Source organism: Rhipicephalus sanguineus, chromosome 9 (genome assembly GCF_013339695.2).
Source record: "Rhipicephalus sanguineus isolate Rsan-2018 chromosome 9, BIME_Rsan_1.4, whole genome shotgun sequence".
Lineage (NCBI taxonomy): Eukaryota > Metazoa > Arthropoda > Arachnida > Ixodida > Ixodidae > Rhipicephalus > Rhipicephalus sanguineus.
In genome coordinates, this window is record NC_051184.2 from 40,303,619 (window position 1) to 40,447,797 (window position 144,179).

Here is a 144,179-nt window from a genome sequence, read left to right on the forward strand (position 1 = left end):
TACTGTTATATGTCCAGTGGTGTATGTCCAGTGATAAATTACTCAGAGACCCCATTGTTCACCTTATATTCTTGTATTCGTAGCTGGTGCGCAAGGTGACAGAAAATATTATTTTCTGCAATAGCCTTCCACAAGATATTATTGCGAGCAAACGCCTGCAGAGTACTGGAAACTGAAGGATCGGCCTGCGTTTTTCAGGAATGGTGGTTAGACTGTTTCATTAAGATCGCTTGATCTTAATGAAACAGTCTCACTCACTCACTCACTCACTCACTCACTCACTCACTCACTCACTCACTCACTCACTCACTCACTCACTCACTCACTCACTCACTCACTCACTCACTCACTCACTCACTCACTCACTCACTCACTCACTCACTCACTCACTCACTCACTCACTCACTCACTCACTCACTCACTCACTCACTCACTCACTCACTCACTCACTCACTCACTCACTCACTCACTCACTCACTCACTCACTCACTCACTCACTCACTCACTCACTCACTCACTCACTCACTCACTCACTCACTCACTCACTCACTCACTCACTCACTCACTCACTCACTCACTCACTCACTCACTTTGCCCAAGCAAGCGAGGCTTCTTAAACCCCGTTTTGTCTTATAACGTTAAGAAATGAAGCTTACGAAATTTTCTTGCGACACTGAAGTCTCTACTCAAATAAGTATCGAAAGTGATCACCGTCTCCCCCAAAAGAAAACGAAAGAAAAAAGAAAAGAGAAATTTTGCCACAATTCACATGCAATGATCAGTTAACAGGAACACTCATGCCGACAAAAAGAAAGGAATCATACGGTAGACGGGGCAACGCATGTTACTGCTCGTATTTTCTTATTGGCTTCGCTTTTGTCGTCGTGTTCATCTTCTGTTGGCGTGTGGTTCGCTCGAGCGACGTCGCGCCAAATCGACGTTCCGCGTGCTCACGTAGCGTTCGGCCTCATCTCGGGAGTCGCGCCTGATTGGTCAAGCCTTGATTAGACCAATGACCTTCTCACGGCGGCCACGCAAATTCATCGATGCGTTGTCAATCGCGCGAGTCGTTTCGCTCTCCTGGAATCCGCCATCTTGTCATCCCCGCGCCGGCATTCTGTAGACCACTGGGGTGCTACCGTCATACTGCTCTTCGTGTGGCCATAAGTTAGTGTTCAGCTTTCATGAGCAGTTTGCTGGCTCTCCTTAAGAGGGGAGAGCACTGTGAAACTTTAGACTCGCGCAGCAGTAGAGAGAGAGAAACGAGGAGTGAACGCAGGAAGGTTAAGAAAGCTTTGGCTCGGTTGGCTACCCTATGCGTGGTGGTGGTGGGGGGTGGGGGGAGAATAGATAAGATAGAGAAGAAAGAACACGAGTAAGAAAAAGAACTACTACAGAACACCCCATATGTAGCTATACCTGACTGCGTCACGAAACAGTGACAAGAAAACCACGTCACATTAAGGCGAAAAGTGACCGTTGGCGGCGTCGGTGTCAGCACGAAGTGATCGAAAAATAATATTTTGATGACGTTATCATACGGTGTCATCACGACACCAGAATTTGTCAAAATTTGTGACGTCATCACGACCTCACTGTAACTTCACATGACAAGACGCCGCATGATGACGTGATCGCATGACATGGTCGCTTGGCCATAGGTGAGCTAATCCCGGAGGCACTGCAAAACTACGTGAGGTGCAGAAAACTTGCAAAGCCTCCGATTTCGGAGGCAGCGCGAAACCTTGTTAGGTGCCGAAAGCTTTCGGGGGGATCAATTCAATCGACTGTGAAGAGAAAGAAGAACAGAAAGAAGGAGACGGTTTCTTTCGCTTTCAAGTTGTCTTAGGCAAATACAGAAGTCGTGTGGCTTTCTTTTTATTACAGCGGCACTGTTTTGCTCGATGTATGCCGTGTGTCGTAGATGATAATTAGTATAATCATGAACCGGCCTGCGCTCTCTTCATCCGCTTCTTCATCTTCGTCCACTTCTTCCTCTTCTGCTTCGCTCTCAGAACGTGTGCGCCAATCTGTCCGGCGTGGGATGCAATAACTGTGATGGGAGAGAGCGAATAAGAGAGACTGAAATAAAGAGAGAGATCGAAAGAAACAGTAAGAGGGAAATTCTTGACGAAAAATTTTCTTGGCGACGCGAGATGCCAACCCGCGTACCCACAGTCCGAAGGCGAGCGTTGTAATCACTCGGCTATCCAGGCACGCTACCAGAGCATAGCATAGCCTTGTATAATATAGTATAGGAAGGAGGCAGGAAAGAGAATTAAGAGTGAGGAAGATGTGATGGAGATGAAGAAGGAAAGGTGGAGGGTAGAGAGTAAAGCCTAGCCTAGAAAGAAGAGAAAGAGAGAAATAAAGACAGAGAAAGCGAAGAAAGACAGAAAGAGAAAGAAAAAGAGAGAAAGAGACAAAGAGGAGAGAAAATCAAATAAACAGAGAGAAAATAACAGAGAGAAGGATATAGAAAGAAACAGGAAGCGAGAAATAGAAAGTGAGAGAGAAAAAGGGAAGAAAAAAAAAGGATAGAAAGAAAGAAATAGATAAATAGAGAAAGAAATATAAATAAACAGAGTCAAAAAGAAAAAGAGAGCAAGGATAGCCATGTATAGTGTAGTATAGCAAGGCGTGCGAAAAAGAGAGGTGAGAGGGTAAAAACCTAGCCAAGCCAAGACCAGGCATGTGCCCACCAGCTCTACTGTGACCCAGCCTTGCCCGACTTAGGTCAAACTGCGCTAATTATTTTAACACGAAAGTGTTTTATGCCGGGGTCCACCAAGATTTCAGTGACGTATTTCCGTCACGGAAATGTCGTCGAAAAAATTCACACGAGCAGATAGCAAAGAAAAAAAGTTCCGTCAACGGGGCATCGAGCCCACGACCAGTCGATCCGCAACTACAGATGCCGGGCATGCTATCCACTGCGCCACGGTCACAGACTTTAGAGGCATTACAAACGCGCCTTTTATATCTACCACTCTCCCGGTCGGCGGGGTGGTGTTGCCCTCTGGGATCTGTAAAGTAAAGTAATTCGTCATTACTGTGGCCTCCACGATTCGCACGTGCAACGCGTTACAGGTCCCTCCCATTCGGCGCGTTTTAAATAGAAGTTCAATTTTGTCAATGCCTTAACACACCGCGAGGTGGCGACCTTAGTCCAAGCGTCGTAAAAGCGTCGGCGTCGCTCGCAGCATCAAGCTAATCCAAACCAAAAATAGCTCTGCGACGCGCGCCTGCCTTAACTGGCCGTTACACCGCGTTCTCCGCTCACGCGCTCACCCCGAGAAAAATCGCAGCCTGGCTACCGGGGCGGCACAACGCGCTTTGCGTTTCCCTCTAGTCCGGCCGTGGTGTTCAATCACATTTTAACATGCCGCGGGATGGCGACCAAGTTCTACGTCCAATATGCGACGCTCTTCTGGCTATCACACCTCGTTCTCTGAAGACGCTTTCACCGTTAACTACTACAGCTACCACAAGGTTTAGTGCAATCATTTAACATGGACGTTAGTCGTCGGGATGAAGATGTACCGCCAATCATCAAAGTGGGTGCATCCATGTTAAACGGTGCTGTAGCTGCCAGGCATCAATATACATTGTGCGAACTCTCTTATATGAATGCACAGTAAACATTCACTTACTTCTGTAAAGGCACGCTTTACTTTCGTGTTATTCCGATTCCTATGACGGAGAGATCAACCATCTTTTTTTTTCTTGACTATCAATACTAAAAGTAGGCGCCTGAAAGATTGGTTGCGCAAAGGTACTTTGTACGCAACATAGACTATCAAGTTCGTTTTCTACAACTTTTGCCAGCGGGTAAAGTTATTTGAAAATTTTGCGACTTGTAATCAGGAGTGAATGACCGCAGAAGTGTAACGAAACAGACTTGTGGCCCCTGTCATCATAGTTACAACTCTCCGATAGACGAAACTCAAATGGGAACGGCCCGTAAGGGCGTTGCTGCAGTGCCCATTGCGGCACATTTGCTTGTTCAAAGCTCATTCAAAACTGGAATGCACTCCAAGTTTGCCTTCCCTTGTTCCACGTAAGCTCATAGCACTTACTTCTATCTCCTACTTGTATTCTCGTGCGTCTACAGTAATAGCAGTTCGCAGTTCTCAGAGACGCGACTAGAGTGCAACTTCGATAACGAGAGTCTCTGAACTACTCCAGCACAGAAATCTTTTTACGTAGCGAGGACATCGGTATGGGATACTCATCAAATTTTATAGTGGAACAGAAAGGAGGTCGAACGAGCTCGCATGTTTGGAGTCTCATTGCATTTGAAGCCACACGATCAGACTCAATTCCTAAAGAGAGAGATGGTCTTTATTGGAAAAGCAATGATTTCTGTCGGCGTGTATATAACCACTAACATGCTACTCTGTAGAGGTGTGGGCTCACTGCAAAACCGCCTGCCCGTCATCTGCGAATTACTGCGAAAGCTGAATTGATCCTCATTAACGATCGCGCCTTCGACAATATAATGCGGACTAGTAACATATAAGGCGGAAAGTTGGGCTAGTTGGTAACGTGAATAATAGGACATGTTTACTAGCGAAAAAAAGACGTGGACGAGAAGAAGGAAAACAGGACAACGCTAGTAAACATATACTAGTAACATAGCCAGAATTTCTTTTTTTTTTTGCCGTGGGGGGGGGGGGGGGGGGGTTTAACCCTACTTAATGTATGTTCGTGTGTGAGTTTTTATGTGTGCATGTATACACATGCAAAATCAAAAATACTTCAGGAGGAATTGAACTCCCTCAACTCCCCACCCTTACCCTGGCTACGCCCCTGATGCTGACCACGTTTTCGTGTGGTCCGTATCACATTGTCGCCGACTGTACATGCTACTTGATCAGCACACGGACGAACTGCAGTATTTATTTTCTCTCCAAATCAAAGAAATGTTTTGTACAATCCAACTCAAAGTACTGACAGGCTTCGCGCGCTTGATTTTTATTATCTTTTGGCAACTCCGTGCTCCTGTGTCGCACATGACGACATTAATGGTTGTGGTTCAATTTTCTCATTTTTCTTCGTGTTAAGCGGATTTAAAAAAAAAGAAAAAAAAATGTCCCCACTCCTAGCGCTTTCGCCTGGATAAAAGCGACGTAGAATTGTAGAAACAACGTGATCCGAATCTCTTCATGTGATTCTCTGGATAACTACACCTTACTGGGGTTACCCTAGCCAAGATTAAAACTCACGGCTGCTCTTCTCTCCGTTCTTCTTTACATATTTAATTTCCCTTTCTTCCTCTCCCTAGCGTAGGGTAGCAAACCGGATGTTACAATTATTGTTCACCTCCCTGCCACTCCTTCTCTTCTCTCTCTCTTCATACCGTAATAGGCGGCTGAACGCCGCAACTACAGTCAAGCACCGCGGCAAGTTACGTAATCTTTCCACTTCTCCTAGCAGGACAACGGAATGAATGCATTGACCCTTCTGAAGAAAGCGGAATGAGAATATTAGGTTCATCGGCACACACACCACTGTACTATAACGGTTCCAGGGTCGAGCACCTCGGTTGGTCTCCATCGAGAGAGATATAAAAAACCCTTCAGCGCTCGTGACTCGCGTGTTCGTGCTCGAAGAGTGGCCGTTTTCCACGGCGTCGAAGCTGACAGGGAGTCCGTATATTCTCGTGGGAGTCAGCTTATCACCTCGTCGCGAGACGTATCGCTATATGAAAGGGCCCCGCGTCGTCTCTCGGTGGAGTCCGCGCCTCAGCGTTGAGAGCGGAGGGCAAATCGCGAATCTCGTAATATAGTCGCCTTTTACTTCGTTCCACGACTCGTTCTCCGAGCTCCGATTCGTGATGCTGATTGGTTTGGAAGGAGGTAGGGACGTCAAGTGTTCCAGTTCATATATACAAACCAGAAAACGTTCTGCTGCGAATGACCTGCCAGCGAGTTCGGAGCGACCTTGCAAGTGCATTTTCTTACCTCTGTAGAGAAGGACGGCTTCGGAACGGCTCATTCGCGCTCCCGCACAGGGATGATGTCTAACTGACAGAGACAGAGATGTCTAACTGGTCTACAAGTCCTGTAAATAGGCGTTTTTTCATCTCTTTCTTCCAACACTGAGTGCTGATTCTTCGTTATAATTCCTTCCTTTTTTAAAAAAAAAAGGTTATAAATAAATAATAATACCGCGTTTTCGGTTTTTACCCTCAAGAGAACATTCACGTAAAAACTGAACACGTCGTATTAAGCCACTATAACAGCGATTCGCTAGTTCTGCGCATAAATGCAGAGAAAATCAGGCGTTGGTTTAGCTGTGGGTGTTATATACACAGGAAAATATTGCATCCGTAACACCTAGCACGTCGCCATGAAGAGTAGTTGAACAAGGAGTCTCGCTGGAGCCAATGTTTCGGCAAGCGGTGTTGACACCACCGCTTGCCGAAACGTCGGATTCGTGTTCAAGTATTCTTCATGACTTCCAGCTTCCATCTTGCACTCAACTTCTGCCTATTTTGGACCAAGCATGTCGGTGACGTTTCAGCGGATGCGTTCGGCAGTTGTGAAGTCGTACTATCCCCAATAGCAGCTTTACTTGGACGCACTGATGCGTTTAACGCGGAGGGCCCTGCTTAGCTGCCATCGATGAGGTGGCATTATAATCAGCTCTTTCGTTTAGTTGCGCCTACAGTTGAAAGCTTAGGGAAAGTGTAGGGGGATTCTTTTAGAACTGACCAATTTTCTTTGGGCTGTAGTTTTGTTACAAATTATTCGATTTTAATGCGGCTTGCCGTAGTAGATTCAGGCATAATGGAATTTTAATTGCCCGTACCGTTGTTTTGATGTGCAACACCGAAAAAGATAAATAAGAAATAACGAAAACATTCCACGAAACTCCATACAAGACTGCTGAAGCCAGACTGTTGAACTCAGAACAGATTGGCGTTTCGGGTTGTCATTTGAACCCCTTCTGTAGGGGAAGTGATTTATACCCTATAAAAAGCTTTGCTAGTCACGTTTGGTATGCTGCACAGCAATCAGGCTTTGACAATGTTTCAGACGCAAGCCATCCCTCCCTCTTTGTATAGCGTTCCGCATTTTTCGTTATTTCTTATTTACTCTTCTTTGTCGGCGTTGCAAATCAAAACATGGGAATTCCATTAAATTTACATCCTCGTCGAATGTTTTGCCGCAAACCTCATTAAACTCGGATACTTTGTAACAAAGCTACAGACCAATGAAATAGGTCTGTTCTAAAAGACTCACCCTGTATTACTTACGAAACACATCACGCGTACGAGCGATGAATCTTCTTCGCTTCTTGCGGCGTTTGTTAACGTTTCAGTTTTCCTCGTGTTCAACTACGCGTTTATAGCAGGAGTACTAATCTCTAATGTGCACAAGAATGAACAAAACCCGGAAGTTCACTTTGAGCCCAGCTCGTGCTTCCTAGCCTTAATAGGACAGAGATAAATCCAAGCTTTATTAATGCGATGTAGGTACAGGTACTTCATTAGAAGCGAACCATGAGAGACATGAGCTAATAGTCATGCCGGGCTTGGAGATGTCTTAACAGCGATGACATTAAGGCATTTAATTGGGCAGCACGAGATCAGTGCTACTGGCACGGCACCGAACTAAATAATTAGGTGTACTCTAGCTAATACTGTACACACAACTTTCCTTTGTGGCAACTGTGTAAGTGAGGATTATATCATGAGCTTAAGGATTTTTTCTGCTGAGATCATTACCAATTAGAACTAGCATAACCCAGCTAGGATAAGTGCTGTAAAAAATATAGCCCAGTTAGAATTATTATGATTGCAATTATTGTGGAAGGATCTGGTAGCACTAAAGACACACACATAAGGAACCCGCACTGTGTTCGATAAAAAACTATCAATCACACTGATGACAAACTATATCAGTACAGGTGACGCAACGAATGTTCGCATAAAGCAAATCAACTAACGGTAAAGTCGTAGCACGTAAAAATCGCAAAATTCAAACACTCATGCCACGTGTTTACCGCTTGTACAGAACTGTGACTTTGTCGCTTCAAATGTTCGAGCAGGTTTATCTAGATCCCGTTCACGGTGTGCTCACTTGCCAAGTCGCAGGAATGCGTATGTTAGCTTGACAGTTCAAATAAATGTCATTTGTAAGTGAGAGCATCATTTCCTGTTCATTTAAACGCAATTCACGTTTAGGGCCGTTCCCAAGGAACACCACAATGAACGCAATAATATTACAAATGCAATAGCAGAATCTACAAAAGAAAAAAAAGCTTTTACAAAACAAATCCTTCTGTTTTGGTTAGTACCGCCATACAGTGCTTCTGTCCTCCATAGTTTGCTTCAGCGCTAGTGAAAAGCACGTTTTAGCTGTTTATTGAGGAAGACGGGCTTGTGCGAACTCCTCTGACTTGTGCTGCAACCCCGCACGCTGCAGTTAATCCACTGCATTCCCTTTCCCTTTTCTCTCCTCTCTCTCTCTCCCTCTCTCATCTTTCTATTCCCCTTCCCCATTTTTCCAATGTAGGGTAGGTAACCGGACGCTTTTCTGGTTATCCTCCCTGCATTCCGCCTTTTGTTTCCTTCCTTTTTTTGAGTTGTTGTTGATCGTTGCCACCACGATAATGAGTAGAAAACCTAGTGTCACACGGACACTAGGTTTTCACATCAGAATCTATCAGGATAGTATTTCTTGATCGCGATCAATAATGGTCGCTGCTAGGTGCAAGCTAATCCGTATCGAGTTTGGCGCAGAATTCGTCCATATCGCGATCTGGGAGCCAGACCACGATACGCAGATCGCGATCATCTTCATATCGGTGAGGCATGATAAAGATCATAAGTAACTGTACCGCAGCATCTATTCGGAATCGAGATTAGTCCGGATCGGCCCTGCTTGCGATCAACAGGGCCTGCGTGACACTGGTACAAAATATTTTATAAGCTGAGGAGCTTTCAAGCAATTTTCAGCACACTTCACCGACACCGGCCTTTATAATAAAAGTCACAGTTTCGCGGCAAGGGCGAAGCAGTGAATGTGATAGCAACAAATTGGAATGTTATAGGAAATACGGCGAACAGCTAACTCTTTTAGACCCGATCTCACGCAACTCTACAAAACGGTGGTATCAAGGAGTACCGCCGCTTCAGGGAGCGAAAAGCTTTTCGTGCTATCTGTCGTCTAACACGAAGTAAGCAGTGACAGTACGGCACGTACAAGGCTATACGAGCCTTCTACTGATGTATGTCGGGATCGCGTGCGCGCCAGCGCTCACGACCGCGCCCTTATGGTCAAAGTCCACAGTTGCTGCTTGAGTAGAGCAGCGCCCCCGCCCCCCCCCCCCCCCCCCCCCCCCCCCCCACCGACGCCCCTTCATGCTCCTTTTCTCGACGAAAGACGGGCGGGGCGTTTCCTCTCCGCCTGAGGAGCCATCGACGGCAGGCCTCGCACGCAAAGCGATATTATCGCATGTGCCCTTCTTGCGACGGAGACGGCCGGCTCCTTTCATCTCAGCTTCAGCCGCGTTCGTCCCCAGCCCTCGCGCGCTTTACTTTATACGATGTCTGAGGCGATGTTATTGATTTGGACTTGGTATCGAACATGATGGCGACGGCAAAAATCCGCCAAGACTGTCCACATAATTGCTATTGCCATAAAAAGTAAAAGTGCATTAGTCGTGCGAAACTGACATAGCGAGACGCTGACTATGCAAGATTATGCCTTGCGCAATTATACATCTCTACAAGCCTCCAACGCCTCCTGAAGTGCTGTCTTGTTTCGCATTAAAAAAACACAGACTATACGTAGCCGTACCGGCAATGTTGTCAGCGAGTTGTGGACCTTGTTTTATTCTAAGCGACTTCTCTTAGCGAAACAAAATGCACTATTGACATTGCTCTGAGCAATGCCTTCAGCAGATGCAAATGAAGTGTCACACACGCTTGGAGTGCATGTTTTCCACACACAAACGCACACCAGCAACATCGAATGAGCGGCTCCACCTGGGAAAGGCGACGTTGTCGCAATGCGCGCCTCCACTCCCAGTGTTATTTAAAATGTCGCTTTCACAGTGCTGCCCCGAATATTCGAGTGCGCACGTCAACGCCAAACGCGCCAGAGCGCTAACGCCTCGGAATCTGCATAAAGCGAGCACCAAACGCTAACTCAAGACTCGTTTTCTTGCGACGCGCTGCTCACGCCTCGTACAATTGTAGCATAACGCATTTGCGTGCGCTGCTTTCGAAACGCCAGCTCAGTCGCTTTTGACGATATTCCGGTTGTTTGAGCTCGGTGTTTGCCCGAGTACGTCTGCAGAACATATCTAGCATGTCACGCAAGTCGCAAGCGCCATTTACAGCGCTTGCGGTGGTATCGTTAAAGGCTGAATCACCTACGTACTTCCGAAAATTCTGACAACATTCGTGTTCACCGTCCTTGTAGCCCGATGTCGAAAGCGGACTTTTCATAATACTCTAGCGATATGAAAAAATCGGTATTTATTTATTAAAGCGAAAGTATTAGATGCCACATCAAACGCGAAAATTGATAGTCGGTGGTGTCGGTGTCCCGCGTCGGCGGCATCAACACGAGTGATGCGAAAATTCATCATCCCGTGATGACGTCACATACCGTGATATCATACGATGACGTCATCGCATGACATTGTCGCTTGCTCAAACGTGGGCCGATCACGGAGGCAGTGTAAAACCAAGTGAGGTGCAGAAAGATTGCAATGCCTCCGATTCTGGATGCAGCGCAAAACCACTTTAAGTACAGAAAGTACAACGTTGTTTTAACTTACTACGGAAAGAAAGCACGGGTCTAAGCACTCTACACCGCATTGTTCAGAATGTTGATTACGCTTTAAACCGTTGTACACGCGAAGATATGACAGATTTATTTTCCGCTAGCCGACACTCCAATGGGAAGAAACCGGACAAGACCACCGCTCAAGAGTTGTTGGCGCCGGAACTGCGCTAATGGGTTTCAGTCATAGCGAGCTTTTGCGAACTATAGCTTAAGGGCCACTCTCAATTTAGTGGGAGCCAAGCCGTGCGTCCCTGCTGACGCACTGCACCGCGGGCTACGCAGGCCGACTAGCTCGTGTAAATATTAACATATGCAAACGAGCGTTTATGTCTGCCTAACTTTCTGATCCCCTAGGGTGTAATCGACAAAATTATGATGAGGCTGGTGGCGATGACGCGGGGGGGTCTAGTACGGGTTAATCGAAAGTATAAGAGAGCGACACAGAAAGAGAGGGAGAAAATAATAATGAATAGTTTACGGGGTTTTACCGGCCTTAACCACGATATTGCCACACGCGTTTCTGTTTCTATTTTTATGTAACCGGTCAGTTACATCCAGGCCCGTATACAAGGGGGTGGGCTACGCCCCCCACTCCCCCTGTCTCCGGGTTTCGAAATTTTTATAGAGGGGGATGTTTTAGCGAAAATAAGTAATGGAAACAGGTGTTTTTTTTTTTTCAGTAGTGAAGGCCTTAAGCAAGTGGGCCTTCCTCCCCACAAAATTCCTCGCTACGGGCCATGGTTACATTTGTAACCACTGCTTTGTCCGGGTTGCGCCGGAATGTCCTGGAACCACCTTTTCCATTATTTCAGAATATTTCGATAACATTGCGCGCACAACGCGAACAGTACAGTTTATTCCGGAACTAACGTGACCACCAACGATAGCGGTTGAACCTTCGAGCCACATGTATAAAGTGCCGACGCGTGCCTACAGCCGCTGAGATTACCGACTACCGACGTCTTTGCCTGCCGCTTTCGCTGCAATTTGAGTGTTGCTTGTTTCACTGGGCACAAATTCGCCCAACAAGACGTGTCGTCTTTACGCGCAGTACAGATAATACACGACCTGCTTTCTTTCTCGCGTATTGTGTGTTGTGCGTTAACCCCTTTTAAATCGACCCTTTTCTCGAATAGCGTTGGCTTCATTTCGTCACCGCTGACAGCTAATTGTAATAGAGTATAGACGACCTGCTACGTTATACGAAAGAATCGGGGCATGAAATATTGTTCTCTACACAGATCGTTACCGCCAGGACGTTGACATGACTGCATAAATATATGGCTATAAAATTGGGTTTTGGAAGATGGCTGACTGTGATTGTGTATGTAAGCCTTTGAACTGCCTTGCGAGTTCACTACGTATAACGCGACATCCAGAAGAAATGGTCCTGTTGTTCCCTATAACAATCTTTATTTGTGAAAACAAATCAGTAAGAAAAACAAAACAAAGTAGAGAACCAGGCTGCTCATTGGCATTGTGTATTGCTTTTTTTTCGGACATGTAAAATTATGTCAGCACGCCCGTTAGAACGCAATAAATAACCTTTCACGCGCGTTGTTGCTGCGCACACCGTAAAATTGCGTAATTTATGAAATTGCAGTAAACTGTAGTAAAAACGCCCATGTTTTTCTCACGTCAGGAATTTGTATATATTTTTATTGGTAAAATTTGCGTATAAAAAGCAAGCAAAACTACGCGGCCATATAAGTTAGCCACCTTGACAACAACACGGCAGTACACTACTCACTGCCAATCCTGTCGAAAATTATTTCAATAACCTCCCATATTAACCTCAAAGCCTTTGCTGGAATGCAACATGCGCAGTAATAGAGAGTTATAGTCTGTCCGCGCATTTCTTTGTTTTAGCTTTATACCGGATATCGCGCAGTAAACGTGAGTAGCCGAATAGGTGGTGCCACCTGGCGTGCGCAAGATGAAAAAGGCAAGCACAGAGTTCTTACACTGCAGAAGCGTAGTGCATTATACTTCTCCGCCGGTGTAAATTCTCGGCAGCGGCCTAACACCGAATGATTTACCTTTTCAAACTCTTTTTCCCCAAGGACACAAGGCGAAAACAAACAAACGTATCTATAACTGCGGTTCGACGAAGCGTCACATGATGTCGATAGCATCGTCCGTTGACCGGTATTCCGTAAAGCACTTCGAGAACACCGGAATTCCGGACAAGCTAACAACATCTAAGAGGCTAACACCACTAACCTAAAACGCGGAAAGAAACGTCCTACGCTTGGAAACCAGAGAACGAAATCAGCGCCTGTAAATGCTGTTACGCATTCCTCACAGCAACTTCGACGGTTTCGTGAAAGATGGATGAAACGGCAGCGAACAATAACTTCAGTTGTTTCGGTGCGTGCACACGCCCATTGTGTGCTTAACATACGCCAAAAACGCGCAAGGGCACTGACATGAAAAGAAAAACGAAGCCACATTCCCGAATAACAAGATCTGGGCTTTTACGTGCCAAAACAAGATCATGATTATATACCGTAGTGGAGGGCTCCGGAAACTTCGACCATTTGGCATTCTTTAACGTGCACTGACATCGCACAGTACATGGGCCTCTGGCATTTCGCTTCCATCGAAAGAAGCCACCTCCCCGAAATTGCGTTCACGATCTCGTGACACGCCAAAGCCCGTTCGATGAAGAAAAAATCAAAAGCGCCACTACATTCTATCCGTCAACAGAAATGGCAAGTTGTGTCGCTACCTACAACGGCTGGCTTGGCCGCTGCATTCTTTAGCAACAGGACAGCACAAGCTGCTGCCCTTTCACCCTTTCGATGCTAATGACATACGGGACAGCTCAAAGCCACGAAAAAAAAAGGAGGCACGTATTTCAGGTGGCAGTCTTATTAGGAACGTTCCGTAAGATTTCGCGTTCTGGGGCGTTTATCAATCAGAAAGGGACGCCTGCAGCAGGGCTGCCTGCTGGAAGGAAGTTATCGCATCTATTTTTTATCTAGCTTAAGATCACAAAGTGCGTGGCTGCGATTGCACAATTATTGCTTTCCTGCACGTCTGCGACCTCTCCCATGTGATCCGTCCATTGATGCGTGCTTTGTTGACAGCGCAATAAGATTTTCATATAAAACTTTGAACGCAAATAGACGACGCAGGGCGAAGAAAGGAAACACACATCACAAGCGCTCTGGTGTGTGTTTCCAATCTTCGTCCTGCGTCGTCTATCGCGCTCGAAGTTTTACATGCAAATGCGATACCAACTAACCGACCTAGCTATCCTGTTGCAATAACGTTCGTCGGTCTGTGATCCAATGTGTCTTTCATTTGACCGCTACGTAACATCAGTGCAGAGATTTATCCCTCCTGCCCCCCCCCCCCCCCCCTGCACGCACGCCTGTAAGCGCACCACAAGAAACTGGAACGGTGCTTGCCTTCAGTAGTTCTTGCCGTGCCCCCTAATACGAGCCTACAAAAACCGACTTCCATTAAGCCGTCCTTCTCTTTCAATGTGTTTTCTAGTTAGAAACGCAACACCCATCACGGTGGTCTATTGGTTATGGTGCTCGATTGCTGGATCGAATCCCGGCTGTGGTGGGCGCAATTAGATATAGGCGAAATGCTAGAGGGCCGCGTATTTAGATTTAGGTGAACGTCAATGAACCCCAGGTGGTCGAAATTACCGGAACCCTCCACTACGGCGTCCCTCATAACGATATCGTGGTTTTCGGACTAAAACGCCAACAATTAATATTAGTTAGGTATGCAACCAGAGTATTACTTCCTAAGTTGTCCAGTTAGAAGGTCTTTATCATCGGCCACAATTTCGCAAGTCTGACCTAAACCTGCTATACGACTGTTGTACGGATATGCCCTGGACCCTAGGCTAAACAATAGCGCCACTCCCTTCCTTCCTTTCTAGGCGCATTAGCGGGACTGAAAGACACTGCGCGGGTAAAAGATGGGACGCATTTCCATATGCAAATCGCTAAGCGAACAACAAAGGCTTACGGAGCTTTCGTTGCGACACGCAAGGCGCGAAATGGCCTAAGCAGCCGCTAATTGCGATTGGTCAGCGTATGGCTCTCCGCTTGACGCGTTGTGCAATGCGGCTTTGGCTTTTGGTGCGCACGCAGTGAGGTATAAACTACGACGAATAAAATAAAGAAACGGACCATTAGGTTCGTGGAATTGACCGTAGTGCGTTAGACAAACGACAGCCGGCACAAAAGTGCCCCCTTCTCCAATCGCCGAGAACGGTGACACCGTATTAGGATTTCGCCCTCCGTACCCCGTCATCCAATAACCCTTTGAGACCGTTTGTGCGCACTTGTGTATTCCGCTTATTTTTGCAAGTTGTGCCGACTAGAGGCTACGAAAGCGCAAGATGCATTGATCAGTTGATGAAATGAACATCCTGCTTAATAAATTTGTCTTCATTTAACTTCATTTTGCTATGTGCTATTGCATGTGATCACTTAGATGAAGGCACTGCTAAGTCTGACGGGTAGTTCGACCTGCCGCTTCCCGCGAGCCACGACAGAAGTAGAAATTTTCTTTCACCAAAATGGAGATAACCGAAAACAAATTTGCACTGTACTTCTAGCCTGAAATTTGATTCTATTTATGCAAATACAGAGCATGAATGACTTCAGTAAAGATATATATTCAATTACAATTTAATTAGGATTGTTTGCTACAACAAACATAAATCAACGTATTATGACCTTACTGTTGATAAAATAGAATATCGAGTGCCTTTAAATAATGTGTGAATTTGACGAATTTAGAGATAGTACCTCACAGGTGGCGTCTGAAATCGTTAAAGCATGCTTCACTGTGCTTTCGGTTAAGGCTTTCTTGCGTCATATTTCACAACGCACAGAACACGTGGTATGGGCCACTGAGCGCAAAAAGGGACTGCAGTCGCATGGCTAAGTCCATAACGACGACGACGGGAAACTGCGCAGTATTCCCGAATTCAGCGCCTTTCGCGGTTCACCTTGGATATTTAGTGCCGTAAGGAACGTGCTGTCGTTCTTTATGCAATAAGTGTAGATAACTGAGTGCGTCGTTTAGCATGTTCTTAGGCGAAATGCACCCTCTGTCTGACACGCCCTGTGGGTGTAACTCTCTTTGTCAGTCGTCGTGTTCTTGCATTTCGCCTAAGAACTGTCTTAACGCGTTTGGAGTTTTTCGTTTGTTTGTTTGTTTGTTTTGACACTGTGTGCGGTACGCAATAAAGCTCTTGCTTGCATATTGCGGAGAATACGTAAACGGGCTGTCGTGTCAACTATGAGCGAAAGAATGTTTAGCTTGTGATATAATCACCTAGGAATATGTGTCATATTATTTGCTAGCAACAAGAAATTAAGAGCTGGCTTTGTCGAATAAGGCTGAGATCATTCACCGGTATGTGGATTACAACGTGTATTAATAGCACATGGACATTAGAGAGACGGTGTAGAGTAGCAGGCAAGAGCATACTATAGCTCAGGCCAACCTGTCTGCCTTTCTATAAATAAACCTGTCTCTATCTCTCTCTGAAGACAGAGCATAAGATATACGCTCATGGACGGCTCTTGGTTGATTGGTGCGATGAAATCGGGAAGCCAGAAGGACGGTCAGCTGCAAATAACTGCCGGAGGCCTCCTTACAGTGAACCCAAGTTAACCTGATGGATGGAGATGATAATGATCGTGCCGAAAATGCGTTAGTATGTTTGGCACAGCATCGCAAGCTTCCACTCCTGTATTAAGGACAAGGGAGGAAAGGAAGGGCCAAGAAAAAGGTTTTCAAATGCGAAGCATTTCTTAGCGAACTTCTGCGACTTTGAGCGTATCTATCTATCTATCTATCTATCTATCTATCTATCTATCTATCTATCTATCTATCTATCTATCTATCTATCTATCTATCTATCTATCTATCTATCTATCTATCTATCTATCTATCTATCTATCTATCTATCTATCTATCTATCTATCTATCTATCTATCTATCTATCTATCTATCTATCTATCTATCTATCTATCTATCTATCTATCTATCTATCTATCCATCCATCCATCTATCTATCTATCTATCTATCTATCTATCTATCTATCTATCTATCTATCTATCTATCTATCTATCTATCTATCTATCTATCTATCTATCTATCTATCTATCTATCTATCTATCTATCTATCTATCTATCTATCTATCTAGCCGCCTATGACTTTGTGCTCTCCTGACCGTTTCGTTAATCGGATGTATACCAAAATTGGTGTGTCATAACATGGCCCTATTGCGAACATAAATGACAGGTCATATCATGAAAATCATGACACGCATGTCATGAACAGCATGATTTACATTCCACGGCCTTTGGGCTCCCTGGCCGTTCCGTTAATCGGATGTATACCAAAATTGGTGTGTCATAACATGGCCTTATCAGGAACATAAATGACAGGTCATATCATGAAAATCATGACTCGCATGCCATGAACAGCCTGATTTACATTCCACGGCCTTTGGGCTCTTGCGGCCGTTCCGTTAATTTTATATATACCAAAATCGGTACGGCGTGACAAGAGTTAATGACGAACATAACGACAGATTCTAACATGCAAATCATGACGCGCATGTCATGTGCAGCATGATTTACATGACATGGTCTTGGGGCGCTCGCGGCCGTTTAAATGAAGGGATACATACAAAAACTGGTATGACGAGACATTTCTGTATGACGAACACAACTGACACGTGGTAACATTAAAATCATGATATGCATGTCATGTATGACATGATTTACATGCCACGCTCATGGCGCACTCGCGGCCGATTCGCTAGATTGATATACACCAAATTGGTATTGTGCGATGTGACTTTATGAAGAACATGAATAACAGGTGGTAGAATGAAAACCATGACATCCATGACATGTATGTCATGATTTACATGCCACGCTCGTGGTGCATTCGCGTGCGTTTCGCTTGCGTGATATACACCAAAATTGGTGTTACGCGACACGACTGTATGACGAACGTGAGACGTGGTAACATGAAAATCATGACATGCACGTCATGTACGACCTGATTTACATGCCACGCTCATGATGCGCTAGCGGCCGTTTACCTAGATTGATATACACCAAAATTGGCATTGCGCGATGTGACTGTATGAAGAACATGAATAACAGTTGGTAAGATGAAAACCATGACATGCATGTCATGTATGTCATGATTTAATTGCCACGCTAATGATGCATTCCCGGCTGTTTCGCTATCTTGGTATACACCAAAATTGGTATTGCGCGATGTGACTGTATGATCAACATTAGTGACAGGTGGTAACATGAAAAACCATAATATGCATGTCATGTGCACTCGCGGCCATTTCGCTCCTTTGATATACACCAAAATTGGTATTGCGCGATGTGACTGTATGACGAACATAAATGAGAGGTCTTAACATGCGAATCATGTTATGCATGTCATGTACGGTATGATTTACATGTCATTGTCATGGTGAGCTTCCGGCCGTTTTGTTAACGTGATATATACCAAAGTTGGTATGGCATGACACGAGTGTGTGATGAACATAAACGACAGGTCATGCATTTATATACCAGAATATGCGTTTCATTGGCATGGTGTACACTAGATTGTGCATGCATGCGTGCATGGCAAACATTCGATATATGGTGGACTAGATGCCATGGCATGAATGATTTCATTTGGCTGAAAGACAAACAAGGCGATGTGTGCAGCTCTTTGCTGGCTGCTTCGCATTACATCGATTCCCACAATGCGTGGGATCTGCCGAATTTTTTTTTTCGCGATGGTGCGTTTAACGTTAACCACTCGTACATAGTTAAGGCTCAACAATAACTTATTTTAGACGTGACCTTAAGCATCCGATCACCAGGCTTACGCGTGTTTCTAAATTTAGCTTTTCTGTATTGTTAGTAAACGCTACAGACGGGCACGTCCTGTCCTTTGACGGAGTTACGCCTCTCATTAATGACCCTGCGATAATCAAGTTGTAGCACTCATAACCAAAATGGAAACAATCATTGCCACTTAACCATAGAGTGGACGATTGGGTGAGTTGGCGATTCATGAAATTCGAAATGCGCTTGTTGCTGTCTTGTTGTATCCCTGTGTAGTAACGCGCTCGTATTTCACGTATCACTTAACCACGTTACGCGGGCAGACAAGTCAGCTCCGATGAGTTAATACGACACGCCCTTCTAACGAACTTTCCATAAAATGTTTTACAGCCCATCACCCAAGAAAAGCATCGCACGCAGAAGTTCAAGTCCAGTTCACATTCAGCAAGCCTGGTGTACGATTTACGTCTACGGGAGGACAACGGCCGGTTCATGTAACCAGTGAAGAGCACTCTTCGTGGCCACGTATACGTTAACACGGAAACAAAGAAATAGATGTTTTCTAGAATGTCCACTACGGCTAAGCAGCTGAATGCAAAAATGTGAGGCTGCGCACTACCGAAAGGCGTCTCGCGTTGAGGAAATATATTTCGATACGACAAGCCACGAGTCGAGGCCGCAGGGTAGGGTGCGTACGACCGCGAATTCTTTTAACCGCCCCCATCAAAAGCTCATGTGGCACGTTGAATGCTAAGAGGGCTTTAAGAGCCCCGATGCACATTTTACAGTACTGAAGCTTGTTCAAAGGTCCCTGACACTGTTTTTTATTTAGCGACAACCCCTAATAAAGGCCAACTCCGGCGATTTTTCGAGGTCAATGGACCTCAATGAAATTCGCTGGATACATTCCTTTGCACGTTTCCGTCATTTATGCCAAATTACAGGCTTGAGACATGCGCAGATTGTTTGCAAATGAATTTTAAAATTGTCGGCAAGCGCCCTCCTGGCAGGGCTGAGCAAAGATACTTCGAAATTGTATCGCGATACGATACAAGATACTCACGCAAGAAGTATTTGAGATACAGATACAAGATACCGCAACACTGGTTGTATCCGATACGATACATTCCAATTTTATCTGAAGATACTTCGATACAATTCAAATTTGTTAATGTATATCTATATAATGCAACATTAAACGCCTATGCCCATAAATGTTCGCTTGAAAATTTATCAACTGCGACGAATTGTGTTTCATTTGAATAAAAACTCTTAGTATCGCAAAAAAAATTCGGCAGATCCCACGTACCGTGGGAGTCGATGTTATGCGAAGCATGCGGCGGGTAGGTGACTGTGGCGTAACTTTTTTGCTGATCGACACGTTACAAAATGGCGCTAAAGATTTGTATAAATTTTATACGCACACTTATATATTTTGAAGAGCCGCATATGTGTTATATAACCAGTTGTTTATGGTTGGGTAACGCTGCCAATGGCAACGTGGGTATGACCAACACCAGAAGCGGTAAGCTGATATGCAGAGTACGCCCCGCCACGGTGGTCTAGTGGTTATGGCGCTCGATTGCTGACCCGAAGGTCGCGGGATCGAATCCCGGCCGCAGCGGCTCCATTTTCGATGGCGGCGAAAATGTTTGAGGCCCGTGTACTTAGATTTAGGTGCACGTTAAAGAACCCCAGGTGGTCGAAATTTCCGGAGCCCTCCACTACGGCGTCTCTCATAATCATATCGTGGTTTTGGGACGTTAAACCCCAGATATTATTGTTATATATGTAGAGTATGTGTCCCGAGGACACACGCACGTTTCGCGAACCCGTGTGCATATGAGCAAGAAGTGCTTGACAGTTCTTGAACAAGGGCAGCATCACCGTGATCAGTGAGCACCAGCAGCTGGTCATGACTTGTTATAGGATCCGGTCGTGATCGTGGTGACGAGGGGTCTACGTGTAGTGAAGTATGTGGTATAGTAGAGCTGTTAGAATTCGTGGATGCCTCGGTCATTTCGTCGACAAATTGTCTGTCGACAGAGCCGGCGACATGTCGGAACCTGAAGCCACCCTTCGCGTTGGTGAGGTATAGGCCGTCGAGGCTGGTAGGCCTCGATAGTGCTACGTAGATCAACATCAGTGGATGGTGTTTGTCGTATTTGTAGACTACCTGGGCGTATGTTGCCTACGTAGCCTAGTCTACAAAGTGGCTGTCAATCAATCTGGCAACATCCTCGGTCAGCATGAGGCCATCGCCCAGCCTCGTAAGAAATGAAGAGGACACTGCGTCGTTCTGGCGGACTAAGTGCACTTTACGGTGCGGTGCTGTGGATAACATATGTAACTTTCCTTAATATAATCCTCCGGTGTCGAGCAATGCTTCAATATAGCTTGCTGAATCAATCATAGGAATACAAACGTAATGTTTATTAGACTGCTATAAAAGCGGAGCCAACACTGGAACTACAGATGTTAATCTGATATGACGCCTGTATCGTAGGAGTAGCCATCGTAGGAGTATCATGTAGTGTTTATTGCTTTCCTATAAAATTAGATAGCAAGCACCACAACCACAATTGACGTTGCACCGATATTACGCCTGCGTAGGCTGTTTTTACAAACCAATTTATAGACCTGGCGTGGCTCAGTGGTAGAATACCTGATTGCCACGCAGAATGCTTGGGTTCGACTCCTGCTGGGATCCTAATTTTCATTCTTTCCATTCGTTGAGTCAACGCTGCCGATGTAGGTTTTCCGTAACGCTCTAGCATTTAAGTTAACAATGTCTGTTCTCGCCGTTCCTGGGTAGATATAAACTGTCAATCACCTGTGGCGCATACCCGTACACCGCGGCCCGTGGTAAACGGGTATGTGCCACACGTGTCTAGTGGAAAGGGTTTGGCGACGTACGCGACAAGATTTTAACGTTATTCATGTCATGACCCGGCAGTCATATTCGTCAAATCCTCTTACCCTCCCATGCAAATTTTGGTCTACACCAAGTTAAGGAGGTGATCATGAGAGCACCCAGACGTAGGCGGCTAGATAGATAGATAGATAGATAGATAGATACGTAGATAGAAACGCTCAAAGTGCCAGAGGTTCGCTAAGAAATGCTTCGCATTTAAAAGCTTTGTACTTCTTCTTAAAGGTGTATCTGTTTCGTTCCGAAACAACTTATTGCGTTGTTTTAGCTGCTTAACATGACAGCTCTTTATACATATATGGCTGATAGCGGTTCTTGCTTGTAGCTTTTGTAACTGATGGGAGCTAGTCGCTGCTCTGCTTGCTGACCAGCAAGCGGGTTGCCAAGTAACCATATGAACTTCAATAAGAAGCCTACGCAGGATGGTGCAAATACAGCTGTGGAGTTCTACCTTGCTGGTAAGCATATTACGGTTTTCGCAATCATAGGCGTGCGCACAGGCTGGGGGCAGGAGGGGCGCAAAATCGGCCCCGTACATTGACCCTTTAGTCACCTAAGAGGGGGGGGGGGGGCGCAAAATCTGCCCCATACATTGACTTACTGTAGGGCGGGGGGAAGGCGCTGCGATGAACCTTCGCCCCCCCCCCCCCCCCCTGATGGGGAACCCTGCGCACGCCTATGTTCGCAATAACGGATCACTGGACAGGTGTACGTCACCAAGAACATGTGCAGCCCAGAAACGTTTTAGACGTATTGTACACCGCCGGTATTCACGTTATTGACACTTATAGATCCGACTATCTGGTGATTAGCAACAGCAAAAGGACTCAGGGAAGCCTAAACAACGAAAACAAATATTTCTAAGTAAAATAGCAAAGCGGTTCCGTATTAAACACAGCGAATAAGTATAGAGACACGATACAGGAGGCACCCCTAAGAGCTAATAATAATTGTTGCGTTTTACGTCGAAAAACCACTATATGATTATGAAAGACGTTGTATGGACGGCTCCGGAAATTGTGACCACCTGGGGTTCTAAAACGTGGGCCTCTACCCTTTTCCCTCCATCGAAATCCGGCTACCGCGACCTTGGGGCCAGCAGTCGAGCGCCATAAGCACTGGACCACCGCGGCGGGTAACGCCTAATAGCTACGATAATTAAATTCAATGCCTATGGAAAATGGCGTAAAACGACTCTTTGGGATGCTCATGAGAAAAACGAGCATTTGTTATAACAGTGTTTCTCGAATATCTTTGCCAACGTATTTAAGATGGCTCCTAACAATTTATGTTATTATAATGCAAACTCAAATTTGCTAATTTACTCAGCAGTAAGCAGAATTATCGTTACTGTATGCTCCAGGCGCGCCCGCATTATTATATATTTGTTCTCAACATCACCTTTCCATAACAGTAAATTCAAGTGGAATATAAGTATATAAACTTAGATTCCACTTGAAGAAGAACAGCAGCAGAAATGACGCAGACCGTTAAAACTAGGAATAAAGCAGAGAGCTTACATTGGCAGCACGTTAAAGGCATATTGCAGTAAGCAGACCGGCAGAAAAAAAAACAATATAGAGACATAGGTAATATACGGGATGGAAAAGAAGGACAGCTAAGAAATAACTTCTGCTAACAATCAAATTATAATTTCAAAAACTTTTTGAATAAAAGAAAGACAGACGCACTCCAAGATAGCGTCTGTGAGGTGAATGCTTGTTCTGTTAAATCCAGCATCGGTACCATTAGTGCTATAGTTGTTGGAATCTTAATTGCATATAAGTCAATCTCATTGCATGAAATGCACTTACATTCACGAGATCCTTCAAATCGCCGAAGTGTGAAAGCCACGCGAGGCAAAGCAACCCGCCATTCTTGCATTCTTCAGGCTTCGTAACGAAGCATCACACAAGAGGAACTTCGATAAGGACTTTACAGCGGCGTGAGCATGTGTGCGAAAGACGTCGCACGCATTGTAGTACGCGGCACAGGAGGGCGGCTAAGTGCGAAGTGTCATGGCACTGACAAAGATAAAAAAAACGATTAAACAAAAATTCGCCTGGGCGCAGACTTTCGCGCGCTTGTCTGTCGAGATGACGCGAGCGCCGCCTCGTAACTCTGCTCAACGAATATATAGGGACGCTAAGAGCTTATCGCCTATCTTCGCTGGAAAACTGCGGAAAGATAAAATAGTGTCACTGCCTTTAGTTTTATTCCGGTGACTAAAGCCGTGTTCAGACTACAGTCGCATCTGTCACAAGTGTCGTATCGCGTAACAGCTGCATCGTCCGTTTGCGTTGCTAACGACCTAGTATGTTCACATTGAGATTTTCGGGAAGATACGTTTTTTACGACGAGCCAATCACCGTTCTGAAAATGCGTTGCGTCCTGGCTACAATTCTTGCAGCCTTGCAAGGTTCGCGTGTTTGGCCATGGCTGGGCTGGGTCATGGTTACAGGCCATGGGCACGCAACGCAATAAACACCGCAAACCAACTGCACAGGCGCGCTACTGCATGACTTGCAAGACGCGCATGAAGACGCGGAATCTGGGGAGGACGGAAGCTCCGTGAACGGAAAACGAAAACCGAAACTGCTTCGCTCATTGGTCGTACCTAACGGTCCCATCAGTAGTTGTCGCAAAAGTCGCGGGCCCGCCAACATTTACGCCTCAAACGTTACGTACTTTACGCTAAACACAACGACGTCTGAACAAGCTCATTACGTTGATTACGTTTACGGTCACGATCCTTACGGAAGATCCGTACGTTGCGCACGTAGTCTGAACACGACTTTAGTGGCAGCAGTATGAGCATGAGAAGCTCGAGCTCAGCCAATGTTTATTGCTTCGCACGTCGATGGTGCGATCGCAGTATCTTGTATCTTAAGATACACGATACATTCTTCAATGTATCGGAAATACAGATACAGATACTTGTTTTGCGAGACGTATCGCGATACAGATACAAGATACCCAAAAAGTATCTAAAATAGTATCGAAGATACATGTATCTTCGATACTGCCCAGCACTGCCTGCCTCCTGGCTTCCCACAATTATTCGCAACATTGCGTCTGTGACGTCAGTATTGGGAAGGCGGCGGAAGTGACGCAGCCGAGGGCACCGCTAACTTCGGCCGCTACAGCGAGTGTCTGCTGTGCTGGCCGAGACACTGTCAGTATCAGACGCGGCACTGCCAGTCGCAGACATTACAGCTGATGCGCGGCGTGCTCCCCTCTCCACTGTGCGCCTGCTCGTCCCGGCTGTCACAGTTTTCATACTCCGCGCCGGCGTGACTGGCATGCCTTGCACGACTTCCGGTTCCTTCGTAACAACGTCTACGTCATACGTAGACAGTACACTCGGTTGGGTTTCGGTTTCGGTGTTGCGCTTTTTGTCAGCAAAAATATGTCAGCACAGCTACTGCGGTGACGCAGTGGTTACCAACGTTACTAGAACAAACTCAGTTTCAAAGCTCCGCATCTCCGCCAGCGGAGGAGGGTGGTCCGAACGGCGGTCGCGAGAACTAGCGGCGCTGCAGTTCCGTCTTGCGCTACTATCGGCGCGTCGTCTGCTGCCACGGCATAACGCTGCGGTCTGCCGAGCGGCAACTGCGCGGTAACTTTCTTATTGTACTAGTTAGGTGGATACTTAGGTGGATATGCATAAGGTCGTCGTATGCATTGACCCGCGTGCGTTGTTCATTGATTGGCTAAGAATCGATGTTCGGTCTATATTGCCACGGCCACTTCTTGTTTTATTTTGATGTATTCGGGTTTGACCAGCAAGGACTGTTATCAACGCTCGACGCTATCCGCGAAGTAGTGTTCGAGAAGCTCCGCGATTGTAATAGATCGTTTTGGAAAGATTGCGCGCTGCACACGAATGTTCCAGCTTTGTCAAGAGATAACGCCGCCACCAGCGATATCGCTGGAAAGTTCGATAGCGCCTGTATAAAAGCCGACGCGCTTGACCGCTTGTCAGTTGATCTACGGTCGACGCTCTGTTCGCCGCTATCAGTGTATTGCTGTAGTTTGACTTTCAGTTTCCCGGCCACAAGTTCGGCCAAATAAAGAGTTTCATCTCGGACCTGCTGACTGCATGCTGCCTTCGTCGACGTCACCACCCTGTGACAATATTTGAGCTGTCTACATTGCGCTTAACTTCCAAGCATAGGAGTTTCTAAGCGAATCAGGGTTTTCAGAGTAATTTTTATAACTACCACCGTAATTTTAGCCGCTGCCGTCTTTAAATTTAGACCAAGAACAACCCAACACGTTTGTAAAAGCCTTTATAGTGGACAAAGAAGCGCACTTACTCGAGATACAGAAACGTTCTAGAAAAACAGTACTCATGTTTCTACAATTTATTGAAAAAAACTTTCTCGAAAAACGTCACCAATGCTTTGCAATGTTTACAAGACACGTTTTCGCGACGGTTAAAGGGATAATGACCCAAAATCGGAAAATTTTACGAGAACTCGGTAAATGAAATCTCAGTGTGCGATTACATCGAATAGATGTCGTCTCTAAGCAATTATTTCAGCGGATAGTTGTATTTTCGGTGTGTCATCTTTCTACGTCGCATCCTTCTACGGTGCCTTAAACAATTCGAACAGATCGGCCGTGATGTGAGCACCGAGCAGTTATTCGCGCGTACTCTGTCGCTAGAAGAGTCGTCAGTATTCAACTTCAGTTTTTCAACTTCACCGAGCAGATGTTCCATGCCCGCAGCACTTTACACTGTACGACAGCCGTTTGCGTTTCGTGCTGTAGCCGTTCACTACGCAGTTAAACTGCTCGTCAACTACAATTATCTTTTGCACAAGTAAGTCTCCGTTCCCGAAGCAAAGTGTGGGATTGGGCTAGTTGGTATTCCATTATTAAACTGCTCAGCGCAAAAAAATTGACACGGTACACATAGAAAAGACGAGGACCAGCGCTGGTCCTCGTCTTTTCTATGTGTACCGTGTCAAATTTTTGCGCTGAGCAGCCCGTTCCCGAGCCGGCGAGTGTAAAATATTCGGCACATCTTGTTCAATACCTCGTCGTAAAATCTCTCGAAAATCCACTGCTTTGAAGGCATAGCGACAGCCAGGGGCGTAGCCAGAAATTTTTTTCGGGGGGGGGGTTCAACCGTACTTTATGTATGTTCGTGCGTGCGTTTGTATGTGTGCGTGTATATACATGCAAGCAAAACTGAAATATTTCGGGGGGGGGGGGGTTTGAACTCCCCCCCAACCCCCCCCTTGGCTACGCCCCTGGCGACAGCTGACAACTGGTCGAATGTTAGTGTGATGCAACTCTCAGTCTCGGTAGCGTATAATAGGTAATAGCCTGCCTTTCGTTCTGCTGTTCTATTTCTGGCGGCTCCTACAAATTGGGCACTGGGCTTTCGCGGGACGCCGTGCGTTTTGGGGGGGGATGTGCGCCTAAACACCGAACATTTTGGCTTTGAAATGTGGGGTGGAAGTGCTGGGAACAAGCGCGGCACGGCACCTGGCGCGAGTTCCCACTTTCCACGTGGGATCAAAACTTCTTGTCCCGCAACGACACGACGACAGTGCTTTACTATGTAGTCACTCTCAAAATGAACGTCACAGACCTTGCATTTCGCAGTAAGCTTTCTATCTTTGCGATGCAAAGCTTGAATGGTATAGAGTCTTTTGCAGGTCCGAAGAAGTGTCGTGAAGCGGAGTCGTCGTTGCGGTAGCCGCTCTTGCAGCCCGGCGCAAAGCAAGTCGGCATACCGCACTGTGAATCTGTTCGCCCTCGTTACGCTTCGTACATCATGCACGTGTCTTCGTACAAGACGCTAAGCCTGGTCAAGAACAGTCGCAAAAATGACGAGCTAACAAAGCGCAGACGACGCTGTAACCCACGTGCGCTCGTACATCGGCGACGCCGATCACAGCAAGCGCCAGCCGCGGGAGCTAGACGTGACTGCAGCGCCACTAGTTCTCACGACCGCCACGCGGACCGCCTCTCCGGCGGAGCTTTTAAACTGAGTTTGTTCTAGTAACGTTGGTGGTTACGCTGCTCGGCTCCCGACTCCAAAGACGCGGGTTCGAAGCCGGCCGCGGCGGTCGCATTTCGATGGCGGCGCAATGCTAGTGGCCCTCCTAAACATATCCTCTTTTTGACACGTAAAACTCCAGATATTACTGCCACTCCGGCAAAGGCGTTAGTCTAGGATCACACCGCTGCATCACTATATAACACTATATAACAGTGACTGCATGAAACTATGTAGCAGTGATTGCATCATTGTCTGAGAAACCCGCGTGGGTTTTATTTGTAGTTTTGTGTTACAAAAGAAACCGCAACTTACGGATGATGACGCTCCGTTTCGTGAATCTTCCCTTTACATTGCGGCCTTCGCAGAAGTGTTTTTGACGTTGAAACGCTTGGTATGACCCATAGATAAAACGTAAAAAAAAAAACAAGGAAAGATAGGCTAAAAGTATACTTCTGTGCAATATATTCGGATGATTCAATTATATTCTGTCAATGATATTGAGCCTAATTTTTAGTAAACAAAAGTCTTAGATATTCAACATCCCCTGTGCTGCCCCCTGTACTACAACAGTTTGATCTAAGGTTTGTGAGGCTTAGCGCTAAAAAACAACAACGCCATGAGAGATTCATAGGCAAGGGACTTCGGAATAATTCACGTTCCCGCATTCTTTCATGGGCCCCCAACCTTAACGAAAACGATGAACCTGCTACATGAGCGTTCTTGCGCTTTACGCTCCACAGAAACATGGCTGGCGTTGCCGGAAGCCGAAACCGAGACATCGTCCTCAGCACCAACCCTTGCGTGAATAAACAGTGAGTGCTATAACCGCCCGGCAAAAAAAAAGTCCTCCATCTTTTTCCAATTTTATGAAATGTGAATGTGTCAGTTCCATGGTCGATAACTTAGACCGGGGGTCTCAATCTCACCTCAGCTAGCGGGCCGCATTCACGAGATTGTGAGATTGTGACTTTTGACATGAACACAGGCAGTGACATGAACACAGGCAGTGAAGAAGGTTGTAGCGAGAAGAAAAGGGGGGTGGGTGGGGAGGGGGAAGGCCTAGTTTGAACAAAATCTCTACTAACGTTCCCAGTGGACACGAGTCCTTCCCCTTACCGTATATATATATATATATATATATATGGGTCATTATTAAAGGAGGTTTCGCTCGGGAACCATACCCATACTAATCACCAGAATGACTGACATCTGGACGCCGATTCTGAAACATAGAGCTTGTGTTCCACGGTTATGTTTTAACACATGGTTACCGCATGGGCTGCCTCATGAAACAAACGCTTCAAACCAGTGGCGTTCGAAATATGGGACGAGGATATGGTTGTCCGGGCCAGTCTTCAAGCGAGAGGTCCGCAGCCCGCGTGTTTGAGACCCCTGCTAGAAGACTCGTGAAAATACAGCTGTACTCACCCATCTGACCGAGGTCATCAGTCGAAGCTTTGCGCCGCAGTAGTAAAGAGAACGTTGCACCAGAAGGTGCGAGGTAACAGTTTGGAGCGATTGGGAATCGCACCGCAAGCGGAAGCAGTCACCCACGAAGGAAAAATAAAAAAAGCACCGAACCAACGTCACCACTACGAGCACGGCTATTCCCATGCGCTCGCGTGTTCTCGTCCACGTTTGTCCCGATAGTACAACGAAAGATGCACTACTAATGAACAGTCGCCTTAAAAACACGAGCACGAACGAGCACCCCAGTTTTCAACTATACGCCGCGAAAAAAAACAAGGCGGGCTGCACCTCGCGGTTAAGGTATACGCGATACACAAGGCCACCCGAGAAAAAGGACCTCAAAGACCGCGCGAGCGACGACCACACCTAGACGACTCTGAAAGCAACATGGCGCTCACAAGCTCACATACTCTGCTTTCCCGACCGTATTCGACGCGTTCATTTTCCATTAGAAGGGGTGGACGGCAGAGTGTACCGCCATCAGCTTTGCCTTACTCGGCCCTCACGGACGGGCAAACAACAGCCCGCCTCCGAGAACACGATAGAAGCTTTATCAGATTATCAGCGTGGATCGCTAAGCGAGCGCAATCGACTTGGCATCGCCGTGGCTAGCCGAAGCACTACAGCGCACCGCGCCTACTGCTACGCAGTTAGTTCATAGCGGCCACACTTCCGGGAAAGAAATGGATGCGCCAAATGCTGTGCAGAAACGGGCGTGCCGTGGCTTTCTGCCGCAATGGCGATGTGTTTATATAGGTAAGGATAACATCGCGTGAAAGCTACTGTCAGCTTTGACATATCGTGATCCGTAATATGGCGCAACAGTTTCCGGAACACGGAATATGTATGCATGGCTTTCGACACGTCCACACAACCACAGTACGGTGAAAAGTTCCCAGGCCACTGTGTATGTATTCCTATGGCAGAGTGGCCTGGGAGCGTTTGAAGACCGCTGAACCTCACGGCACCCAAGATAGATCTCAGAAAAATGACTTGAAAGCAAGAATCTGTCACTGCTTCAACAATTGTGACTTTGTTTTATTTTTTTTTTCAATTACCTGTTTTGAGGTTTGCACATCTGCGCGTACTCGCTTGACGAAAGCCCATGCATGTGTGGGCAACACTGACACTTTAATGTAATGAATCAGCGCCAACAGAATACGATTGAGTAGAGCGTCTCAGACATCCTGTCTCGGTCAAACAACTCTGTCTTCATTACGCCGTCGATGCTTATTTTTTAACAGTGAAGGTGTTTAAAGGGCCCCTAAACCACCTCCGATATATTTTTCGAACATTTCCAGTAAACAATCGCATCGTGTGCAGAATGCCGTCAAGATCAACGATGCCACACGTGGCAGCGCTACAAGCCGCGGGCGCTCCACAAATTCCAAAAAAAACAATTTCTTCTCCTGTCCGGGTCCTTCCGGTCTGCTTAGTGGCGCGTGTGACGTTTACTTATTATCACTGCTACTTGACATCAGCTGCACTTTCTTTTTAGTGGGTGGTATTCTTGCGTGTCTGAGAATTTGGTATATGCATCCCGTATCATTTAGTATTTACTTTCCGGTAATTTCGAATATTTTCTTATTTTTGTTATCTTAGCGCTGTGCGTATGCTGCTAATTTCGTGCAGGAGGACAAAGAGGAAGCCACGAGGAGGAAGGAAAGACGAGACGGCAAACCCAGCTGATATACATGCTCTTTGCTACCCTACGCAGCGGAAATGAATTAAGCGACCAAAACAAATAAGAGCGAAGGGACACGTCATCAGTGCGGAAAACGTGCGACTGTGCATTACGTCTAACGTCAATTACTAAGTCGCGTATATATCAAGAACATAATATGATAAAGCAATACCTCGGATTCAACGTCCTAAAACAACAGAGTAGCAATATCTGAGTCGTTGTGCAAGCCATTTACACGTAGGGCCATGGTCTGAGATTGCTCACAGGGGCGCGAACACCGAGTGACAGTTTCGTTTCTCTACCAAGCATTTCCGGTCGGAGGTGGTTTAGGGTCCAACGACGTGGACACCAACAACGACGGAGACACCAGAATTTCCATGAAACGAGTTCTCTCATGGCGTTACATTAATAAACTAGCGATTTACGGTAATTACGACGTTTTGCTGCATAGCTGACTGCCTCATGTCCTTGCCTATCTCCAGTAATAGCGGCTGTACGCAGTGTGCACATACCCGCTATCCCGCTTTTTTTTTTTTTTTTTAGTGTCGTGTTGTCCGGTCTTCTCGTTCGAAGTTTGGCTTTGAACTTATTAAGTGAAAAGCCTCATCAGGCATATTAAGGCAGATGCCACATCGAACGCCAATATCGACCATCGGCATCAACACGAGTGGTGCAAAATATAGTCATCATGAGATGACGTCACCCCGTGAGGTTATCATGACTCCACATGTCACGAAAATTATATAGTCATAATGTGACGTCACGCATAATGTGACGTCACGCATAACGTGACGTCACATGATGCCGCCATCACATGACAACGTCACTTGGTCAAAGGTGGGCCGAAAAACCACGTGAGACGCAGAAAGCTCCCAATGCCTCCGATCCACAATGTTGGGTGTAAGAAACTTTCGGTGGGGGGGGGGGGGGAGGAGGTCCAATACAATCGACCGAAAAGAAAATGATGGCTTTGCCTTCAAGTCGTCTTAGGCCGTGCCTAAGGGACCGTGTAACTTTTGTAGCGTTAGCTACACTGGCCGAGGTTGAGCAGTTTTGCGTGGCTTATCGATAGACGTGCTGCGCATGCGCGAGGCACAGTGACGCCATGGCGCACAGCTGGCGCCGCTGCCGCCGCGCGTGCCTCGCGGCTCTGCGCATTCCATTGGAGTGACGTCATAGCCGCTGCAGACGCACTGGCGCCGGCACGTGCCCAGCTGCCGCGCCGGAGCCGCTGCTGCCGCGCAGGCCTCGCGGGTATGCGCATTCCATAGGAGTGACGTCATAGCCGCGGCAGACGCACTGGTGCCTGCGCGTGCCAAGCTGTGTGCCTCCGTTGCGCAGCAGCCAAGTCTCACGCAGCGCCGGGCGTTGGGGCCATAGAGACGGCAGCGTGTTACTACACTGACCACCGAGCCGTCTTTGTGGCAATAGAGAAATGACGTTGAGCAAAAAATAAATATACATCTGTCACATAATGCGTATATCGTGCGTGTGTCATTGAAGCAGCAGTAAGCATGACAATCAAGCTAATCCTAGACAACCAGGAGAGCTAAGAATAATCAGCTGAACCTTAGCTCACGCTACGTATATCCTGGCATAGCTGAGCTAAGCCACTACAATTTTCTTTTGCTACCTGGCGTCGACAGTTCTGTTTATACGATCAGCTTCAAGCACATCGACGGAGTACGTGAGTAGTTTGCTTGCAAGAAAACAGCAGCCGTATCCAGCTCGAAAATAACAAACAAAAAAAGAAGCCATTTTCGAATTCGCAGCGGCCGTTAAGTATCCACGCGGCAACAGGCCCGAACTTACTTGTCGTCAAGAAGGCCCATTCAACGCAAAAAGCCCTCGACTTCTTGTAAGGCAAATGGCGAGTGAACGCGATAAAGGAAACGCAGATTCCTGGTAACGGCACGTTTTCGCAACCTGTTCTCGACACCTTAGTGAAGTCGACATGCAAACAGCACACCACAAATGCAGCACCACTGATCACGTGATTTTTAAGCAAGTTTCGGAATATACACGCTCTTTATTGTTGATGCTTGCGAGAACGAGGCAAATCTCTCGATTTTTTTAAAGCCGTGTTAAATCTTAAAAAAAAAACTAAACAAAAAACGTCGCAATGAACTTGTGAAAACGTCTGATGTAGCTGTCTATATATTTTACACGCCTTCCGTGCGACGCGGCACGAGTTTGTAGATTGAAAGCTCCTTCCGAAGCTGAGGTAGTACATTCTAGCAAAGGCACCCTGAGGGCAATGAAACATGAAGGCGGTTCTTAAGTGTCAGAAGCCCTAGGAAAAAAAAATCACTTATCGCGAAAGCATGCAGCACTGGCTTCTTTCCTCGAAGCCATCTGCCGAGCCCGCTACGTCTGTAACGCTCATACATCGCGACATATCTTAGGCAGCAGGCGCAGCGTTCCGAATTGCAGGCGTCGTAAAGGTGTTTCTTACGTAAGACAACTTGATCGGAAGAAGTGACGACAACGCGTTTCGGGCTGCCGCTGTGCATTCAAGAATTCAAACACTTCTTAGAAAAATATGCTTGCGAGACAGCTTTCTTCCTCTCTCCTCGGGGGGCGAAAAAAAAAGTGTGCGAGGCTGCTGCTGTCGCCAAGGTATTGGTCTCTTACCTGCGCAACGTGTTGCCGTCCAGCTTGATAAGAAGTCGCGGCTGGCAACAGCAGTGGCATTTCTTTCCGGTGCTATTCGGTGCTTTCCATCACTGACCACTGCGAGCGTTTCATGGGGGCTTCGAAAAAAGTCGCTCCTTTAAACCAGTCATCATATCCATCATCATGGTATGATCAATATCGTCGTCATATCGTCGCGGTTCACATTGCTCTGCCCTAGAGGAAGTTTTAAAGATAACTGCTACAAAGCCTAATGAAGTTTTGTTTCCTCAATAAAAAGCGAAAGCTGATAAAGAGTTCGTTTTCGCCCCTTTTTTAGCGACCAGAAAGTACTTGATCGTCGAAGTTACGAAGTGCAAGCTTCATGTTGATATGAGAGATTCTGGTATGATGCTTACTAATCTGACCTAAAATAACGGTCAAGTCAATGGAGAGTCAGCACCGGGAAATGATTGAAAAGACTCCTCTGTCAACAGAGGGACCGCAGTTCATTCGCTACTTCTCAAAAGCACATCTCTCTTGAGATGCAAGTGCGCCCTTTTAAATCGTAAAAACTGCTGGCGTAGGTGTGGAGAGACCTAAATGCACTATGGAGGCAACCACTCCGCTGTTTGGGTCTCGCCGAAATGCTATTTACACCTCTCAGTGCTTCGAAGTGTTCACGCTATGATTGCCTATGCGTGAAAGTTAGAAACTTTCCCACCAGTTATACCGCGTTTTATCGGTTTACCGTTCTGCGGGTGGCTCGATAGAAAGGCAACCTCTTTGGGATGAACGTAAGAAAACAATCGCGGCAGAAACAGCAACAAACGTAGACAACCTGCAAAGAGGACGCTCTATTGGCGAACGCGTTAAATGGAGCTTGAATTCCAGTGGCGCCCCGCATTCGATTTCACGGGGAAACCTCCCGTAAATCGTTTTAGCTACCGCAGTCAACTAGAATTAACTTTCGCCCGCCATCACAGAAAATCCGTGCGATACAGTATGTACCGTAAGGCGGCAGAATCAACGTCTTGTGAGCCGAATATTTAGTAGTTAAGTCTTATTAACTTGGCCGGCTTGCAATTTAGGTTAGCTGAAATTACATTTCTTGCTGCTCGTGCTGTCGTTAGTATTACGATCGCCCTCGTTTCAGTTTGCATTGAAGTTGCACGTCGCTTAGCATTCACACGGACAATATGTTTTTCTTACATCTGTTTTAGGGTGTTCGAGAACGACCTTGCGGGCCTTTGGTTTACTGCACAGAACTGCGAGCGCCGTTCACCGACTCACTTGAAGAAGATAGCCAGAACCCGAGAGGTTCTCCTCTCCTGGGAGAGTGAGCGGCTTGGAATGGGGTCTCACGGCGTTCGGCTCGTTGGATCACGCTCGGGAGGACACATCTCAGTCCCACTTGGAAGCTTTCGCAGCTATTTTGCCCTTGCTAAGCGATTACTGATTGATTTATCGCTGAATTTTGCCGTTGGTTTCGCGCAAAAGTAGTTGTCTGCTTGAAATGCGAGAAAGTTGGATTGCTTTCAGTGTAAAAGTGAATAGTTTTACCTTCTAAGATGAGTTATTGAAGTCCATTTGCACCCACTACATATCCCCCCTCCCCCCCTCCAACCCTCCTACGCACACATGTGCACTTTTCTTTTTTTATGCTCAGTTAGGACGCAGTGTTCAAGATGCACCATTAATGCGGCCTTGTTGTTTGATGCGGTATTACCATAACATACATCTGGCTCAGTGTGAGAGCGAGACTTAGATGTGGCAATATTACCTTAGTTGCAAAAAGGAACGTACCTAATATGAGAATGGGTGGATGGAAAAACTTTATTTCGTCAGAAAGCAGCTGCGGACGATTCCGCGTTAGATGGCCATCAACCCGTGGTTGACGGTGACCTGTGTGGCCGCCTCCACGACCCTTGTCTGGACGACTGGGTCTGAGCTGGTCAACACGGCCTCCCACTGCTCGAGAGAGGGATCACGCATAATATCCGCCGGCGGCGGCACCATGCTACATTCCCACAGTGTATATATGGTGATACGTTGCCGCTGCCTGGCACCATTTGCATTGTGGCTTAAAGGGACTGTCTATCGTCCTTCATCGCTTTTCTGTTTTGTACCGCAATAGGAAGCGTACCGTCTGAAGTGTCTAACCTTGCAGCGGTTTCTCTGGAAAGTGAGTAGAAATTTTTAAAACAGAATTTTTCGATCTGCGTTCGGTCTTCTTCCATTGGCGTGAAACGTACCCACATCACTGGTTGGTGGACGCGATGACGATTGTAGTGCCGGTAAAAATTAAAACCGAAAGCACATGTGATTTCTGTAGGATTACTTTATTTTCGCTGAACACTAATGTAATGAATGTAACAGTCGTTTTCAGCGCGCTATAGCGGTTAAATGAAGCCTTATTATACGATTACAGAATACTTGTATTGCTGTAATCGCAGTCTATGCGTTTATTTTAGCACTGCTGCCGCAATCCAAGCCAAGTTGATTCATCAAAAAGAGGCGATAAATGCACGCCTCCACAGCGCAGCACATATGTGAGACATCCTAACAACAATACAGCGGCACAGTACCATCAGCGCGGAGGGCCTCATGGCATAGCGCATGAGTTGAAGCAGACGAAATCGAAGACGGCGCGGCAAGCACCGCCACCGGGCGCCTTTTTGGATGCGTGAGAAAAAAAAAGCAAACAAATTACTCTCTGACACATCCGAAAGCTGCCTCAAGTGCGTAAAATACAATTTCAAGTGATACATGTTTGTTTTTAAGCAAAATGAGTCTACCTGCGAGGATTTCTTGTCCTACCAGGACAAGAAATCCTTTTAATTTCATGATTTTCAACATGAAATTGAAAATATAATTCCTTTTTTATGGGGCAATAGCATGCTCGTTGCCGCCGATGTGACAAACGATCTTCTCATTTTCGCCACAATCAGAAAATATTTTCCGAGCGGTAGACAGTCCCTTTAATCTCCTCCGGGTATATTTTGCTCAGCACGTTGGGAAAAGATCGCGTCTTCAGTATTCCCTAGACGCATTCCTGCGCCTTGGAGGAAACGCTGTGAAGTGAGGTGGTGAAGGTGGCTGCACTATGGAGTCGTCCCGGCAAATGTAAGTAGTGCGATGCTTCTCTGCGTACCATATTTCGGGCTCAGAATTAGATTATGTATATTATTAGCCATCTCCACACTATTGTGTGTTGTTTACGAGCAAAAGGGGTTGACGCTGAGAATCATGGATAAAGACAAACTAGGACGGAGTGTCACGTGACTATCTTGAAGCCCAGCCATAAATAAATGAAACAGGGGCATGCTGGGAATTCTGACAAGGGAATGGGTCACGAGGAGAGAGCACCGTCAGAGGAGGTTGGCTTGTGGATGTTAGGCGCACGCTGAATTTCTTTTTTTTTTATTCCATGAGCCGAGCAAAAGAGGAAAGTGAAACAAGAGCATGATGGGAATTGGGACATAGACACGATGAGATAGCGGCTTCAGAGGAGCTCGGCTTGTGGACGCTAGGCGATTCTCTCTCCTATTTTATTATTATTTCTTGACCCCATGCTTAGAAAGGACGCTGCCTTTACCGCAACTAGTAGATAGAAGATGTCGAGCCGGGGCGCATGCGCGCGGAGCGCACACACGCGCAGCAAGCCTCAACGCAAAAACGCAAACTGCTGTAGTGCTCACCTCCGACTGTTTGCAGCATGTGTTGTGTGTAGCACTTCACAGTCGCCCCAGATCGAACAAAAAATGATTATAAATGTATCACGTGGTTTTGCGCGTACAGCATTTCGTGATTAGACGCTCTCACCGGCGAGCTCTCTGTTGCAATAAAGAAAACAGGTACCATAAAAACTGTTTGTCAATCCCTTTAAGAGACCGACGCTCATGCTCCGGAATCCCAGAGGAAAAACGGGGACGATGGTATACAAGTGCACAAACATTTTCGCCCTTCTATCCTTACAGCTTTCTTGCAAGCCTCTACTGCAAACACTTCGAAACTTGCTTACTACCACACATGGTGCTTCCACAAACACCGCTGTTTTGATTGGCTCCGTCTTCTTCAAAGTCTTTGCTCGAAAAAAGTCAACAAAGAAGGAAGAAAAAGAGTTTGGCTCTATATTGACACTTCTCAGGCGTGCAGTTGCGTTAGTTTGGGTACAGAAAAAAAATTGCTAGTTACGCTAGTTTCGATTTCTCGGGCGCTCAGCCGAAAAATCGGCTCTTCGCTTTTGCATAGCCGTTTATGCGACGCTAAACCTGAGAAGTACCGTGCAGTACAGGGTGGAAGCTACGAGAGCTAGCAGAACGGATCCCCATAAGATCGAGTAGTTCAAAGATAAGCTATAGCACTTTTTGCTTACAATAGGAAAATTGGTCGAGTAGGGCGATATTGAGCTACTGTATCAAATTATTCCCATTGGGGATGGTCGGTACAGATACGTCTGGTCCGCCGCGGTGGTGTAGGGGTTACGGTGCTCGATTGCTGACCCAACGGTCGCGGGTTCGGTCCCGGTCGCGGCGGTCGAATTTCGATGGAGGCGAAACGCCAAAGTCTCGTGTACTGTGCGATGTCAGTGCGCGTTAAAGAACACCAGATGGTCCAAATTTCCGGAGCGCTCCACTACGGCGGGCCTCACATTCATATCGCTTTGGCACGTAAAACCCCAAACATTATTATTACAGATACATCGGAGTGGGACGGACACTGACCAGAGTATGTGAGAAGAGAACGGACAGCGGACGGACGTACGATGGCGCCGTTGAGCACTTGTTTTGTTAAGTCTCTATAGTGCCCATTTTTATGCCCCCGATAATCAGTGATTAAGAAGCTATCTCGATGAAATACAGAATTACGGCGTCTATCACGCGCGTAGGTGTGGCGTGTACCTGAACAATGAACGCAAAAAAAAGAGAGGAGGTCCCACGGCCCCTTATGTAAGTATTTGCCTAAGACGACTCATAGGTGAAAGCCATCTTTTCCTTCAGTAGATAGATTGATTGACCTCCCCCCCCCCCTCCCTCGAAAGCTTTCTGCACCCAACGTGGTTTGGCACTGCCTTCGGCATAAGCTCACCTTTTGAACAAGTGGAAATGTCGTGTGATGGTGTCATAGTGACGTCTCGATGACTTCACAAATTTTGGTGACATGTGATGTCATGTGGTGACGTCATCACATTTGTATTTGCATCGCTCGTGTTGACGCCGACGGTCACTTTTTGCGCTTGAAGGGGCATCAAGGCCTTCGTCCTAAAAAAAAAGAATGCTAAAGGCCATTGGCGCCGTCACGGTCAAGTTCCGCACTACCTCATGGATTTCTGCGGCGTGTGTTAATGCCCAGCTTTTAACGAGTGAAAATGGACTACACCACGTCCTAAAAGCTCTAAATACTAAACTTACAAAGTGTTGATGACTTCATTGGCTCCGAAGCTACACCCAAATAAAATAAAATGCTTTGTAATCCGGGACGTCCTACGGCCGCGTGAATTTCCCACGCATGACGTCCCACGGCTGCGTGAATCCGTGGCGCTCAGGAGCATGAATTTCGGCGAAAAAAAATTGCTGTTTTCTGCTCGTCCAATCTTCCATTGCCGGACCTACTACCGCAGTATAAAGCTAGAAAGAAAACAAAACATTTTTTTTTGCCGTATTGGCAAATTACGACTTCAAAATATCAAAAGCATGACCCTTGCCACGAAAAGGCGTTTGTTAAGCGAGAAAACGCGCGAAAAGAAAACACAGGTTGGCGGCGCCATCTTAACGTGCCCGCAGCAACACCCCATGACGTCACAGATCTTCAAAGCGTCTGCCAGGGTATGCATTGTTCTTAATCGCTAAAGTTGGGTTAGCCGATCTTTATCTATGTTCGTACGTGTGTTTTTATGTGTGCGTGTATATATACGCAGGCAAAATATTGGGGGTGGGTAGAGTAGAACATCCCCCCCCCTTTTTTTTTTCTTTCTACGCCAGTGTTCGGCTGCTCCACTTCTCAATGTTATTCGGTAAAACAATAATACTAGAGCCAATGATCACATGAAGCAGAAATTAAACAAATTAATAAAACGACATCCTAAAGAAGCGTTCGCTGACCTCAATAATTTATTAACTGTCATGGTGATCTTAGCACCGAATGGCGTTCAGGTTCAGTGCGCAATTCTGTTTACTCGCTGTTCCCGATCTCCAAATACACAACGCCGTGACATACTGGCACTCAATTTAGGAAAGTCCAGTCATAGGGACCCAGAATGAGTTCGCACACGAAGCGAAACAAAGCGCTACACGGTCAGGTTAAATCATATGTATAAAATCAGTCTAACAGGTATACACGTTTTCGGTATTTCGAGTTTTAATCGAAATACGGCTTTTGTGACCTGGATTCGAAGCCGCGACCTCGTGCATAGCACATCAACATAGCGGTGACTTAGTCATCCTGAAGGGTACGCACTTGTCAGGCTCTAGGGAAAGTGCTAGGCATAGCTAGGCAGGAAGCTAGACCGAAAGCTCTAGATTCCTGAATATGGCAAGCGCGTTACGGCAAGTTAAAAACTTCACTGGTGAGGTTTTCGTATTTACAGCAGTTCATAGGTGATGAGCGAACGTCACCATGGAGAGTTTCGAATAAATTTTGACCACGTGAAAGGAGGAGGGGGGGGCGCTTCAGCCAGGTTAATTCTCAACATTGGACTCATTAACCTGTACCTCTATCCAATTACATTACACGGGCTATATCTCATTTCAACCCCCGCCCCCTCCCCGCGTCGCAATGCGGCCACCGTATCCTGCGAACGAACCCACGTCCTTGAGTTTAGTAGCGAAACCCTTTTTCTGCTATGGTGTCACGGCGGGAACCGACGAAATAATTAATCGTTAGTAATAAATATTAATTCCAACATTTATTAATAACGCTATAACGATTAACGCCAGCACCAAGTACAGGAAGACAAAAAAATTCGCTTGCCTTGGTCCCAACGAATAGATAACATCATTATTCGTATGTAATTTCATTTGATTTCATCTCCTTTATTGTACCTTAGGGTCGAAGCATTACACAGTGGAGTGGCAAGAACAAAATAAAGAAAATTTCAATCAGTGCGAAAGCCCTAGGGGTTCATTTCTTGCGTTTTGCTGTACTCTTATTTCTCCACAAATGCCGAGACTACCACGGTATAACCGATTCGTACAACAGCTGGAGGTCATGCGTTCGATTACCGGCAGCAGAATTGCTTAATAGATTTAAACTCGTTCAGTCATTCCATAATGTTATTCATATAAGAGAACTGACGGAGGACATGCCTCACTTTATGCTAGCGACTTCAACCCGCTTTCGCTTGGTCTATCTGTGTGGATTAAATTTTTTTAAAAAGAATGGAGGATAAATTCTTGCGTTCAGGGAGCTAGAGTTGTAAGGTAGAAAGGACGATTTAGTGCACACGGTACTCTCCCAAAAATTTTTGGTCTTTCAATTTATGGTCACTACTTGACGGACTCTACTACAGACTAGATATATCTTGCAACAACGCAGACCTACAGCTGTATACGGTGCCGAAGCTGTTCGTGCGCCGATACCATATCGTATCTGTATAGCCATGAAGGTTTCTCCGGTTATCCTGCTGATTTCCTTCTCAACATTCACTTGTAAAGTTAGATTGCTGCAACGCAGAAAAGTACTCCTAAAATGCATCAATTTTGCATTAAGACCTTTAGCCAAATAATATCATTGAAAGCAAAAAAAAAAACAAAAAGATGGTTGATCCCTCCTTCATAGGAATCGGAATAACACGAAAGTAAAGCGTGACCTTACAGAAGTAACTGAATGTTTACAGAAGTAACTGAAACGATATGAGAGAGTTTGCACAATGTCTGGCAGCTATAACACCGTTTACCGTGTACTTAGCTTTAGGTGCACGTTAAAGAACCTCAGGTGGTCGAAATTTCTGGAGCACTCCACTACGGCGTCCCTCATAATCACATCGTGGATTTGGAACGTTAAACCCCAGATATTATTATTATTATTTTAGCACCGTTTAACGTGGATGCACCCACTTTGATGATTGGTGGTACATCTCCATTCCGACGACTAACGTTTAAGTTAAATGATTAAACAAACCCTTTTGGTAGCTGTAGTAGTTAACGGTGAAAGCATCATCAGAGAACGGGCTGTGATAGCCAGAAGAGCGTCGCATATTGGACGCTGAACTTGATCGCCATCCCGCGGCATGTTAAAATGTGATTGAACACCACGGCCGGTCTAGAGGGAAACGCAAAGCGCGTCCTGCCGCCCCGGTAACCCAGCCGCGATTTTTCACTGGGCGAGCGCGTCAGCGGTGAACGCGGTGTTACAGCCAGGTGAGACAGGCGCGCGTCGCAGAGCTATTTTTGATTTGCATTAGCGTGATGTACAGTGAGGTGCTATGAGCGAGGCCGACGCTTTTACGACGCTTGGTCTAAGATCGCCACCTCGCGGTATGTTAAGGCATTGACAAAATTGAACTTCTATTGAAAACGCGGCGAATGGGACGGACGTGTAACGCGTTGCAGGTGCTAATCGCGCAGGCCACAATGATGACTAATTACTTTGCTTTAACGCTCCCAGAGAGGAATACCACCCGCCGACCGGGAGAGTGGTAAATATAAAAGGCACGTTTGTAAAGCTTCTAGAGTCTGTGGCCGTGGCGCAGTGAATAGCGTGCCCGCCATCTGTTGCTGCGGACCGAGCGGTCGTGGGTTCGATGCCCGTTGGCGGAACTTTTTTTCTTTAAAATCTGATCGTGTAAATTTTTTATACGTCATTTCCGTGACGGAAATACGTCACTGAAATGTTGGTGGACCCCAGCATAAAACACTTTCGTGTTAAAAAAAAACACGCGGAATCTCTCTTGGGTATCGTCAAAGTGATACGTAAGCGTAGAGTTTTACCGTAGGAAAGTCTATATTCCTCGAACGTTGTCTATCGGGCAGTGGATAGGGCGGCACGGGCCCATTGCTTGGTCAGGAAGGTCTCCAGATTTAAAGCCCCTTAATTTTTTTTCTTTGGGGGTACGTCAAGAGTCAGGTATACCTGGCACCAACCACAACATCAGGTAATCTAAAAGAAAAAAATAAAACAAGCTTGCAACTACCGTCCCGAAACGATGGTCAAGAACGTCACGGAAAATCTGATAGATGCCAGAGTTGTATTGCAGCAGATGGTGACCTCTTTGAACGTGTTTTGTAATCGGGGCTTAATTTGACGAGCACCGATCACTGAAAAAAAAAAAAAGTCTCCACAAGCCGTTCGCCTGCCTACCGCCACCCGTGACTAGCTTCACGTTGTCGCCTCCTTTTACGCATCAAGTTCAAAGGAGACAATAAAGCTATTTTCTTGTTTTATTTATCCGTCTTGGACGCTTATCTCGGCAGCGCTCGGCCAGCAGCGTGCATTTGCACCGTCATTCACCGAAAGACGGACGCCCCAGCATCGGCCACTTTCAAAGCACCCTGTCGCTGCCCCGTGGCAGCCGCAGGCGACCTCGTTCCCTGGTTGCACGCTTGAGAGCAGCACTATAGCAGTGCGCTCGCGGTCCGTCACATGGCCTCTTTTCAAATTTCGCGAGCTTTCTTTGCAACGCGGAAAAAATAACACCGCGAGACGTATCGTACAGAAAACAATTCAGTCCGTGGTTTCTAAAAGTGCTCTACAGCTCAGTGTCCGTATTCCGGGTTTTTAGGCAATAATGAAAAAGTTAAGTTATTAATAATATTTAACTAATTAGTTTAGTGGAAAATAAAAAAGTAGCCTGAGTATCTATAGGCTAGTGCGAGTAGTATACATTTGGTTCAATTTACCTCTGAAGTGCCTTTCATTTTCAAAGTCTTGGCTGAAGTTATGTGGGACAACCTGTGTGTGTATATATATATATATATATATATATATATATATATATATATATATATATATATATATATATATATATATATATATATATATATATATATATATATATATATATAAACGTCGGAACCACAAAGCGCTCTGTGACTTCTGTCTCTGCTTACATTTGAGCACGTGAAACGTTCCAGCCGCCGGAAGCCATAGCCATGCGCATCCGAGCGACGCTTTCGTTCGCACATTCTTGTTAGTCCTAAACGGAATCGAGAAATTCCTGAAGTCTACCGAAAATGATGCTGACGTATCTTATGGTTCGCCGATTTATTTTTCGCCACTGCGTCGGCTCTTTGCGTTTTTTTCTTCTCTTTATTTTTTATTCGTCGTTTCCCTGCTTACGCGCTTTTCCCTCAAGTCGAGTGAAACGAGATGTTATTTTTAGCCAGGCAGTGACAAAAGGCGCAACCGTTGTAGCTGGATACGCCGTCCACGCGGCTGTATAGACGAGCCAACTTGCATTGTGAGTACGCGAAAAAGGCATTTCCTTTCGCTGGGTGCGGCGGTAATCGGCGCGAATTCCTTCGCGAGTGCAAACTTAAACGATGAAGTCCGCCCTAAAATGGCGCTGACATATCTCGTACGTATCGCCGGTTTCTTTCGTGCCACCGAGTCAGGCTCTGTCGTTCTTTCAAGCAAAGCCTGTTATGACTCCCAGATTTTCGTGGCGGTGTCGTACGCCAAAAATTCGGCGCCGGCGAGAGTGCAGAAATGTTACCCTCGAAGGTTTCGCCGGTCGCATGCGTGTTCGTGTGCGCCGTTTTCCAATAACTGATGCTCTCTCGATCGCGGGCGTGTCGGCGATCGGCCGTTTCTGATATGGCAATCTCATCTTTCATCGAGGTCGCTCGTCAGTTCACGTTGCCACATATCATTGTTGCCTGGATATGAACGCATGGCAGTCGTTCTTGCCTGTAGCAATTGAACTGTTGCGCGGCTAAACACGTGGATGTAGTAAAAAAAAAGTCACAGTTTCGCTGCCAGGGCGAAGCAATGAATGCGATAGCAAGAAATCAAAATGTCACATTCGAAAGAAAGAAAGAAAGAAAGAAAGAAAGAAAGAAAGAAAGAAAGAAAGAAAGAAAGAAAGAAAGAAACAAAGAAAAGAAGAGCGCTCCACAATTTCGGAAGATGACGTCATTCAGCTCGCAGAGTCACTTCCGAGTGCATAACAGCGCTCGTGTCATGATGTCGTACCACCAGAAGTATGTAAGCGGAGGACCAAGAAAAAAAATGGACAAAAAAAGGCGAGTAATACTCGCAAAAGAGCTCTGATGCGCGGATTCATCCGCTTTCGGGATGCGCGGGAAGCGGATGCGCGGATTCATCCGCTTTCATTCGCTTATGAGTACCCGGAGGAGTTTCTGATAAACAAAGCAAAACTAAAAACACACACAATGTATACGCGAAGCGGCTAATACGTTGCAGAATGAAAGCTAAGACATACTTGGTAATGCGAGTAGGGATCGTTTAGGGACACCCGACACGCCTAAATGGGGTCCCCAGATAAATTAGTCACGCGACGACTCGGGCAGCCTAATGGACAGACTCTCTTGTGACGTGTGCGGGAAGTGTATTGAGTCAGGGTCGGGTCTTTACACGCGCTCATCTTATGGCCTTCCTACTCATCGCCATTCAAGACAAGGAGAGATTGTTTTCGCATTAGCTTGAACGAAATGAGCACATCAGCGTCATTTCCGGCTACACCAAATACAGCCTTGATAGATAAAACAAAAAATAACGGAAAGCAGCTCGAAGTTGCCAGCGCGTCGCTCGAGCCCAAAGGACGCACGAAAAGAACGCACACAGGACGAGCGCGAACTATCATGCGTCACAGCTCGACACTGGAAGCGCACTGCTCAAACATAAAGCAGGACGCACGAAACGAACGAACAGGTACACACAGGACGAGCGCGAACGAACTGTACCAGTCGTTACTTATTTCCGTTTGAACAGCTCGCACCTCTTTCGCAAACGCGGCCGCTGCAGCGTCGAAGCGACCTTCGTACGCTCTGTCACTTCAGCGCAGACATCGCCGGGAGAGCACAAGACATACAACCCCCCGCTCCCCCGCCAGCCGCCCCCTTCTTTCCTCAAGATAATTGCACGAAGGCGACCACGTTCGCAGGAACGGGGTCACGATCTTTAAAGCGCGCCACGCGCGGACATCGCGCCATCTACGTGGTATAACTCAGAAAGGATACTGATGTAAGAGGTGTATATAAACAAGACGAGCGCGAACTAATTGTGACAGTTGTTACTTATTTCTAGGGGTGTGCGAATATCAAAATTTTCGAATACGAATCGAATACGAATATCCACCTTCGAATATCGAATCGAATATCGAACATCAAGGGAAAAATGCCTCCACAGTAACAATATTTTATTTAACATGTAGCTATTTGAAAAAAAAAAAACATTAACAGCCTGACTGGCAAGAAAACATACAGTGCTATCTCCAGAACACAATGTCCAGGCTAGCACAATGCACATCACAACGCAAGCAAATATCACGGCACAATGAAAGTAATGACTGGTTGTTATCATGAAGAAATATGAGTTGCCCCACATGATCAGGCAGCAGGCGCTCCCTTTTAACAGATACCCCCCCCCCCCCCCTGCCACTGAAAAGGCACGCTCGCTTGGAACAGAAGTGGCTGGTATAGGGAGGTACATGGGGCAAAGCTTTGCCAGACTGGGGTATCTGAAGGTGCCTACAGTCCGCCACCAGTCACGTGGGTCACTGTCTTTCTCCAGAAGTGGTCCCGCATAGTGAACGAGTGGTAGTGCGGCACGTTACGGCCGCATAATATTGAAAATGTACGGTTACATGATCGCCAACAGCGCTGCACGTCGGAGATGCACCAGCAATAAATCATACGTATTGGGGCGCTCGTCGCAGGCAGAGATCGTGCCTCCGTGTACTTACGATGTTTATCGCTCCTCTTGGCAACGTTTTTAGCTATACGAACGCAGCAGAAATGTGGAAGACGAGTTATTTTATGCATGATAATCGAATCGCATATTCGAATTTTTCAAATATTCGAAGTTATCGAATATTCGAAACTTTTCGAATACACGATTTTCGAATCGAATACGAATATTTCGAATGTAATATTCTACGAATATTCGAAACTTTCGAATATTCGCACACCCCTACTTATTTTTGTTTGAACCGCGCGCTCCTTTCGCAAACGCGGCCGCTGCAGCGAGCGAAGCGAAGCACCCCACCGGCCGCCCCTTCTTTCCTTGAGATAAGCGCACGAAAGCGACGGCGCCCTGTAGAGCGAACAGCAACGGCGTTCGCAGGGGAGGGGCGACGATCTTTAAAGCGCGCGCGCACGTCGCGCCATCTATGTGGCCACTAAGAAAGCATGCTGAATTACATGGTATATATAAATAGCTCGCCGTTAGCAGGCTGAGAGGCGGTGCTCTCGTGGCCTAACGTCTAACGCGGCGGGCTGCAAAGCGAGAGGTCGCCCGTTCGATTCCGCGCGTCGGGAAGAATTTCTGAATTATTTTTCTTTGTGGCTTTTCTATATATATATACACATATACATATACGGTGAATGACGGCGGCCACCGACGGCAAAAATCAGCCGAGACTGTCCATATAATTGCTATCGCAATAAAAAGAAAACAAGATATGAAGCGGTAAAGAAGTTACGATTACCAATTTACCATAAACTGAACGAAAACGGCGCACCGTTCGGATGGCTGCCCTGTTTAGTCCTGCTAACATAAGCAGCTTGTCGACCGGCTAACCGAAAGCACCACTTACAACCACGTTTAGCATTTTTTCCTGTTCTTTTTTTTAGTGGCACGAGCAGAGAATGACACCCTTGTTTATTTTCCAAACACTTCCGGTCGAGCAGTTACTTCCGGTTTTTCGAGTATTCATGAAAAAGTCTTCTAAAAATAGGAAACGATAGTTCTTGTTCAAGTCGGGAGTAATATTGGATACATATGATATTGGGGCATAACATCGCTTAAGACAAGAGCCATTTAACTGTCATGATTAGAGACCGGATTTTAGGCAAATGCTTATTTTGTTCCTTACGTTCCTATCGCGCCACTTTGATAAGCGAGCATGAATTAGAGGTTAAGAAGGGCTTTTGCAGTGTTTTTATAGTGCCTATAAATGCCTACTTTTGACGTTTGTGCTTAAATGATTACAAATGCCTATTTTCCAAAGTGATGAGAAATAACGGACAATAATGCCAAGAAAAGTATAGGGGGCGTTATTTGTAGTAATTCGAATATAAATGTGAAGAAAGAAAAGCGGACGAAAAGATAACTTGCCGCCGGCAGGGACCAAACCTGCTACCTTCGAATAACGCGTCCGATGCTCTACCTCTGAGCTACGGCGGCGGTCTAGCCTCCCGAACAAAGAAAAACGAGCCCGTAAAAGTAATCTATTTTCCCAATTGGCGCTTATATGAACACAGTTTATCCTCAAGTTTCGCTTTCAAGTGCAGTTTGAGAGCGTTATTCATCTTATCGGGTAACATTGACAGTCCGGAACTGTTTGGAGTTCAGCCTAGTCCTCTTGTTCAGCCAACTTCCGGAAAACAACCACTAGCGGCAATGAAGTGGCACACGCCAGCGAGCATTCGCCGCCGCGCTGACATGGCACGAGCGGTTGGCAAATGCGAGACCGTGGAGAGTCGTCAGAGGAAAGGAGAGTGAAGAGCAAAAAAAAAAAAAAAGAAAGAAAAAAAAAAAGTGATGTGCTGGGGTTTTTGTTTTGTTCGCAATTTACTTTGTAAGGTGTTCACTGCAGTAGCGTAGCCAGAATTTTTTCGTGCGTGCGTTTGTATGCGTGCGTGTAAAACAGCAAAACAGAAAAGCTTAGCACGGCTTAGCACCGCCAGATTTTTATTCATTACGACATACTGCGGTCAAGCTGAGGAAACAAAGCAGGTGGGGGTCTACGCAAAGAAATCACGTTGGAGTGCAAGGCGAGAGAAGCGTGAGCATTTGAACACGTGTAGGATCAGTGAAAATGTACGTACAGTGTCAATTTTTATGAAAGGGAACACGGGAGCGCATGGCCTGCGCGCTCCGGCGGCTGCCTTCAGCTCCGTCAACCGACAGCTAACGAAAGCTTGCCCGCTTTTGGCGTCATCTATTGGCTAACAAAATAACGAATCATGGCTGGTTGAGAAGCGCCTTTAGATAACGCTGCCTCTCAGCTCGCGTTAAGGGCAATTCCTGCAGCTCGCGCAGTGCTGGCGCGCCACGCTCGATTTGTTGACAGGCAGACGACGTGCTGCCTGCATCGCCCGTTACGCGAGCCGAGATGCAGCGTTATCTAAAAGCGCTTCGCAACCGGCCATGACTTGTTATTTTGTTTGCCCATAGATGACGCCAAAGCGGGCGAGCTTTCGTTAGCTGTCGGTTGACGGAGCTGAAGGCAGCCGTCGCAGAGCGCAGGCCACGCGTTCGCGTGTTCCCTTTCATAAAAATTGATACTGTACATACATAAATAGACAACCGTGACAGCGGCAGGAAATCATCAGCAGTAAAGTAAAAAGTTGGGCGAGTTGGTGTTGGTTCATGATAAACGGAGGGGCGGATAATACGGTCGTCCCGTTTCCACCTTTTTTCTTCGTGTACTGTATTATCGCGCCCCTCCGCTTATCATCAATAATCAGCATGCAATCACCGACCAAAAATAACAAATATGCACGCACCAGTAAAACAATCTGCCTGTCATCGCCGCGGAACCTGCAGAAATCGATGCCTTCGCCGGTGTCGGAGCTCCCGCGGCACCCTTCAGCAGTACAGCGACTTCACCAGTACAGCGACCATAACTAAAATGGGGTTGCATGAGCGAATTTCACGAAAAAAGCTTGCAAGGAAACGAAAAGCAACGGACTAGGGCAACCGTCACATGAAAACTAACTGCGCATCTGCGCGTTAACCGCGGTCGCCGAAGAGCAGCGGCGCAGCCTTTTCGGTTCGTCACTGATAAGCGAATCCAGGGTAGAAGTCACGTGGCAGGTCGATGACGTCGAACGTGTGAACGTTTGCTGAGTATTATTGTATTGCGATCGCTAAACAACAAATTTAGTTGTCAAAATTATTACGCACAACACGGAATTCAAATATTAAATTTCAATTATGTAATAAAGAGCAGTTTTCCGCAAAAATGATAGTTCTCTTTTCCTTTTCTTTTTTAAATATTGCGCTTATTACAGCGCCTCTAGCAGGAAATTGTGCGTTTACGAGGGCAGGATTTGAGTCACGTGGAAGTTTTTCACAGGTTTGAACACAAAAGGAGTAAAGAGCACAGTGATTTTATCGGATATTCTGAGCTTTCTCTTGTCGACGCGAGGTGGCGTCACGTCGCGCAAATGTCATGCAGACGCGTGACATTGCTCGGGCTCTTTGCTGTCTTTTAAGCTGTCAACATAGGCGTGCGCATGGTTCCCCATTAGGGGGAGGGGGCAACATTAAGTGCAACCCCCCCCCCCCCCCCCAGGTTGGTCGAGTCCGAAAGAAAACCAGCTAAGGAATGTGTGCGAAAAAGAAAATGAAGCGATGACGTGCTTCCTACACATGCATGCCATTGGTACCCGCCTTCCCTGGTTAATAGTATGCAGCAAACAGTCATTGGAATGCAATATCAAGTGTCCTCAGCCGTCATCATCGTCAAAAACCATGCGTAGCCACAACTCTGCGCACTTATAAAAAAATGACGTGAAAGGTCCGACTGAGTACAGGTATGGGGAAGAAATGGTGACCCCCTTAAGATGACTGGGGGGGGGGGACTCCCCCCCCCTCCTGCACCCCCCTCCCGTGCGCACACTGTCAGCGTAGTCTGTCTACTATGCTGTCCCAAATATGTAGCACAGCCATAGTTTAGCTTCGCTCAGACATCACGGCTTACAGCGGCGGGCAACGCGATGACGCGGCGTCATTAGGCAGTTTTAGAATAGCGTAGCCTAAGTTAGCGTTAGCGTTTGCGGCCCGCTATTTCCGTCACTTCACGGGCGCCCGCAAGCGGTTAGCGTACGACGCATGCGCAGTTGCGCGAAAAGCCAACGCAAAGCTTCGAGTACGCTATTCTAAAACTGCCTATTATAGCAACGGACGACGCCCGGGCACGAGGCGCGCCGCATTCATGACGCAGCAAGTGCTTGGGCGTCGCATACAATCGGCTGCTGCACTTGGCTGCCTTGCGGTGGCCGCACGGGGAAGAAATTTTGCGCGGAAAACGGAGCCGAGACAACCGGAGAAGCCTTACTCGGTATCGAACGCTTATTAGTGACGGTTGGGTCAGTTACATCTCCGGAGTGATCGAGAAGTGGACGACCGCGAGCACTCCTCGGTCTTCTGTGCCTCGAGCGATGCAAAGCGCCGGGTAGAACATCGGAAGGCAGAAAGAGGAAAGGTACGACATGCTTTACGGTGCCCTTATTTGAAGAAAGCAGTGCTCCTGACAGTACTAATTGACAGACTTGAGAGAAGACACGAACGCAGTTTCTTAACGTACTATCGCGATCATCATGAGCTACACCACGCGAGTGCGTGGCCGAGCACACTGGAAGGTTGTACAGTTACGCCGATCATGGCATGTTTTAGAGTTATAGGGAGGGTTTGGCTGTTCTTGCGAGTGCGCATCGCCCCCACTTGCTTGTTCTCACCCTCGAAGGTATCGTGTTCGAACCTGATACCTCCACAGGGCAAAGCGAGGGCGAGTGTGAAAGCAAGTGGAGGCGATGCGCACTACCAGAAACAGCCAAACTCTCCCCTGATAACACGAAAACATGTCGTGATAGGCGCCACTGTACAACATTACATTGCGATTGGCGACGCGCTCCCGCGGTGTAGCTCATACAGAGCGCGATACTACAGTTTGAATCACACTTGTCCAGGGCGGCTAGTAGGCCGCTTCAGCCGCCGTTTTCGCAAAAGAAATATGCAGAGTTCGACGCTGTGATGGTACCAAACATAGTCATAGCGCATGCTATTGTCCCTTCTGCTATTGTTAAAGCATGAAGGAAAGCTCATAGATAACGCGAGGTAGCACCTGCGGGTGGCGCCAGCGTCTGCAGCCGCGCGCTCGATCGCTCTAGAGAACTATACGTGACAGTAAACCACTTTACACATTTAAGGGAGTTTTGCTACGTCTATAACACCCTTTCACCTTAGGAAAAAGGGATTTTCACAAATCAAAACGCCCATATCATGGGGGGTTGCACTTGTCCAAGCACCCTTATCAATTAAAAACCTTGAAAAATATGGTCGACCAGCCAGGGAACATCTAATTAGAGATGGCATCAGCCTTGAAGGTGGGTATACCCGCCCAACCATACACACAACATACCATATACCACAACATACCATACCACAACATACCATACCACAACACACATACCATATGTAACGCTTTGTATAGCGCTCGCGCTATACAAAGCGTTACACCTACCGTCTGATATAGGTATATGGCCATGGTATCTTGAGCCGCCGTTAAATCCAGGTGGGGATATTCCTGTACCCTATACGCGAACGTTAAGCATTCACGTATTAGGCGTTAGTTTATGGTGTGCTTGTAGATAGCCCTAAAAGAGACAGATGTTTAAATCTAAACTCGTCTAATATCTAACGACTTTTTAATCAGCGAGTCCCAGTTATCATCTGGCACGTTGTCATATGGGCCACAGGTGTCTCGATAACCCACAACACCCTTAGCTCCTAAAGGGTGTTTTAGGTAAAGAATTGCCCCATAATGAAGTCGAAATGCTATTTGGGGAACGAAAACGCCCTTACACCCGCATTCTTTGTAAATTGTGGCTCGTCGAAAGGGTGTTTTGCTTGCTTGAAATCGCTTTATTAAGGGAGCAAAGTGTTTTACAGTGTTTAGACTGTACTGGTTCCAACAACACGGGGGCTACGACGACTTCAAGAAAAGCATATATTCACTGCTGTGAGTAGCCCGCCTCAGCGTGACAAATAACACTGGAAAGTCATAATGCTCTCTGTGAGAATAACCTCAAAACCGAGTAATAATGTTATTTGTTGGGGTTTAACGTCCCAAAACCACGATATTATTATGAGAGACGCCGTAGTGGAGGGTTCCGGAAATTTTGACCACCTGGGGTTCTTTAACGTGCACCTAAACCTAAGCACACCGCGGGCCTCTAGCATTTTCGCCTCCATGGAAAATGCGGCCGCCGCGGCCGGGGTTCGATCCCGCAACCTGCGGGTCAGCAGTCGAGCACCTTAACCACTAGACCACCGTGGTGGGTTTAAAAACCGAGTACGATGTACTCATAACACATCCGTGACGTCACAAACATAGGCTCCCAGCGTGCCCAAACTACAACACACCGGTTTCAGTGACGTCGGTTGGACCGATATCTCTAGATCAATTGGTAGCCGCAGTGCACTAATAACTCTCGAGTATTTACGGGCCCAAGCCACATTATGATAATGAGGTGCGCCGGAGAAGTGGGCTCCTAATTTATTACGGCTTACGTGCACCTAAAACACACCTAGTTTCTTGCATTTCGCGCCTGTCGGAATGCCGTCACCGTTACCGGGAATCGAACTCGCGTCCTCGAGCTTAGCAGCGCGACGCCTTACTTAGCTGTTAAGCAACCGCGGCGAGTCCGTGGCAGTACATTCAAAGCTGGCCTTATTACTATATCCCAAAATGCTCTCGAATACACGATTAAACCACTGAACTCGTGAAACAATGCGGACGCTGTTACACTGTAACGTATGCTGTAACTGTTTCAGATTTGTGCGCTCTAAGTGATCCAACAATCGACGTTGACAGCGTTGCGATATCTAGCCGCTGCGGTGGTACAGTGGTTACGGCGCTCGACTGCTGACCTCGCGGGTTCGTTCCCAACTGCGGCGGACGCAGTTTCGATGGAGGCGAAACTTGCTAGAGGCACCTGTTCTTGAACTTAGGAGCGCGTTAAAGAGACCCAGGTTGTCGAAATTTCCCGAGCCCTGCACTACGGCGTAATTATATCGTAATTAACGCGCCACAAGTTATCAGACTCAATGGCACTGCTACTGCCAACAGAGGCACCAGAGGCAAGCGACGGGCGATCCACCGTATGATAAAATCAGCTGTTGTGAAACTGCGTCTGTGTTTGTCGATTGTGGCATAGAAGCGCAATCTTGTTCGCCTTGCATAACCACCAATCTTTTGGCGAGCGGTAGAGAGCACGGATTCAAGGCGTTACCCGAAATACGTACTGGCCCGAACACAGCGCGGTGTTTGATTTCGATCATATCGTTCCCACTCCGAAGCGGCCGCATATTTTTGGTTTTCATAACCTTTGTCACGGCGAGGAAGAAGGGTTCTATTTCTCGGTATGCGCAGCGTCTGCAGTTTGTCCTCCGAAATCGAATATCCGATCCTCGACTTTTGCAAACGCATGACAAAACATTCTTGAAATTCTGCACACAGTATGACGGGGTGCAACCAACAGCTTATAAAAGAAACCTGTACATGAAAGCACAGTGGTTGACCTTATAAAATGACACTTTTTTTTCGTGCAGTTTCATTAGTTTTCGTTCGGGTTTGCTTTGGGATATTTGCTGTTTGGACGCGTCCTATACCAAGGATACCAATTCTTCTTCTTTGATCTATTTCTTTCTCCGCGGGAATGGCGATATTGTCACGCGCTCGTTCTCTGCCACTCTACAAGTGAGACTACCTCCTATTGTGTCCCTGAAGGTTATCGCTGAAGCGGGCCCTGCAGACTCTCGGTACCATGAGCAGCGATGTTATAAAGGCTTTACGAAATCCCCGAAGCACGTATCTACTCAAATACCTGCGATCGAGAGTGGTAAGCGCGTGACAGTCCATTCACCGTTCAATACTGCATTCCTATTACTGTTGCGCGCGTACCTGAGTAGATCCAATAGACAGTTATCCTGTAGAGTTGATATATAGGTCTCTATCGGCTTTAAACTTCAAAGGGATTTGAAAAATGCAAGGGGCGTGCTCGCTCCTTCCTTTCTCTGGATATTCCGATACCTACGGGATGGAAATATCGGCGATTGCGTTTGACGTCTCCTGAATTCTTTAAAGGGAGACTTTTGATGCGCCTTCTCACCGACGCGCTTCTTCCTACGTGCCCTCCGAGATCCTGCATCGGCAGCGCGCGAAATACAGCTAACCCAAGTAATAAACCAGCGAACACGAACGTCGACGTGTGAGGGCCCCAACCAGACGCCTAAGTCGGGAATTAGAGTCCCATCAAATTTTTGTTCTCTAGGCTGGTGTTAGAGCTGAGCAAATCCGGACCTGTCCGGACAAATCCGGATAGGGTCTTTCAGCAAAGCTCGAGAACACAGTGAAATGGTGCAGGTTAGAATAGGTACTTATGTGAATTAGCCGAGCAGGGGGAAGGGGGCGGGGGGGAAGCGTCACACGGGAAGATGGATCGTCCACAGATATTGTATGCGTCGGGCTAAACTAAGTGAATGCCATAAGCATGCACTATTTTTATCTTGACATAAATCTCAGGTATTGGTTATGACAGTATGAAGGTAGGATATGAATCACGTCATACACGATGAACAAATTTCTTTGTGGACACTCGCAGCTTTTTATGTTCGCTCGTCTGCGTGTTTGTAAGGCGCCCTGGTTAATTATCGATTGCACACGTCTAAGAAGGTATACGCTATATAAGTACCGTGGCTATGAATTCTCCTTTTCTATTTTTATTTATTTGTTAATAGTAAGAATTGTTGGGGTTTAACGTCCCAAATGCTTCGATATGATTATTAGACACGCCGTAGCGGTGCGCTCGGGAACTTATTTGTTATGATTGATGGCATATCAATGTATAAGGATAGGTTAAAAATCCCAAAAGAAAACTGCAGTTTCGAAAATGAATGCGAAAACAGAAGATTTGTATAGTCTCTTAATCATCGTTGTCTAAATGCCTTAGAGAACAACTGTGAAAGAAGGTAAAGATCGAGAGACGAGGTAAGCTTGTTAAACAGCCAACGAGACCGAACGAAATGCCTACGTGCAGTGTTTTTCTTCATTTTGAAGCATAACGCAGCTTTCACACTGAAGTTTATATGAAACTAGGAGCTATCAGTCGCACTGCTAAAACGCCTCTGGACATTTTACAGCGAAAGCTCTAATGAGATCACAACAACGGCCGTTTTTGGCGCCATAGTTGTCCGCCGCCGCCGCAGGTGTCCGTAACCACTATCGCTCGAAATAAGAAAAAAAAAGATGGAACGAGGTTCGAACCTGGGCCATCTGCGTGAGAGCCCAGTATTCTACCTCAGAGCCGTGCCGGTGCTTGAAACTGCTTTGCAAAAAGACCCTATACAGGCTTCATGTCGCGAAGGAACTACATTACATATGTAATGTAGCGTGGTAGAAGAGTAAAATAACAACCAAGCGTCACACAACGCGAATTCTGTAACCAGGCGTCGGACAATGCGAACTGCGCAACGAGTGGGTTGTTGATGGCTTCCAACCCATTACAAAGGGCTCCGCCATAATTCTTCATCGTCATCAGCCACAGCATCAACAAAGTGCACATAATGCGTTACAGGTGTTTAGCAGGTACCACAAAATTGCATAGGGGGCTGGTTCTCTACATCACAAAAATTATGATGATTTATAGCGTAGTGTGTTCCTCGCAAGGGCACTTCTATTGAGAGAGAGAATAAGAATAAAACAAAGGCAGGCAAGTTAACCAGGGCTGAGCCCGGTAGGCTACCCATGCACTGAGGAAGGGAGAAGGAAAATTAGAGAGGAGGAAAGAAAAGTCACTCTTTCAGCCGACGTATCAATTCCGCGTTTGACATCACAAACGGCGAATTAGTCCGGTATCCCTGAGAAAACGCAAGAGCGCTTTCGTTGCCTTTCGGAACTGTGATGGGCAGCCCCATGGTCCCAATATTTTCGCACTTCTATTGGTTGCGAAGGAAGGCAATAAGGCTCTCATAATCCATTTCCTCAGTGTCTCAATAAAGTTAATTCTCTCTCTCTCTCTCTTTCTCACGTTAACGTATGTTGTAAAGCGTGGTGGGAGAGTCAAATAATGACCGGGCGTCACACAATCCGAATTACGTAACTTGTGGGTCTTTTAAAGCTTCCAACCCATTACATAAGGCTGAGCCATAATTTTTCATTGTCATCAGCCGTCGCGTCAAGAAAGTGCACATAATGCCTTATGATCGTACCTCGTTTCTCCGCAGAATGACGAATAATGTCGCTGTGAATGCTTTCCAACTTCACAAATATTATGGTTTCTGGCGTAGTGGGTACGTTGCTAGTGTAGTTGTATTAGTAGCCTCAAGAGAGTTTATAACGGGCTCTAGAAATGCCGCACTTCGAACTTTCGCTGTGACTGTGCTGCGCTTTCCGCGCAGGCCTGGCGTTTTTTTTTTCGTAGATGAAACCGACACATGGCCGACACGTGAAATGATTAAGTTTCTCGTTTGAATTATAATTATGAGTATATTTGGGTGACATAAAGGCGCTTCGGCCAATATGGAATGTACTTCTTGGAGCGAATGTTGTGGCATTTATACATACTTAAGGGAACCATCAAACTGTAGTTCGACTGTTCTTAATTTATCACTGTGAGAGAGAGAAAGGTTAAGTGAAAGGCAGGGAGGTTAGGGCTGAATACGGGCATACAATCAAGAAATCTCGATTCTAGGCGCCCATTTTGGTCGGAAATTTCCGTTTAAAACTGCCGCCTCTACGCCTCTCCAATCAATAATATAAAGACTCACAGGGTCCCTTATGCATTCACCTAAGATGACTCGAAGGCGAAAGCCATCATCTTTGTCTTCTTAACCGATCCTAACCCGCCACCCTCCGAAAGCTTTCGGCACCTAACGTGGTTTTGCACAGCCTCCAGGATCGGAGGCACCTCACCTGGTTGTGCGCTGCCTCCGTGATGCTACGATACCATGTGATGACGCCATCACGTGACGTTACGGCACGTGATGTCACAGTGGCGTCATAATGACGTCATAATAACGTCACAAAATGTGACAATCTGCGACGTCATGATGACGTCATGTGGTGATGTGATCACGTGATGGTGATTTTTTGCATCACTCGCTTTTTTTTTCCGGCACCGCGGGACGCCGACGCCGAAGGTCAATATTCGCGTTTGATGAGGCATCTAACGCCTTCGCCTTAATAATTGTTGGGGTTTAACGTCCCACAACCCTCTCCAATCAACAGTCGGGTCCGTTTCCCGGCACCGGCGGCCACATTTAGGCGCTCACACGCGAGAGCACCTTTTTCCTCAGATTTGGGTTCCCGTTAAAGGACCCTAGGTGTTCAAAATTAATCCTGATCAATGTTTCTTGCGCAAACTTTAGAAAAAAGAACTGAAGACAACGATGAAGTACGTACAAAACACATCAGCACAAACAAACAACTGTTTAATACGCAGATAGTTATGAAATATACGCAGTGACCACACGCGTGCGCAGAAATGGTCAAGCTCATGGGCGTCCGGAGGGGGGTGCAAAGGGGGGCAGCTGCCTCCCCCCCCTGAAATTTTGGATAATAAGTTTCTATGCAGTAGCAGTAAGCTACACAGCTTGATTAGCACACTCCAGTCCTGCATATCCGCGTGAAACATCATTCAGGATTACCAGCCAACTTTGCACGTTACATACTGCTATGGACGAATCTTGCCGGTCATGTCACGGCAATGAAACAAAAGCTACCTATGCTGTTTGCCCCCCTCCCCCTCCCCCACCCTCTGCTGATACACCCCCCTAGAAAAAGTTCTGCGGACGCCCTTGGTCAAGCTACCGACGCCCCTTGTCCTCGTTTATCAGCTAAATTTCCGTTTGGCTGAGCGCTTTCGACGGCTCGCTTACACGCGCGCCCTCTGCTGCCATTTTTATAGTGAAGGCTTCGACGACCTCTCTTTCGTCCGCTTGTTCGACCTGTGCACAATTTCAGTTTCTTCAAACACATGACTACACTGTCGCCTGCTGCAGTGTGTCTCCAGATGCCCTGGAGCTTGTAGGAGACCGCAGTTGTACCGGCGCTCCCGCAGCCTCTCGTTGACGCACCTTCCCGTCTGTACAACGTAATGAGCACCGCAGGACAGATGGGATCCTGTACACGATGTTTTTCGTGGATTCAACGAACCTCTTCGCATGTCTGGTCGAGCACACCTCTTCGTGTCTGTCGTGGTCACCGTTCACTTTTGCGCACGACCCTATGAGCTTTCTCGGCGCAGTGAATACCGTCCTCACACCGTATTTTTCAGCAACCTTCTTCATTCGGTGTGCCACCTTGTGCATGTATGGCATTATAATGAAACGTGGCCTTTTATCTTTTGGTAGTACTTGTTTTGCTTGCCTTATCACAAGTGACGACATTATTGTTAGCAACAAGTGACGTGGGTATCCACTCTTTTCGAGGCGCTGCGCTTGCATGCTCACTCCCGCTTCGATAGTGTGAAAGCATGATTTTTTAACTGCCTCCAGGAGGCACGCCGTGGCTCTGCTCCTTTTCACAATCTTTGAGTGCCCCGAATCAAACGGCAAAATTAATCCGGCTGAAACGCGCAAGCAAAAGAAAGCAACACGGCGCGGCCACAACGTATTTCTAGCGCCTTGGATAACTTCCGGTGCTTGCGGTGCACAAATGCATGACCTTCGAGATCGGCTTCCAGAAATACCAGTTCACGCCATGACCCACTTTTGCCACATTGCTTTAACCCTTTCTGGCTCCACCTATGAATAACTGTCTGTAAATGCGTAAAATTAACACATTATTTCAAGCCACTCCATATTCTGTTTTAAGAAAAACAATATCATAATTCATCCTAATTAAATGGTACAGAAATATCTATTTATCCTGAAGTAATTCACGTTATGTTTTTGCATAAATAGAATCAAATCGCAGGCTATAAATAGAAAGGAAATTCTTTATCGGTTATGTTAATTTTGAACAAAGAAAAATTGCCCTTTTGTCGTGGCTGGCGGTAAGCGGCACGGGGGATTATCCGTCGAACATGGTAGTTCCTTCAGCAAAGCGACTACGGTTCAACAGTACATTGCAAAATGAAGTTAAAGGAAGACGCATTTATTACGCGGGATGTTCAATTCATCAAAAGGTCGATGTATCTTGCGCTTTCTCCGCCACTAGTCGACCTAACTAGCAAAAACAAGCGGTGTGCACAGCTATGCACAAAGCGCCTCAAAAAGTTAAGGTTCAGCCTCGTTATGAGGAAAAACACAAATTTTCTACTCGGCCAAATGCACTGTGAAACTTTGATAGCTTACTGTGGGACACGTGTAGCTAAATGTGCCGTGCTGTGTTCTGGCTCAAAAATGGATGTCCTATTCGCTTCAAAGTGTTGCTGATAGAATAATAGAAACATGTTTTCTCGGAGTGCGTGCGGAGGTCAAAATATGGCTCTGCAGAGGCCTGAGGCAGCGTAGCCCGCGAAACGTGAATATTTCAGGGCTCGAAACCGGAGAGTCGTTTCCTAGGGTTGACGTTGCTTTCACGCAGTATTATCTCCGGAACAAAACAATGTCACCAGACACGTGTGCATAGAAGATTGAAAGACAGCAAAAAAAATGGCTCCAAAGCACGTTAAACGTTAGCGATAGGCAAAAAGTCGAATAGAGTATTCTTGCATGCATCGCGAGGCTTAGAGGACCTTATAGCAGTGATGGGAATTGATAGCTGAAATATGCATAGCATCAAGCTAGTGGAATGATGCATGGCGTATTTCTGCTCGAAATCGAGCAGATGAGGAGGATGTCGGGATACGTAGGTCGCATGACGTAAGACCGGGACACGTGCGCCTGTTGAATTGTGTTTTGCCCCATTGTTGACAAGAAAACAAAAACAAAAAGAAACCGACAAAATGTGATTATTTGCTATAAAAGTTTTTCGCCTCATTTCGGAATGCGCTAGTCTGGTTTAAATGGCAATAAGTTAATTCGGCCTCCTCGAGTGCGACGTGACTAGCGATCATATCGCGGTTTGGAAAGTAAAACGGCGGAGTTCTCCGTAAGCAATTAAAAGCAAGCAATGGTTTCGCTGTTCGCTGACGAAAAAGATATTTGTAAGAACTTTGTAGCACGGTCAAATGAGTAGTTACATTGCAACTTCAAACTGACTTGAGACTTTGCCAGCGACCCGCTTCGAACATCCTCCTCTCATGTGCATGTGACCACACTATAGCCTAATACGAACATCGCTATGGAAAAGCTTTCGTTGCGGGTTCGAATCTCAGACTTGGAAAGTTCTTTTTGGAAGCTAACCTTATTTTCTGAGAACCGCATAGATTTCCTTGGTGTCTTCATGCCTCAAATCAGTGAATGACAATCTTTTTCCCATTTCATGAACGTTTGTGCACATTGAATGTTTGCTTAGAGCTTATCTGCCAAAGCGTGGCCTCCGGGATCAGCGGCCGGTGGTGATCGTGGAGGCCACACCAAGAGCACCTTTGTTTGTTTGTTTTCGTTTTGCCGAGTTCACTGAGTATTCAATAAACGTACAACCAGAAAAGTAAAAAGGAAAAGTAGTGCTGCGGTTACCTTTTCAAAGAAAGAAACGCACTATAAATGCGTACACTGAGAGCAATTCTTTAGTTATAAGAGTCGGACTCTGCCCCAAAAGGATTTCCAAAGTGGAGAATCTTGCTAGCCTGTAAGAACAACATAAACACGTCTTTTCGCTTACGTTCCTTTCACAACATCGCCTCCGCCACTTTAAACGATTTTTGTTCCTTTTTTTATGTTTCGTTCGAGCCGCGGATCACAAGCCTTAAAGAGGTTAAGCTCTATAGGACGCTATCGAAAGACCCAGCCGGTCTCGGATGCCTCGGCTGTCGTCGGGTTTATTCGGCGTGTTCGAAATGCCACATTGAGTGGGAGTATATTTGCTCCTTCTGAAACGACAGGATAATACGCGCAAAAAAAAAAGGGTGAAAAGTAATACATAAACATGTCCACCTATAAGCCGCACTGAAACCCTGCTTCACTGAGCAAGCTGATTGGGCAAGTAAGCTGATTGGGCAAGTCAGAAATTATTGAAAGTAAACATTGATGGGGGAGAATCGGTTGCGCCTACAGAGGTCGATGAACACTCGCTTCAATACTGTAATATATATCTAAGGGTGCGCATTCCAGACTCGTTCAGCAGTGAATTTATCTCTGCTGTGTCCACTTGGGAATTTGTTGCGTGCATAGTACGTGCCTTCTTTTTAGTTTTTCAGAAACAACTTTCGCCGAAAATAGAAATAAGCATGAACGGGGGGGGGGGGGGGTAGTTGAAATGAATGCACTCTGAATTTTCTTCTCTGCCGTAGCCTTGCTCGATATAGAACTATAAAAGTAAAAGAGCGTCCACTCGAGTCATTTCGCCATAGAGTTAGTGCAGACCCTACAGGAAAAGCTAGCCCGAAAGAGCGCGGACTAATAGAACACCGCCATTAGCCTACCATTGTCTCAATGTTGCCTTTGCAATTATTTACAGATTGGCTAAAATTAGCGCTACTCAATGTTAGTAATACGGGTTATATAAGTGAAACACGGGCATTTTATCGAATTAGAAACGTGTGGGCAGTGTTTCATAGTAATTTATAAGATTTTTAGGAAAGATTCAAGGCTATTAAGGCAATATACTGTGCGCAGAACTCGCAGTGAAGGAAGATGTGTTTGCGGGCATTTTTGCTAGATGGCGCCACCATATGCACTTCAGTTCGAGATCGAGGCCGTTTGCGCTTCTTCTGACTGCGTTGCCAGTCGTAGTGCTTCGTCTTGTGCTGTGGGCAGAAAGTAGGCAGAAATTTTTTTTCGGGGGGGGGGGGGGGGGGGGGGCACGTCCTTGATCCGACGTGGGGTCCGGGCAGGTAAGTGTGGTCGAGTATCATTTTGTACTCTGTATACCATGGCATCAAAAAATGGGGGGGGGGGGTGTCACGGGTCCGGTGTGCCCCCCACCCCCTTGGCTACGCCACTGGTCTAAGTGCTCTTTCCGTTGACACGAACTTATGACTCTACTTCATGTGAGCCCACTTCATTAATTGGGATGAAAACTGAGTAACACCGTCAAGTCTAGCGTGCGTCTCAGGAGCTGGTAACGCTGTCACGGTATTGTAATGGTGGCTGTGGCGGCGCCCTTGTTGTCGGAGATTCTAATGCATTGGCCCTATGGGGAACTTTTCCTGCAGAGTCTGTACTATCTCTATGCGTTTCGCGGCCGAGCACGCAAGAACCTCAACACCTGCCAGGTGGCGTAGCTATGCGCACTTAGACTCGTTTCTCAGCACCTCTAACAGCCGTCTCAGGAGGATCACCGTAAACCAAGCTTGGCATTAATGTTTTTCGAAGTGAAAAAGTCGCAGTTTCGCCGCAAGAACGAAGCAATGAATGCGATAGCAACGAATTGGAGTGTCACGCGAAGAACGGCAAGCAACTCGAAACTTGCACCGCTCTGCTCAAGCACAAAAGACGCACGGAAAGAACACACACAGGAAGAGCGCGAACTAACAACTGTCACAGCTCGACACTTGCAGTGCGCTGCTCAAACGCAAAGGAAGACGCACGATGGCGCGCGAGCATCGCAAAAACCGAGCGAGGCGACGACCTTCAAAGCGCGCCTTTCGCGCCATCCCGCTGTCGATGAAGAGAACACGCTGAAGCACCTCCGAGCTCTCCGTACCGGCCGCGGTAAATTGTGTATTTAAATAGCCGTTAGTAGGCTGAAGGACGTATGCTTTATGGCCGAGTCATTTAACGCTGCGCGCATCGGAAAAAATTCTTCAGAAATATTTTTTTGCGACTTTATATATATATATATATATATATATATATATATATATATATATATATATATATATATATATATATATATATACGCGACCGCGACATGACGGCAATGGCAAAACCAGCCGAGGGTGTCCATATAGTTTCTATCGCAATTAAATTGTATTGATGTGTACATCGTGTCATGTAGTGGGCATTGAATGCACTACCACGCAATTCAGTAAAGCCTGCATATAAAGTGTTCTCTTTCTACGTTTGCTTTGCACCGTGGGCAGTGGTTGTAAACAACAGTGCATAAGGATAAGTATATAATTTACAACAGTTAAAGAGCAGCTCGTTTGATGAGAACCACAACATAAAGACAGGTAGTTTAACGAGACTGTTTCCGGTTGTCCACGCTCCACTGGGAAAGTGGAACCTAAAGATGAGGATAGAAAATTCGCACTCTGCAGACGCACATAGTACAAAGAAGCGTTCATGTTGGTTTAATAGTCAGTAGACATAGTTTAGCGGACTTACCGGAATAGCAGGATACAAATGCGCATGCGCAGTACGATAAACGACCCGTAGCGTATACCTACGCACGCTGTTTTTCAAATTTATAGCGTTAAAATGTTTGCGTGGTTAACGTAGGGTACTTAAAACATGGCGGTCGTTTTGGACGCCCACTTCGAACAGAATTTAACGTTGATGGGGACGGATCCACTTTTTTCGTAGCAAGCGACTGCGTAAAATGGCTTCGCTTGCCTTCAGATAGCTTCGAAACTTAGTCCAGTGTTTGAAATCGCTTCCCATTTCGAACGTTCCTTCGATGTAAAACTGGTTAACATCCCTGCCTTTCCTTTCTCTCCTGTTCCTTCCTTCCTTCCTTCCTTCCTTTCTACGTCTAACAAGGAGATCGGTGTAGGCAAATGTGCAACACATAAATTTTCGATTTTGCTGCGTGGGTCATATTTGTTTACTTTTATTATTACTAAAGAAGTAGTAATTCGCTGCATGCGGGGATAAAGGCGAGCATTTGCAGTTTCTTTTTTTCTTTAGACTTTTTTTACCGCATTCAACCTCCGCTAGGTTACGCCGCAGTCACAGCTTGGGCACGTAAACGCTATCCCGTTATACTAAAATACGCTGTCCGCAACAAATGTTTGCTGCACGGTAACGCTATTCCCTTAACCCCCGCTATCACGCTAGCGCTGAACTAAAATTTTTCTATCCATACCAAAGTGAGACGTGAAGCGCCATGAAATTTCTGCACAAAAAGCTGTCGACTTTCGCCACGTGCACTGCATTTCTATTGGAGGTGTAGCATTGATTATCAGTTTCGATGTTCTAGAAATGCATCACACGCTTTCGTCGGCCTGTGGGCTGTTTAACGCGATAGCGTTAAGACGCTCGTTCCGCAAAAATTCCGGTGTTGGCGTCGACGTTGGAATCGTTAATGAGCGAAAAATCGGCGTTGTCAGTGAGCGAAAACTCGCGATGGATGAAAATAATAAAAATCACAGGTCCGAGCCGGAATCAAACCCAAGCGTTCTGCGTGCTAAGCAGGTCTTCTACCACAGTCCTGCCAGGGCTCTAAACTGTCCCGAAAAAAAAAAAGAAAAGAAAACCCCATACAGGTGTTATATAGTGCGAGCAGTCGCGTTAACCCATGTAATATTGCGAGGCAGAATAATTGCACCACACGTCACAGTATGTGAACTGCGCAACGAGCGCGTGGTTTAAAGGCCCGTCCATTACAAAGCGCTCAGGCGTAATTCATCATCATCAGCAACAGCATCAAGAATGTGTGCAGCTACGTAGATGCGCGTATGTACGCATAGTGGTTACTTCGCTAATTCGCAGGATGAAGAATTACGGCGTAGATGGCGCTTCGCAACTTTACTTGCAATGGGTGTTCTACTAGGATAGTTTAAAACCGCTAAAGTTACGCGTGTTGAGACGTACCTTTCCTGGCGATACGGTTGAGGTGTCCATCGAGTAGTGAAATTTGGCTAGCGGATGAGAAGGCGATGCGAACGGCGCCCAATAACGCTATCGCGTTTTACTCGAGAAGGCGAAGCTCAAACGTTCTCCAAGGTCTTTTTTTCCTTCGAGCTGGAACGATGAGGCGTGAAATTCCTTACCGACAGATTCGGAGGCGCGGTACGAACTGTGAAGAGGAAGCAACGTCGCTGCTACGTCGCTGAGAATAAGTTTCTAGCGCCTTCGGGCGCAGCTGCCGCGAGTTCCCTGCATGTCTGAGCATTGCTATGTATGATATATGCTACATGCAGGTATCTCTATATGGTGTTAGCCGAAGAGAGAGAACGCCGGGGATTGTCGTCTCAACAAACGCCGTTTTGCTGGGCGAGCCGTGAATACTTTAATACTTGAAATCTACGGGGTTTGGCATGTATAGAAAAGAAGTGCCAGCTGCTCCACCGTTGTAGAAAGCGCGAATCTTTTCATTGATAGCGGGATTTTTAAGGCGAAAACCTTAGATGGTTCATGAAACGCGCAAATTGACCGGCGTCCCGAGTCAGCGGCGTCAGCACGAGTGATGCAAAAAATCATCAGCACTTGATGACGTCACCGCGTGACGTCACGACATCACAGATCGACGAAATTTGTGACGTCATCATGAGGTCACAGTGACGTCGCGTGACGTAACGTCACATGAAGACGTCATCACAAGACATCGTAGCTTGGTCAAAGGTGTGCCAATCGCGGAGGCAGCGCAGAAACAGGTGAGGTGCCTTCGATCCTGGAGGCATAAAGCTTTCGTAGAGTGGCGGGGCAGAATAAATACATTGACTGAGAACAAAAAGAAGATGACTTTCGCCTTCCACCTGTCTTATGTGAATGCATAGGGCACCCTGTGAGTTTTTTCTTTTTTTCGAGTTGTCTTGGGAAACACCGGAGGTGTGTAGAGCGTGAGGATGGTGGACAGTGCGCAGAACTCTTAAAGCAATTTCAATGTAATGTAATTACTTTGAAATTCCTTTAATAAAAGTTCATCACTCATGCGCTGACTCCTGTACACTTCATTTACAGCGCATATACATCGAAATCTCGCAGATGTTTGTAAAGTTTCCCCGCTTGAGGTTTGGCACTGATTAACTGGTGTTTGTTATATTTCTTACCTCTTGTGGTCATTTTTTTATGCCATCAGCGAAGCGGACAAGCTATATTTTAGTTCAAAGTAATTGAGAAAATAGTTCGTAAATTTCTGGAAATTACTCTCTTCAAGTAATTCATTACATTACTACCACAGCACGAAAGTAATTCACTACCTTATTCATCATAGCAAGAAATCATTTAGTTCATGTAATTTCGTTACTGTAATTCCATTACTACCAAGTCTGAGTTGCAGTAGTATATCTATTTTATGCAAAAAATAAAGCTAATGTTTAATCTTTCCTATACAATACTTTGTTTTAAGAGAGAATTGCATATTCTCATTAAGGTAAAAAGTAATCCGTTACCTCACTGATTACGGCAAATATTAATCTAATGACTGTAATTTCTTTACCGTAATTCCATTACTACCAAGTCTGATTAATGTAGTAGAAATATATCTATTTTGTGGGGGTAAAGAAACAAATGTCCAAATCTTACCGATACATTACTCTGTTTTAACAGAGAACCACTTTGTAACGTGATTATAGCTGTAACAAAGAGCACGGGGCTCACGTAGGAGGCAGAATTACCTGCTTGGTTAGATTTAGTATGAAGCTCTCCTTTCTTGGTTCCCAATTTACGTTAGTGGTTACTGCGGTGAAGAATTTTACGAATACTGCCACGGTTTATCACGAGCGAACCCGACGTGAGCTAGATACGTAATTATATTTGTGTGTGCGAGAGAGAAAGAGAGAGAGAGAGGGGGGGAGAGAGGACCTCTAAAATGCACACACCAACCCATGCACACAGCCGGCCATTTTGTTCTTGCTTGTTAGCGCTCGCAGTTGCTTACCACGTCTGCTAAGTTCTCGCTAAGACTCGTGGAGTGGAGTTATTGTGAATCATGTAAATGATACTCCGTGGTAGAACACGTGCTTACGGTGGCCACATTTTTTTCGTCCGACCTTAGGCATGCAAAGAACACGAATGAAAAAACGCCAGGCCTGCGCTGAAACCGCAGCACAGTCATGGCTCATTCATGGCTCGTTCACACTGAGCATTCCGGCGACCGGAGAGCCGCAGAATCCGGTTCGGCGGCGGCGAGATTCGCCGAATCGGCCCTCTCCGCGCCGATCGCTCCCGGACCGATTTTTGCGGCAACCGCCGCCGGATCCGCTCGCCGCGGAACTTGAAAACATGGCGGCCAAGTCCGACACGCTCGTCCCGTCGCAGTCGAAAAACATCCACATAGCGGAATTGCTAATCGAAATGGTGCGGAACTACCTCGTCCATTACGACAAACGCCACCCGAAGCACAAGGACAGTTTACTGAAGGACGACTTGTGGAATAAAATTGGCAACGAGCTTGGACAGACTGGTATGTACGAGTACTGCTGTCTATGTTGCTTTGTTTCCGATGCAGCTAGCACTAGTTCAAGCATTGCGATGTAGCTGCCTTGCACGCCCTAGTCGCAAAGAGCGTTGAAACGAGCATGGCCGTTTATAGCAGCGCTAAAGACCCGCAAAATTGCACGGCGTAGTTGCGAGCCGCGACATCATCATGAGAACAATCCGGGCAACTGCGAATCCATCCCGCGCTCACCCGTGGTTGATGGCTTCCTCGACAGATGGCGCAATATGGCTATCCGGCGGCGCGGTGCGCGTGCAGTGCGAACGACACTGTGTTTCGGCGACAGGAGCATTCCGGTCGCTGTGGCCGGCGGATTCCCCAGTGTGAATGAGCCATCACACTGGGGAATCCGCCGGCCACAGCGACAGGAATTCGTGCGCCGCCGAAATTCCACATTGTTCACACCACTTAGCAACCGCACCGCCGAAACTAGGGCGTCTAGTTGTCATCGTCCCTTCGCGCGAAGGAACGCTGGCATCGACGCGCTCGGCGTTGTGTACGTGTTTCGTTATGGCGAAGCGCATAAACAGGAGCAAGGTCGTCGAACTGCTGGGCCTGCTGCAAAGCAACTTTCTGGCGATGTCTGACGAGGATAGGCACCCGTCACTGACCAGAGGGCGCGATGGAGCTCTTATCGAACGCCTGAGTGTTGAGGGCACCAGCCGCCAGGGATACCAAGAAAATGAAACGCTCGCTGGACACATCGACGCGCTCAAGTGTCTCCCTTCTGGGCGCCTCTTTCAACGAACGCTTCCTACGTGCGTTCGTAATCACCTCAGGGATGTTGCCACCGCCTTCAATGCAGCACAAACGCGTTTAGAACGCGCTCTTTTCAGGCTGTGCCAAGGCAGCAGAAACGCTACAAACGCGTTTCAAACTCACTGCATTGAGGCGATGGCAAGTCGCGTTCAAGTCAAGGAGCCTTTCTGAACATAGAGGATGCGGAGGATAGACACTCGATTTTGCTGCGTCCACTCGCTAGGCTGTGTTTTCTGGCGCTACCATCGTATCTCGGAAACTGCATTGCAGGGTGCCTATAAACATGCATTCGCCGAACAAAAGAAACGGCGCAAGCAGTTGTGGTTGGTTTGTCCTGATTTGCAAGACGCGAGAAGCATGGTCGAGCCGAGGTAATGCTACCCGTTTTGCGAGATCGTGATGATGTATTGCAAAGATGCTAATCGCGACAACACTTGGTAGTTGTCGAGAGCTGCAGGATGATTACGAAAGACTTCGCTGTTGCTGCGGGCTTCGACGACTCCGATATCACAAGCGCGCCGCCAATTTTCGAATGTTCGACTCGCGTTCCAATTGGTTCGCATTGAGGGAATCCGGCGGCAACTGCTGCAAAAATCGGCCCTCGACTGATCGGCGCGGAATGGGTTTTTCCGGCGGATCTCGCTGCCGCCGAAGCGGATTCCGCGCGCTCTCGCCGCCGAATGTCTCAGTGTGAACGCGCCATCACAGCGAAAGCTGGAAGAGCGGCGTTTCTAGAGCCCGTTCTAAGCTTTCTTGGGGCTACAATACAAGTACACTAGAAAGGTACCCACTACGCCATCAATAAAAATTTTTGTGAAGTTGGGAAGCACCTATTAAGACATTATTCGTCATTCTGCGGAGAAGCGAGGCACCAGCTAGGCGTCTGTAAGGCATTATGTGCACTTTGTTGACGCGACGACTGATGACGATGAAGAATTATGACTCAGCCCTTTGTAATGGGTTGGAAGCTTTAAACGGCCCACCAGTTATGTAATTTGCATTGGGTGACGCCCGGTCGCTATTTCCCTCTCCCGTCATGCTGTATAACATACGTTGACGTGGGAGAGAGGGGGGGCGGGTGAAGAACTTTACTGAGACCTCGAGGAAATGGATCATGCGCTTATGGGCTTCCTTGCCAACCATTACAAGTGCACTTGCGAGGAACCCACTATGCTATAAATCATTGTAATTTTTGAGAATTAGGGCAGCAGGCACTGTGCCATTTTCGTCATTGTACGGAGAGCCGTGGTACCTGCTAAACGCATGTAAGGCATTATGCGCACTTTGTTGATGCTGTGCCTGATGACGATGAAGAATTATGGCAGAGCCCTTTGTAATGGGTTGGAAGCATTCAACAACCTATTCGTTGCGCAATTCGCATTGTGTGGCGCCTTGTAACGGAATTCTCGTTGTGCGACGCTTGGCACTTATTTTACTCTTCTACCACGCTATATTGCATATGCTAATGTGGTTCCTTCCCGACATGAAGCCTGTATAGGACCTTTTTGCAAAGCAGTTTCAAGCAGCGGGATGGCTCAGAGGTTGAATACTGGGCTCCCACGCAGAGGGCTCTGGTTCGAACCTCGTTCCATCCTGGAATTTTTTTCCTATTTAGTTTTTTTTATTTCGAGCGATACTGGTTACGGACACCGGCGGCGGCGGCGACGGCGGCGGCGGACAACTGCGGCGTCAAAAACGGGCGGTAAAATGATCTCATAACAGCTTTCGCTGTAACATTCATGCTTGCACGTTTGCTGCTGTGTTGTCGTCCACGTGTTCTTTGGCGGACAAAGCAAAAAAAAATAATAATTGCAGACAAGGAAGTACTGCGGCGAAATAGACAGAAGTTGCTTGGTAGTGCGCATGAATAAATTCCCAAGAGGCGCTGGGACGAATACGCTCACTTAGTGCTTGCCATCTCGCGTGCATGCTGTATTGCAATTGAATAGGACTGGGAACTGCTTTGCAGTAAAGAACGACAGTCGTTTATTTTAATTTTTTCTGAAGTTTTTATGGCATACTTTTGTTCCAGACAAAGCAGGCCGAGATGCTTCGGCAGCATAACAGGCAATGTTCTCAGGACACGTGCCGGCTGCATCTTTGGCTGTTTGGTTTTGCGTTGGTTTGTTTTTTGCGCGCAAAATGAATTATAGTCGATAAATCCTAATGAAAGTCTGCGTAGCCAGAGCCAAGGGTCGTTTGTTTGGGTGCTCCGAACGGAATAGCATCCAAAAGCAGCCACAGAAAAATCCAGTGGGTGAGACGCAGGACGGGATAGAGGGTACAAGTTTTTATGCGCAGTAACTGCGTTAAGCAAATTAACAGTACGTTTTTATGCGAATAAATGTGGCACAATGTCGCAAATACTGCGAACTTGTTAGGCAAACTGCGTTTACAAAGTCAAGAAAGTTGGGAACCTTCTTCCAATCAATACAGTGTTGGCCACTTTACGTTGTTGCCACCCGACGCGGTAATCTAGGGGTTATGGGGCTCCACCGCTGACACGAAGGTCGCAGGTTCGGTCTCGGCCGAGGCGGTCGCATTTTCGATGGAGGCGAAAATGCTAGAGGCCCGTGTACTTAGATTTAGATGCACGTTAAAGAACCCCAGGTGGTTGAAATTTCCGGAGCCCTTCCACTACAGCGTCCCTCATAATCATATCGTGGTTTTGGGAAGTAAAACCGCTACAAATATTATTATAATTATTATTTACATTGTTGCCTAACGTTCTGAAACTGGAACTCAAGCAACTTTTGCCGCGCAGTTGACGGTAAACTGAGTTGAATTCGGAGTTTCCCACACGCCAATATTCTGAAAAAATTTCTCTTGCAGATTGGTGGATGGTTGTATAACTATACCACGATATTATCATATTAACTGGAACAAATGGCCTTAAATTATGTGTGCTTAGATTACAATTCAAATTATGGAGTCCAGCAACAAACTGGTGCAGCGTTACAGCGTCACTGCGACGGGAAATTTTCTGAATTGTGTGACGTCTTGCTAACACTATGAAAAGTTAAATTTGGCACCGAGACAAAAAAAAAAAACTTTCGTTTTAAAGCTTGATATACTCTATAACTGCGGAATTCTGGCGCAAAGTTTACCCTTCTAAATAAAAGAAGTTAGTAAAGTTAAAAAATAAATGGAAGAATATCTAAAAAAAGAGCTTTAGGTAACATTGCGAAGGCGTTGTGTTCCGAGCTCGCGCTGTTAGCCTAATACGTCTAACTCTCTGCTAACTGTTTGATCTAATACGTCTAAGAGAAACCTGCGCCCGGTTTTTTATTTTCCATATGGAAATCAAAAGGGCCACATTTGCGAAATATTTTCAACGCTTCTACTCTTATTTCGAACACACAGATTCTACAAAAGCTGTTTTATAAGGACACCTTGATATTAGGGCTTCCTGCAAGTTGTCAAATTTCTTCGCACCGGGTCTATAGTAAGCGCAAAACAGCAACGAAACAAACAAACAAACAAACAAACAAACAAACAAACACGCACACACGAAAAACAAAGCTACCTGTAAGGTCCAATTGTCCTCTCATTGCAAGCATCTTTCGATGAGAGAGAGAGAGAGAGAGAGAGAACAACTTTATAAAAATGCCTGCAGAGATGATGAGGCTCCCTCCACGCAGGGAAGACGTGCTTTCATCGCGACGCGGCCATTGCGTCAGTCTAGTGCGTGTCGATGAGAGGGTGCTCAAAAATATAGCGCCACTGTCTGAAATTAGGCTTCACGTAGGTTCCAAAATTTCGTCGCACCGGGCCTTTAGTCAGCGTAAAACAGTAACCGAAAAAAAATCTGCGAAGGTATACCTGTGGTGTGCTTCTCTTCTCATAGCAGAGGTCCATCGATAAGTATAGGCTCCGAAATAATATAACGCTTATGTTCGCGAGAGGTTCCATTTGCGAATCCTCTTTCGAAGTCTACGTTCCCCAAGCGCGCTCACCGAATCCGAGACATAAGAGAGCGTGATACAGCAAGGCGCACTGTAATGTGAAGTCCCTGCAACAACGTCCGACGAGTTGCATAAGCTTCGACATCCTAATTAATCTCCCAAAGGCTGTGTTGAAAATCATCCCTTGCGGTCGTGTAGGGACCGATTGGAAAGCTAGCTTATTCTCTGTCTTGTTCCGTGCAGCATGCTCAAAGTTTGAAGAAAACTGAAACCATTTGTGGAATAGCGCAAAAAATACACATGGACATAGGCAAGAGAGACGACACAGCCGCTTACACGAAAAAGGCTCGAATACGAACGCACAGCTGTCCCAGTGTGTTTTTTGCGCTATTCCACCATGCGCTCATACCAACTGGCTCGGCTTTCCTTACTGAAACCATTTATCATATGTAAGAAAAAAAAGGTGTGCTCTAAATTTAGATCGCAGTCTTAGTGTTACGATTTTTGTTCTGAATTTTCGTCCAGGTGACTTACCACTAGGCAGAGAGTTTCCAGGTGCCGCCGAGCTAAGAGGCAAATAATCTCCGCAAAATAAGCAAAAAAAAGAAAAAAAAAAGGCGGCGCGGCTTCTGGGAATAAGCCCGAAAACAGCGGGAGTTTAGTACATTTTCTCATTCTTGAAAATATTTTTTAATCATAATAAAAGAGCCACTGAAATACAGAGGGAAGGCAAAAAAAGATAACCTTCATCATTTTGTACAGCGAAAATGATTTGGAAAGTATGCACGAATATGGAGGACAGACATATTTACTCTTTACCATAGCCTCCAGGCTGGTGTATGTTCGATTCAGCGCTCAATTACACAAATTCATGGACAAACACTGGATTAGTGAAAGTATTAGTGAAACAGCTATATTTGCTAGAAAAACGCTAATAAGCCCCTAAAACGTGACAAGGGACTGGAAAATTTTACGAGCGACTCGGCGAAGAAGAAGAAAAGAAGGCCAAATCCGCTTATTCTAAGCGGAACTAGCAACACTGCCGCGAGGATCTTCACGTGCGAATGCTTTTAGAATACTGATACGGTTGTACTGATACTGATTTAGAATACTGATACGGCAGTAGAGCATAAAGGAAGTGGGCGCGTCGATTTGCATTTTATGGTCTCCTCTGCCGCTTCGTTTATCCATATGCATTCGCAGCTTCGGGACGCTGCACTGAACACCTGGAGCTTATACTTATGGCTGAGCGGACTGGGAAAAGAAAGTATGCCTCTATTGCGTGCAGTGCGCTCTGTGAGTCTCATTTGTCTCATTTTCTCATTTGTCTCATTTTCAGAGGTCTATAGGTGTAAATTAATTTTCGCATATTTTAAGACGAAAGCCTTAGATGACTCATCAAACGCGAAAAGTTACCGGCGTCGCGTGTCTGCGTCCCCCGTCGGCGGTGTCAACATAAGTGATGCAAAAATCATCATCACGTGATGACGTCATCATGACGTAAGAGATCGCAAAATTTGTAACGTCACCATAAAGACACTGTGGCGTCAGATAACGACGTTACATGGTGACGTCATCACATAAACTCCATGATTGGTCAAAGGTGGGCCGTTCACAGAACAATGCAAAACCATCCGAGGTGCCTCCGATCCTGGAGGCAGTGCATAATCACATTAGGTTCAGAAAGCTTTCAGAGGGCGGCGGGGTAGGATCAACACATTCACACATCGACTAAGAAGAAAGAGTAGATGGCTTTCGCCTTGGAGTCGTTTTATGCATAATGCATAAGGGACTCTGTGAGTTTTTAAGCGATTCGTGTCTGCTGTGATTTAGGGCTCGTTATCGCGGACGTGCGTCCCTGTTACAGGTGCATAGGGACTACTGAAACACTATACTTTAAATTAGGGTGCTCGTTAGAAATCAAGCAGGACGTTTATGAAGAAGCTCTTACAGTGAAGGAGCGATAGCGTGGGCGAGGTCATCGGGTACCTTTTCTTCTTAGCTGCTACGTGAACACTTTATTTTCTGATTCCTTTAGTCTTTATTGTTTTTCTTGTTTTTTTTTTCAATAGTAATATCTTGATGATGATGTAGCCGTCTGTAACGTAGCCTACCTCACGTGATTATACGCGTATGGTGTAGACCTAACAGAAGCTTCAAGTTTCGATGGCTGGGCTGTAGCCATTACAGCTCCATGGTAGGGCTTGTTGGCGGAAGAGTCAGAGGAAGTGGGTCAAGCATACCGGAAGTAAGTTCCTTCACTTTTGTCGACTCCCTCTGTACACCACTCGTCTTGTCCGAGCTGTAGTGTTCTCGGAACGGAGTGGCTCCGGGAATCGACCGTATGCTTCAGTCGCGGCTGCTCTCTATGGATCGTATACGGACACTGGAGACGGAAAACGCAAAAAAAAAAGCTAGAAATAAACAACGATATGTAGAAATACAGTATACGGCGTGCTTCGATTTAGAAGTTGTCGAGATAGATCTTTACCGTGTCACCGAAGGAAGGCCTGAGCTCTTGGTGAAATGCGACAGGCTGGAACCAAATTGATTCAAAAGCCTCACTGCAAACATCGTCATCGTGAAAGGAGGCATATCTTCGCCGGTGGAGGAAGGCTGACTTTGGAGGGAGCATTACGTCACGCAGCCAGCCTTGACAAACGACCGCTCCGTGAAGCCAGCAGAGTCGGCCTCCATCTTTCTTTTCCTTTCCCCCTCCCCTTAGTGTAGGGTAGCAAACCGGATGCTACAATTCTGGTTAACCTCCCTGCCTTTCTCTCGTTTTATTATCTCTCTCTTTTTCCAACACGTGACTCTCTGCGTCTAGATCACGCAAGGGATGAGATTTACCAAGACATTGCGGTTTGGTGCCCGATAGTCTTTAATCGAAGCTCGCGCAGTTCGGCACAGTTCGGCTGCCTCACGGAGGAGGTCAAAAAACAGAAATTAACCGGGACTACTGAAAGCTACCGCGCGCTCTGACGTTTTGATCACGTGTTCGACCGACACAGTAAGCTTCAATGGCTTCGCGCAATGCTCCCTCCTGACTTTTTCCTTCCACCATATCTTCACTATAAAGCGGCCGTTATCGTTAGTTCCTTGTGGTTATACCGCACCTAATGTCCTGCCTAAAGGAAACTGAAGAGCTGATGTTTTTCTTTAGAGCAAAAAGAATGAACATTGTGCATTTTGTGTATATACTCATAACGTTATAACCTGACGTGATAGCTTCTTAGTGGTCCTGTTTCCTTAATAAATGTATGTAGGAGATGGTTAATGCTCTCATAGACTACTCCGCTGCTCCCACTTGTATTAAAAAAAAAAGAGGAGCACTGTGAAGAGGACGAAAGATTACAAAGGACAAACTGAATGATTCCTGTGAGTATTTCATAGGTCGCGACGCAACACTGAACATTCACAATACAAGTTGCACAGCTAAAACGCGCTAATCCAATGCAGAAAAATGGCGTTAGGCTGCCAAAGCACTGACACTGGTGCAGGAGCAATTATTTTCGTCACGACGTGCAAACATTGAAAAGAAAATGGGCTCTTTTTCACTGAAATCTCCTGCGCTGGAAATATTCCTCCAATAAAATGTTAAACAATCCTGATGCAGGGCACATCATCAGCGGAGGCGATCGGCCAATGGCAAAAAAGAGGCCTAGAACAAAAGGCTTTATGAATTCAGACCTCTAAGCTTATTTGGAAATGTGGTAAGTCTGGCGAGCTGAAGCTTACATCGAATTCAGGAAGCACGAAAAGAATCTGAGAGCCAAGGTCTTTTGATCTTGTTTTTCGAAAGCGGTCTTCCATCAAGGCGGCGAAGTTTCTAGAGCACAGTCTTTCATCGACGGGGCCTAGCGATGAACAAGTCAAACAAGTTCACTGTTGCAAAGATTAAGAATGTGACACCGTTTGGCGAGAGCCTTGAGAAAAAGAACAAGCAATTGAAACACCGGTCCGGTGTCGCAGATTAAGGCATCAGAACGCCTGATAATTAAATCGCTCTCCGTCTGCTTTGAGATATGAGGCAAGAAAAAAAAAACGCACGCAGTTAATGATGAGTAGATTGATTGATCAAGTGAATAGTTCGCGACGTTTCGCATGCCACAGCAGCACAGGAGCTGTCCCACAAATCTCGCATTCTGCGCGTAGAATCTAAAATGATGCCTGCTTGGCTTGTGGCAGCGGCAAGTTATCTTTCAGTCAACTTACATACGGCGATAAAGTTAAACTTTACTGTCGCGACGTGGGAGCCGCCTGCGTCAGCCTAAGGGTTGATCTTCAGGACCTGAATAAAGTTCATCATACCATACCATTGCTCTTTATATGAATACCTTGGGAGTCTAGTTAAACCTTGTATAACGCTTCCCCAAGGCATTTTTTGGTTCGTTTCCTTCTTTCTTCATATTAATAAAATCATTTTATCTATCTAATAACTTCGATCGCCCTTCTTGTTCCATATTTGCGATTTTCTCTCACATTAATGATGCCTTTGCTCTTCGTTATCTGTCTTCTTTCTTATATTGAGCTCGCGCCAGCGGTGGCGTTGTACGAAAATTAGCTATTTGTTTCTTTTTGCCTGTTTTGCTCAATATCAAGTTGTCTTTATGCTTTCCTCTAGAAGAAACAGAAATAGCGTAACCGACGCACACTGTAACTCAATTTCCATGGCAACCACTTTGCAACTATACAACAGTGAAAGGTGTTCACATGTTCATTAGCCCGGGTTTTATGTCAGGGGAACTGAGCCCAAAGTAAAAAAAAATCGCATGGTGAGCAACGTTCATTAACCATTATTTCTGATTATGGCGCATTTGTATCGCTTTCAAAATCGATCAATAACGCTCATGCGAAGATTTTCTTTCCATTTCTTTAACGAAGTGTCGAAGTAATGGCCGAAGTAATTTAACCACTTCACTGCAGCCATTCGCACTTGCAAGAATAAATCTTGCGAGAGCTTTTTTTTTTTTTGTAGCTAAGAGCTTAGCACAAAGGCGCACACATTTCGAGGCAAGCGGCAGAAACCGCGCTTCATTTTCAAGTGTGTGTGCGTGTGTGTGTGCGCGAAAAGTTATGGCGAGGAAACGGCTTATTTTGGTGATGCATTGCCATGCTTCGGAGCGCGGTACAAGACATGGCTCTTTCAAATTAGATACAGGTAATTTTAGCTTACATTTTCTTAGTTGAAAAGGTACGATATCGCCTACAAATCCGGATAACAAAAATTTTATTCTCTAAGGTCCGCTGTGCAAGTGAAATACACGTCTTATTAGCGCCACAAGAGCAATGTGCGGATTTCTCGAAACCGGAAATTTTTCTAAGAAATATATCGTGCGCGGTTGCAGCACATTACACAGTTTCTTCCGAAATGATGCCGAAACGGTTACAGGTGAAACACGCTGCGGCCAAGTTTTTGTGCCCATCCCAGCTGCGGTAACGTGTTCTGTGTGTGCAAGGCAAATGACTAGTCCAATTTGCAAGGACTAGCGAAATGTCAGAACATCTTTACTTAAGGTTGCACTATGGGTTCTTTTTTTTGTATATAATTTTGTAGGGTGAAGAAGCAGCGCACCGGACAAAGGGGTGCGAGATACCACTATACTTGCGCACAGTTGGTGCGAAGTGTGTCTATTTCGTGTGCTCTCGCGCACTGTATCGCCTGCGCTACACTTTTGTCCTGCAAGATCACTGATCAAACCGTCTGTTCACAGGCAACTTCCACGGCCTTTTAACAAGACAGAACTAAATATTTCATAAGGGAACTTCTGGCTTAATATTAGATGACCGCGACTATATAAATGCTTGTTCATATTAAAAATAAATAAAACTGCGCACGACATTTACAGGGGAGGGAACAAGCAGAGCGCTGTCACTCCCTTGAGTACATCTTGATGACACACCATTATTAAAATTTTTACCATCTATACAAAACGAAGAGACGGCCTCTGAAGGCGGCATATATATTACACCATCAGCGGCATGTACACCGCACTTCCCTCATACCCACCTGAATTTCCAGCATCTCCATCATAAACTTTATCGTGAGCAATGCTGGGATTTTGAATAGGAATATTACACCATCAAGGGGGCTCGAGCTTGAGCTGCGGCATATTGTCGGCCCATGGCAAAGCAGCACCTGTGCGTTACGCGCCATGAAAGCGCTGATGACGTTGCGTTCTTGCGGGCCACGAGCCTTAACGAAACTTTGTAAAGAGCGTATTCTGTGTGCGCGCATGTGTGTGTGTGTGTGTGTGTGTGTGTGTGTGTGTGTGTGTGTGTGTGTGTGTGTGTGTGTGTGTGTGTGTGTGTGTGTGTGTGTGTGTGTGCGGCTGTTATGTGCTGCTATGTGTTATCAATGTATATATAATAGTCATCATCCGTTACCTGCGCTTGTGTCTGTGCAGTTTTGTCCTCGTACTCCAAGCGATGCTCATAACGTAGCAATGAATAGGTACCAACTAGCCCAAACAAGTTCACTCCTATGGAATAGCATGTCAGGCGAATAGCCAGGCTAACACCTCCAGCATTTCATCAAGTTATTTCTCCCTCTCAGAAGCTCGCTTCTCGCCGACCAGCAATGGGCTGTCCAGCAGGCCCACGAGGCGGCCGCCAGGTATTCTCTGTCGGTCCCTACGTGGGAGACGCCCGCTACGCGCTGAGCGCGTTCTGCAGGACGTAAATAAAGTTTTTCCAATCCAAATTCTTGTATGATGTAAAGTACTTTTAGACTAATGGGCTAGTTGTTGTGATTGGCTCGCTAGGTGCCTGGATGTCGTAGAAGCACCGTGTGCTTACAACGAGCATCACATTGTCGATATTGAATATCACCTGCATCTCCATCGCACATGCGCACTGAAACCGCCGTTGCGGCTCATGGCTAGCGCTGCATTGTTCACCGTAGAACGTTCGCTGTATAGCGATGGAACGCAGTGTAAGTACATTGGGACGAATGGCAGACACGGTGTTCTGGCTCTGCGCTTTTCCGTCTAGTTTGTTCCTTGCGATTTAGCTGCTTTATCGTTTTTTTTTTTTGCACTGAGGGACCCTTTCTTCATTTAGTTCGATATTCCTCATTGATTCATAGTCGATACCAGCTGCATTGCTCTTGGCTGGGTATACTGTTTGTCACGCGGCCGGGTGTGCTCTTTGTTCCGCGGCTGATCGATACGTCGCGCCAATAGGCTCCTTTCCCAATAATGTCAAATGGAAACAACACTCCACGGTACGACTCGAGACGCTGGAAGAAACAAGTCTGTTTATGAACACGATGCAGATAATATTGAAGAATGGAATGCGCTTGTCTCGCTGCAGAATTGTTCTCGCTCGCTTCTTACGTGATATACTTGCTCGAAGTCACTCTAAAGGTTCCTGCACTACGCACGATAGATAGATAGATAGATAGATAGATAGATAGATAGATAGATAGATAGATAGATAGATAGATAGATAGATAGATAGATAGATAGATAGATAGATAGATAGATAGATAGATAGATAGATAGATAGATAGATAGATAGATAGATAGATAGATAGATAGATAGATAGATAGATAGATCAAGGGAGAGCAGTAAGCTATCCCTACCGACGAGTATAATTCTAATTGTGGGCCTTGACTTTCAATTTTCCCAGTGAAGCAAAGAAGATTATTTTTAAGGGCTCGTTTTTCGTTGTTAGACACAATAATAATGAAAACTAACAGACAATAATGCCACAGAAAGTATACAGGATGTTATTTGTAGTAATGACGATATGAATGTGAAGAAAGTAAAGTGGACGAAAATATAACTTGTGACATTCGAATAACGCGTCCCATCCTCTACCACTGAGCTACGGCGGCCGTCATCCGCCCGTCCACTTTATGGGGTATATATGTACATTTAAACCCAGGAGTGTTAGTCAGCGCCGACCGCACCCATGGCGGCGAGTGTGGAACACTCGCGGCCAGTGCAAATGGAGCCAGTCCCTACGAAACAGTGATTTCGGGTACTATGTGTACTATATATACTAACCACGGGAGTACCGCAACTGGTCCCTGCCTTGCACACTGCATAGAAGCCAATGCTGCTCGTCTCGCGCACCATTAAGCCTCGTCATTTAACCTGCGCAATGTCACTGACAACAATCAAAGCTAATTTCTTCTTACGTCTCTTCGTAACATTTAAAGCAACAATTTACCGCGTAAAACGAGTAATGCATTGCACATAGCGCAAACACTTTAACCGAACGACAGTATAATCAGAAGACCGAGTGGACATTTGTGCGCTCGTGATTCGACAGATGACGTGCGATGTCCTTCAACAAATGTGTCGATGTTTCGAAGACCTTCTGAGACAACACTGAAGTCTCGTGTCGTGAGCAGATTGTGAACTTACGTCAGCATCCATCAGTGGTGCGTTAGTTGAATAATAATAATAATAATAATAATAATAATAATAATAATAATAATAATAATAATAATAATAATAATAATAATAATAATAATAATGATGATGATGATGATGATGATGATGATGACGTCAAGGTGTTTATTGGAAGGCATTCAGCGACAATGCGCAATGGCGACTCTGAGCGCGAGCGGCGTTCAGAAGACGACGACCTACTAGAAGCCGCTGGAGAGCGCAACCATTAAACAGTACCAAGGCTTCGCCACAATTACGCCGGCTACGAAAAGGGAACCGTCCGGCGACCTAACGGCTCGTCACTATGAGTGGGTCATAGTAGGCCTTGAGGCGCTCCACGTTGACTATGTCGCGCCCTCGACGGCGCATGTCCGAAGATGGTTCGATGGGTTCGGCCAGGTAGTTGACCGGGGATGTGCGTTCGACGACCCGGTAGGGGCCTTCGTATTTCGGCAGTAGTTTTGAAGAGAGGCCAGTTGCAGTGGTAGGGACCGAGAGCCATACGAGGGCTCCAGGAAGGAACGTGGACTCAGAAGTGGTGGTGTCACCGCGAATGCTCTTCTGCCGCTCTTTTTCGTGCGTTGCAAAAGGTCTTCGCAAGCTCGCGACATTCTTCAGCAAGCTTGGCTGTGGCAGAAATAGGCGCACACCCAGATGGATCCGGCTTGTATTGAAGTATTGTGTCGATGGTGTGCGACGGGTGCCTTCCGTACAATAGGAAGAAGGGTGAAAAAAATCACAGCATATCCACGGAGTGAATGATGATGAGCGGGCGAAGCTGCGGAGGTTCATCGGTAAACCGTGAATCTTCCGTGAATTCTGCCCAGTACATCATCACCGACGTGAGATCGGCCGCGTTTATACTAAAGGTTCGATGAGAGTTATGACGACTTGCAGCTCACTTTAATTTTACATGTACGCTGTGAATTTTCATTGTTTAGAAAACCATTGCTTTAGAAAAGATCTGGCGTCTTTCGTTAAGCAGCTGGCGTCTTTTCGTTTTGCTTTAGAAACATCTGGCATTCTTTCGTTTTGCTTTTAGAAAACATCTGGCGTCTTTCGTTGGTTTATTTCATCAATCAACGGCGTTTTGAAGAAAATTTTATTGTTTAATCACGCGCAGGAGAAATCTCACCAGGCACTACCTTGGAGGTAAACAATGGCTGCTAATGGAAATGAGAGACAGAAGAAGTCGGCTTTTAGCTAACACTTACACTTCTACTTCTACTAACGTTTCCTACTGAAACATGCCAATGGCTGCTAATGGGGAATGAGAGACAGAACAATTCGGCTTTTAGTTAACGCGCACGCTGCGAATTTTTTATTGTTCAACAACGCACAGGAAAAATCTCCCACCGGCACCACCTTGGAGGTCAAGATCTGGTACTAGCGTTATGACTGGCTACGCACTACGACCAGGCCCGAGGCATGATGGCAGTTTGGCGTCCGAGCCATGGGGCGTCGCTACCGTCGAAACGATTGCAGCGAACCTGGTACGGGCGGGGATTGAAGGCCTCAGTAAGCCTAATTAAAATAAAATAACGCGGCCACGGTAGTACACAGTAGTAAATAAAAACGTGCTTCTGCATTAAACTATAACCAGCCACGAGTATTACAAGGCAAAGTTTTAAAGAAGTTTTGTAAACATGACTGTGCGTGGCTCCGCTAGGTACCGCCGCCATCACGCCTGCGCAGCGCACAAGCAGACGTCGCGCAAGCAAGCACGAGAGCGCATAGAAACGCAAACTTTACCACCGCAGCGAGGAGCAGCGATGTCGCACCTTTATTGCGGCGTGAAGTGGTGCGATTCCTCGGGGAATGAAGGCGAACACTTCTTCAGAATCCCTGCTGACCACAGGTATTTATACTTTCACTATTATATATTTCCCAAGATGTTCGCAAAGTTTTGATTTGACTGTCGTTGACCGTTATGATTTGAAACTGCTGAATGAACAGCGAGTTTTCTTGCTGCCATTCGTTGCTGCAACTATCTGTTTGAGAAATGGTTACGATAATAAGTTAAAATTAGTGGGCGGGCTGCAGTTTGTGGCTCGACGCGCGTCACCTCTCAAAAGCGGAGCTGTTCGCTAGTTATGGTTGCTCACGTTAGTATATATGTGCGTGCCTCACTGCCTGACGTTACCTCTACTATCTCATGAAATCTAACCAATTCGGATTACCGTGTCATGCAACCGTGTCTTCAGGGTGTTTTGTTACGTGTTACTTTAACTTATGCGTGCTAGTAACATTAACGGAGTGGGATAGTTGTTGTGCTCGCTGCAGCTGTTTTTTTTAAGCGCTTTAATGCGTGCGTATACATCATGTCCGTGTAGTTTATGGGTGGTGCTCGCAGCCGACGAAAGTATCGCTCGCAAAGTTATTGCGGAGGCCCCAGTAGCGAACTCGGGACACTGCCCTCAGATTCGAATGTGTGCTGCGGTGTTGCACAAGTGAAAACCACCGCGTTCCTCATCTGTGTGTCTGTTTACACACCGACCGCCTGCTCGGATTTTTGTCGCCGTAAATTGTCCGCATTCCTTCCCTTCGGCGTACCTTGCCGCGCTGCTCGACGGGGGACCTTGAACCAAGCGTGATACCCACCTGCCCCTTTTCGCTCTCGGGAAGCTACCGGACAGGGGCGTAGCCAGAAATTTTTTTCGGGGGGGGGGGGGGGGGGGTTCAACCATACTTTATGTATGTTCGTGCGTGCGTTTGTATGTGTGCGTGTATATATACGCAAGCAAAACTGAAAAATTTCGGGGGGGTTTGAACCCCCCCCCAACCCCCCCCTTGGCTACGCCCCTGCTACCGGAAACAGTTTCGCTTATCTCTTCATTACTCCCTCGTGATGCTTCCAACGGGCGAAGGCATGACCAAGCTCGGTTTTGGATGTTCATGAAACAGGCCGCGCTTATCGCGCGGGGCCACTTTTTTTTTCCCTCTCTAATCTGGACCCATCCCCACCGCCACCCTTTCACTTTTCTGTATTTTTTTTTCAATGCGCTGTTTGCGCTTAGCGTTTACACACCATAATTCCTTATAAGCTTTCAATATCGTTTCGACTCGCAAAAGCAGTGGAAAAACAAGAACTCGATCGAGTTGTGTTTCATATATCAAGTTTTAATTCAGAGAATATTGTCGGGATATATGTAATTATCTGTAATTATAATTTAGTGGAGATTAAAAGCAAGCACATTTATTAAGCTTAGTGCCATGCCTTTAAAAGCTTGCAAGTGTATTTACTCTACCAGCTGTTTTTTCACCGTAGCGTGACTAAGTTCGAGTACTTTAATTGCAGACAACCAGTTTACTGCAAGCGAGTTGCCGTCCCTGCTGCTGAGACTGCCCCCCTAGTGTGGAAGGTAGGTGTACCGAACAAGGATCTGTTTCACCTTTCCGCTTGGATTGAAAGGGTACAGAATATTTGGTTGGTGGTGCCACTGTAATACTGCACGAATAGCTTGCAAAAAATAAAAACAAAGAGCGGTACTATTTTGTATTCTACACCTGCACACTCGAGCAGATTGTTCTCTGAAATTAGAACAGTAGGTAGAAATGCCACAGCTGTTTTTCAATTACCAGTGCTGTGAGAACAATTGCTGTACGTAAACCTTAAATGCAGGAAATGTACTCTAGGGGAAAAAAAATGTTTGCTTGCACTCATAGAGTATCATTTTGCATGCTTTCCAGTAAGAATGTCTGAGTGCACTGTTTGCATGGTATGGATGAACTGATAGCATGCTGCACAAATGCAAAATGAAGAAACAGGGAGATAGAGCAGCGAAAATGGCTTTTGGCATCTCACAGTATAAATAGTTTGTACTCTGTCCTGTTTCCGTCCTTACTCCTCTAGTGTTTGTGGAGCTCGGTATGAGTTCACAACAAACCAACCTCCCTGCAAGAAAACTTTGTTGCGTGGTATAGATATCTTTTCTTTTTCTACATCAGTGCATAGACTCAGTGCTTTCTTTGTTGAGCTCATTCCATAGAGATGAAAACACTGAGTAGTTTTCCTCAGGCACATGTGAAAATTGCTCCATAAGTCTGTTGCTCAGTATTCACACGTGCAATGCAAAGTGAGGGTATTAAAATACCTGCTTGCCAGCCTTTTATAGCATATTTATTTCTTTTTCAACAGCCGCTTCGCCAAGCACAACCACAAGAAGGCCCACACCACCGTCACAGGTTTCACCAAGTGATGGTAAGTGCAAAAAGTGAGAGAGAGAATTATTGCAAAGTACACATCCTGCATCTGCATAAGGAAGCATGGACCAGTAGTCTTGATGTTTTCCTAGTAGATATGGACACCTAAGCCTGTGTAATATTGTCACAACCTATAATGTTGACAAAACCATACATATAGTTCAGGGCCTGCAACCCGTGATTTAGTTCACGCAATTATTTATATTTCAAATATAAGGTGGGTGCAGTTGCACCTACATAGTTCACACTGAAAATTGTGCTGTCCGATTTGTTGTGATGAGCGTAGCTCTGCGAGATAGGCCAGCGGAATATGATGCACAATCAAGGTGTGCATTCATGTAAATGTGGCTTATGCAGCCCAGATAGCTATTTATGAGATGAATAATTCAAAATCCTCCACTTTGTAAATGTCATTGCCTCTGTTCAGCATTTCATGAAATGTTCATTTTTGCAATGCTTTGTGATATTTCCTTAATCATGGATGATTCTTTGAAGATAAAATGCTTGGAATGTATAAATCAATTATGATTCCTGTCTCAGTCGCAGAATACACATTGCTTCCAATGAAAAATGGCATGGCAGCACATAGTGTTCCGTATATTAGTAGCCCTGTGATTGCGCCCTGATAGCTTAATCGTGATTTTTTTTTCTCTACAAGACTGATGAAAGCCTATACCTTCGCATTCTTCCATGTCTTTTTTTTTCAGCTGAGCCTAGTCCGAGCGGCCTCCAATTTTCCAAGGAGGGCAGCAGCGCGGAGCAGATGCAAGAAACGCCAAGAAAGTGGGCGAAGAAAACTCAGCTCTGTGCACACCCTTCGCACCAAAAAGAAGCTGCTAACACTTCACTCACGAAGTGAAAGGTACCGCAAGGCAGTCGGTCAGATGAAAAAAAGGGACGAGGCGAGGCGAGTAACGCAGCAGGAGGTTTTAAACAAGCTTGAACCGGATTTGTCAAAGGACCTTTTTTGAACTGCTTAAAGCACGAATCAGGCTTGGTACATTCCCCCCCCCCCCCCCCAAAAAAAAACATTGGTCCAAATGGATGAAACAGTTCACTCTCAATTCACGCTTCCTCAGAGAAATGCTTCACTTGCCACATGTGCGGACACTCAGGTGCTGGCTGGCAGACATCCCAATGACACCTGGTATCATTCCAGGTGCCATGGATGCAATAGAATCAATCATTAAAGCTTGGCCTCTGCAAGACAAAGCATGCTGTCTTTTATTCGATTAAATAGCCTTGAAAAGACATTTGATGTACGATCAATCAAAAGATATAGTGATTGGCTACACATATGATGGAAACACAAGATCTCGTGTGGCAAATGCAGCCATTCTAATGGCTGTGTCTGGCATATCCAGAATTTAGATGCAGCCAGTAGCCTTTGCAGTGTCCCGCAATGCAACGTCAGCTCTTGCAATGCACAAGCTGCTATTAGATGTAATTATGCAGCTTGAAAAAAAAAGGTCTTTTGGTAAAAGTGGTCATCTATGATCAAGGGTCAAACAATGTCAGCCTGTCAAGAATGCTGATCCATTCTCTTCATGAACCATGTTTTACTGTCAACAACTGCAAACTATACTTCATGTTTGACATCCCACACCTGATAAAATGCACGCGGAATAATTTGAGAAAACAAGCTCACGATTGGCTCCGAGGTTGTTGACTGGGCGTACATTGAAACCTTTTACAAAAATACTCGCAAATCACGCCTCTAACACACCAACTGAACGTCTAAAAAAGAAAGATTGCTAAGGAAGCTCAAAGAGCAACATATCTACAAGATGCCCTTTGCTGACACACGGCCGCTGGATAAAAAGTGCGCTTTTTCATCCAGCGGCCGTGGCTGACATAAGAGTGAAGTATGCCACACAAGTATTCAGTGAATCTGTCTCTGTGGCACTCCCCACTCTCATTGCCATTCAAGAGCTTCCTCTTGATGCTAAATTTACAGCTCTGTTCACAGAAAGAATGGATAAGATTTTTGACAGCCAGAACAGTTCGACCCCAAAAAATCAGGATGATAAGTTGCGGTATGCAATGATTGATGGGTCGGAACACCGTGCTTCCCTTGAGTCATGCATCAGTTGGATTGCCCAATGGCACTTTGGTAGTCCTCGGGACAAGCAGCCGCGCACTGTTAAAGGTTGGCAGATTAGAATCAAAGCCTTGTTGTTGCTGTGGACTGGTTTAAAAGAGGACTTTGATTTCACTCATCTTTTCACACGTTGATTGCAGCAAGATCCCCTAGAAAACTTTTTTGGAATCATTTGTCAAAAACATGGCTGCAATGAGACACCAAATGTGTACCAATTCGTGGCGGCTCTAAAACATATTTGGATTGGCAAGCTCTTCAAGCTTTCTCAAGGAAACTGTGAGGTGACAACAATTGCTTTCCTCAACAACTTGGAGAGTGCATCTGCATTGTTGTCAACTATAGCAGCACACCAACCACAAGCCACAGCACGCAGCAGGCCTCTGATTCATCTGATGTGCAGGCATCTTCACAAGATGCGACTGACATGGTGTATGAAAATGTTGTGTACCATGTCGCTGGTACTCTTGTGAACAGCTTTCTTGAACTGAGGACTAGTGAGTGCATATGTGAGAGAACACTCCTTGAAGTGGATGGAGGCTCTCTCCATGGACGACACCAATTCTTTGCACTACTCAAGGAAAGTGGTGTACCCGAGAAACTCCTCGGTTCCATTGCAGTAACCTCTGAATCATGTCTGAATTACATAAAGGAATTAGATTCGGCCTTCAGACATGAAATCAACTATTGTGCACATTTTTCCAATGTGTGCAAAAATCTGGTGGAAAGGATGCCAATCCGGCAAGCTATTTTCTGTTCAGTTGGCTGCACTGAGAAATTTCTTAATCTGCCGCACAAGGCTACATTGGCACATTACATTTGTAAACAAAAACACACGAGAAACAAAGTCAAGGCACAGTGCTTCTGCCAGCAATAACGTAAAGTAGCAGGCTAAATTTATCCTGTGCCTTTCTAGAACATGATTATGTAAATTGGATTTCCAGTGCAGCCTTCTGCACCCATTTCCTATCCATTTTTTAGATGTGTTGCACTATTTCTTTTTTTTTATGTGTATATGTACGTATTTTTATGTATATATGTATATTTTATGTAGGTATATATTTATATATGTGTATTTATAATTCTGCTGTGGTTGTATGTAATGCATTGACTACTTTTGCTCCTGCTGCGTTACTTTTGTATTATACAAGTTTAACCGACTAACTTTTTTTTTGAAGCCTTGTGTGCCCCTATCAGCATGAGTATTACAACCAGAGGTTCTGGATTGCTTTAGTATTGGGAAATGCCAACACTTCCCAAAATGCACTGGAAAACCCTGCTCGTTCTGCTTTCTTTCTGTTTGCTTGACATGGTTTGGAAGGCAATCAAACATCCAGCCTCCCAAAAAATGCCAAAATTTATATAATACTGACGACTCGTTTTACACTGAAGCAGTCTTTACAAACAGTAACAGTGTGATTAATTCACAATGAACGTTGCAAAAATAGGTTGATTAATAAAAAATGTGGAGGTTTTATGTCCAAAAACCATGATACGAATATGAGGCATGCAGTAGTGGAGCACTTCAGATATTTTGAGCACCTGGCGTTTTTTTAACGTGCACCTAAATCTAGGCAGATGGGCCTCAAGCGTATTGCATCCATTGATATGCAGCCGGGATTCAATCCCACTACGTTCGGGCCAGCAGTTGAGCACCGTAACCACTAGACCACTGTGACGGGCCACGAAGGTTGAAGCATGCATGAATTCAGGTGCTCGCCAAGTCCAAAAGATTTTCAGCACCCAGGGGCTCTGTCACTTTTCAATTACAAACCTCTGGTCATAACTGTTGTGCCACTGCAAAGAACTGATGGTGTCAGCTATTCACAGGAATAAAAGATACATTGATGAAGTGCTCAGCTCTGTGAGGATTCCAGAGGGGTTTGTGCAGAAGCTGCGACTCGGTTGACATGCATGTTAGTTTGAAATAGAAGCATGCATCCATACTCACTGAAACTATTCACAACGTACTGTTTGTGTAGAGCAACTGTGTTTCTTGTTTAACTAAACTCTGCAAACTCCGACATTCCACTTCCTGAAGCAACGAATGACAAGCGATGCAGTTCTAGTTAATGACACATTATGATGAAACTGTGCAGCGTTTCCCATCTGCAATTTAAGTACTGCTCAGAAAATCTTCTGACATTGTGATGGATCCAACATGATACCTAGTAGAAAAATAATAGGGAAGCTGCGTTCAACTTTGCACTTTACTCTACTTATTTCTTTGATAAGATGCTTATCTTCGTGTATATTTCATGTTACCTTGAGTATTTCGCACAACTTCCAACTTGACTAATGACCTGTGATCATTCCTGTTGTTCACCAGTCACAACCACAATGTTTCCACAAATTTCAAAGGTCACCTCTGCAACTGAGTCTAGACAATTCTTCGTTGCGTTTTTCTCCCTTTATTACTTGAAAATTAAAGCATCGCGTATCTTGTTCACATCACGTGAGCTTGCCTGCAACACATTTACCTGGAGGAAAACATGATCAGGGATAGCTGAGCCAAACGGTAGATTTGTCTCACTGCTTTTACAAAATAATATGCTGTAGCACTGCAGCATATTATGACTATTGATCTACTTATGCTCCATGGGTTCGTCTACATGAGCCAAAGGCTATGACTGTTAGATGCACTTTCTGTGTACATATATGCAAAAGTATGTGTGTGTGTGTATGTGCAAAAGGGAGTGACACAACGCAGGGCAATAAAAAAAAAAGTACAGGAAAGGGTGTTTTTCCTATACCCCTTGTTTTCTTCGGCTTGCGTTGCGTCATTATCTTTTGCACAGTATGCACCAACCATTCGAACAACTTGTTTTGTTATGATATATTTCAATGCGCGGGATTGTTTCGCTTCATGCTGCTAGTCATAATCTGTACAACTCGTATGTGTACACTTATTTACGCTGATGTAGCACTTTATATGCTTACCCTGCTTATGTGATTGTATTATGCTGTATTATGCGTTTTCGTATCCTATTTATATTGTACGCGTGCTCGATGTACGCATTCCTGTATTCAGGTTTTACCACAGCAGTATTTCGAATCTTTTTCGTTTTCTTTGTTATTGTTACCGATATTATAGCCCAAATATTGCCTAAACGTGCAGCAATTTACGTTTCCTTCAATAAAATGTCATGTGAAGAAAGTTATATGCGCTTTTTGCTTCTCGAGCGAGCGCCGAAAGCGGCTGCTATGCAGCTGCGACGGCGCCGCTCGCCACCATTCGCCATGCTACCACAGAGGTTACAACGAAGCAGAAAAACAACTACACACATTACGTACGTACATCGGCAATAAAGAGAGAAGACAGTGCAGTAGCAATTAGTGCGCAAACGCTCGAACCGACGTCGCGGCCGCGGGGCCGGCGGCACCACGAGCGAGGAAGCGACCGCGAACGGGCGCGGCCATATTGGATTTTTTCCTTTCGGATTGGCTCGCCTCCAGCAGAAATCCAAAATCCAGTCAATCCCCGCCGCTCCCAGGAACCGCCACCGTCGCCGGAAGCGGAAAAACGTCCCCATTGGCCCTATGGGTATGTCACTCCACTGCTACGACTACGAGGGACGAACGGGTGCCGCTTTAAGGAGCTTCGCCCCTAAAACCAGTAGTTCTCTGAGGGGCGGTATTATAGGTGTATTTGCGTGATCGGCGGCGACGTACAGACGGGTCCACTGTTAAAGGGAACACTTGCGTTCAGGGCATGTTCAGATTTCGCTCTCTTGCAAAAGCATAGTGTCTTAGATTCGCATAAGACGACTGGTGGTTGACAGTTGTGACTCCTTTTCACAGAACAGTGCCATGCACGAACGAAGTTTCCCCATCCACTTGCAGTAAGGGGGCCAGCAATATGAAGGGTGTTCGTTCGAGTGTTCCCATTACCAGTGGACCGTACTGTACATTGAGAGCATGTCGCCGAGCGTGCGGTTAAAGCGTTCAGTTAGGCCATTCGTCTGCGGGTGGCAAGCGGTAGTTTTGCGGTGAACAGCATGGCACTCTTTGAGAATGGCTTCGACGACTTCCGACAACAAGACACGGCCTCGATCGCTGAGAAGCTCCTGGGGTGGAGCATGACGCATCATGAATCGGTGTAGCAGGAAGGAGGCAACATCGCGCGCTGTAGCCGCTGTTGTATTTAGCGTAAAGTACGTAACGTTTTGGGCGTAAATGTTGGCGGGTCCGTGACTTTTACGTCCACTACTAATGCGACCGTTACGGCACGACCAATGGGCAAAGCAGTTTTGGTTTTCACTTTCCGCTCACGGGGCTTCCGGTCTCCCCACATTGCGCGTCTTCATGCGCGTCTTGGCATGCAGCAGCGTGTCTGTGGAGCTGGTTTGCCCGTGTTCGTTTTTTTGTGTTCTCGCGGCAAGTTCACGACGAGTGCGGAAAGGCCTTCATTGTGCAGCGATGAGTTGCTCGTCGATGAAGTGTGTCAAAGACCCATTCTCTACGACCAATGGTGCCATGTTGGAAAATTATGGCGGAGCCCTTTGTAATCGGTGGGAAGCATTCAACAAACTACTCGGTACGCAATTCGCATTGTGTGAGGCCTGTTTACAGAATTCACGTCGTGTGACGCCTGTTTGTTATTTCACTCTTCTATCACGCTGTATTACATAGTGTGGTTCTTTCCGGACATGAAGCCTGTATAGCGTCTTTTTGCAAAACAGTTTCAAGCACCGGCATGGCTTTAAAATACGATATGTTCTTTCTCCTTGGCCTGCACAGTATATGGCGAAGCCGCATGGCAGTTAGGCATTGTGATTTAGACGCTCGGCCAGTTCGTATTTATTTTATTGAACAAATGTGCAAGTTGCGAGAAGTATTTGCAAAACTCTGCTACGATGATGAACTGCTGAATGTTATGGACGACCTGTGTCATCTGAAACCATTTCAAGGGTGTGTGGCACGTGGCACACTATGCTTAAACTATAACACTAAGCTTGAAGCTTAGTGCGGATGTAATTGTTTTTGTTTGAATGTTACATTCTGCAATAAAGACAAAAAAAAAACCGGCATGGCTCTGAGGCAGAACACTGGGCTCGCACGCAGAGGGCGCAGGTTCGAACTCCGTTCCATCCTTGAAATTATTTCTTTTTTTTTTTTTCTTGTTTCGCGCGATAGTGGTTACGGACACCGGTGGCGGCGGCGGCGGACAACTACGGCGCCAAAAAAGGCCGTTGAAATGATCTCATAACAGCTTTCGCTGTAAAATATGTAGTTCGCATTCGTAGACGCGGCGCTAAAACCAACGAGAGTCACGCAAACCAGATGTACTATTTTTGGTGCGTGTGGGACATAGTCATTGTAGTGTGCAACTATTTAGACCATACTTGACGCTTAAAGGGACCCTGCAACACTTCATCAACATGGTCAGAAAACGCTGTCAATCGGCAGACGATGCTCCTGAGAACACGTGAGCCAAACGTTTTTGCGCAGCACACGGCCTGGAATTTACAATGAATTCTCAAAGACAGCTAGAAATCGCTCGCTCTTCTCTCGACAAATTATGCCGCAAAACCAAATGGCTGCGCCACAAATCCAAAGTCCACGGCCATTAGCTGATTTGAGCGTCGTGAGATGCATAGTTAAAGCAGCCGCCGGTGGATGCCGCCACTTGGCCGCGCGTGCACTCGCGATACCACTGAAGGTAGGCCGTGCGTTCGAAGAAAAAAAGAAAAAAAGAAAAGAAAGTCCTCAAGGCTGACGAAAGCGCGCATCTTCTTGCCTTCTTGTCATCACCCCGTCCCACCCCCACCCCCTGCGTAGCTTTTATTGCGCTCGCTAGTACGAAAGGAGAAAGAAAGCGCTTCAAGCGGACAACAAATCGCTGTAATTGACGGACTCTAATTTTTTTTTTCCGGTAGTGAATTCGTGAGGCAATAAACTGTTTTAATGAAGTCATTCGATGATTACTTAGTAACGTGTTGCAGGGCCTCTTAAAGCGAAGACCAGCGATGGCCAAGCAGGGCCAGGAAATAGTGCAACGCTACTTAGAGTGGAGTCACATTTACTAGAACTTGTCGATACCTCTATGTAGTTACAATGCTGAGTAAATGAAACGCTGTAGTCGGCCCGCATGAGCCATCGGTGAATGCTGGGTTTTTGCCCGGGAGCCAAATGCTGTCACAACGCGGAAGCAAGGCTTCTTTTTTTCATTACATACCAACCTCAGCGCTCAACGGTGTCGCAAGAAAGCGCCGCTAATGAGCCACGAATGACGTCCGAGCCTTCGAGGAGAGTGCGCCTCCGAGTGTTGGCTTGTTCTCGATGTTGCTTTCCATGTGCCACGTGTCTGCAGGCATGTGTAGCACCTTACGATGTTCTTTTCTTTCGCTGAAACTGTACAGCAGTGGTTCTCAGCCATGGATGCTAGCCAAACTACGGAGTTCCTATGGGCACAGCAGTTGACTGTGCTACGCTCCGCCGTTGTGAAAAGGAAACCTGCAGCGAAGAAACCTTCAGTGCATGTACCTGAGCACATACCCGTGCCTCCAGACATCCTCCAAACCCTCAGTCTCGGTCCCAAATTCGCCGTCGAGCCAAAGACGTTTGCTCCCCAGCTACTTGCTCTCGTGCGGCATGTTTCGTGCCACGTCCCGGAAGAGGAGCGACAGCGCTGCATTTCCGAAGGAGTTGACGCCATCGCCCGTAACAAACCGACCAGGGCCCAGATCCCTATAAGGCGGGTGGAAGCATTCCTCAGCGACCACTCTCTTACTCTGGTTCCTGCTGATAAAGAGGGAGGATTCACCGTCCTGTCCTTGGATTTGTTCCGGATGAAAGGCCACGAAGCTGTAAGCTCTGTTTTCGTGCCTCAGGACGATGTCACTATTTCCAAGGTTAAGTCTAAAGCCAGGCAGCTATGCAAGAATTTAAACCTTTGTCGTGTTGTTACTGGCATTAATAACAGTAAACAGGACTTTCTTAATGTGTTTTTCAGTGCGAAGACACATAAGCCTCACACACCTTTTCGTGTGATTATCTCCGAGCGGGATACGGGGCAGAAAAGCATTTCTATGTTCTTACAGGGCCACCTGAAAGAACTGGTAATTAATGATCCCTTCATTGTTAGAAATTCAGAGGAAGTCTTGCAGTCTATTGTACCCTTGGCTAATAGGGCTGTGTATGGCTTTTCGATAGATGTTAAAGACTTGTATTACTCCATTCCTCATGACCAACTAATAATTGCTGTGGAAGAGTGCATTGACCTGTACGGCAGTACGCGTTTTCAGGGTTTGTGCGGCGTACCAGTGCGCAGTTTTTTATAACTTTTATCCTCTTACCTGAAGAACACTTTCATTTCATGGGAAGGCAAGCCATTCATCCAAAAAGAAGGCATTTGTATCGGATCATGCATTGCTCCCATTCTCAGTGATATCTTTTTAGCTAAAATTGACAAAGCGGTGGCGGAAAGTACGTCATCTCAACATCATCATGGTTCACAGATTTGTAGACGACTATCTCATCCTGTTTGACAACGACCCCGTAGGTAACCAGTCATACGCGTTAGACATACTTTCTTGTTTTAAAGATAGCTTTAAGCCCCTAACTCTCACGCATGAAATGCCTGATAACAATGTGATCAAGTTCCTTGACATCATGTTCACCTTCCACACAGATAATTTCTGTTGGCGCTATGAACCTCGATGTAATAAACCGGTCCTTCCATACAACTCGGCACACTCCAATTAGTAAAGAGATCAATTGTAAAGCTTTGCTTTCATAATGCTTTATCAAAGTCATGCGAGCATGAAGTTGCGGTTAGTTTTGAGCACCAGTCCGACCGGCTATCTGAAGCAGGTTATCCATTAAGTGTGCAATCCTCTGTAGCTGAAACTTTGCTCAGAAAGCATCGCCAGACGCCCTCAACTGAGGAGCCCTCAAAAACTAACGCGAAAAAAGTTGCCGTCATACCGTACTTCCACAAGATTTCACACAATTTGAAAAAAGTGGCGGAACGTTCCAAAGTAAAAGTAGTTTTTTCAGCCCCGCGCAAACTCCTGAGCCTATGCCACCGCAATAGTAGCAATATGAAATCTAATGCATGCTCTAAGAAACACAAAGTCACCTATGTTCCTTGCAAGAGTAATGTTGTGTATCGGATTCCAATTTCGTGTGGTAAGATATATATAGGTCAAACCGGAAGGTGTATTAATGACAGACTTAGGGAACATAACAACAATGTAAAAAATGGACGTGACGGATGGCTTGCGATTCACTGCAAGACATGTGGGTGCCAACCTGTCTTCAGCGCATGTACAATTGTCGCATCGCAGAACGATAAATTGACGAGAGAAATTATCGAAGCTGAGAACATTGTTAGATTAGGTCCCGAATGCGTCAGCACGCCGTCTGTTAACTTATCTGGCAAAGAGCTCGCGTTTCTAAGAAGTTGATTGTTGTACTCACCTGGTGGCGCAAGAGTGGTGCATAAAAAACTGTGTGCTCAGGAAATAAACTTTTGTTGGTAGTTTGCGCTCTGTGTGTTGTCGTCTCTTCTTTTAGTCCCTGTCTCGTTTGCGCGATTCAACCCTCAAGGTCTGTGATCTGATAACCCGACGAACTATCATAGGTTTAACAAGCGTTGAAAGCTGGGCGATACTTGTCGTGAGGGTGGATAGGATTTGGGGAAACTCTCTCTCTCTCTCTCTCTCTCTCTCTATATATATATATATATATATATATATATATATGTGTGTGTGTGTGTGTGTGTACACAGAGAGAGAGAGAGAGAGAGAAAAGGACCGGAAGTGACGTAATTGCAGGGAAAGTAACTCAGCGCCTTTCTCTATACAACACTGATGTAGCCAGCTTTACTTGTACACATATACAAGCACACATACAAACGCACCCACCAACATACATAAAGAATGGTTGATCCACCCCCCTCCGCGCCCCGCACCCGAAAAAGCTTTCTGGCTATGCCTCTGCTGTATAAGTATGCAGTATCGTCACAAGAACATATTACTTGCCCTGTCATCCAGCAGTTTTGTTCACAGATTAGCATTTTGCATTGACAGTCTGAAAGGTAGTGGTGTTGCGACCGGGTTTTTGGATCAATCCTACCGCTGACTCCAGTTGTCGTGTCGGTGTGTTTGGATCCGTCCCTTCTCGACAACCATGCTGTTGCTACGAGAGGGCAGCGTCGTACCCGGACTCCGTTTGGTAGCGTAGTCGAGTCTCCGGGTTGAGGAACTGATGCTAGCGAGTTGGGAAAACAATAACAAGTTTACTGACACTTTTCGTACACTCAATTACATAGTTACAAGGAAAGAGTTCAGTGACGAGCGAATTGGATGAGCCTGTTACCGAGGGCTCAGAGCCCCATTTCTCACTCAGCACCGTCGTTTTAACCCCTCAGTTTGGCTCCTCCCTCTTGATGACCACCAATCACACACACGACACCTCCCACCATGGCACAGTCCATTTCACTGTCGCGGAGGGGTCATGGCACACTTGAAGCGGCAAGAGTCCTGCGGTTGTCGACACGCAGGTGGGGGAGAAGCAGAACAGGTTCCTCGTGCTTGCCCATGCAGATCTTTTCCCGACGCAGCGAAAGGGTTGCGGAGACTCCCGTCCAAACATACCCGTCAGGTGGCTTCGGCAGCGTACCAAGCCAAGCCCAGGTGGTCCATTGTCTCCGGCATCGCCGTCCCAGACTTTGAGGCCGAGATTCTGCCCATTGTTGGTCACTCGCCGTCCCAGGAATTTCGTTTCCAGGAAGGATACAGGTGTTCTAGCAGCGTGAGAACACCTCGTCCGCCGATTCTCTTGGTCAGTGCTTCGCCACCGACAGCCGGTCATAACAGTGGTCGAGGCCACCAGGAAGATAGGAACACGAAAGAAAGGAAGGAAAGAAAGGAAAGGCGGGGATGTTAAACAGCTCAGAAAAACTGGTATGCTACCCTACATTGGGGAAAGGGACGGGGGGGGCTTAAAGATATAGATAGGGAGAGAGAGAGGGAGCACGCACGCACAATGTCACACATCTCACAGTCGCGACACCGCCATCGGTGTGTAAACGCCGGTGCAAGTCTGATGTCTTCAAGGACTTGAGCACTGCCTTCGACGCCTTCACCCACGATGACCTCTCAGGACGACATTTTAAAATGGTTTCTACCGTCATCAGTCTGTGGTCTGTGCGAGCCAGAGCAACTGGGGTTTCACAGGTCATACAGGATGATGACGGGCGAAGCGCGCCTTTCCCCATTGGTCTGGGCTTGTGTGAACCCTCTTTGGATGCGTCAAAAGTGGGCAGTATTAGTTCTGCGGAACCATATAGTCACGTAGCCAGGGGGTGGGGCCCGGGACATCCCGCCCCCCTTCCGAAATATTTATCATACATGGTGTTTTACCGAAAATAAATAATAAAAATCGGCGTTTTTCTCAAATAGTCAAGGCTTTGAGTAAGTGGACCCCCCGAAAAAAATTCCTGGCTACGGGCCTGGAGACCCCATACAATTATCTGCAGCCTAGTGTAGTTTTGATTCCAAGGAAATCAAGAGGACCCAGGCTCTCACATTATGCCTCAGAGATCCAGTATTTTCGCGAGAGTGCTGCCGTCTTGTACATACTTTGCAGCGAAATCTCTACCGCGCACTTTATTGCACGAAAAACTGCGCCAACTGTTTCAGGCAACAGAACGGCGCGTATTGTTCTGCTATAGCTAAGGCTTCAACTGCGTAATAAGCCATGAGCTATAAGCGTGCACATAACGCCGGCCTTGACAAAAGCGCCCCGTCAAATGGCCAAGCCACGACGGGCTATTCAAGCTGTCGCATCTAGCAGCCTGACATTACGGTGCCCGTAACGCCCATAGAGACGCTAGAAATCCGTTCTCTTTCTTTCTCTCACCTTTACTGTCGCAATTACGACTCCCGGTATTCTTCCTCACTTCACCCCTTCGTATAGGTACTCACCTCCCTCTTCTCCTTACGTCCCAAACGCCGAGCTGTGCTCTCTATAAAAGGGCCGAAGAAATGGCGTCTTTTCCTCTCCACATTCAATAACTCCCTCCCAGTGCTCTCTCTGCGACTTGGAAGTCGTTTATAGGCGGCAGCTCCTTTTCTTTAAGTGACCTGCGTGGTGCACTGAGCGAGGCGCCGTGTCACATTACCTCCAGCGTACTTCCCAGCTTGGCGCGTAGGCTCAGTGTCGCGACTTCGGGAGCACCGAACGAAGTAATGAGGTGGAAGGCGGAGTTGCGATTTGCCATCGCGGTGAGACAGCTTGCGCACGTTCAGGAAGCAATGCACTCGTGTAAAAGTTCCAGTGCGTTCCTAGGGACTTTCGGAAGCACTCTGCGTTCAGTGCTCTCTCCATTACCTTCTATATATATATATATATATATATATATATATATATATATAATCTTTACCATATCCCTATGTGCAGTGTAGCAAACCGGACGAGTCTCTGGATAACCTACTTGCGTTTTTTTCTTGCTTTTCTCTCTCTCTCTCTCCGGGGCCGGAATAGCACCAACGTTTGTTAAGTCAGGAGCCGCCAACCCTTCTAAGTTTGAGAACAGGGAAGAAGAACTGCAGCAGTTCTTGCACTTCTGGGTCATTTAATAAGCTCAGCCTAATGGTTTGGTCCGGGGCTGTGGCGACGCCACTGGATAAAGGTTTGAAGGTGCTGAAATTTCCGCTTTGGCGAGAGCTTGGACTTTTTTCCGGGAGCGTAGCCAGAAATTTCTTTTGGGGCGTGCCCTTGTGTGTGTGTGCGGTAGAATCTGAACCCACAACCTTTGGACTACTTAGTTCGAAGGTTGTGAGTTCGGATCTCACCGATGCAAAGGGTGCTCTTTCGTCCACTTTAATTCAGTTTATGTCGTTATTAATGCGCTACAGGTAAAAACAACAACTAATGTAACCTGCGCTTCCCATGGCTTAAATGTCAGCGGATTCATTTGATGGTGTTAATATGAATTTTTTAAAAGGCGAAAGCCTTAGATGCCTCGTGAAATGCGAAAAGTGACCGGCGGCGTCGATGTCAACAGGAGTGATGCAAAAACCGTCACCACATGACGTCAACATGACGTCACAGGTAAACGAAATTTCAGACGTCAGCAAGACGTCACTACGGTGTCACGTAGCATGGAGTCACTTGACGATATCGTCTATTGACATCGTTACTTGGTAAAAGATAAGCCCATCCCGGAGGCACTGAAAACCACCGTAGGTGCAGAAAACTTTCTGGGGGAGGGGGAGGGGGGGGAGGGAGGAGTGAGGGAAGAAGAACGATCAGTACAAAATGAGAAGAAAAGTAAGATGACCTCCATATTCGAGTCGTCTTAGGCGAATGCATAAAAGAGCGTGTGTTGTGACTTTTGAGAGTAGCACCTTATTTCTGTTTATTTTCACTTTAATTTTCTATAGAATCAGCTGCCCCATCTCAATGAGTCGGCCCACATAGCTGCGCGATGACTAGGAGACCACGTAGCTACCGGGAGGAGTGGCGCTGACATTTTGGAGAATCGGGACCCTCCCACCTCGTATAACTAACCCAGCACAAGTTTTTGCCTGGGGCGGAGACAGTACCCTCCACCCCACAGAAAACCAAGCAGACCACAGGCTCTGACGCTGAATCTTTGATCCGGAAATACAGACAACTAAATGCATGTTCATTATGCGCGGATGTAGCCAATCTAGAACACATGCTCTGGCGGTGCCCCGCGTTACGCGGCGGCGAATTCATCGCGTCGTCCAAATGGGAGGCTGCTATTACCAGCTATGGGCAGTCCAACTAGCCCACAACGCAGCAGAGAGACTTGGTCTTTCCGTTTCGACGTGGGAGCGGCCCGCAACGTGCTAGAGCACGTTCCGAGGGACCATAATAAAGTTTATCCATATATCAATTTCATATCTTTTAAATGCGAATGTATTTCTTAGTCGGGCTATGTGAGGCATCCGGCGTTGTCCGCGCGCCTCTCCGCTCTCACTCCCTCTCCCATAGCAACAGCTGCGGGCGCGCGCGCTTATCCTCGTCCCTAGCAACCGGAGCAGGTGATGCGGGCGGAGTAGCGGAGAGTGAGTGAAGAGGAGGAGCGCGCTCTGGCGTGTGTGGAGAGAGTGTAGGAGAGGGTAGGTGCAGTGCTTCGCCGCTCCTTCTCTCGCCGTTCGCTCTCTCTCCTCCCTGCGCCACCGCCTCAATGCAGTGCGTTTGAAACGCGTTCGTAGCGTTTGTGCTGCCTTGTCACAGCCTGAAAACAGCGCGTTCTAAACGCGTTTGTGCTGCATTGAAGGCGGTGGCAACATCCCTGAGGTGATTACGAACGCACGTAGGAAGCGTTCGTTGAAAGAGGCGCCCAAAAGGGAGACACTCGAGTGCGTCGATGCGTCAAGCATTACGCCATTAAAATTACTACGCCGTGTACTCTTGGCGCAAGAAATGCATTCGCATTTCCTCACGATTCCCCTTTTCCGTTGGAGATACTGCATATCCAAACGCCAGCTATAGCCAGTTATGTACTAGATTAAAGCAATCATCATCATGACATCACGAGAGAAAGTTATTGCCACATGTTTTACTAGCTTTACGAGCGTCGTGGCAGTGTTAGCCCCTTTTTCATGGGGTCGTAGGGACTGCAATAAACGAATATCGAGTCATGCGAGGAATCGCATTAAGAGGGGATTTTCTCTGAGCCCTTACTATAGACTCTGGTGCGGTGACCCAGAACGCTAGAGCTCCTGGGAAGAATAGCTTGCGGGCCGCACTGAGCCACTGGAAGTGCACGTACGTGCAGTAAAAGAGGAGGCCTCGATTGCATCAGCTAGTGAGCTTATCGGGCTAGGCCAAGTAGAGGGCAGAAAGCGGGGAGGTCAAAAAAAAAAAAAAAAAATGAGGCGCCGTCTTCCCTTTTGCGACACCTACAGATGGCGGCAAATTGCCTGTCACCGCCACGTACCACCGGCACCAAGCAATGCGCGTTAGTGTTACGACCCTGTTTTTCTGCTCTCAGCGTTGGATGCATAGAGGCTGTACGACTTACAGTTATTGCAGTGAAGGAGGTTCCCCATAAAAATAGTTTTTTAGGGGCGAAGCTCCTTAAGGCGGCACCCGTTCGTCCCTCGTCGTGCTCGTAGTAGTGAGTAACAAGTCTTACCCTTTGACCTCCAAGGTGGTGCCGGTGGGAGATTTCTCCTGTGCGTTGTTGAACAATAAAAAATTCGCAGCGTGCGCGTTAACTAAAAGCCGAATTCTTCTGTCTCTGTAGAAGTGTAAGTGTTAGCTAAAAGCCGACTTCTTCTGTCTCTCATTCCCATTAGCAGCCATTGTTTACCTCCAAGGTAGTGCCTGGTGAGATTTCTCCTGTGCGTGATTAAACAATAAAAATTTTGTTCAAAACGCCGTTGATTGATGAAATAAACCAACGAAAGACGCCAGATGTTTTGTAAAAACAAAACGAAAGAACGCCAGATGTTTCTAAAGCAAAACGAAAAAGACGCCAGCTGCTTAACGAAAGACGCAAGGTGTTTTCTAAAGCAATGGTTTTCTAAACAATGAAAATTCACAGCGTACATGTAAAATTAAAGTGAGCTGCAAGTCGTCATAACTCATCGAACCTTTAGTATAAACGCGCCCGATCTCACGTCGGTGATGATGTACTGGGCAGAATTCACGGAAGATTCACGGTTTACCGATGAACCTCCGCAGCTTCGCCCACTCATCATCATTCACTCCGTGGATATGCTGTGATTTTTTTTTTTTAAGAAATGAAAGTAGGGCAATAATATAAAAACTCGCAGGGTCCATTGTGCATTTGCCTAAGACGACTTGAAGGCGACATCTATCTTCATCTTTTTAAGTCGCCCCTTAAGTGCTTTATTTTTTTGAAAATTTCCCGACCAAAACTGCGTTTTTTTTATTGCTGATTTCGAATCTGATTGTACTAAAAAGCAGCTTGTCGATGTTGAAAAAATATTTGTACCACATACTTAGTCAAATGAAAGCACAGAAGAACGCAAGGGGGCCTGTTGCAGCTCCTGCACCAAAAGCGAGTTTCCTTTCTCAATTTTTCCCCGTTTTCTCCTCGCTTCCGAGAGCAAACGAAGCACACTTGAAGAAACTGCTGAATATATTCCATAAGGTCATCTGGCAATGACAAGTTGAAAGTCTTGCCTGGAATGGCCAAGAATGGAAAGCGAGGAGGCTTCACAGGAGGATTGTCCGCATCAAGCAGGATCCACTGGCGAGCACTCGCGATGTTCGCTTCCGAGCTGTTTTCATCATCACCGGAGGAGATGCTCAATTCACCGCCTTCGCTGTCTTCACTTCCGGACACAAGATAAACATCTGTATCCGAATGATCATCACTCGAAGAAGATGACGAAAACGAAAAGCCTCTTTTTCGTGTATACGAGCCAGTTATGCATGGGTGGCCGCCACAGTAAGCCATCTTTTCATACAAAAACCGCGCTCTTTCCGCAGGAGAAAAATAAATTGCCAAGTAAATGCTGCCATCTGGTGGATTACACGCAATCTAAGCTGTAGAAGAGCGCCTCTTGTCCTGAACGCTAGAGGGGAGTACCTATTCCGCTAGGACGAGCTCTGCTCGTCCAAAGCAGTTTGGGGACAGTTTGGGCAGGACGAGCTCTGCTCGTCCAAAGCAGTTAAGGGGTTAAGTCGATGTACTGATTCCCCCCCCCCCCCACCCCTCTTTGAAAGCTTTCTGCACCTATCGTGGTTTCGCACTGCCTCCCTGATCGGCCCACCTTCGACCGAGCGAGATGTCATGTGGTGACGTGATCATGGAACGTCACGGCTTGACGTGTGTTGACGTCACGAGTTTTGGTGATCTGTGACTTCATGACGACGTCATATGAGGACGTCGTCACGCGATGGCGATTTCTTGCATCACTCATGTCGACGCCGACGGTCAAATTTCGCGTTCAATGAGGCACCTGAGCTTTTTTACCTTATTAAACTAGAGGATGGTTTGATAACACATGACGGGCCTCCATGCGTCGTCTGGGTAGCTTCAATGATTTCACGTATGCGCTGATCACGATCAACGCGTGCCATTGTCGTTTTCATTCATTCATTCATTCATTCATTCATTCATTCATTCATTCATTCATTCATTCATTCATTCATTTCCGAAAGTGCCCATGAACAGATGCGGGCCTACACACACACACACACACACACACACACACACACACACACACACACACACACACACACACACACACACACACACACACACACACACACACACACACACACACACACACACACACACACACACACACACACACACACACACACACACACACACACACACACACACACACACACACACACACACACACACACACACACACACACACACACACACACACACACACACACACACACACACACGGTGTTCTATTGTATCCCAAAACGTGTGGGCACATTATAGGCGAGAATTTAATACAAATGGAAGGGCTGGGACTACGCAGGCTTTGGTTTAGTTCCAGTTTCAATGTGTCGAATCACGTACCTTGAGAAATGAATAATTAAATTTTTAGGGCAATTACGTACACGCAGTCACATTTCCCGCTTCACATGTTCTTCTGTTCTTTTTTTTTTCGTGTTTCCAGTATCCCACTGCGAAGCAATTTAATCAGCCCATTTTAGGTTTGCTCCGTCATAACGCGGGGTTTTAGAATCGTAACGGGATTATTGCGAGTGTATTGTGGTACGTATGGTGAGCGCGTTGGTACAGGCAGGTTTAGCCTGGCGCACACGAGCGGAAATTGTTCCGGCTTCGCACTTTTTTTAACGCCATAGCGTTAAAGAGCTCGTTCCGCAGAAATTCCGGTGTCGGTGTCGGCGTCGCTGGTTGTGAGCGAAAAATCATCATCTTGTCCGTGACCGAAAAATCGAGAAAGATGCAAATTAAATAAATAATAAGAAAGCTTAGGTTCGAATGAGAATCGAACCCAGGCCGTCTGCGTGGCAAGCACGTGTTTTACCACAGAGCCACTCCATTGCTTGGAGCTGCACTGAAATTAACTTTAATGCTTCACAAACATACGCGTCCTGTGTACAGGTGTCACAGTACGAGATTTAATATCGCAGTAAAACAAACCGCACCGGCGACCGTCGTCTATGGGGCAACACCAAAGACCGCTTGACCAGCTATAATGAAATTACCAAGGCCTTCTGCCTGGCCCGCCGAACCTTTCCTCCGCCCAGCGACAAGCTGAACAGGACGCAGGCGGCGGCCCTCAGACAACTGCAGACGTACACGTACCCCAACCCCGCGCAGTGTAACAGGCTCTACCCGAGTACATATCCGACAAATATATGCAAGGTCTGCCACACTGAGGTCGCCACATTAAATCACATGCTCTGGGACTGTGACAAAAATCCGGAAGGTGCTAACTCCGGAACCCTTCCGCCGCGGTGGGCCGCTGCCTTGCGCAGCCCCAGCCTCGGCGACCAACTTTGGGCTGTCCAGCAGGCCCGCGAGGCGGCGGTGAGGCAAGGCCTCGACGTCCCCACGTGGGAGACCTAAAGCCCAGTCGGCGAAAGCTCTGCCGGACCATCAATAAAGTTGTTACCAACCAAAAACGGGGTACAAGCGTATATTGCCATCGGGTGTCACACCATGTGAACATCATAACGAGTTGGTGGTTTAAAGCCGGCCACCCATTACAAAAGGCAAACACCATTACTGCGCGTATTCCCTTACGAACACGTAGTGGGTGCATCGCAACTTTGAAAAAATATCGCGCGCGCAACTGCTGCTGGTTTAAAGCATGCCACCCATTACAAAGGGCATACACATTAGTGCGCGCATTCTCTTACACACACTTAGTGGGTACACTGTTGTCATAAAAGTGCTGTTGAAAAGGGCGGAAACCTTTGCCTTTACTATGGGAATGTCGAGTGTGTGTGTGTGTGTGTGTGTGTGTGTGTGTGTGTGTGTGCGCGCGCGCGCGTGTGAGACCGGGCGACTGAACATAATGACAAGCGAAATAGAGCACGATGAGGATGGGGCCGGATATCGCTATCACGTTCAACTCTTAAAGGCGAAACTTAAGCATCCCCCAGTTTTTATGAGAATTGCACGGGCGTTTCGTCAGACATTCGTCGAATAACTCAATACTGCGCTCAGCACCGGGCTCATCATCATTAGGCAATAGTGTTACAGGCAGTAATGTTGCAGGCAATATTGTTACAAGCATCACACACTTTTGCTGAGACTATTATTTTACCGCGAAAGCTGTTATGAGATCACAACAAGGGCAGTTTTTGGCGCCGTAGTTGTCCACCGCCGCCGGTGTCCGTAACCACTATTGCGCGAAATAAAAAAAAAGAAAGAAAAAGCATCAGGGATGGAACGAGTTTCGAACTTGGGCCCTCTGCGTGGGAGCCCAGTATTCTAGCTCAGTGCCATGCCGATGCTTGAAACTGCTTTGCAAAAAGAGCCCATACAGGCTTCATGTCGGGAAGGAACCACATTAACAGATGTAATGTAGTGTGGTAGAAGAGTAAAATAACAACGAGGCGTCACACAACGCGAATTCTGTAACCAGGCGTCGCACAATGCGAATTGCGCAACGAGTGGTTTGTTGAATGCGTCCAGTCCATTACAAAGGCCTCTGCCATAATTCTTCATCGTCATGAGCCACAGCATCAACAAAGTGCGCATAATGCCTTACAGGTGTTTAGCGGGTACCATGGCTCTCCGCAGAATGACGAAAAATTGCATAGTGGCTGCTTCCCTACTTCACAAAAATTATGCTGATTTATAGCGTAGTGGGTTCCTCGCAAGGGCACTTCTATTGGTTGCCAAGGAAGCCCATAAGGTTCCCATGATCCATTTCTTCAGGGTCTCAATAAAGTTAATTCCCTCTCTCTCTTTCTCACGTTAAAGTACGTTATAAAGCGTGGTGGGAAACTTAAATAACGACGGGGCGTCACACAATGCAAATTACGTAACTAGTGGGTTGTTTAAATCTTTTAACCCATTACAAAGGGCTCAGCCATAATTATTCATCGTCATCAACCGTCGCATCAACAAAGCGCACATAATGCCTTAAAGATGTTACCTCGCTTCTCCACAGAATGGCGAATAATGTCGTGGTGGGTGCTTCCCATTACAGAAAAATTATGATTTGTGGCGTAGTGGGTACGTTGCTGGTGTACTTGTATTAGTAGCCACAAGAAAGTTTACAACGGGCTCTAGAAATTCCGGTCTTCCAGCTTTCGCTTTCACTGTGCTGCGCTTTCCGCGTAGGCCTGGCGTTTTTTATTTATATACGAAAAAAAAAAAGCAATACATGAGAATGTAGGCTACGTTAGAGCCGGCTATCCCATACATGATAGTAGTATTGAAGAAACACACAAAAACAAGAGAATCTGTAAGAAATAAAATAATAGAAAAAGAGATAAAAAAGGAGCTTACAGGATCCTTTATGCATTCACCTAAGACGACTGGAATTTGAAAACCATTTTCTTTTTCTTGTAAGTTAATGTATTGATCCTGGTCCGCCACCCTCCGAAAGCTTTCTGCACCTGACCTGATGTGGTTTTGCACTGCCTTCGGGATCCGAGGCACCTCACCTGGCTTTGCACTGCCTCTGTGATCGGCCCACCATTGAGCAAGCTACGATGTCAAGTGATGAAATCGTGTGACATTACGTCACGTGACCACTGTGACTTCATAATGACGTCGTAATGAGTTCATACATTTGGCGATCCGTGCGTCATGATGACGTCATGTGGTGACGCCATCACGTAATGATGATTTCTCGCATCGCACGTGTTGATGCCGACGTGGTACGCCAGTCCAATTTCTCCTTTTACGAGGCACTTAAGGCTTTCGCCTTAATAATCAGAAGCACTATGTACGTACATATGCAATAAGTGGCGTATAAAGAATGAGCAGAGTGCAGTCCAATACATACAGGGTGTTCACGCAAACTACCGCGAATGGAGTCCGTACAGATAGTTTTCTATGCACTTACATTTAACGTGATGATGAGATGTGCATTCATAACACAATTATATGAAATTTCCCAGGTAATCGCTCGCGCGTTTGCCGTCGCAACATGCAATCGGCTCGCACAGAGCAAGGTAAATTGGAGGTTATTGGGAGATGCCCTCGCCTTGAAGTGTACAGCCAGCGTAAAAAGTTTAGATACCACGAGACGCAACGAAAAGCTGAATGTTCCCACTGCTTCTGCGGTAAGACTTGAATTTAGATTTCCGGCCTGCTCTGAAACGCGCTAGCACGTACCGTGCAGTTCAACCGAGCACAGTCGCAAAATGCTGGGAAATTCGAGGTTTTCTAACGCTTAGTAGTCTTTAAGCTTCCGACGCAGACTAAGAAGGACCCAGCGATCATTGTCATCATCATGATCATCAGCTTATTGCGCCCGCTGTAGGGCAAAGGCCCCTCCGCCTGTTGCGCCAATCAATCCGGTCATTTACTTGCTGGGTCCATGTTATCCCCGCATTATCCTTATTCTGGTGTGCCCGCCTAAGTTCTCTAGCACCTAGAATCACCTAGCATCAATACCTAGCACTTAGCATCACCTAGTATCAGTTGTGTTCAACATAAATAGGGATCTCTTTTCTTTTTATCTCTCTCGCTCTGTACTCGTTATCCTCCCTCACCCATGAAGGTTATTACAGGCCACGCCGGAGAAATCGGCGCGCGTGTTTTAGGAGCGAAGCAGAAGCTCAAAAGGATGAACCGAGCGCGTACCAGTTCATGATGATGATAATTACTGTTCGCACTACCCGGCGCAACGAAATGCTGAAAGAGCTCCGCTCTTGAAAGAAAGGTCGAAAACCGCGCCATTGCGGGAAACTACATACATAGGGGATGCTGGGCGCGCATGCGTCAAGGCGACGCGGTGCAGTGCGCGTGTGAGAATAGAGCGCTCGGTTTCCGCGTCACCGTAACGCGATGAATCTGGACTAGCCATCCCTCCTTGTCAAACATACCGCTGTTTTCGTTATTCCCTATCTATCCTTTCATTTCGGCGTTGCACACCGATAAACGAGAGAGCCATCAAATTTTTATCCTTCCTGAGTGATTTGCCGCAAACCGCATTACGATCGGACATTTTGCAGCAAAACCACAGCCCCAATGAAAGAGGTCCGTTGAAAGGAATCACCCTGCATAATCGTGCACATACGACGGGGAACGCACCTGTCAGCTACAGGCAAAGCCCAAGACATCTCGACTATACCGCAGAAGCGAGGTATTCATAAGCGATGGCTTGGAATAACTTTCCACATTTCCATTCGTAGAAGTCGGTATAAATGCTTACGTAAGAAGGCCATTTCATAACTTACGGCGATAGGCACTCTATTTTCGTCGCATTCCAGGAAAACACGCGAACAGAAGAAATCTGTCTTTCATGAATCTATTTTTGCGGGAAGAGGGACGTTTCTTCGCTTTTCCGGGAACTCCTACGCTAAAATGACTGAAGCGCGGTCTCGGGTTGGGATGTCTTCGTATAATAAGTGGTACTTTGTAGCCTCTGGCCCCCGATAAGCAGGCGAGAAAACAATCGCGCCTGGCGGACGGGGGTTCTCCCACGAGAACAGCTGGAGTACAGTTCTACCTTCCTCAAGCACGATCAATATCGTGACGGCGTGCTGATGGAAGCAAACGTAAATTCGTTTCGAAAGCTGGCCGTCAGGGCGTGACAGCTGACTCTCAGCCGTGCCCATCTTTTCGCTGAGAAATCTGATGGTCTTGGGTAAGACTTTTGGCGGTATGAATGACAGTGGTCAGTAAAGAGGTACAAAGATTATGTATGCAGGCTCAGCATGAAGATGAAGTCGTATGGTCCCTTATGCATTTGCGTAGGACGACTCGAAGGCAAAAGCCTTCTTCTTCTTCTTCTTTCTCTTCTTCTTGTCAGTCGGTTGTACTGATCCCGACGACAGCTTTCTGCACCCAACGTGGTTTCGCACTGCCTCCAAGCTCGGAGGCATTGGAAGCTTCCTGCACCTCACGTGATTTTGCAGTGCCTCCGGGATCGGCTCACCTTCTGGCCAAGTGACGATGTCATGCTATGACGTCATCAGGTGAGGTAACGTTGTGTGTCGTCACGATGACGTTATAAGGTGACGTAATCATATCACGATGATTCTTTGCATCACTCGTGTTGACGACGCCAACGGTAACGGTCACTTTCGCGCTTGGTGAGGCATTTAAGGCTGTCCTCTTAAAAACACAGGCAGGCCGTAGAGAGTTATTGTAACCGTAGTACCAGTCCAACGGCAATGCCTTTCAAACGGTGATGCAGTCAAATTACCTTCTGAAGGGTCATAACACTGCAACATTCGCAGTGCTCGCCCTCTTTCTACGTCGGGGCTTTCTGATAAGATTTCCCCGCTTGCTGTTATCTTGCTGTTTTCTTTTCTTTCCTGTCAATCTGGGATTGGCTGCGTAGCGCTCAAAAACGCGTCGCAAGGTGAATAAATGGGGATTGTCTTCCTGGCACTGCTTGAGTCGTCTGTTTCCTGCGCCGGCTGTCGTCTGCAGCCGCCGAATACGTAACATCACATGATGATGATATTTTGCATCATCCGTGTTGACGCCGCCGACGCCGACGGTCATTTCTCGCTTTTGATGAGGCATCCAAGGCTTTCGCCCTAAAGAAACACAGGCAGTGGTTGTTGTTGTTAACACGTCTTTATTCACAGGCAGTAGAGCGTCGCTGTAACAGTAGTACCAGTCCAATGGCTATTCGTTGAAAACGGCGATGCAGTCAAATGATGTTGCCTAAGGGTAAGGAGCAGAGCATGCGTTGCTTAATCATGTACTGCAATCTTGTAGCCGTGTCAAGTTTTGCCGTGTTTACGGCTTGAAGCTATACACACGCGCTTTATCCCCCTCGCTCACTCTCCAAAACAAGGACCCCTCTCACCCTACCCATCTCCGCTTTCATCCACTGATCTCACCTGACGCGCGTGCGGCGGTTTGTTGTCAGGGATGGCGAGTACTTTGTCACAGAACGTAACAACAACAACAACAACAGCAAAAACAACAACAACAAGAGTGCTAAGCTGGACAGATTGCCCTGTGGAACACCGGCATGTTCGGACGATGTCCTGCAAGACACTAACGACGTTACGAGGCTAATAGTTCTTTCCCGCCCCGAAGCTCTCTCCTAGTTGACCGAGCGGCGTATGCGCAGAGCGCTCTTACTACAACGTCACGTGCGTTGCTGTGTTGTGTCCATCTGAGCACGAACCTCGGTGTCCTCGACGTTGCAAATGCAGCTAATGGGCTTTCCTAATTATATGGAGAGTGCTGTCCCGTAGTGCAACAGCCTTTTCACCTTCGTTTTGGGTAAACAGATAACAGCTACGTATCGTGAGTAAAAGAAACGATGCGCAGATAAGAAAGAGGATGGCGTCTGTTCCCCGAGAACCACGTTGCCTTAAGTCTAAATTTAGAAGCGAACCTTGGTCTTTGGCTGCAGCAAGTTGTTTTAAATCGCAGCAGTATATGCCTAGGCGAAACAGAAATTGATCCGCGCTATGTGCACAAGAACTCCTAGCGCGTGTGTGCCAAGGAAATTGAGCAAGCCCCACCACTCGCCACTGATCCACTAAAAAGGAAGGTGACACACGGGTGGCAGATACCACCTAAGATTTATAAACAGACGTAACCAATAATTCAGAAAGACTTTAATGAACCATCGGCATTGACCCAGTGATAAACACCGGGGACGCACGTTTCAGGTTCGCTGATTAACCATTCGTGCGGGGTCCTTGGACGGCCATTGTTTCCTCTCGTTGTGAGTCGTTGTGCTCATAGGTCTAAGGGTCTACATCTACATTAGCTCTTTAAGCTTTTCCTGAAATTTGCGAACGAATGAGCATGCGTTTCGTGCGGCAGCACGCGAAAGCGTCAATAAAGATCGTTTGAGCACCCTAATTCTTTCACTCGCGGCAATGTCTGCATAAGTGCAACTTGTGTTAGTTGAAACTGAGAAATAGTGCGCATTTACAGCGAACCGTCTCCTTCATAACTACCTCGTGCCATTACGCAACATCCCGTTTTCAACAAATTTATGGTTGTTTAGATACCTTATTAGTACGGTTGTGTCGGCAACGTTTCCACAATCTTCAGCGTTAGCGTTAAATGACTGTCTTTAGCGTAATTTAGCCCGTTACAAGGGCAAAGTTCTCATTCGAAGCCTTGCGCTAGGTAAGCAATCCCATCCTGCGCTATGGCAGATGTCATTGTTTCATAATTGCATCTAATTAAATGACACTTTGTTGCAGCGCTGAGCGTTCCGCAATTGTCGGCTGTATGCGCAGTAATAACCCGCATTGCCTCCACATAATTCGACACGCTCAAAACTCGTGTTCACAATAGTTTGCGAACATGCGAGCAAACTCCCTGCAAACTCTGTCCGCAATAGTTTTCTCGCCTTATGTACATTGAGATTATTAATTTCCTTTCCGCTGCGTGCGCCTGGTCGTCCGATAAAACTTATATTCAAGCGAATTGAGTTGCAATGAACTTATTTGCCGAAAAGAATGCTCAGATGGAGCAAGTACATGAGAAGCATTTGGATCCTTAGCGTCATGCTAGCATGTACCCACACACTAAAAACACAGTGGGGTTATAGACAGTCCAGTAATAGACAAAAAATCACAGTTTCGACGCAAGGGTGAAGCACTGACTGCCACAGCAACGGACTGGAATGTTATACGAAGTGAGGCTAGCAGCTTGCTCCTTTAGGAAACGCGGCCGCAGCAGCGAGCGAACTGACCTTCGTGCTGTGTATGGCTACAACGAAAATTTTGCGATGAGAGTACAACATGTGCGAAAGAATAAGCCGTCTGCTGATCCCCTTTAAAGATACGGCGTGCGGCACCCTATGCGACCACGCCCTGTCGGTCAAAGTACGTATCTCCTGCGGGAGGCACGCAGCCCTCCACCGCCACCCCGCTCCTCTGGTTCGTATCTCCACACGCCTATCGCGCGGCGTAAGACGTCCTGCGCGTCCCCTCTCTGCTTGAGCAGCGATCATCGGCAGCCCGCGCACGCCTTCACTCGCACGCAGAACACACGACGCGCTGGGCCATGTTATCGCTATGGACCTTATACGGAACATCACGGCGACACCAATGGCGACGGCGGAGGCAAAAATGCTCCTGGAGTGTCCATGTGCGCATATGCGCCCACGGTAGCGCGAGTAGATCAACAGAGTTGCTAATGCAGGTCGTGCAGATTAAGATAGCTACGTGCTGACACAACGTCATCGTATTGCTGTACTTGCCGTACAAACGCTGCCAAAACACCCTAGTATTAGAGAATTGCAGGTGCAATTAGACATTTCATAAAAATCTTTGTAACGGTCTTTCAACTGAAGAACGATGTGCTCACCTTCTCTTTATTTGTCTCCATTTTACAGTTTGTGAAGTTCGCGGGAATCTCTGCCAGGTTCAATCCAATAGGTTTCCCGCACTGCCATGCGTAAACCACGCTCACTTGAGTGAGGTAAACATATCTGCCTACTTCTACACTCGTTACTACTATCGGATACTATACCAGCCACTAAGTTAGGAGGCTCATAAGCAGCCATGAACACGGCTTGATTCCGTGAGAATTCGTGAAAAGCCGGTGGGTTATGTGGATTGAACGTCCAAGATGGGTTCACATTATAGTGTAGGCGTGCCTATGTAACAGAGCATCGCAAACTGATGACGACTCGCAAGAACCAAGAGAAAGAGCAAGAGCGATAAATGCATTGCGGAAAGGTAAGATAAATGCAATGCAGGAAAAGAGGGAGAATAATGCAATGCAGGAAAAGAAGGAAACGGATAGCGCCAACAGTTGTTCTTCGTCCTCGTTCGTGCTAACGTTACGGTTCAAACATTCCAAGAGGGCGTCAATAGTTACATAGAGTACACACGCGCCAAATAGTGTCCGTGGTTACGACTGGGAAGAACGAACCAGTCAAGCCGGTAAAGATTGAGCTATTTATTTAAAACAAAACGATCACAGTACAATGGTAGCGGCGAGAACGGTCGTTCGTGGTTTAATCTTCGGTGAAACACGCCGGCTAAAAGCCGGCGTGTTTCACCGTAGATTAAACCACGACATCGTACATTTCAGCGTTATCGGTGGTGATCGCTTAAGTTCCACAACAGGTGGATGATTACGCCGGAGATGATAACCATGGTTCATCGCCTGGCTTGCCACTCCAGGTGTTGCGTGTTGATTATGATATATACAACGATCACATATACACACAAGTAATACGTACAGCAACTCACACGCAAGAGTTATTCAGAAAGTTTCGTCAAGTTGCGTGGTTCTCAAAAATACCAACAACACTTTTGTACTGCGCGTCGCACAGACGCTGTTTTGCCACGGGCAGAGGAGGAGACAGCGTACTCCAACATTAGCGTCCTGCATACAATATAGCTCAGTAGAACGTTCCGAAACATTCGAGAAGATTCCCATATATTCAGGCGCAGCCTGCCTCAAGCGACAGAACGAGCTTCGGATGGTGAAACTGTTACCATGGAAAGAAGTACGCGTGTCACTTGTGGTATGGCATTAATAAAGAATGCGTACGCTTGGACTCTCGATGTTTACGATGTGCTAGAGTATTAATGACTTTGACAGATAACGGGGCCTTCTAGAACAAATTACAAACATGCGATCATTTCGTCGCGCCGGACGGTGTTGCGTGCGCCTCTATAATGACAAAAGGCGCGTGATAAACATCGAGAATGATTCGCAATTAGCCGAAACGCGCAAGCTCTCACAAAGCTCTGTGTCTCGCTGCGTCGCTCCGATTGTCGCCCTTCTCGATAATCAACATAAGCCCAGGGTAATATGCGAAGCGGGATGAAGCGAGAGAAGCCATTAGATGACGTTCCGCAGGCTTCCGGAGTGCCTAATAGGGAACCCAAGCTCAAGTTTGCGGCGCGACGAAAGCGCCGCGCCAGCCGCGCTGCGGCTCTGTCGGAAAGCTCTGAACCTTCGCGCGGCCGACGCAGCCCCTTTCACGGTAGCGGTAGCGCACGTGCGCACGCGTTCTTCTCTCGGTGCGGGTAACTGGGAGGCCGTCAGCTGGGTACGTTGAACCGAGAGGCTTGCTGTGCGAAGCTGCGCACTTCCACGATGGCAGAAGCGACCCCGCGGAAGCGCAAGCGTGGTCCGAAGTATTGCGGTTTAGTGGCCAGCCACAACAGTGCAGACAAGGCACACGATTCACGTGTTAAACTGTATCGGTTCCCGGGCGTGTCGCACGATAAATAAAGGCGGCAAGTGTGGATAGCTGACAGCGCTGTCTCGCCTTCTATTTTGGCTGTCTGAGTTCATCGCTTTCGTTCGTTCCGACTACCTGAATCGGTAAGTAACGGGGCGCATGCACGCAGCGACTACAGTAATGATTACTCGCTGTCTTCTCGCATTGTTAATGTCCAGTTACGGTTGTAGGTGAAGAAACTTTGTGTTTTGATTCCCCGTGCTCGTGAGACCTACCCGTCGTTGTTGAACGTTCACATTCGCGTGATACCGTTAGCGTTGCGCGGTTGGTTGAATTCAACTGAACTTCGCACATTGTCAAAAGTTCGGCGCCTGCATTTCACGCGTCTGGAAGGCTGCTTTATCACGCCGGAACGGACGTCTGTGCATTTTCAGCAAGCTTTGAAATCGTTCTGCAGGTTTGCTTTGTTTTTGTCACTTTATTGGAGTGATATATATTTAAGCCGCTAAATATAACTGGCACTTAATACATGCTTTGCAATTGCAACCTTGAAGTAACCACCTTCTGACTTTGTGCGATTTTCTAGCCGCGTTCACGCAACAGATTTTATACGCCTGTCAAGTCGATATCATAAAAAAAATCACAGCATATCCACGGAGTGAATGATGATGAGTGGGCGAAGCTGCGGAGGTTCATCGGTAAACCGTGAATCTTCCGTGAATTCTGCCCAGTACATCATCACCGACGTGAGATCGGGCGCGTTTATACTAAAGGTTCGATGAGTTATGACGACTTGCAGCTCACTTTAATTTTACATGTACGCTGTGAATTTTCATTGTTTAGAAAACCATTGCTTTAGAAAACACCTTGCGTCTTTCGTTAAGCAGCTGGCGTCTTTTTCGTTTTGCTTTAGAAACATCTGGCGTTCTTTCGTTTTGTTTTTACAAAACATCTGGCGTCTTTCGTTGGTTTATTTCATCAATCAACGGCGTTTTGAACAAAATTTTTATTGTTTAATCACGCACAGGAGAAATCTCACCAGGCACTACCTTGGAGGTAAACAATGGCTGCTAATGGGAATGAGAGACAGAAGAAGTCGGCTTTTAGCTAACACTTACACTTCTACAGAGACAGAAGAATTCGGCTTTTAGTTAACGCGCACGCTGCGAATTTTTTATTGTTCAACAACGCACAGGAGAAATCTCCCACCGGCACCACCTTGGAGGTCAAAGGGTAAGACTTGTTACTCACTACTACGAGCACGACGAGGGACGAACGGGTGCCGCCTTAAGGAGCTTCGCCCCTAAAAGAGACTGCAAGCATGACGCGAGAGCCGAAAAAACGAGGCGAGCAGTTCATCTTGCTTCACAGTGGTTGAAGCTCAGCTAGCTGCCTCGCGTCTTAATCGGCGGGTGATTCTCCAGCGGCACGGAGGACTTGACTCTAACCTTCTCAGGAAGCAGTGCCATGGCCGTATAATCTTTTTTTCGCACGCCGCAAACGTTTGTTCACGAAAGCACACGGCTGCTACTGTAAGCATGCCATATCAAAACAACAATCATGATTCGTAGTCCACGCCGCAGAACATCGATAGCGTGTACGGCTTCATTTCGGAGTGCATGTGGACCATTATTGATCTTTAACATGACAGAATGAGACTTACCTCGAGGTATACGTCCTACACGGTGTAATCGCGACTTGGGAAATGCATTTCGCTTTGAGTCGGGCGTGGTTGTCGTCGATCGTCTGCTGTTCACCGTTAACGTGATTGACGAGCCTTTCTCATTTTATCAAGTTCGCTTTTCGGAAGTGCCAGTCAAGCTTGAAAATCCTTTTGAAGCCGCACTGCAAGCGGTACATTGCGAGGCGCCGAAAGTGCACCGCGAGAGCTCTGCACGTGCACAGAAGCGAGCAGCAACGCGGTGGAGAGAAGGGAAAACGCGCGCTGCGAACACCCCAGTTTCTGTTTTTCTGCCAGAGATGGCGCTGCCTGTCAAGAGCAGCAGCGCCGCTAAGCGTTGCTTGGGAAGCCTATTGCGATGAACACTGCTAAAGTGATTCTTAACATTTTGCAATAGAAGCTTGTATTGACCCAGAAGTGTCGCCAGCGTTGAAATAGTGACCGAAAAGAAACATGAAGCCTCCTAGTGTGCAGAAATGCGGGTGTACACACAAATGAGGCCCTGCGAAGGTGCACCGGTCTCATGCGTATTCGTATGCGCCATTTTCCAATAACTGATGCTCTCTCAATCTTGGGCTTGTTCGGCAATCAGCCATTTCTGATAGGGCCATCTGATCTTTTGTGGAGGTTATCCGGGTGACTTGTCATTTCACATTGACACATTTCATTGTTGCTTAGATATAAACGCATGACCGCCGTTGTTACCTGTACCAAACTGAAGTAGTTGGGCTTCTAAGCACGTGGATGACGGTTTGATTCCCGGCATCCCTACTGAAACGTTCCGTGTGTCACTCCAATAATTCCGTATGTTTCCGTAAGAATCTTACGGCAATATGTGGAAAATATATGGAAAATACACGGAAAACATAAGGATGCCGTATGGAAACATATGGAAATATTGGATTGGTATACGGAACGTTTCAGTATGGATGGAAGAAGTAAACAGTTAGGAGGGAGCGTTGCGCAGTCGGATAGAACGAAAGAAAGATGGACAGAAAGAAAAAGAAGGAAAGGAAGAATATCTCGATTGGCAGCAAACTGGGCAATAGCGTGGAACCCGTGTAGCAGAAAGGCATTCACACAAAGGATATTTCGTGATAGATACACGAAATATACTATTTTAAACATAAAATAAAACTAATACGGCACGTGCAATCAAGACACGTTCGATCGAACAATTTCATTTTCAACATGATTAACGAATGCCGATGGATTTTTAAACACGAGGCACAGTTCTGGCCTCTGCTAGTCATGCACCGGACTGAAATTCATATTTTTGAATGATGAGGTAGCATCATTGGCACGAACAGAAGATAATTGCAATAATAACGGTAATGTCCACAGCTTAATGCCTGACGGAGTCGGAGTTTTTTAATACATCTCTCGGGTGCAACTCATGCCTCGCGAAAAAAAAGATGTTTGAAGTTACACTGGGAAAATTTACATAAAAATAAGTCACAGTTTCGCCGCAACGGCGAAGCAATTAATGCGATAGCAATAACTTGCAATGTAATGCGAAGAACGGAAAGCAGATCGAAATTGTCAGCGCGTCGCTCGAGCCCAGAGGACGCACGAAAAGAACGCACACAGGTAGAGCGCGAACTATCATGCGTCACAGCTCGACACTGGAAGCGCACTGCTCAAACATAAAGCAGGACGCACGAAACGAACGAACAGGTACACACAGGACGATCACGAACTAACTGTCCCAGTTATTACTTATTTCTGTTTGAACAGCGCGGTCCTTTCGCAAACGCGGCCGCTGCAGCGAGCGAAGCGACCTTCGTACGCTCTGTGACTTCAGCGCGGACATCGCGGGTAATGCACAAGACATACAAACCCTACTCCCCCCGCCAGCCGCCCCCTTTTTTCCTCGAGATAAGCGCACGAAGGCGACCAAGCCCTGTAGGGCGAAGAGCAACGGCGTTCGCAGGAACGGGGCGACGATCTTTAAAGCGCGCCACGCGTGCACATCGCGCCATCTATGTGGTAACTAAGAAAGCATGCTGATGTAAGTGGTGTATATAAATAGCTCGCCGTTAGCAGGCTGAAAGAAGGTGCTGTTAGTGGCCTAACCGTCTAACGCCGCGCGGTGGAAAGCGGGAGGTCGCCCGTTCGATTCCGAGCGTCGGAAACTTTTTCTTTGTGGCTTTGATATATATATATATATATATATATATATATATATATATATATATATATATATATATATATATAATATATATATGGTGCATGACGGCGGCGACGGTGACGGCGGCGGCAAAAAGCAGCCGAGACTGTCTATATAATTGCTATCGCAATAAAAAATAAACTGAGTTCTTCACTGGTGCTTTTATCATTGCAGTTGCGCGAGTGACAAAGAGACTGTTAATTTTAGCGAGAATTGGAGTAGACGTTGCGAAAAGAAATACAGAGCTTGCTTCGATCTTCTCTTGAACTTTCTTTCTCTTCTTCCTAAAAAAAAGAGCTTGCCTACCTATAAGACTGCTGCGCTTTCTAATTATTCGTTCTTTTTGAGAACACAACACGTGCGACAATCTCTCAGCTCCGTATGACACTGGAAAATGAGTCCCGACTGTTCTGAGCTAATGGCTTCGGGATTCGGATTGAGATGGTTCCCTTGACAGTGTCACTTCCGAATTTCTCTCCTTATGCCTGTCGAAGTTATACGTTGGCCTGAAATACCCGTCTGTGTTCTGAGAACCATCTCATTAGGATACTGACTCGAATGATTAGTTTAGATATATAAGCTAGCAGCTCTATGTGTTAAAGAAAGGGACTCTTAGATTACGTGAACTAGAGAAGCTGATCTTCCGACGGAAGCGACGTCCTTCTGAAATTACATAATAATAAGGCGCGATTCGGCAGGTGCTTGTTCTTCTATTTTTTCCTTTTCTTTTTGTTGACATGAGATTTGCCGCTGACGCCAAATGAAGAGAATAAACATGCATTGCAATTGAGCGCCCGTGCGATTACAATTCTGCACCGGCAAATGCAAGGTTTACTGGAGACGTGTTCATACAAACATGAATACGCTGATCCATAGGCATGCGGAAGTTTCGCCATTAAGAAATTAGAAGACGCTAATCAGGAGGGGAGAAGTGGACGTGGCTCACCATAGCGCCCCCCCCCCCTTATTTTTAGGGGCGAAGCTCCTTAAGGCGGCACCCGTTCGTCCCTCGTAGTCGTAGTCGTAGTGCGTAACCAGTCTTACGCTTTGACCTCCAAGGTGGTGCCGGTGGGAGATTTTTCCTGCGCGTTGTTGAACAATAAAAAATTCGCAGCGGTAGCTAAAAGCCGACTTCTTCTGTCTCTCATTCCCATTAGCAGCTATTCTTTACCTCCAAGGTAGTGCCTGGTGAGATTTCTCCTGTGCGTGATTAAACAATAAAAATTTTGTTCAAAACGCCGTTGATTGATGAAATAAACCAACGAAAGACGCCAGATGTTTTGTAAAAGCAAAACGGAAGAACGCCAGATGTTTCTAAAGCAAAACGAAAAGACGCCAGCTGCTTAACGAAAGACGCCAGATGTTTTCTAAAGCAATGGTTTTCTAAGCAATGAAAATTCACAGCGTACATGTAAAATTAAAGTGAGTTGCAAGTCGTCATAACTCATCGAACCTTTAGTATAAACGCGCCCGATCTCACGTCGGTGATGATGTACTGGGCAGAATTCACGGAAGATTCACGGTTTACCGATGAACCTCCGCAGCTTCGCCCACTCATCATCATTCACTCCGTGGATATTTTTAGGGGCGAAGCTCCTTAAGGCGGCACCCGTTCGTCCCTCGTAGTCGTCGTGGTCGTAGTAGTGAGTAACAAGTCTTACGCTTTGACCTCCAAGGTGGTGCCGGTGGGAGATTTCTCCTGTGCGTTGTTGAACAATAAAAAATTCGCAGCGTGCGCGTTAACTGAAAGCCGAATTCTTCTGTCTCTCATTCCCCATTAGCAGCCATTGGCATGTTCCAGTAGGAAACGTTAGTAGAAGTAGAAGTGTAAGTGTTAGCTAAAAGCCGACTTCTTCTGTCTCTCATTGCCATTAGCAGCCATTGTTTACCTCCAAGGTAGTGCCTGGTGAGATTTCTCCTGTGCGTGATTAAACAATAAAAATTTTGTTCAAAACGCCGTTGATTGATGAAATAAACCAACGAAAGACGCCAGATGTTTTGTAAAAGCAGAACGAAAGAACGCCAGATGTTTTTCTTAAAGTGTAGTAGTAGTAGTTGTATGTAGCCACCTCTCCCGATCGTCAACGGGCGAGGTGGACCGGCAACGGCGCGAGGACCCTGCCGTACGAGAGTTAAATCACACTAAAAGACATACTTTGCGGGCGATACACTCTAGTGAGCTTTCAACTTTTCGTCTTAATGTACATGATAAAGAAATTATTTCTACGAAAAACGCAAGGCAGACCTTGAGCAATATGTTTGGTTTTGGGACGCTAAATGGAACCATGAGGCGATGCGAAGCCGGAGCACTTGCACGATCGCGTTCCGTTGGCTTTCGTTGGGCATGCTACTGACCTCGCGTCGTGGAACGCGCGTCCTGTCTTCCCTCTAGCCTTGCCTTTAATTCGCACAGGGCGAGCGGGGAATGCGGTCGCTCTTGGCGCTCTTTCGCTCGGGAGCGGACTTCTTCCTTGCATTTCACCGATCACAAGTGATAATGAAGGGACCACGTAAACCAACAGTACAATAAAAGTTTGATGTTTAATATATACACGATGTTTCACACTCTTTATATTATGTACTGGGCGCATTTCACGGAAGAGTTTCACGGTTTACAGATGATTCCCTCCGTAGCTTCGCCCCACTCATCATCATTCACCCCGTGGATATGCTGTGATTTTTTTCTTCCCTACCCCCTCCAACTGAGTCCTTGTGATCTGCAGGTATAGTGCAGATAAGAGGCGTTACGGACGGTGGCCGGCGCAGCTGCCTTGGCGGAACTGAAACCCGACACTGCCTGCCGGGGCTACAGAGACGCGGCCGTCTCTCACAATATGGGGGGGTATGCACTGAGCCTTGATCCGCAAGGTGGCAACACCATCGCCGCGCCATTTTGTAGGTACGTGCGTTGGCGTGCAGGAGGAGCTCTGGTTACCCAAGTTGCCGTACGGATCTCGGACGCAGCGCGTGCGGCGAGTGCGCGGACCTTCAAAATGGCGACCCCACCGCTAGCGCTCCTCGCGGATGACGTCATGTGCATACCTCCTATATACGCCCACACATGAAAACACATGTACGAACACGCATTGAAGTGGGAGGTATCGCAACTTACCCCACTCCCGAAAAATATCTCTGGCTACACCCCTGGCAGTGGCGATTGTTAAATTGCGTATCAACGACGAGTCGATGTCATGGACTGGCAGCGGCTGGCATTTGTGATGCTTAGCAACTAACTGCGTACATCATACTGGACAGAAGACAATACCTCATGCTGTAGCAGTGGGACCTAGCTAATTTGCCGCGTCAGGCAGGGCTGCCTGCCCCTTTACGACCGCACCAGGTGTGAGCGTCGACATCGTTCCGGAGGCAGCGTTGTAAGCTATCTCAGCAATAGCTGCGTACAAGACATGACGCTTATTGCGTCGTCAAAGCATGCGTGCCTTCGATGTAATTACCGCTAGATCTTGTCGTTTTTGTTGTCGTTTAGTGCATGGTGCTTCAATACCTGTCGTTCGTGGAGACGCAGCGTCCCTAAAGTGTTTCAATAAGGTGCGTATTTGGGCTGGTTGGTACATGTTCAACGATACGAGAAACAGCGCGACACACGGGACAGTGAAAGAGACGGACCAAGCGCTGACTTACAACCAAGGTTTTATTCCGTACATGGGGGTATATATAGCACACGCAACATGAAAGGAAGGAGAGGAGAACAGTGACGTGAAACTTTGTTCACGAGTTCTATGAAAGCTTCTGAAAAAAATAAAACCATCATCCACTAGACAGATAGACAATTTCCCTGGTGAGGAGCGCTAACGAAGGCACGCTCACGCACATATCACCTTTTTTGTCAATGCAAAATACCTCATAAATCTCACGTGCTCGTTGATCCCTGTACCGCCGGAGTATCTTACATTGATCGAACATTGCATGACAGCCGCATACGGAGCTGTGCGCAGCTAGGTGGCTGCCCACAGAACCCCGCATTAGATTGCGATGTTCCCTGAGGCGGTCATTAACACACCGACCAGTTTGGCCGATGTAGCAGCGACCGCATGAGAGGGGGATTTCGTATACCGCGTTATGACAGCATTCAACAAACTTTTTGGCGTGTTGCTTGTCACACACGCGAGGCCCTCTGTCTTCTCTGTTCACCTTATTGCACATACCAGAGAACTTATTTTTTGCTGAAAAGACAACTCTGATGCCTGCTTTTTGTGCTACTTTTTTTAAACAATGAGACACCCTATGCAAATACGGAATTACCGCTGTTTTTGAAAGTGGGCTTTTTTCCTGACGACTAATCGGTTTATTTGGCTGTTTTAAGCCTTCTAGAAGACCTTCGGCAATGGAACACAGTAGGTTGTCCGGGTAGCCTGCCATGCGCCATGTGCCATGTGCACTAGCCATGTGCCATGTGCACTAGCTTTGACTCGCAGGTGCGCAGACTGCGCATGGCAGGCTACCCGGACAACCTACTGTGTTCCATTGCCGAAGGTCTTCTAGAAGGCTTAAAACAGCCAAATAAACCGATTAGTCGTCAGGAAAAAAGCCCACTTTCAAAAACAGCGGTAATTCCGTATTTGCATAGGGTGTCTCATTGTTTAAAAAAAGTAGCACAAAAAGCAGGCATCAGAGTTGTCTTTTCAGCAAAAAATAAGTTCTCTGGTATGTGCAATAAGGTGAACAGAGAAGACAGAGGGCCTCGCGTGTGTGACAAGCAACACGCCAAAAAGTTTGTTGAATGCTGTCATAACGCGGTATACGAAATCCCCCTCTCATGCGGTCGCTGCTACATCGGCCAAACTGGTCGGTGTGTTAATGACCGCCTCAGGGAACATCGCAATCTAATGCGGGGTTCTGTGGGCAGCCACCTAGCTGCGCACAGCTCCGTATGCGGCTGTCATGCAATGTTCGATCAATGTAAGATACTTCGGCGGTACAGGGATCAACGAGCACGTGAGATTTATGAGGCATTTTGCATTGACAAAAAAGGTGATATGTGCGTGAGCGTGCCTTCGTTAGCGCTCCTAACCAGGGAAATTGCCTATCTGTCTAGTGGATGATGGTTTTATTTTTTTCAGAAGCTTTCATGGAACTCGTGAACAAAGTTTCACGTCACTGTTCTCCTCTCGTTCCTTTCATGTTGCGTGTGCTATATATACCCCCATGTACGGAATAAAACCTTGGTTGTAAGTCAGCGCTTGGTCCGTCTCTTTCACTGTCCCGTGTGTCGCGCTGTTTCTCGTATCGTTAAAGTGTTTCGCCCCGACCGTGACACCGATTACTAAATAACTTGCCCTCAGTTTCCCAGAAAAACAAATATCCTCTAAGCACCGAAATATCGATCCGCAAACTTGGGAATGCTTGTGTTACATGGATATTTCTTGCTTCTTGTCACATGAATATTTCTTACTATCCGCCATTTGGGTGTAGGGGGGAGGCTAAGTTAGTCGAGCCCGAAATGAAACGAGAACACCGCACTGGATGCAAAAAATGAAAATCAAGGGATCACGTGCTTCTCACAACACAAAGGCCTGCCCATGGTCCCCAGTTTTCCTGGGTAAAGGTCGGAAGTAAGCAGTTCTTACAATGCAACATCAGAGGTCCTTAGTTGTCATTATCGTAAAATATTGTTATGATGAAAGATGTTTATTTGAAGATGGGCTGATGGGCAAAAGGGGCGGAATGGCTGCCGCCTGGCACCGATCCACTCGCAAGGCAAGCGCTCCTCGTCCTCCTCTTCTTCTCGTCCTGCCTGTCGCGTTAGCGTAGCACTCCTCCCTCCACAGACGAAGCCCGCCGGGCGAGTAACGGCTACGTGAACGCGGAGTCGCGCGGACGACAGCGCTTTAGGCGCGCGACGTGAACAAGTTGCGTCTGCCGAGAACGGTAGCCGTGGTTTAGGAGACGAGCTATCGAGTACGTGAGGTCACTGAGGCGATCGACGATGACGAAGGGGACGGTGTAACGTGCCAGAAACTTTTGACACAGGCCACGCTTGCGAAGCGGCGTCCAGAGCCAAACTATGTCGCCTTTGTCGTAAGATACGTCCTTGTGCCGTGAATCGTAGGTGATCTTGGAACGGTCCTGGGATGCCAGCGTACGAAGCTGAGCTACACGCCGTGCCTCCTCTGCGCGGCAGAGAGTCTGGGCAATAGAAAGGTCCACATGAGTATGAAATGGCAGAATGGTGTCAAGGAAGAGTCGAGGTGGTCGAACGTAAAGAAGATAGAAGGGGCTGTAGGCAGTGGCCTCATGCCTCGCCGTGTTGTAGGCGTACGTAATAAAGGGGAGGATGTCATCCCAATTCTTATGCCTTGAATTAACGTACATAGAAATCATATTGGTGAGCGTTCTGTTCGTGCGCTCGACGAGACCATTTGTCTGCGGGTGATAAGGGGTCGCGTGGCGAAATCGACAATCACAGAGACGCAAGAGTTCTTCGACCACGTCGGCAACGAACTGGCGTCCACGATCACTCACAATAATGCGAGGTGGTCCATGGCGAAGTATGACTGTAGACAGGAGGACACTCGAAACATCGATTGCCGTGGCTGTTGGTATTGCTGCGGTCTCCGCATAACGCGTCAGGTGGTCAACACAAACGATGACCCAACGGTTGTTGTTTGATGAGCGCGGGAAAGGGCCGACAAGATCCACTCCGACCATTTCGAAAGGTGTTGAGGGTGGTGTCAAAGGGTGAAGGAGTCCGACCGGGGCAGTGTTCGGGCGCTTGAATTGTTGGCATTTGTCACAACTGGCCACGTACTTTTCTATAGTCCTTCTCATTCTAGGCCAGTAGAATCGACCTTGAACGCGGTGATACGTTTTGGCGAAACCCATGTGTCCAGCGGTCCCGTCATCATGCATAGCACGGAGCACGTCTCGTCGCAACTTTGTGGGGACCACTAATAGTAAGCGTGCACCATCAGCCGCGTAATTCTTTTTATAGAGCAGGTCATCTTGCATAACAAAGCCATTGTTGTTTGTCGGCTGAGCAGCTGAGTCGAAAAGGGCATCCAAGTGCCGGTCGTCACGCTGTTCTTTCCTGAAGGTGGCGAGGTCGGGAAAACGTGTATCGTCAATGGCGGCTAGAAATTCATCAAAATTGTCAGCGTCACAAGCAGTTGTGGGTAGCGGGAGCCGCGAAAGACAGTCGGCGTCGGCATGCTGGCGGCCACTCTTGTAACGGACCGTAAAGTCAAATTCCTGCAAGCGTAGCGCCCACCGAGCAAGGCGACTAGACGGGTCACGGAGACCAACTAACCAACATAGCGAATGATGGTCGGTAACAATCGTGAAGTGATGGCCGTAGAGATACGGGCGGAACTTCTGGACAGCAAAAACTACAGCGAGACACTCTTGCTCCGTTACGGTGTAGTTCTGTTCGGCCTTGCTCAACGAACGGCTGGCGTACGCAATGGCATGCTCGGCGTCACCAAAACGCTGGATGAGGACGGCACCGAGGCCAATTCCACTTGCGTCGGTGTGCACTTCCGTTGTGGCAGAAGGGTCAAAATGGTGGAGTATGGGTCCGGAAGAGAGCATGAACTTTAGCTGCCGAAACGAAGAGTCGCAATCCGTTGTCCAGGTGAAAGGCGTGTCCTTGCGTAGCAATGAGGTCAGAGGGTACGCAGTTTCGGCAAAATTGGGCACAAAACGTCGGAAGTACGAGCAAAGACCTAAGAAACTTCTTAACTCGCGTTGCGACTGCGGTTGCCTAAAATTGCTCACTGCGGCAACCTTATGTGGGTCTGGCCGTACGCCGTGCTTGTCCACTAGATGTCCGAGTACTAGCGCCTCTCGTTGGCCAAACTGGCATTTCTTTGAGTTGAGGGTAAGGGCAGCCTGTTCGAGGCACGTCAAAACAACGTCAAGTCGCTGGTTGTGTTCTGCAAAAGTGCGACCGAAAATTACGACGTCATCTAGATAACATAAACAAATCTCCCATTTTAGGCCACGCAGAACCGTGTCCATGAACCTTTCGAACGTCGCGGGCGCGTTGCACAAACCAAACGGCATAACGTTGAATTCAAACAAGCCGTCTGGTGTCACAAAAGCTGTTTTCTCTTTGTCAGTGGAATGCATCGGTATTTGCCAATAGCCCGATCGGAGGTCCACAGATGAAAAGTAGGACGCCGAGTGGAGACAGTCAATGACGTCGTCGATACGGGGAAGTGGATACACATCCTTTTTCGTCACGGAATTGAGGCGCCGGTAGTCGACGCAAAACCTCCAGGATCCGTCTTTCTTTCTCACAAGTATGACCGGTGCAGCCCAAGGGCTAGAAGAATCTTGAATGACGCCCTTGGCCAGCATGTCATCCACCTGGTCAGCGATAACCTTACGCTCCGACGCGGACACGCGGTAAGGCTTCTGCCTTATTGGATGCGCTAACCCGGTGTCGATCCTGTGACGAGCCCGTGTGTTGGGAATGCGCACTTCCTTAGCTTCCTGGCTGAAATCAAACAGCGATGCATGCTTCCTGAGGACACTGACCAGCACTTGACGCTTCTCGGAGGTCAGTGACTTGTTAACCATATTCAGGAAAAGTGATGAGTCTTGAGGAACACCAGGGCTAATATCAGTTGCTCGGGCTTCTTCGTGCGATGTGTCATTATTTAAAGCTGCTATATCGATGCTGGTATCCACTTCAAACGATGCAAGCCTCATACCCTTGGGTAGCACAACAGACTCGTCAGATACATTTGACACCCAAAGTGTGGTTGTTCCGCGGGCCAAGGAGATGACGCATCGAGGTATGAACGCACTTTTCTTCGTTATGATCGAAGACACCGGTTCGGCAATAGCAGCAAGTGCATCAATGTCACCACTATCAGCAGCTACTCGAACTCTGGATACGGAATGTGCCGGGAGGACGACATCTTCAAGGACGGCGAGGGTGCGCGAACAGGTAGAAGGTCGGTCGGCAAGAGGGGGCAGGAAAAGCTCGCCGGTCCCACAGTCAAGCGTGGCACCACACTGCTGTAAGAAGTCGAGGCCAAGGATTACATCATGTGTAGACTGAGCAAGAACTGCAAATTCGGCTTGATATAACTTGTCGGAGAAATAAACGTTCACTGTGCACACACCAAGGGGTCGGAACAATTGTCCACTTACAGCACGAAATGTGTTAGCGTTGTCCCAGTGAAACATTACTTTACGACCGAGTTTGGTTTTGAAATCCAGACTGATGACAGATACACTCGCTCCCGTGTCTACTAAGGCTGACGTAGCAACATTGTCCACTAAAACACTAATCTTGTTGTGATGCATGGTGACTGGCGGAGGCATAGGGGAATGTGGCTGAAGATGACCGGCGACCTCACCTCCATCGGTCGCGCCGCCTAGTTTCCCGGCGGTGGGGACGTGAGACGTCGTAGAGGAGATGGAGACCTGTGTTGCCGTCCAGGCGGTGGCGTCAAGCTCCGCACGGAAGCTGGCGAGTCGCTGCGGTAATTCAGCCGATAGGGCGTCCTGCTATCAGGGCCGGGAGGCCAGTTGGCTCTGTCACCAGGGTGATTGTTGCGCCGATAGAAAGTGCGTGGTCGCTCAGTTGATGGGGCTGACATGCGACGTCGCTGGGGACAAAATCGGGCGACGTGGCCGCGGACGCCACATTGGAAGCAAATGGGGCGCTAACGAGACATGCTGAAATTGCCAGCGGGAGGATACATGGCGCGGCCGTCCCACGTTTGAGAAACTGCAGATTGGCCGCGTACGAAGCCGTCGTGGCCCTCGTAACCGATATGGGCGTTCACTGCAGGGCTTGGTACCATTGGACGCGGTGCGAAGTTGTATGCATCAACGGAAGCAGCATTGATGGACGTCACACTCGGATCGCACGAAGGAAGAGGCTCCCGAGCCCGAAGAGACGGAACAGACGCCGCTTCACGTCGGTCGAGCTCTTCCCGCACCACTTGGCGGATAATTGACGCGAGGTCAGACGGGGCTGGAGCGACGTCAACGCTGGCGACAGTCGTTACGTTGGCCAAGCGGCCGAACTTCGGTGTGATGCGCCGAGCTCTCAAGGCTTCAAATGTGCGGCAGTGAAGGATGACGTTACTCACGGACTCTAGATTCTCCTTCGCGATGAGGTACTGGTAGACGTCCTCTGCAATTCCTTTCAGAAGGTGACCCACTTTGTCCTCTTCGGTCATCCGAGGGTCCAGGACCTTGCACAACTTGAGCACTTCCTCAATGTACGTTGTGCAGGTTTCCCCAGGAACCTGAGCGCGTTGCATCAGCGTTTGCTCGGCACGCTTCTTTTTGGCCGCTGGATCTCCGAAGCATTTCCTAATCTCGTCGACGAACTTCGGCCACGTTGTCAAGCTCTCCTCGTGGTTTTCATACCACACAGACGCGGTTCCCTTAAGGAAGAGGCCGACATTGGTAAGCTGACCGGTGGCATTCCAACCATTGAACCGACTTGCCCGTTGGTAGAAGCTCAGCCAAGCGTCCACATCCTCACCGGCTTTTCCTGCGAAGGTTCGTGGCTCGATGTAGGGTTGCCATGGGTGACCTGAGGCGGCCGGTGTCGGGAGACCGGAAGCGGGTGCCAGATGCTCGTTGTCCGTTTCGGAATCCATCTCTGGCGGCAGACCAGCAATTCGTCTACTTCGGCGAATCACGACGTACTGCGTCTCTTCAGTCGGTGCGTCGTCGTTCGTAGGGAGCGCCGTTATCGTACCCCGCACCTCTCACCAAACTGTTATGATGAAAGATGTTTATTTGAAGATGGGCTGATGGGCAAAAGGGGCGGAATGGCTGCCGCCTGGCACCGATCCTTGTTCTTGTTCTTGTTCACCTGCAACTTTGGCTCACACCCACTGTGGGGGATTGGCCAAGACTTGAGTGGCTTTATAAATGTTATAATTCTTTAGAGGGGAGGTTACAGAATAGAAAAATTATAAATTTGATAGGAAATTTTGACACTTGATCAAATATGAAAAATAAATAAAGAAATAACAATAATGAAATAAAATAAATCAATGCCCGAATTTTTTAAATATATACATGTGTTGACACCGAAGAATAGTAATATAGATTAGCTAGTTAACCGATTGGTTTCACTGAGGTAATCCCTCACAGCCACGCAAACCTTCGCATTGGAGAACCCAGAAATAGAGGCTCCAAAAGACTAAAGCACCGGCACAGATAAATTCAATCCTATAGCACGTAAAGGTCTTTCCAAATGGGTTTTTCGTGCTGTAGTATATCGCCTGCAGGTCAGAAAGAAATGATCAATTGTTTCCAGCTCACCACAGAAAGCGCACAGTGGAGAAGGTGCCTGAGCAGACCTGTGTCGGTAGAAATTTAGCCTCGGTACACGACATCGTAGCCTCGTAATTGACACTTCCAGTTTACGGGTTTGACAAAATGACCTCCGCCAGGGATATAATAAGTGCCGATATTCTGTGGAACTTGTGAGTGCTGTGTCTGCAAAAACTTCCATAATGCTACGCCTGCGAAATCGCGCAGCCGTCACATAAGCGGATGTTGGAAAAGAAGGTAAAATCGGTCCATTAATCGACGACTTCGCTAAGGAATCGGCAATTTCATTTAGGAGCAACCCTTTATGTCCAGGAACCCAAACTAAGCGAACGTTTCTCAAATGCACGGGTACCAGTGCACGAAACGCCTTTATTACGTGGGAGTCAACCCCAGCAGAAAGTGCAGCACAGAGGGATAGGGAATCTGTGATTATAACGGCAGATGTAATTGTCGAGTTTAACTTGCGCAATGCGAGCACTACTGCCAGAAATTCAGCCACAAAAACGGGTATGAAGTCGGGTAGTCGAAGGGAATAAGACCAGTCCAAATTCGGGCTAAATATACCAACACCTGACTTTTCGTCGCACTGTGATGCATCTGTAGCAATAATAATGTTAGTGCTAATGCTCTGCAGATGTTCTTGTAATAAACCGTCTAAAGTATGATGGGGGAGTAGTTTTGCATTATTAGGAAAAATATAATCAAATTGGATATCCACAGGGTACGAATTATCACGAGGCGGGGTTATATCGCAGATATGTACGTTCAAAGGGTCCAGTAAACGTTGTGCAAATATAATTTGGGGTGTGTGAAATCGCGGCCATCTAGCCCCAAAAAATAATTCCGGATTGGAAATAAAAGCTGTTTCTGATTGTCGTAGTGGTGACTCGTAAATTCTTAAGAATGTCTGAACAGTCAGAAGGCGAAACCGGCACGAAAGAGAAGGAACCCTCGATTCTAGATACAGAACGTTGTTAGAAACAGTTTTAGGAAGGCCCAGGCATAAGCGCAGCGCTTCCCTTTCCAAAAGAATTTAAGGCCGTATCTTATAGGCTGGGGCACCAGAGAATAGTACGCAGCCAAATTCCAAGATAGGGCGAACGTACATGCGATAGATCATTAATAGTGTGTCTCTTCTCAAACTTGTGCGGTAGTTGCTTAGCCTACGCAACATGCCAACAGCACGCGCACCTTTTCCAGCTGTATATTCGATGTGGGGTCGCCAGTTAAGGGATTGATCATAAATTACCCCAAGGTACTTAATAGACTCCACCTGTGGTATGTCCTCATAATGGTAACTCAGTGAGATGTGCACAGGGCATTGCAGTGGAAAAACAAGAAGGGCACATTTACTCGGATTAAGCAAAAAGTGATTGTGATCGAGCCAGATCTCCAGGGTATTAAGGTAAGTCTGCATCCGTTCATATAATGTCTGGATATTATCTGCCGTTGCAAAGAACGCGATGTCGTCAGCATACACATAAGTTGTTATTTCCTCGTGTCGTGGAATGGTGCTCATTAGTATATTAAATAGCACCGGGGAAAGCACTGAGCCTTGCGGTACTCCTCTCGTTTGTGTATGGGTAGTCGATGAAAAACCGCTTTTAAAACAATAAAATTTTCTGTCCACAAGGAATTTCCGAATCCACGCTACTATATATGCCGGAAAATTTAGATATTCCAATCGATCCAATAAAATACCATGTTCTACAGTATCATATGCTTTAGCGATGTCTAAAGTAACTAAAGCCGCATATTCATTACGTAGTCGTGCTAAGTGTATACGACTTTCTAAATCAACATGGGCATTCCAAATTGAACACCCAGCCCTGAACCCGATTTGACAGGGACTTAGAATTGATCTCTCGTCAATAAAATCATTGATTCGAGTATGGATAATTCTCTCAATTAATTTCACTAGATTTGACGTCAAGGCGATTGGCCTTATGTTATCCAAAATATACCCTCCATCTTGTTTCTTAAGCAGCAATATAATTTTAGCAATTTTCCACTCCAAGGGTATCCATGCATTCTTTAAGGAATAATTCACAAGTTCTAAAAGAACGTTAGGCGATTCCTGAAGTAAAACTTTTAGCATTGAATTCGTAATTCCATCTGGTCCAGGAGCAGTGTTCGGTAGACATAATACAGTCTGAGTCAATTCATATAAAGAAATTGCCGGAAAATCATGCGAAGATACCGACATGTTGCGAATAGCCGATAGATTAGTGGTAAAGCGACGTTCTAAACCTTTGGCAATCTCTTCCAGTGAAGTGCTCATTTCTTGCGGCGTCAAGATACAAGATTCCAATGTTAAAGGCGTTGGCAGTACTTTTCTTGTTCGAAGGTACGCAAACAAAGCACGCTTATTTTTTGACTTGGAAAGGTAATCGTAATGTCTAATGTCATATTCTTCTTTTGCGCGGTTAACAGTGCGCTTAAATACGCCAGCGAGAAACTGATAGTCTTTCCAATTTGTTGGGCATTGATTATGTAGGAGCTTTTTCCAGGCAGCTTTTCGTCTTCTATAATCGCGCGTACATTCATCAGTCCACCAACGAGAAGAGGATCGTTTACTCGATGGGATAACGAACTCGGAGTTTTTCCGAGATCCGTCTAGTATTGAGCCGATCTTAGACGCAATTTCCTGACCACTGGCATTCTGAAGTTTTAAAAGAGCAGAACGCAGACAGCTTTGAAATTTCTTGTGATTGACATATATGCGTGCTGGCTGATCTAAAGTTATTATTGGGCAAGTAATATCAAAAACTACAGGAAGGTGATCGCTGTTAGTTGCCGAGTCAACCACGGACCATGATAAAATATTGATCGCTTTTGTGCAGAACGTTAAATCTAACACTGAGCGAGTCTGACCTCGAACAAATGTTACCTGCCCTTTATTCATACACGAAAGATTTTTGTCAATGGTCCACTCCCACAGTCGCCTCCCACACAAATCTGTTTTAAGCCCCCAAGACAAATGATGTGAATTGAAGTCTCCTGTTAGTACAATTTCCTTTCTACAGGCTGTCAAAACGCTGTCGAGGTGGCTCGTACTTTGTACACCGGTGGGGAAATAACAATTTACGATCGAAAAAGGGTGGTAGCCTGGAAGACACAAATCTAATGCTATAATTTCACAATCAGAGTCCAACATTCTGAAAGAAATTTGCGCCCTATGACATATTTTACTTGATACCAGAATCATTAAACTACCGCCACGTGTTTGGCGATCTAATCGAAAAGAACGAAAACCTGCGAGATAGAAATTTTTATCCGGTGTAAGCCAGGTTTCTTGAAGAATTACAATATCAGGGTTAAGTTGATTACAAAGGTAATTTAAGTCGGTTGAGGCTGAGAATATAGATCGGCAGTTCCACTGAAGTACCCTTAACTGACCAATGGTGGTGAGCGCACCGCAGAGGCGCTTGCCGCTTCCTTGCCGTTGTCTTTATTCGTAAGCAACGATTCAGTCTTTTTAGTTTTTGACTTGAGAGCAGCAGAAATAGGGGATCTTGCACGTTTATGAGCTCGAGCATCAATTTCCATGTCTGTGGCATCACTTGTGCTTGGCTGAGGCGTAGAACGGTCTGATTGCACATGTGCTACAGACTGCTTAGCCTTATCTGCAGATGCAGCAATTTTGTCCAGCACTAGCCTATGTAGTTCAGCGGTGTCAATGGTGACAGTTGACTCAGGCGCTGTAGTAACCTGGATTCCTGGCGTCATCTGATTTGAAATAATTTGCATGAAACATTCGGATAGGTTGGATATTAGTTTATCCATAGCCTTAGTCATTGCCTTCTCCACAGCAGATTCAATTGCCTGCGATAGATTAGAATCTAGATTTGAAGTGTGTCGTGCTGCAACACCAGAATATCCGAAGGCCCTGTCTTTAACCATATCAACAGCTTCCCTTCGCGAACAGCGGCGGCGGTCAATAATTTCTAGTATCTGTACTTCCTGAGCACGAGCAGAGCAGTCGGAGTAGTCTGCAGAGTGACTCCCTCCACAGAGACAACACTTTTCTGATGTTGCGGAGCAGTCGCTTGAAGAATGGCTCTCTCCGCAGGCACGGCAACGAAGGTTTGATTTGCATCCTCCCGCACTGTGGCCGAACCTCCAGCAGCTTTTACACTGAATTGGACGAGAAGCGAGGGGCTCTACGCGAAAGATGAGAGGCCATAACTTTATTTCGGACGGGCATGTTGTGCCCACAAATGTCGCAATGACAGATTCAGTTGGGATCCTCTCGTTGTTAATAATGCGATTACATCGGTAAACGGAAATGACACCTGCTCCAGAAAGCCTGTCTAGTGTCTCGGCTGGACTTAACTTGGAGTCGACACCCCGTACGAGGCCCTTAGTACACGCAAGGTGAGGCGGAATAAAAGCACTCACCGGGGTTGAAGCAAACGAGGTGCACTTAAGCAGATCCTGCACACAGGTCTGGTCTGGTGACCTACACACTATGCCTCCACGCCCGAATTGGCGCACGTCGGTGATGGTCTGAAAATGGTTTGACGTGGCTTTAAGCTCCTTCTGGACAGCCTGGGGGTTAGTAAGCCTGATGAAACCTCCATTTGTGGGCACCAGTGCAACAGGGATGCTGCTGACACCACTGCGGAAAAACAAGTCTAGCGGTAAGTCATTAGACGGCAGTGACGCTGACCAGGCGGATCGCGCCTGACCAGGAGAATTGGTCGACATCGGCACCGAAGATTGAGATAAAATCAAAAGCAGATACTCGACTAGGGACACAAAAGCTAAAACCACTCAATACTCAGCCAACAACACCACAGCAGGCGGCGTCTTCCAGCTTCCGAACTCTTCTTCTCCACTCGCAAGGCAAGCGCTCCTCGTCCTCCTCTTCTTCTCGTCCTGCCTGTCGCGCTAGCGTAGCAATATTATGCATAGCAATGACACTGTGCATTAAAGGGATGCTGAAGTGGTTTTACAATTCGGTAAAACTTTGTTGTTAACAAGGACCAACACTATTGTCGACGATGGCGTAATTTTTTTCGCTGTTGTGGCAGCAGGAGCTTTAAAATACGCGAAAGAAAAGTTCGTCTTGCTCCGCCCACGCGAACGCGCCGAAAGTGTGGGCGTGACCGGAACTACGTCATCGTCGGTAGTTTTGGCCACGGTGGTAGAATAACAGGTGGCCCGACGCGCCGCTCCGCCAATGCGCCGCGCGTGTCACGGAGGTGCTCGGGTTGCCGCCGCTTTTCCGCAAGGTGGCAGCAGGTGTACTCTGGACCGATATCCCCGCTCCGGCGCATTTGAAAGCATGTGGCCAGTGTGCGTCGCGAGCATTTAAACTGCAATTTACATCTTTAACTTTTGAGAAAGAGATCCGCGGTGTATTTATTACACTAGAGAGGCCTAGAGCAACACTGAAGAGTTGCCGTCGCTTAGAACGGACGCGCCACTAATGAAAGCATGCAACGCAACCAGCGTTGCAGCCGCGTCTCTTCCTTTCTGCTTGGTCATCTTCGATAAGTGCGGAGGCGTCCGTGGGTGCAAGCGTCCGAAGAGCAAGAGCGTCCCTATGTGACGCAACCAGCGTCGCAAAGTCGCAATCAGCCTTGGAGTCATGATCACGGCCAGATCACTGTGGTCGTGATTAGGTGATCCCACGGCTTGATATCCGCTCTGATGCGTCGCTTTGTTGCGCTCTGTCAAACCAACGTGCGTGACCGCATCGGTGTTTCCGCTCACTTTGTAAGCTGGAACCACGGCTGAAACCACGGTGGCTCGATCTGTGCCGCTGATGCGGCGGCCACCATGGGACGAAAATGCTTTGCTCCAAATTGCAAATCTGGCTACAAAACGTGCAAAGAAAAGCTGTGTCTTTTCTCCGCGCCGAAAGACGAAAAGCGACTGCAGTTGTGGAGAAATGCAATTCCATGGAAAGACCGCCAGCCACAGTCCTTCGACATACATACGATAACGTGAAAACCAAATGCTTTTTTTTTACTCTGTATACTCGCCAGTAGGAATTTTCACGCTTTCGAAAAAAAAAAAAAATACGCGCACTTCTCTTGCAATCGGCACCCTGTGACAGTCATATCGGGACTACCCGCGTCGATTAAAAGATTTTAAGCTTCATAAAGCCTGGCGCTCTTACTTTTGCGGTCGAAGCTGGCAGACAGCCACTACAAGCTAGTAAAAGCACAAACAACTGTTTAAAGCCTCAAAATTAGCTAGAGAAACCGGTTTTTACAGCACAGCGAGAGCTTGCGGTGCGCGTCTTTCGGCCCCAAAACTCGTCGCGTACCTAGCGGCGGCCGCGAGCAACTCGAGCAGTACGGCGACGCGCTCGCGGCGCTCGATGGGCCACCTGTTTTATTCTACCACCGTGGTTTTGGCGGAGCCGTGGCCTCCGTGACTACTTCTGGCTGCGCGCGTTGGTGGAACTAATCGCAAAGGCCATGCTTTTACAGAGCTGATGGCGTCGATGACGCGTCACACCGAAGTTGACGTCACCACCTTCGCTCAGCAGTTCAAGAAGCCCTGCGGCTGCAGCCGCTGTTTTTTTGCCAAGGAATGCCATTTGCGTTCACTTCTGTGAACTCTTACATTGGTTTTCGTATTCAGCAAGGATCAAACTATGATTACACATTCCCAAGTCATTTTTTTAAAGCGCTTCAGCTTCCTTAAGAAATAGCGTGAAAAGGTCAGACTGAGTAAAGATATGGGACAGAATTGCATCCCCCCCTCCCCCCCTCCCACTCCCGTGCGCACGCACGCCTATGCTTCGTGCTGATTATCGATCCAGAGTGCATGAAGGTTTGGCCGAGCCGCCAAACCTTCAGTCATTCTGCACCGAGCGACGTAGACTTCTAGACACGCGCTTATTCGCGACGAGGAGCACCTAGGGGTTCGAAAGTTTGTGTCGAAACGACGGAAACTAATTCTCCATCTCAGCTTGTTCGTCGGGCAACTGCACCCATAGCATTCTCTTCAAGCTTCTTCGCCTTGGGGCGTGTATATCACTTGCAATTTGTAACACTTTCAGGCATCGTCGGAAAAAGATACGCAAGGCGCAATTTTTCGCTCACGCTGCAAGCACCCTTTTGCACACTCGAAGCCCCTGGCGCCACATTCTCGGACTGGCAAAACAGCTGCACCTGTTCAGAGGACAGGCAATCGCGATACTTTATTGGAACACCCTCCTGACTTGGTGTCCCAAATATCACGCAGCACGGTTTAAAAAAGAGAAACGTAGTTAGGCGAAGCACACCTGATGCATACTGTTTCCAGTATTGGCCTCGAGGCCCACCACTGGAAATGCCGGCGCCACCGTCGGCGTGACGTCCTTGGCAGGATCACGTGGTCTCAGTGGCAGCATCGGCTGCTTGTGGAGCGCTGCCGCGTGCTTTGAAAACGAAAGTTTCAAGCTCCACCGGCGCTGCGGTATGTTCAAATGCGAAGGTTTTCTGGTTTTTTGAGCACATTTAATTGAAGCAATTGTGATAAGAGTGGTTGCCCCCGAAGGCGACGAAGACGGTGCTCTACTGCTCGGTGCCGCAGTGCCGGACCTACGCAACAGCTAGAGCTCGGTGTCAGCCTGCACCGGTACCCGCGCGACAAGAAATTGCGTGAAGCGTGGGTTCCGCGACGAAGGCTTTCGCTACTGCGTCGTTGTTGCGATGTTCAGTGAGCAGCAGAAAGCGCACACGGAGACGATCGTTCGCACGCAATTCCGGCCAGATAACAGTGCTTATCTCCCGCAGCATGGAAAAGGCCCTACCTTGCTGGGGTACCAGCCAAATAATAATGCGCATTAAAAATTTGCATTTATACATCTTTACGCGTTGCTGTTACCCTGCTTTGCAGCTGCAATTTGCTGCAATGGCTTCTCTTTTTCTTCACAGCGACTTCAAGTTATTGTGGCTCCTTGTGGACAGCCGAAGTTTGCAGTACAAGCCCGGCGAACGTATTCTCTTTCTTGTCGTTCACGTTGCATGCAACTACATGCTCGGCCTCGTAGACCGCTTCTTCTTCCACCAGCAACCTCGAAGTCGTGATGTTTTTGTCTATGAATCAGCTGATTGCAGACAGCGGCAAGTTCACGGGAATGCAAAGGGAACTATAATTAAGGGACATATTAAAAAAGGCATCGCATTTGCTCACGCTTTGTGTGAGAACAAAACGAAGCGAATGTGCTGAATTAAGAAACAGAAGCAGCGGCAAATGCTCACTGAGAAGACCGATCAATATTCAGTGCGAGGCAACTTGACAAATTACATTGAAATGTACACGAATTTAGATTTAAAGAAAACATTTAATCGTCGGGACGGCACATCACAAGTTGCCATAGGCGCACCGAAGTCCTAGCTGTAACGAAATTATTTTTGAATTGATCTGATAGCGTCCGAACAAAAGTACGTATTTGTGTGCTCACAAATCATCACATATTCTGCGGCCTAAAGTTCACAGCACGGTGCCAAAACACGCTCGTAGCGAAAGCGAAACCATCAGTACGGACATACAAGCCGCACCGTCGGTCGCCGCGAACCCGTGCGATCGCTGGCTTGAGGCTTCTTTTTGTTATGCTCCATTGGGCTATACAGGCAGTCTACCCTAACGAGATACTTCACATATAGCTTGCCCTCAGCGACCTTTCACGCAAGAAGCCGATAGTTCAGGGGTCTCAATCGCGGTGACCGCGTGAAGCGGGCTCTCCGTTTTCTGCAAAGAGACAGCGACTGTAAACTATCTTGTGCTTTCTATTCACCGAAAATTATTAGTTTGACACTAAAGAACATATTTCGTTCCGAAAGTGCTTACAGAAATGTCCTGGAGGGCTTCCGCGAGGCGTTTTTCTAGAGCGCTGACAGCAAAACCTATGGGGAGCGCGCCGCCGGTATCCTGCCTAGCACGCAATCAAGGCACGTCCGATAGAGGGCGACTCCGTAACTCCTCGGGGCCAAAGCGTGACTCAGGACGGTCAGGACAGTGTTGCTTGTGTGGCCGTAAATATGAGTCTGCCAACACATGGAATGAAACCTTGCACTTTTACCCACAAAATGCAATGCGTATATTTGTACGCATTAACAGATATAAAGAAAGGGTCAGGAATTGGGTCCTTATCTATTCATGTTGCTGCTGCGCATAGTAAGAGCTAGATATTTAGGTTAAATAAATGATATAACTAGGGCAATTTGGAGGCTTTTAGAAATAGCATAAGTTAGCAGATAATGTTCTCTTGGCTCAATTAGGACATGGCTAATCAGTTTCTAACGTACAAATGCTTGTACAGCTTTGCAAATAGTAGCGCACTTCGTGGAACATTTCTTCTAAACACATGTTACTGATACAGGTCACTGCTCTGTCATAATAGAATACATAGAACTCCGAATAGCTTACGGGTCTCTCTGGATAGCAATGGACACGAAGTCCGCGTCATCACTCCTGGTTTTGATGAGATTTACTCTGGGCGCGGGTTTCAGACCAAGAACAGTGACTTCGAGATTAGTTTTGCGAAAAAAATGTTGTTCGCTTGGAAAAATCAGGAGATGATGGAGACAAAAACACTACTCCTCAAATTTCGCAATTTCCGTGACTTACGCCCACCTAGCTAATGAACGGCGCACTTTTCGGTCACAATATTTCTTCCCATTAAAGAGGAAGTGAAATTCAATTTTATGAGCATTCTATTTCCCTTTGCTGTCGAACGATTTTTGATGCGCAAAGTCAGAAACACCTTAAACGGCGCTAATTGCCTCTACTTCAGGAATTCATTGCTGTAGACAACGAGGTTATAATAATACTGGGTACAGATTGACTGATATTCGCGCTTGTTTAACTTTTTTTTCCTTTCGTGCGTGTCGCGCCCTTAGCCCTGATTTTCGGAAGTGCCGTTTCACCCTAAAGTATGGACACTATTAGGCAATAAGTACAGACAGTGATACTTGACCCCAGAGTGAAATTTGTCGACTCACGTTTTTTTTACATCTATGCGCAGACTTTTTTTTTTCGGCTTCGGGTCAATAATTCTGTCTTTTTCCATTACGATCAAGCTTCTACACGTATAGGTCGTATTCAAGAGTCGAGAAGCGGGGACCTTGCAGCAATTTCGTAGAAAGACGAATTTTAGCAAACATTGCTGATTCTTGCGACAGCGAGACGATCTGGCACGTGTGCTACTAGAATTTAATTCACGAAGGCGCCGAGGTCTACTATAAACCGTACAATAAAAAAAAGCCGGCAGATCCCACGCATTGTGGGAATCGATGTAATGCGAAGCAGCTAGCAAAGAGCTGCATACATCGTCTTGTATGTCATTGAGGAAAATGCGTGTCATAGTTTTCATGTTAACTCCTATTATTTATGTTCGCCACACAGTAACGTCGCGCAATACCAACTTCGGGGTAGATCAAGCTAGCGAAACGGCCGCCAGCGCACTATGAGCGTGGCACGTAAATCATGCTGTACATGACATGCGTGTCATGATTTAAATGTTAACTCGTGTTATTTATGTTCGTCACACAGTCGCGTCGCAAGATACCAATTTTGGTGTATATCAAGCTAGCGAAACAGCCGCCAGCGCCCCATGAGCGTGGCACGTAAGTCATGCTGTACATGACATGCGTGTCATAATTTTCATGTTAACTCGTGTTATTTATGTTCGCCACACAGTCACGTCGCAAGATACCAATTTTGGTGTATATCAAGCTAGCGAAACGGCCGCCAGCGCCCCATGAGCGTGGCACGTAAGTCATGCTGTACATGACATGCGTGTCATGATATTCATGCTAACTCGTGTTTTTATGTTCGTCACACAGTCACGTCGCGCAATACCAATTTCGTGGTAGATCAAGCTAGCGAAACGTCTGCCAGCGCTCCATGAGCGTGGCACGTAAGTCATGCTGCACATGACATGCGTGTCATAATTTTCATGTTAACTCGTGTTATTTATGTTCTTTACACAGTCACGTCGCAAGATACTAATTTTGGTGTACATAAATCTAGCGAAACGGCCGCCAGCGCCCCATGAGCGTAGCACGTAAGACGTGCTGTACATGACATGTATGTCATGATTTTCATGTTAACTCGTGTTATTTATGTTCGTTACACAGTCACGTCACAAGATACCTATTTTGGTGTATATAAAGCTAGCGAAACGGCCGCCAGCGCCCCATGAGCGTGGCACGTAAGTCATGCTGTACATAACATGTGTGTCATGATTTTCATGTTAACTCGTGTTATTTATGTTCGTCACACAGTCACGTCGCAAGATACCAATTTTGGTGTATATTGCCACGCCCACTTCTTGTCTTGTTTTGATGTATTCGGGTTTGACCGGCAGAGACGGTTATCAACGCTCGACGCTGTCCGCGAAGTAGTGTTCTAGAAGCATCGCGATTGTAGTAGATCGGTTTGTTAAGATTGCGCCCCGCACGCGAATGTTCCAGCTTTGTCTAGAGATTACGCCGCCACCAGCGATATTGCTGGAAAGTTCGATAGCGCCTGTATAAAAGCCGACGCGCGTGAGCGCTTGTCAGTTGATCGACGGACGACGCCCTGTTCGCCGCTATCATTGTACAGCGTGCATTGCTGTAGTTCTAGTTCTCATTTTCCGGCCACAAGTTCGGCCAAATAAACAGTTTCATCCTACAAACGCCGACTGCTGTCTTCGTCGACGTCACGACCACGTGACATCTGGTGGAGGTGCTGCTTCATGATCCGGACGCCACCGCGGAGCGCTGACCCAAGCCCAAGCCGCGAAGAAGACGACTCTAAGGACAACCCGGATCCTCGAACCAGCCGCCGGCAGAAAGGACTACGCCCCCAATACGGACTCCTACCGGATAAGCCAAAAGCCACGGCGACAAGAACAACAGGCACGATGACGGCCGCAGCGAACCCTGCCGCGATAGTGATGCAGCCGCCGAGGGAGCCGCCGACATTTCGTGGTTCGCCATGTGAAGACCCCGAAACCTGGCTGGAGACGTTCGAAAGGGTCGCAACATTTAACAACTGGAACGCCGACGACAAGCTGCGCCACGTGTACTTCTACCTGGAAGAAGCAGCAAGGACATGGCTCGAGAACCGGGAGTCCACGCTTCGAACCTGGGATCTCTTTCGTAGTGCTTTTTTGGAGACGTTCACGAGCGTCGTTCGAAAGGAAAGGGCCGCATCCTTGCTGGAGACACGGGTTCAGCTCCCGAACGAAAACGTGAGCATCTTCGCGGAAGAAATGACCCGGCTGTTCCGCCACGCTGACCCCAACATGCCTGAAGAAAAGAAGCTTCGTTTCCTCATGCGAGGAGTAAAGGAACAGCTCTTCGCTGGCCTTATGAGGAATCCGCCGAATACCGTCCAAGAATTTGTCTCCGAAGCAACAACAATCGAGAAAACGCTTGAGATGCGAACACGGCAATACAACCGCAGCCTCTCGACCACAAGCTACGCCGACGTTCAAGCGCTAGGATCCGCCGACCTGCGTGAGACGATTCGAGCAATCGTGCAAGAGGAGCTGCGAAAACTTCTACCTTCGTCGCAACCTCAAGTAGATTCCATCGCCGACCTCGTGCGCCAGGAGATCCAGCATTCACTCGGTGCGCCTCAGCTAGCAGAGCCGCAGCCGCAAGCTATGAGCTATGCTGCTGCAGCCCGCCGTCATGCTCCTCCTCCACGCCCACGCCAAGACGATACACCGCCGCAGTACCGTCGCCAGACGCCGCCGCCGCCACCGATGCCCTACCGTCCACCTGTCGGCCATACGCCGCCGCCGCCACCGACGCCCTACCGCCCACCTGTCGGCCAGCGCTACACCCCGAGGAAGACCGATGTATGGCGCGCCCCTGACAACCGCCCGCTCTGCTACCATTGCGGGGAGGCCGGCCACACGTACCGCCGCTGCCAGTACCGACAGATGGGACTACGAGGATTCGCCATCAACGCGCCGCGACCGCAGCCAGGCGAACGGCCTCGCGACATCGACGACTACCTAACCGGAACGCAGTGGCAAGAACGACGTCCTTCACGCTCGCCGTCGCCCGGCCGCTACATGTCACCGCACCGCCGGCCGTACACTGGCCCAAACCGGGGCCGGTCGCCTAGCCCGTATCCGGAAAACTAAGGGCAGCAACCGATGGAGGTGCGGTTGCTGTACGACGAACTACCGAAGATCCTCCGCCGACGACGACGACGTCGCGACGAAACCTTCAGAACACGACGCGAACCAGACAGACCCCTGACGACGAGATCTTGCGGACCAAAGAAGACCCGACGACGCAACATGGAAGCAGCGGAACAAACCGACGCAGCCGTGACCCGACGCCGAGACCCAACCGCAACGCAAGACGACGAACTAGCGACCTCGACGTTCTCATCGATGGCCACAACGTCACCGCTCTCGTCGATACTGGAGCCGACTATTGCGTCATCAGTGGGCTCTTCGCCACGAAGTTGAAGAAAGTTAAGACCGCTTGGGAAGGCCCCGAAATCCGCACCGCTGGAGGCCATCTGATAACGCCGATTGGTGTTTGCACGGCGAGAGTCACCATCAATAACCGGACTTATCCTGCGAGCTTTGTAATCCTACAAAACTGCTCCAGGGATGCAATACTTGGAATAGACTTCCTAAGTGAACACGGCGCCGTCATCGACCTGAGGTCCGAGTCTATAACACTAACCCCAGATAAAGCGCTCCCGCCCCACGCGACGCCAGGGAACCATGCATTGAATGTGATAGAAGAGCAGGTGACCATTCCGCCGCGTTCCAGCGTCATTATTTTCGTCGGCACCGAAAAAGCTGAAGACATCGAAGGTGTCATCGAGAGCGATCAGCGTTTGCTGCTAGACCGTGACATTTGCGTCGCAAGGGGCATTGCTCGGTTGCATGAAGGAAAAGGAAGCGTGATGCTAACGAACTTCAGCCAGGAATACAGACACCTGAGCAGGGGCACGACGATTGCATACATCGAAGAAATCTTGGCCGTCAGCGATGCGTTTGCCTTTTCAGATTCTGACGAAGCTACGACGACGATCCCTGAGCCACCCTTCGACGTAAACCCAAGTCTTTCCGCTCGCCAACAGCAATAGCTCCGACGCCTTCTGCAGGAATACAGGGACTGTTTCTCGTCGTCATCGCGGGTCCGACAAACGCCCCTTGCTAAGCACCGCATCATAACAGAAGAAAATGCTCGACCACTCCGTCAGAGTCCCTACCGGGTTTCGACGCGGGAACGGGAGGCCGTTAAGAAACAAGTCGATGAAATGCTACGCGACGATATCATCGAGCCGTCCAACAGCCCGTGGGCGTCTCCCGTGGTGTTAGTGAAGAAGAAGGATGGGACCCTACGTTTCTGCGTCGATTATCGTCGCCTGAACAAAATCACAAAGAAGGACGTGTACCCTCTCCCACGGATAGACGACACCCTGGATCGACTCCACAACGCGAATTACTTTTCGTCGATGGACCTCATGACCGGCTACTGGCAAATTGAAGTCGACGAGAGAGACCGAGAAAAGACCGCCTTTATAACACCGGACGGCCTCTTCGAGTTCAAGGTCATGCCTTTCGGTCTTTGCTCGGCGCCTGCGACTTTCCAACGAGTCATGGATACTGTGTTAGCTGGCTTGAAGTGGCAGACTTGTCTTGTTTACTTGGACGACGTCGTTGTGTATTCCTCGAACTTCGACGAACACCTCCAGCGACTTCAATCCGTACTTCAAGCAATCAAGAACTCCGGGCTCACCCTGAAGCCAGAAAAGTGCCGCTTCGCGTACGAGGAGCTCTTGTTTTTGGGTCACGTGATCAGCAAGACTGGAGTGCTCCCAGACCCGCAGAAAACAGCTGCCATCGCCGCTTTCCCGCCACCCACCGACAAGAAGGCCGTGCGC